The following is a 131,466-nucleotide window of genomic DNA, read 5'->3' on the forward strand; positions in this document are numbered from 1 at the left end:
TAGAGTCTTAATTTGATTTTTTTTTTGCCGAACTGGACTCTATATTGTGTATTGAATTGAAAGTTTGCAAACGTTCCGACCAATGAAATTCATTTTAATATGTAACGCGAACTTCAACGAGAGCACCTAGATGAAATATTTTATCTATACTACAATCAGTTTTAACTTAGAAATTTCCGCTCAAATATATAGGAAATAAAATTATATGAAAACAACAATGCAGAATGTTTCTTTTCCATTTTTTTTTTAACAATGTTTATGTTCATTTCAATTTGGTAGGTAGACTTATATTTAATGCCCAAAACGTAAATATATGTTTTCTTTTAAAACATTAAAAAACGTGAGAGTATGCCGATAAATAGCCAGTCTAGGTCGTTAAACTTAAATCAACTTACCCATCGTTATCGCAGACTAAAATTTATCTCATATATATATGTTCATTTATGACAAGTACGTCAGGATGCATGACAGCACAATAATCTTTTTACAGAATCGTAAGAACAATATTTTTGTTTGATATTTGCTTCTCTTCCACAATTAACGCCCGATTTGGCCAGTGACCGGTATTACAATTTAACACAGTTTTAAAAGTTCAGTGGGCTGCTACTTCATTTATAATTTTGGGTATGACTTTCTGTTTATCATATTCAACATACGTCAACATTGTCTTCATCAATTTTATTATTCAATTCATCAAAACCTTGTTTTTCATTACAAGCTTTTCCGTATATCAATATACGGCAAGAGAATGAATATTTGTTGCTTACCGGAAATATAAGATACATCGATTTAAATTATGTACACAATAAATAATTGCTGTGTAGTTTCCATGTCTACATTTGATTTACGAGTACAATATAGTAAACATAAAAAGAGAAAAGAGAAACGGTAAATATACAGGAATACATAAAGTTTCGTAAATAGTTGCAAAGGACCACATGTTACTTACATGCCATGAGGTTTCATAGCATTCAGTAATTTTTGAAACGCACATATATATGTGCGATAAAGATCTAGTGCATTTGAGCAAATTAAATTTATGTTATCCATCTAACTATTTTATTTTCAACAGATTCCCTAGTTTGACATTTTTAAACCACGCGTGCATATATATTTTAATGTTTTTATTTAAATGCCTTATATATGAAAATGTCACGTGTATTATACGTTCGTTTAATTAAATTGTGGAGCATGTGACTTAATAAGACTACGCATTTAAAGTTTGAAACAAAAAACGATAGATACATCGAGGTCGTTTTGCTTGGGTGATTTACCTGTAAAAAGCTCGGGTCTCATCCATGTTTAAGTATTAGATAAAATACAAAGGTAACAAAGAAACAGGCCGGTAACAACCGTTGCCGGATAGTTTTTCTGCACGAGTAGTCAGGTCAAGGTCCGAGGCGATAGCCGAGGACCTTGACCTGACTACAAGTGCAGAAAAACTATTCGGCTGGTTGTTACCGGCCTGTTTCTTTTGTTACTTTTGTTTTTTATCTGACTTGTACGACGTTTCAAGAAAGTAATAATACATTTTGCAAGACTAAGATTTGAGAAACTTAGATAGCCATAAAGCAGTATATGTAAGTTATAATAGTATAAACACATTTTTTTTTCATTTCCCTACAACCGAGATTTTTTTTCAAGAAAAAAAATCAAGAATCTAACAATTTGATAAAAAAGAACCATTTCAAGTAAAAGATGAATGTTGTACACATTTAAGAACTTTTAAAATACAACTTCATAAAAAAGTAACATATTAAAAAAATATTTTAGTGGTAAATAGGATAACGTTTGATTTTTATGGATGAAACGGAATGCGGGGAGGGAGGGGGCGGGTAATTCATTTTAAAATAAACAGGCTGTGATCTTTATTTTTGATGAAAAAAGGAAAGGCAGGATGTGCCATTCCATCCCCCATTCCCCCTTGAAAAATCGTAGAAATCGCGCGTTTGTTGCAAAATATATGAAGTTAATATTCAGTTGTGGGGGTCCCGGGGGTTGGAACAACCCTTTTTTGGACGATCAATGTATTTGAATTGGGACATAAAATTTGACCCCCCTGTTTTGTCCTGGATTTGGACCTGGATCCGCCACTGATATAAATTCGATAACAATATAAATGTATCAAAAGAATGAATTTCCTATTTTATTAGTGAATGAAATGTTTATGAAAAAATCGATTTTGTCTTAATATTATATATATTCAGGCATATACTTTATTTTTTTTTAAATGCATGCTTGTCTCTAGATCTGCAAGTGTTGATCGGGATTAATCACGTGTTACATTATGATCCAATCGCAGCTTACCGCCCAAAATTGATGACATAAGTTGAATGATTTTCCTCTAGATTTGCTGCTTATTTGGACGTGTATTACATCAACACTTTTTGTTTATAGAATCAATCGTGCATTGGTGAGTTGATGGGGAGTTTATCTTTTGATTAGATTTGATTTTTTTTTTTTACTTATTTCCTGTCTTATTTTTATTGAAATATACACGTCGGTATCATCATTTCATTACTTCCAGCATTGTCCAAAATACTATTCATGTCCATATATCGAAGAAAACATTTATTGACCGAATATTTTGCTTCATACAGGGGGCGGTATGTTCTTTTTTGAGTATATCAACTATTTACTTTTCAACGCCATCACCCAAATGTTTTTGTTTAAATTAGCACTATTTACGGTATTCAGAAAATCAGGAATCATGCAAAACATTTGTCATCTGCTTGACCATAATATTTTTTTTCTCATAAAATTTGGGATCAAAATATCTGTTTGAGGAGAAACCCCCCCCCCCCCCCCCCCCCCTTTTTGAAGTTAAATGTCTAATCCCTTAGTGTACTGATATGAATAGTATTTTACTGGAAATGTTTGAAAAAAAAAATATTGATGCTAACGTAAATATTTTGTTCAATGAAAAGACAGGACATAAAAGTCGGTGAACCAAAACGTTCAAATCTAGTTGAAAGTTAAAGTGCCCATGAACTTACTGATCATGCACGAGTGATTCTATTCATAAAAAGTGTCCGTGTAACAACTAAAAAGAGTCCGTGTATCATTTAAAAAGAGTCCGTGTAACACCCGTTAATGTACTGTTTTTCTATAGCTCTGCGGGGGGCAAAGTCGTACAAAACGAATTAATGGATGTTTGAAATAGTTTAACGGGGGCGTGGCCTATTAGTTTAACGCAACTAACCAGCAACTTGATTTCAATTGATTCACCGCAGAGAAATCTATTTGACTGGCGTTAAAATGAATTGATATGAATTGATATGAATTAAATATAATTTTTAATTTTTGTCAATCTTTATCAATAAACGATCAATTTCATTTAAATAGCGTTAACACGTTTTTGTCCGTTCAAGTTAAATTCGGGTTACTAGTGCTGACGGGGATCCTTTTTTTGTTAACTCAGGCGACCCTTAAGAAAGTCTTGGTGTTGGAGACTATAAACGACCAAGGATTTGTATAGTAAGACAAATACTATACTACAAATCCTTGAAACAACACATAAAAGATATGTGAAATCAAGTAAACCCAGACTGCTTGCACTAATACTTACTCTGTGGTAAGCTGGTACGATGTGCTAATGAATAAGCATTAACAAGTAAAGTTATAGTATACCTTCTCATGGTCCTGCATACATTGGCGGATCCACCCATTTTAAAAAGGGGGGTTCCTAACCCAGGACAAAAGGGGGGGGGGGGGGTTTCCAACTATATGTCCCCATTCAAATGCATTGATCGTCCAAAAAAAAAGGGGGGGTTCCAACCCCCGGAACCCCCCTCTGGATCCGCGCCTGTGCATATAATCTTTTAGGTTGTTGATCAATCAAGCCCATACGCTAGCCTTTAAAAATCAAAATATGTCTGATATATGCGTCTCTTTTTGTTTGATGAAAATAACACTTTATAAAATGTGTGCGTCCGAAATGCTTTTTGGGTCAACCTTCATCAGGGACGTGCGAACCCCAAAATTGGAAAGCCAATCATGTATAAGTATCCAAACGAGACAATAAAAATCAAATTCCTGTAAGGTCAATCTGCATGAAGGATTCGGAAAGTTTGTTTCTCAATCATGAATTTCTCATTTTAACAACAGTGAATTTAGAAAAAGTGTTATAAATCATGTCAGAACCAGACCACTCATTACGGAAAGAGTATACCATCGATAACTAACAGTACACCAGCAGCACTATCCACCCAGCGCAAGTAACTTATAAGTTCCGTTCGTCCAATCAGTTTTCCTCGTCTTAGAGTTGAACTTGCACCGATTTCTGAGAAACCTGTTACATTATTATGTCAACGCTACTTCACTTGTAAAGTAAATATTGTTAATCAGCATTTAAGTATTTATGGCCAGTATATATATATATATATATATATATATATTGTTGGGTTGATGTTTAGACGAGTTGTATATACATTATGTACACAGCCATGTATCACCATCATTGATGGCGATCCGATGGATACATCTGTTGTAGAGTTGTCACTGACTCAGACGTACTTATAAATATAATTATTTTCTGTGACTGTATATTACATTAATTTGTAGGATCCTTTACTATAGATAATTTAGCTGATCTGTAACAATAACATCTTCATGCCTTATATATCATGTACTGTAGTACGCCGCTAGATTAAAACTGACGAGGAAAGGTAACACACGGCCAGCGAAAGCTCTTTTTTTGAGGGCCCAGGTGGTCGTGTGGTCTAGCGGGACGGCTGCAGTGCAGGCGATTTGGTGTCACGATATCACAGTAGCATGGGTTCGAATCCCGGCGAGGGAAGAACAAAAAATTTGCGAAAGCAAATTTACAGATCTAACATTGTTGGGTTGATGTTTAGACGAGTTGTATATATATATATATATATATATATATATCAGTTTTGCTTTTTGATGTTTATTGATTACATCCTAGGTATTTCGTGGTTAGACATTTTGTATCAAATTCACTGGCGTTATCTTTTGAGAGTTGTTTGAATAATTTCAAATCATGTTGACATATGCTCTTCATATATCGCTAGTGCAGTCAGTTGCATGAACAGTGGCGGATCCAGCCATTTAAAAAAGGGGGTTCCCAACCCAGGACAAAAGGGGGGGGTTCCAACTATATGTTCCCATTCCAATCCCCGCCCCCTCCCCCCCCTGGATCCGCCAATGATGAACTACCGTTCTTCAGAAAGATGAGCATTTTTTAAATGGATAAATGAGCTAAATGCCAGTAAATGACAGCTAGTGGATTCTTTAATCAGCATTACAATTTCAAATTTCAATAAAAAAAAATGGCAGTCTCTAGTTTTAAGTATACTTATTGTGTAAACAGAGGAAATTACAAATACAGATTCACCAAATAAAGTTTATCAATGATTAGCCCTGTAGGACATGAGATAGAGAAAATCAAAAATTAAGATAGATTGCTTATTGATCAGAATTACGGGACAGGGGCATTTAAGAGGTTGGTATTCCAATTAAAGCTCTACTTTTAGGCTAAAAAAAGGTATTGTGTGTTGGTTATGGCAGTTCTCTATCATACTGGTATTGTATCAATACTCATCAAATTGACAAAACTAACCTGACATACTTGTATGAACTGCTTTAAAGATATAAACTATTTTTTCACAGTTAATATGTGCATGTGCATACATTGTATGTTCACAGACATGATAATTATTATGAATCAATTATATATTTGAGTAAAAATTTAGAAACAAACCAGGTTGCTACATCCTGTTTTGAGAGGCCTCATGAATGACAATACACTACTGAACTCCTTTTGTATACATATTTTTTGAGTAATTGGAATTTACATATCAAAGTGGTTTTAAGTACTGTAAGGTAAATATTGCTTTACTATATCAGTGGGAAGTAAAATTAAACATTGCATGGTATTAAGCATTGGTTCAGTGTGGTTGATTCAACTATTATAGTCAAAGGAAGATAACTCCAATTTTAAAGATTTCTTTAACAACGAGATCATTGATACAGACATTAAATTATGTTCCTCAACCTTCCACAAGATATGTAATTCTCTTCACAAGTATAACATCATTTTGTAACTTGAATTTCTGAGCATATATATTTTATGGGCAAATTTCTGGAAATGTTCATTTGTATATCAAAAATTATGATAGACCTTGGAAGATTTAAATATCAAGCCAGTACCATAGGGTTTTGATTGCATTTCATGGTTGACTGAAAATTATGGGGAAAAAAATTCTACTTTTTCAATAGAAGACAAATTCAAAAGAGGTGTATATTTCATTTGAAATGCAGTGGATAGTTGTCTCATTTGCAATCATACCACATCTCCATACTTTTATAATTCTTTTGTTCCTATCCCATTTTAAAGCTTTATTTATCAACATTAAATGTTAATGTTATAGTTTGGCAGATACTAAGATATCTTTTTTTTTGTCTAGGGATCAATTTTAAGGTGCACACATCTATCTGGAGTTACCTATAATGATGAAGTTATAATACATTGGCCCTTAAATTTTAATGTTTTTTTTTTAATCATGCTAAATATTCCCTCTTCTGAGGTACACCACAACATAAATCAAAGAGCTGATAGCTCTGAAGTGGAAGAAGGTGAATAAAAGGTAACTTGAATTACCATAAAAGCAGCCCCACTTACCCAGGCTGCTTTGTTCCATTATCGTTAAAATGTTTTTTTTTTCTTCAAACAAGAAAAGGTCATAAGTACATGGATTTCCCATCCGTACAATCATTTTCTATGTTCAGTTGACTATGAAAATTAGGTAAAATCTTTAATTTGGCAGTAATTAAGAAGATCATATCAAGAGAAACACATGTGTACTAAGTTTCAAGTTGATTGGATTTCAACTTCATCAAAAACTACCTCGACCATAAACTTTATAACCAGAAGCAGGACGGACGGACAGACTAGAAAACATATTGCCCATAAATGGAGCATAAAAATAGTAAGACTTGTTACATACCTGCCAACTTTTGAAAGTTCCCATATGGGTTTTTACTGCACAACAATTTTAAAGGTTACAATTTTTAGCGACGTATTTTGCAAGATCTGGATTGTCTAGAAAAAGTGTCATATTTGTATGATGAACTTACATGCCTTTTCCTTAAGTCTGTTTGCATGATTCTAGTTATATATTAAATCGGTAGAAAAAATATACATGAAGCTAGCAGACCAGGGTTTATTTTCCAGATTAAGAATATTAGATGCTTGTTGAAATTTCCAATTTTGAATTATGCACAAAGATGGACCTTTAACAGGTTGGGAACAACACTCCAAATGAGGGTAACCTAACTGGAAAATCATCACAACCCACTGTAAAAAATGAACATAAAATAAAAATTTTCAATAAAATGCTGAAAATAGGCTTTAAAGTATTAAAATGCATTGCAAAAAACAAATATTTCATTAAATAAATTTAAGTAGAATATTCCTATGATATTCCTTTTCATATTGGATACAAATTTTATTGAGTCTACTGCAGACACTTTGTAGTCAAAGTGTTTCAACTGAGGTACTACACAGGCGTCAAAAGGCGTCATTATGGAGTAAAGGGGGTGGCGTCAAAAAGCGTCATTATGGAGGAAAGGGTTAAGTACTGAATGGTCAAAACATCATGTTTTTTTATCAACATAAATTTTGTCATAAATGTAACCAAATGATGTAGAAATTGTGTTTTTTCTTCAAATTTCCATCAAATTGTAATGTTTATAGTTCCATTATTGCCTCGATCTCTATTTGAATAAAATAAAATAATAAGAAGAATCTGTTTCTTGTTTTGTTTTGTTTTGTTTTTGACAAATGATTGTTCACTGCTAGCAAATGAATCATTATATTTATATATCTTATCTGTATATATTTTTGTTCATGTCTTCATCTCCTTATCATTTGTAAATGTATAGACAAATAAGAAAGAAATAAGCTCCTTTTTTTTTTTTTTTTTTTTTTTTTTTTTTTATATTTCAAACTCAAAGAAATAAGCTCCACATGTATATTTGCAACATCGTAAATTAATTGAAAAAATTCTCTTGTAAACAAAATTATGATATAAACTTCAATTTAATCCTTGAAAGGAGGTCTAGATTGCTAAAATAATTTATAAATTTTTAATTTTTTTATTTGTCTAAAATCATTTAAATTCATTTAATCAACATCCTTTTATGATTATTTGATTAAAATATTAATCATTTATAGTCTTTTTACAATTTACATTTTTAAAAGCCAAATAACTGAAAACAGGATAAAACAAAGGGAAGTAACAAAAAAGTATTTCAATTTTCCCAATACACATCGTTTTGATAACACAACGGCAGTTAGCCGGAGGTAAACATCGTTGATTACCAGTATGTTTGACACCCAAGCTGTTAAGTGAAGCCATATAATTATACATCTTCTTTGATGTTCAGGTAAAATTTAACACAGGTGTCAATTACACCCGTACAGTAGTAAGAAATGATCAAATATGGCCGTCTGAAAAATTTCATACACGGGAGTTTTTTCTCCTAAACGGGAGGTTCACATGTATGTTACGAAGGGCATCTAATTCACATGACAAAGGAAAACCATGAATAAAGACAACACTTTATATATCCTTTTTATTTATATAAAAACAAAATCTTCTTGTCTGCAGGATTGCAAATTCGTAACTTCAAGGGCGAACTTGTAAATAGGGCGAGTTGTCCCGATACCAAATTCACGCATGCGTAATACAAATATCTACAGTTAAAACATCCTGTTACAAGTAAACAAATAACGTTCATGTGGATGAGATGAAATCTAATAATTTACATAAATAAAAGGGTCATATTTACGATAGTGATTGTTTTACAATCATAATTTACAAATTAAATGATTCAGATGCCTTATCATGTGTAAAAATCGGTGTCAGGAATCTAAGTTGTTTTGAAATTGTAATACACGAAATGAATGCGGCATACGGAGACTCAATGCCAATGGTCAGCCCCTTAAGTCTTCAGAAGACTTGACGTCTTCTTCCACTAAAAATAAAAGTGATTTTCATCCTCAATTTCATTTGAGGTGCACCTGAGACATAGTCTGTTTTGTTGAGAAATGCCATTGTATCTATCTTGTTCAATTCTAAGTATGTGAGGAAATATGTAATTGAGTAAAATTTCTCCTTCGCTCAGGGAATCGTAATACAATAAGATATTTTTCAAGACTAAGATATATATATAACTATTAATACAAAAAAACCTATCTGGCACCTCACTTTATAAATTACTAAGTAATGACCCCTGAAGTATGCATTATTTGTGTCTTAATGTCAGTTTTAGTCATTTTTTCTCTCCATAGAATTTAACATTTTTCAGCCTACTTTGGCTGCCATCCCTGATTTAGATAATTTTTGTGTCTAGGGATTCAATATAAACCATAGCTTATTTTATTTGCAAAACATTATTAATTGTAGGTTATAGCAATGGTTTTCCTAAAGCCTTTACAATTTGTTTACATGGCATTAAGGCTTTTAAAATTTAAGACCAAACTTTTAACTCTTCATATTTTATGATAAAGTTGAAATTCAATTCCACAATTAGCTAAAATGTGAATATTGGCACATTTGTGGGAGAGATAAAAAAACAAAATGTGGCTGTCAGTGGTCTTCTGTGTCATTGCATCTGTGTTACTGTCTAATTGCATTATATAACCCACACGATGTCCATTCATGTTTCATACAAAGTCAGTATTGAATGACTATTATGTGTTAGGTATAAATTTACATTTATTTACATTAAAGACAATATGGTTATTTACAGTGAAAAAAGTAATAAATGTCTTTCTTGTTTTTTGTCTGATGGTCCATACTTGTAATTTATTCTTCAATATCAATTTTCTTCTAATAATTGAGTTATTTGTGGAGTCACTGTCAACTGGATTTCTGTAAAAAAAAAAGGGAAATGAAGTTACAAATATTCATCAAATCTTTAAAGTTTCAAAATCAAGTAATGACAATGAAACAATTTTATGTTCAGAACATTTCAAGGATTAGCTTGCCCCTGACACCTTTCTTTTTAAATGCAGTTTCAAGGCTCTGTTCTGTTTTGTTTTTTCAAGAAACAGGTGTTTTTTTTTTAATCTATAAACCTATACCAAGGTTGTGTTTGGCGAGGCAAATTAGAGTTATGGCTGGTGAGGGTTCAATACTAACCCCCTGACACATTTTTAAGTTGAAATATTTGTATTTATAACCTGTATTTATAGCACAAAAGCCATATAAATAATCAGAATTCCTTATATCATACATTTGTACATATTATTTCCAAAAACATTGTTTTACTTAATTTTTTTATTTCTGATAATTTGTTAAAAATATGAAGTCTTATCCAATCCTACCTCTCTCCAATAAAAAGTATTTACATAAAGTTTCATAATATTTAGTTGGTGTAAACTGAAGTAAGAGAACGGAAACAAAAATTCAGCCATTTTTACATTTGTAAACAGCTGGCATAACTAGAGAACAGTAAAAGTGATGCCACAAAAATTCAAAAGTTATCTGTGTGTTTTGGTTATAAGCATTGTGCGTAACTTTCATAACATTTGGTTGAGAAAATCTTAAAAACAGAAATTTGAAATTCAGCATATTTTACATTTGTAAAGGGTCATAACTCTAAAACAGTCAAAGCGACTTAATCAAATAATGAGCATTGTGTAGGTTTCATAACACTTGGTTGAGGCAAACTAAAGTTAAAGAATGGAAACCAATTTCGGGATGTACAAATGTACAGACCTACGGACGGATGTACAGACAGACAAGGGTAAAACTTAATGTCCCCTCTGCAAAAAAGTTTGAAATGATAATGTCTTTTTTTTTCATTCTTCAGTGAAAGAAATTTTAAATTTTGACAAAAATTATATATTCAATGTACATTCTAGAAAAAGAAACATTGAGATATGGAAATATGAATTACAAACGTATTATTATTGTTGTCCAGGGTTTCCAGCAGATTTAGCAAGCGATAACTAAGTGACAACTATATAAGTATGATATACATGTAATTTAATGTTCAATATATATCCAGTAACAACTTACTTTGATTTTTTTTTTAAATGATCTTCAATATCTAGTAAAATACTGACATCTCTTTTCTGTTACTGGTAATCCTATATATATATATCATGTACATGTTAAGGCAATAACCTACCCTGATATTGGCTGTTTCCCTCCGTAGTTCCTGTATAACAAGAGCTAAAGCCTGAGGATTGACACCATTTTCACATAGTCTCACACATGTAGCCAACTGTTCCGCATCCAAACCAGTGTTTAACAACTTGGATATCTCTAGAAGAGCTGAAAGTGAAAACATATGTGACATAGGTTATACAAATATTTAATAAAACTAGCAAATTATTGTAAAATGTTAAGCATTTTGACCCTTGTGTATTTTTTTTCATCTTCACACTAATTACAAGATGTTGAAACAGGCCTGAAGAATGAGGAATACTGTTACCTAATTAAGTACTGTGAATATATCTAAAAATCAGGCCAAGAACAAAAATGCATGTAGCCTTAATTTTAACCCTTTCAAGGCGAACAATGTGTTGAGGCATCCCTGTAGCTAGGCTGAACAATGCGTTGAGGCATCTCCGTAGCCAGGCCGAACAATGCTTTCAGGCATTGACAATCATGTGATAAAAATTTTTTTGTCTTTTAACTTATTTCCCCCGTAAAGCTACTTTTAAGCCAATAAATATATATCAGTCAGACACACAAGGGTCGTCAAACAGCTACTAGGTAGCGATGGCTTATCAGACATCATTTAAGACATTTGACATGCAGTAATTGGTTCCTGCAGAGAATCTAACTGTACTATAAGTTTTAATACTTGCCAGATGTATATCAGGTTACTTTTTCCCATATGATATGAAATGACCACAATATAATTGCTTTCACAATCTTTTGTTTTATAATTTTTCCACATAATATATATAAATGTGTGTGTTTGTTGTATTAATTGCTCAGAGACATAGAACTTTTTGATATAAAAGTACTTTTTGATATCTAGTCAAGACTTGTGTTGAATACATTGAAGAAAAAGGAATGTGTTCTCAAAAGATGCTCATCATCATCTGATTGATGGATTTTCTCCATGAAACAGGTAGGACTTTTTATATACTTCTTTAAATATCTTATCATTTCATTTTTAATCAGTTCATCTTTATTATTTTTCAAACAATGCTTTAAATTATCAAATTTGTCGAAGCTCTCATTAAAGCATTTATTATATTTATACATTTTGATTACTTCTTTCAAAAGGGTGACACTATTTTAAGAAATAGCAAAATAATAATTATTCTTTTAAATTTAACATGTAAAAAACAAACACAAAGAGAGTTATCAATTAATTTGATAAAGGTATCATTTTATAAGACTAGTCCTCATAGCCTAGAAAGTACATTATTTGAAACAATACTTTCAAGGGGAAGTAATAAACTTCAGTTACTTTTTTTATTTATTGTAGATTAACTATGCTGTTTAACAATCACCAGTGATGTTACACGCAACACTCTGTCACTCACAAGGAATATGAAATACATGTATTGAGTACATGACAGAAGCATATCGGTAAGCACAACCTATAAATATAAATTATGTTTATTTGATATAATATAAAAAATGGATGAATTGTTTGAAATTAGGGATTACAACTATAAGTCTTATAAGTGCTCTGAAAGGAAAATTTGAGGATGATTTAAAACGCTTCATGAAATAAACAAAAAGAGTTCCTGTATCACGATAGCATTGATTTAATTTGTTTTCCCCCCTTTTTTACAGTTATGGTTTGGGCTGTAGGCGCTTTAAAACAACTTGATGTCCTCACTGATGATGATGGTAATGGCAGATGGATATACCTGGAAAGCTTTCTAAAATTTCTTAGAGAACATCATAGACCTACAGATGTAATCAAAGAAATTAAAAAATGCAACATTACCAAGGAGTTAAAAGGACATACAGGCGGATTGAAAGAAATTAATAGTCAGGTTGCTGTTGCTGCTAAATCTATATTGCGTTATATTTTTCATCATGCTGAGCACCTCTTTATATGCCAAAAATTAGTAGATCAAATTGAGAAAAAGTGTCATGATAATAATACTAGTGTGAATACTTATGATTTAAGCATAAAAGAGATATATAAACTAGTGGTAAAAACAGAATACAGAAATTTAAATATTGAAAAATACATACTTAACACTTTATCATTTCAAGAGTCTGATATAGAGACCTTGTTTGTTGACTATAAGAATGACTTTACTGAAGGTGATTGGAAAAAAATATGCTTATTTGAGCATCATTTTAGTAAAAGTTCATTTTTCAAGGCTGATGGAACTTATGAAAATATTGTTGAACAGAGACGAAATTTCCTCAGCACACTTCAAAATTGTCACGAAATTCAAAGCCTGCTTTTAAAGTCCTCAAAAGATGCAATAATTGAAAGAACAAAAAGGAAACAAATTGATGAGACCAATGAGGCAATCTCTGTAATTGGAAGAAAACGCCACTATCCCGAACTTTTAGAAACTTTGATACCAGAAATTTTCCCAGATAATTCGAAGATTCATAAACTTATTTGTCTTGATTGCACAAGTGTTTGTCAACATTCAAAGGCTTTACACATTTATATCGAAATTGAAGAGGATGTTATTTTTGAAGACTACATTCTTCTTATATCTTCGTACTTGTTAAAAGATCATGGAGAAAAATGTGGTGAAATTGTTTTCCTTCAGCCAGGAACTTTAGACTATTATACAGACAAGTATGACAAGCCAGCCCGGTTTGAATTTAGAGACGATCTACTCTTAAAAAAAGTTAGTAACAGCATCATTTTTGTTTGGAATATCAATAGTCAAGATGAAGTAGACGTTGAAAGTGAGTCTTCTGTTGGAAATTGTCAAACCTGTTACAGTGATTCAATTACAAAGCCATTGAATATGAAAACATTTGACAATAATACAGAATGGAGTTTAAATGTTCCTATATTTGGTCAACTCTTTTTAGAAACATTCATAAATGAAAAAAGTTTCAGAAGATCAGAAAATTTAGACAAATTTGCTTCATCCAAATTGAAAAAAATGTATGGCTGTTTTGACACTCTCCTTAACCTGCTGAATAAAAACTACATTGGACTTCTCCAGGACATTAATTCTCAAGAACTTGCCATGAATTACCGATCTATTAGTACAGTTTTTTCTGTCACATCAACATCTGGAGCAACCTTGAGTTTAAATGAATCCGAACAAAGGTTGAAAGAAAAGGCCAGTAGCGACTTGTGCTATTACAACACATACCTTAAAAAGCATGCAATATCATACGAAACTGTTGCCGGATTGACACAGAAGGAACTTAGTATCAGGGACTGCATTCTTGATGATGGACAATTTGGTAAGATTGAAATACCATAATGACCCAGACCCAGGAGAAAGTCGTTCCATGCAAATTTGCACTTTACCCATAACAGTCAAAGGGATGCCCAAAGATGCTCTTATTGTTGAAAGTTGGCACGATGAGCAGGTTTGCGATGGTACTGATTCGTGCGCATGTAAGGAAGACGAGCAGCTGACCAAAGAAGATTTGGAAGACTTGGTTCTTACTCTGAGTCCAGTTGAAGTCGAAGTAAAGAAGCGATTTCAGCAACTGATGACCTGGGGTTATGCAAATCTTCTTACAGAAGCTTTTGATAGTAAGTGGTATTTATAACATAACATGAACAGATGAAAATTTTCTTCGGTAAATGACCATAAATGAGTGTAATAAGATTCACATCTACATGTGAGATATATATAAAAGTTTTTTAATATGGTCGAATAGTTATGATCGATCTTGAAAGTTAGACAAAATTTTAAAATAAAACAGGACTCAGGGTGGGATATGTAGCTATTCTGGAGCAGCCTTCGTGGACACCTAGTCTAATCTTTGGAATTATTTTTTTTTAATTATTTTTATAGATGGCATTTGGAACACACTTGCAGTTCAAACTGTTGAAAACCCAGACACAACATTGGAGACATCATTTGCTTCCTTAAAGGTGGACGACGAAGATGACACTCTGCCTCTGTATGCAGATGAAATGGCTATGAGCATTGTGTGTTTGACTGATATAGGTTTTCAGGAAGCTTGTATATCACAGTTAAAGAATACCTATTCTGACTGAATTTGATACCTATACTATAGTACTATAGTATATCTAGTAGGTGCTAGTCTTTAAAACTTTTCCAAGTGCACTGAGGTTAGTATGTACTCCGAGTAGTGAAACTAGTTTTTTGTCAATTTGTTATGATTAACTTATAACCTCAAGTTATTTTTCGCAAAACAATGTTCATGTGTTATTATTGTGCATTCCAGTGTGTCAGCACACCTGCTACTTTTGGCTTTACATTGATACACTAATATAATCAATAATCTGATCTTTATGTATGGTTTTAATCGTAATATTTTATGTAATGTTTGTCCAAAATTAGGGAAACCTCTGTTTTAACAGTTCTCCATCAAATGTCCAGTGGTTTAGTGCATTCCTTCTAAAAATAGCTAGTTTTTAATGTAAATGATGAACGTGTAGTAGAGATTTTTCGAAATATGGTTCTGTTTGATCAAACAGATTGCAAAGGATGGGGAGCAAATTTCTTTGTATTTGATAAAATTTGACTTCAAATCATACCAATTTTATTTGATGATATTTTTTTAACAACAAATGGCTCAATATGATTAATCATGCATTTGTCATGCATGGGATTGCAAATATAAATTTATGCTGGAACTAATTAACTTAGATCTTTTTTTGTCCCATAGCCATTTCTGGGATACAGTTTTTAGACTGTCTGTCATATATATGTGAATTCCATCACCATGTGACAAAAATTTATGCATTGTTATTTCCAACACATCATGCACATGTTGAGCATTTAACAGTTAAAAATGTTTCATTTTATACTGCACCAAATATTTGGAAAATTAAAATCTAATAAGATGGTCCCCCTCCCTCAGTCGTACAGGAATCAAGATTATGCACTTATGGAACATACATTTGTAACTTATTACTTGATATAACCCTAGAGAATGAAGATTATGAAAGTGCTGGAAACACTTAATAGAGCAATACCGGCGGATCTAGCCATTTTAAAAAGGGGGGGGGGTTCCCAACCCAGGACAAAGGGGGGTTCCAACTACATGTATATGTCCCCCAGAACCCCCCCCCCCCCCCTCCTGGATCTGCCACTGCGCAGGAATACAAGTGCCTTCTTTCTGGTAAATGAAATCACTAAGGCGTGCAAAATTTATGTTTTTTTCTGGTGAGGGACATGATTTTGGAACTGACATATTGGAAGAGTCAATTTTTTTTTTTTTGTCCAATCTGATCAGAATCTGAACAACTAAAACAATTACAAGATTTCGTTTGTGTAACATTGCAGAAATGACAATAAAGTTAGGCTCTTTATATTACCGGTGGAAACACATAGGATATATTCAACTGTATCTTTGTTTAAGAATTAAAAAGAATAAGTCTGAATCTGAATCTGAATTAATACGTTGCAGGGCCAGGATATGGCATCAATGGCAACGGGAGAGAGGCGCTGGAAAATTAGTCCAACGTTGTGAGAGCAACCGAAGTTTTAAAGCTCTCAATTGTCTTAGCACACACGAGATTGTCTGGTAGTCTATTCCAATCAGGTATTGTTCTTACAAAGAATGACTGTTTGTATTGTTCTGATTTGCTAGGTGGAATTTTGAAGCAACGGCTGTTGTTTTGAGCAAATTTGTCTACAATGTTTATTGTTTTAAAGTCACTAAATTGTTTTGGTTTAACTTGTCGTTTTGGTCTCTCTTTGACTAATACTAAGTCTTGTGGTATAGCTGGTACCAACTCCCCGGCCACCTTGTAGAGAAAAGTAAGTCTACTGTGACGACGTCCGTTTTCCAGTGTTGGAAGTTTTAATTCAATCATTAGTCTCCTTATGCTACCTTCCTCTCTGCTTGTGTAATCCCCACTGATGAAACGCACTGCTTGTCTCTGTACTCGTTCAAGTGCATTAATGTCCTTCATTAAGTAAGGGTCCCAGACTATGGACGCATATTCTAGAAGTGAACGGATAAGTCCTATATACGCCTGTTTCCTGCAATCCTTTGGACAGTGGCGGAGGTTTCGTCGCAAGAAGTCTAGAGTTGAGTTGGCTTTCTTCACGGTTTTGGTGATGTGGGCCCCCCACCTCAGATCATCTGAGATAATTACACCTAAATACGGATTTTGTTGTACCTGTTGCAGTATGTGATTGTCCAGTTTATAAAAATGAGATGATTTGTTGTTGACACTCATCACGTAACATTTTTTGGCATTAAATCTCATACCCCATTTTGTAGCCCATTCTTCCAACGATACAAGGTCGTTTTGTAGTAGTTGGTGGTCTTGTTGTGTTTGGACTTTCCTATACAGTAGGCAATCATCTGCGAATAATCTGACTTGAGATTTAACAGTTTCGGGTAAGTCATTAATATGACATAGGAACAGCAGCGGTCCTAATACCGTGCCTTGAGGTACTCCTGATGCTACCCCTACAGAGTCAGAATTTTCGCCATCCACCAAGACTCTCATGGATCGTTTTGTCAGGAACATGTTGAGCCAATCTAGTATTGGACCATCAATACCATAACTTTCGAGTTTGGCTAACAGCCTTTGATGCGGGACCGTATCGAAGGCTTTAGAGAAATCTAGTATATCTGTCTGCAGGCCTTTGTCATGAAGTTGGAATAGGTCGTTCATCGTTGTTAGAAGCTGCATTTCACAGGAGAAACCTGAACGGAAGCCATGCTGGAGTGATGTAAGTATGTTGTTCCTTTCAAGGTGTGTCAGGATGTGTCTACATATAATATGCTCAAGCAGCTTGCAGGTAACGCAGGTAAGAGAAACCGGTCTGTAGTTCTCTGGTGTGTTTATATTTCCTTTTTTAAATACAGGAGTGATATTTGCATTTAACAAGTTAGTAGGTAGAGTGCCAGAGTTTATGGATTGCTGGAAGATGTGTCGCAGCCCAGGTGCTAGTTGTTTAGAGCAGTTTTTAAGGACAATGTTTGGTAGATTGTCTGGCCCAATGGCTGTAAGTTTTTCAAAAGTTTTTCGACTCCATCTGTTGTTATTTTCAGTGGTGGTATTGATTTTCCAACTTTCTTATCTAACTTTGGTGTTGCATTTAAAGTGTCTTTTGTAAAAACCGATTCAAATTGGTTTAAATTAAATTAAAGTCAAATTAAAAATATAACCATACTCATCAAACTATAAATGTCTGCATTGATTTGAACCTAACAATACTCAATTCATTTAAAGGGTGAGATGGTACATTAGAATTGTTTGAGTTGTTCTGAATCTGTGTGCAAATAGTATAATGATATCTGCATTGGTGGAAAGGTCGAACAAAAACAGGGTACGAACTGACCCTATTTCCTCTTATTATAGGATAAAGACACATGCTAAAGCTGTCGTATCTGCATTTATGTTTGAAGAGTTCAAATAAAATACAGTCATATACTTTTAATGTCTTTAAACCTCTAACATGTACGTACTATCCATTGTTTCCCTGGCTGACGAACTTTTCTTTTTCCCTCTTTCCGCCATGTTTGTATTTTCGTCAATATACAACACAAAGATTATTAAAATATTTGATTCGTAAAATTCAAAATAATTATTACAATCCAATAATTTTTAAATTTATACTTGATTTGATATTTGATAAAAAAAAATATTATATTACAGCTAATTAATAGTATTTTATTTATTTTTATGGTGATTCTCAAAACCGGAAAAATGTTTTTATTGGTGTTGCAGAGGCGGGTATTTGAAATTTCATTTGTACACACTCTGCAAGCCTGAACATGTCTTGTTTATATACACTACGAAACATGCAAAGCGAAGGTACATACAATTGATCAAAGTAACAGCAAATAACATTTCATTTTTTTTTTAAATATAAGATATCGATTACACAAACATTGACAATTGTTTTGAAAAATAAAAATATCAACATCAATAATATTTAGACTGTCCATACAATACATATAAGTCAAACAGATGTAGAACTGTGGTAGGCAGCGTAAACAAAGAACTGTGTGTTCTATCTTGGTATTGCAATGTAAAGTTGTATATACTTGTATAGCATGTGCATTGTTAATATATTATTAAAGAAGGAGGGCAGAACCTTTTTTCGTGACGTCGGGATTGGGTGCTTTTAAGCTCGAGATTTCAGGATCCAGGATTTCTTTTTTGAATTTCATGATGTCAGGATTTAATTTGTTTTAAATTTTGGGACTTCAGCCAGGATTTCAAGTTTTTAAGCCTTGGATTTCAGGATCAGGACCGCTCAGAACCCCCCTCATTAATAAAATTAAATTGAGAATGGAAATCGGGAATGTGTCAAAGATATTGGCATGATTCTACATACAAAATTTTACAATATCATCTTTGTCCCCACTGATATTCAAATCCAAAGACTGGTATTTCTGTACAAACTGGTTGAGGGTTAAACCTGACAATTTTTTTGATAAAAAGCAAAACCAAAAGGATATAGAAGCAGACACGCTTTGTGGACTTTGAAAGCACAAATATAGTTTATAACTCAGTAAACAACAACTCAAAGGCAATCGAAACTACAAACTGTAAAACTGAGCAATTTAAGAAATCATTCTTCGTCGAGACTGTGATTCACTGGAACCAACATGAAGAAGTCATACATTTGTACATGTAGTATGCGCCAAGTCAATTGAAAGCTTCAAAACAGTTCTCCAATGCCGTCAATAGGTGCTCTCTCTCCCGTCGAGTTGAAGCCAGTATTGGCATCTTTGACACACAGATACAGATACCCAAAACCTCTGTGTTACAAGGCAGCCACTATATGGACTGAGCTCAATAAGTATTTCACAAACTTAAATGTAACAGTGTTCTCAACTTACATGTAACCGGGAGTACTTCTTTAGCTCAGTTGGTTAACACGCTTCCTTGCATACATGTCAACCTCTGACAATGGGAAATCATGTCATGACATGACATGATATGTCAAAAAGCGTGTGAAAACGCGTGACGTAGTTGCGGACTTGTTAATATGAATGTGGTAATGTTCATAATTTCATACAAATTTGTGATTATAAAAAAACAATATATATTCTACTGTGAACTTTTATTGTATTAAACAGTGGTCTGTTATGTTGCTTTTAAAGCAACACCACTAGGCACATATTCAAAACAACTGCCAGTTTCAAGTTTAGTCACATTTATTTGATAACAGCACACAATGCAAATGTAACATAGTCAAGTTCTGCTCAGAATTCAGTATCAATTTCTTTATAATTGAAAAGGCTCTCCCACAGTAGGAATTGATATTTGACTGAATTAGTTTCATCAAGATTTGAAAGAATGTCATAATATTTTGTTTTTTTGGCAATGTAAAATGTCATCTATTATCTCTGCCATTGCTCCCATTGCTATTGCTTGGTTAAAACTGGGTAGTTCATCAGAAGGTTGCTGGTACTATGAGAGCTGATCCAACAGTTCTGTGATATTTGTATCCCTATGGCCTGTAGAAATCTGTTGCCGTGTTGGCTAGATTTGAAACTGAAATTGAAAAAAGAAAAATGTTTTATAAATTTGATTTCCATTAGATAAACATGTTAAATGCTTATTCAAATAGCTACATTGTATTTCTCCTCTCACATGTATTGTTTTTTATCATTGCAACATAGAATGCACAAATTATGCGTTACTTGTCACTCGATCATTTAAACTCGAACTCCAAAATATAATTTATAAATCTTGAATCTTGCCGTAAACATCGTTTTGGCTTAACAATCGGCACTTTAGACGACTGTACAGGTCCTGTAAGTGACCTCTTTCTGTGCACATTTCCCCCATAAAGTGAATTTGAAAGAAAGTCACAAAAACGTTAAAACTAATCACAAACTACTTACCTTTTACTTTTTGTCCATATAGAAAAATAAACAATATGTTGCAGCCAAAAAATTACTTCGAATTTTTGGGTATTTATCACCGAATAAGGAAAAAACCCGAGAATAGCGATATCACTAATGACCAAAAAATGAAAAGAACGAAAAAGCGTGTAATTGCGTGTAAAATGGTGAAAAGCGTGTACACGCCATGTGACAAAATCCTCGCGTGTAAACCGTTGAAAAAGCGTGTATTACACGCGAATATCATGTCACTTGACATGTATGCTTCCTTGTAACACAAAGGTCCCGGGTTTGAGTCCCAGTGTAGAAAAAAAAATTCTGTAGTGAAATTCATGCTCTCCAATAATATTGGAGCAAAAACCCACGGTGGTTAGAGAGGAATGGTCATGATGGTATGATTTAAACCTAGGCTAAAATTTCAAAAAATAAACATGATGGCATAATTTCAATGCAAGTCCATCATTTTTTGTAAGCTATTATTTTCTGTCTTTGGATGGCATGTAACTATAACATATCAAGATAATATTAACATTTGCAATCTATACCAAGATTACATAGTATTTTTTCTTACAACTTTGTGGGACTTCAGATATACATTATGTGAATAAATATTTAAGTTTAGATAAATCCCTCAATTGAGTTTCTACCATTGTCATGTTTGTACAAATATTAACTTAATTCTTTGTGTCATAAAAAATATAATTTTTCTAATTTTTTTTAATAGATTAAAATAAAAAGAAAATGGATTCCGATGTTTCATCACCAGTTAAGCCTTTACAGACCCCAAGTAAAGGTCTTAATAATATAGAGATGATGTGTAGTCCCATTGCATGTGCAAGGTCAAGGACTCCTGGAAGTTCTACTAAAAAATTAGGTCATCCTTTGATGATGTCCAGGTTTGTATACATGCAGTTCTCTCTATACATATGATACATATTTTAATATGCATGAAATATTTTCAACTTGACATTGATTGAGCATGTTGAGTTATAAAACAACATCAATATAAATACTTTTTGTTTTTTAAATTGTATGTCAACTGGGGAAGCTGAATATTTTTTATACAATAATTACATACAAGTATTGCAATAAATATTCTAACTTGGAACAATTCTTACAATGAAAGACATTTTGGCATGTATTTTTCTTTTTGTATTTCTTGAATTAAATTCAAAATTTACAATCAAGTTGTGTAAGAGAAATTTTATAATATTAAATACATAATTGTGCATACTGGGCTGAAGATGATAAAATGTATACCAGAATATGCTAAATGACAGAATCATCATATCCATTGGCATTGAGGTTAATAATGGTGATGAATTGAAAGAACTGAAATCATTTGTGACGCAAATGATTCTTAAAACTTTCAAAACATTAGATGTTGAAAAAATAAAACTTGAATAGTGAGCAGCTATTGTTAAAAAATGATGAGATTTCATAAGCTATATGAATCTCCGATGTAATGAAATTATATTTTTCAGCCCAAGTCCAGCTCATAAATTACCGGGCAGTAGTACTAGAAATGAATTATATCTCAAAAGTGTGCTGAGTCCATACCACAAAAACTACACACCTCTGTCTGCCACACCTACAGGGTTCACTCCTATGTATAGAACCCCAGGAAGAAATATAGGTAGTAGTCCTATTGTCAAGGAGACCCAAGAAACAGCCAAACAACATCACTTTGTCACACCTAACAGACTTGGACCAAAAAATCCATTTGAATATGAGGTGGAACATTTAGAAGGCAATGTTTTTATGAGTCCTGGAGTATTCTCTTTGCCAGGATCAACTCCTGCTTCAGATGAAAAGGTATTGCTTAAGTTATTTGAGGCTATATATTTGTTTTTAATTGACACTCTGAAATATTTACAATAAACACTCTTTCATTAAATCTTACGAAAGGATATTTCGGCCTTTGATGGAGTTTGGGTTATATTAATTATAAACTGTTAGTTGTACGATATTGTGCAGTACTTTAGGAAAAGCTGTATACTTTTAATCTGAAGGCACTTAAATTTTTTGGTGAACTCTAACATGACAGAAAGCAAATATTTGAGATTTCTACTAGTTTTACATGTACATAGCAAAAGCCTTAAGTGTGCTTTCTTATCCTAATTTACTCATTGCATGAATTTTATCAGTTTCCTGAATAGCCCTCAGCCATACATGTCATAGGAAACAAATGAAGATTTTTTTATAATTTTGAAATAAACATGATCAGACCACATTCATGACATGTAAATATATTTGAAAAGCACAAACCATTTTTCAACAAAATTTAAAAAAAAATGAAAAATTAGATATTGACATGATTGATTATCAATGATTATCCTTTATTTTTGACATGATTGATTATTTTTTATTTTTGACATGATTGATTATTCTTTATTTTTGACTTGATTGATTATTCTTTATTTTTGACATCATTGATTATCCTTTATTTTTGACATATTGATTATTTTTTATTTTTGACTTGATTGATTATTCTTTATTTTTGACTTGATTGATTATTCTTTATTTTTGACATCATTGATTATCCTTTATTTTTGACATATTGATATCATTTATATTTGACATCATTGATATCATTTATTTTTGACATCATTTATATTATTTATTTTGACAGAAAGCCTTCAGATGGTCTATAGAACATTTAGCTGTCCTTCATCCTGCAGATATTGATGAAATGCCACATCAACAAGATCCACATCATGGGTAATTGAATTTGTATGGTAGTGTTGTGTTTTAATACACTTTCAAAACATTTGTTTTTTTATTGGATAAACCATATGATGTCACAACCTTTAATAATTGTGAACATGTAAATGATGATAACTTGCCTCCATTGATGAGTATTGAATATTAACACAACAATATTTTTTATTCCACTTTGATGTTAATATATTATTTCACATTAACAAACATATTTGTTCTTTGTTTGTGTTATAAGTACTAATGTTTTTGTAGGCACAGATGACAAATCATGGATAGTAGCTGAAAGCTTTTGAAATATCTTAAATGCACTTTAGCCAATTTGTAAGAAACTTTGGTCAATGTTTATATCTATAGACATACTAAGGTTTCCTTTTCTTTAAAGTGCTAAGAGCAGTTTTCATGAATCTTTTGTTACTGGTTTATATCTATCAAGATAACCTCTTTTTATTTATTTTTATAAATTTCTATGACATTGAGAAGTTATTGAACTTTATTCTTTGAAAAAGGGACAGGCGTGTTTTGCACACATGGGGCAGCTGTTTAATATGTATAAGTCTGTAGGTTAACAGCTTAATTCGAGCTTTGTAATCTGTTTAAACTGTATTACTTTTTTCTTCAGACATGACAGAGAAACAGAAGAGAAAGCCCAAAGAGCCATAGATACCTTCTTCAGTAATAATCTAGTTGTTCCTTCTCCTGCCACAGGACTTAAAGCAGCTCCTAATTCAGGTATTATAAATTCAGAAATCAACGTGATATTTTTATTATCGTGAAAAAATGCGACATGGTTATAATTGCAATAATTTTAACTTGCATTTTGAAATATTTTATATGAATAAAACTGGCTTTTTCTCAATATCGCAAAAATAAAAATCGCATTATAGTCTAAAATGATAAAATCACAATAATAAATGCACGCAAAAATTTCTGAATTTACAGTATTCTTCTTGATTTATAGACATAGTTGATGTCAATACCAAACAGACACCATCTTCATGATTAATAATAATTTTCATCTACTGAATTGAATTTTAACTTCAGAATGTACAATTTAGCTCAACATTTTGTATAATAGATATATTTTGAAGACTAAAAACTCAAACAGAATTATTTGAAAAAAATAAAAACAAAATCGCACAGCCTTTTGTTCAAATGATTAAAGATTTGATTGCCCCTTTCCCTGTCTAATGAAAAATGAACTCACATTTGTTAATTGTGATACCATTGACAGCCATTTTGATGAATATCTTCTTTTCAGGTCAGAGGCTAGGATGTTTGCCTGAAGAGTTGCAAGGTTCAATAAAGAAGCAGCTACCAGGAACAGTTCAAGTAGACAACAAAAAAGAAGGTATTTCTAAGATGATAGAAGGAAGTGTATGATATCAATTTTTGTGTGCACTGGACGCACGTTTCTGGAAAATTACCTTCTTTGTAGATATATAGGTGTTTTGTTAAATGATTCTGATTTCAGTGTACACAAGTAAAAAATCAGTATTTGTCAATATTTTTTAACATTCCATTAAAAATACATTAAACAAGCATTCTGTTGCCATAGTCCCCTACCGATTAAAACTTCATTGTAATGGAAGAAATTCTAGCTTGATCTATAACTTGTCATGGTTTTAACTATTTAACAATATCAAGTCAATGACCGAAAAAAAGTGTTGAAATCTGATTATTTAAGCGAATTTTCTAGTCCAAGGACCACAACTCTGCGCAAAATCATCAGACCAGAACAAAATTCTAACTTGATCTGTACTTGTCATGACAAAACAATATGCTAATTTCAAATTTAACATTTTCAAAGCATGACAAAAAAAGTTCAGAAAACTGATTATTTAAGTGAATTTTAAAAGTCCAAGGTCTATAACTCTTTACAAAATTATCAGACCAGAACAAAATTTCAACTTGATCTGTGACTTGTCACAAGAAAACAATATATAGAAAGATCAATTTAATATGATCAAGCATAGCAAATAAAAGGGCTGAAAACTGGTTATTTGAGTGAATTTTAAAAGTCCAAGGACCATAACTCTGCATACAATCATCAGACTGACAAAATTCGAACTTCATCTGTAGATAAAACAATATACTTAATATCTAATCAATATCTTCAAGCAGGAAGGGGACTAATTATATTGAAATCAGGGTTATCAGGATAAGACCAAGTTGTTTTCTTTTATACAAATGTATATCTTGAATTTATGTAAATTTGTTTTTCTAAACATAAAACTTTTAAAGTTTATGTGATTCCAATTTATTGTTAAACTTTCAAAATAAATTTAAATCACAAGACATTTTTATGGCCCTGTACGAAGTTGTCGGTGCCATATAGTTTTACCCTTGTCCGTCATTCCGTAACTGTAATTCCGTCATTCCCAACAAACCATTATACAGAGTTTTTTTCTAAACGCCTTGAGATATTGGGCTGATTTTTGGTATGTGAGTTAACCATGATGAGTTACAGATCAAGTTTAAGTTTCGTTCCACTCCTCTAATTTTTGCCTAAATTACGGGCTTTGGACTTTGATAAATTATTGAAAATCACAGTTATACAGACTTTTTTTCTAAACGCTTTCAGATATTGGGATGATTTTTTTGGCATGTGAGTTAACCATGATGAGTTACAGAGTTTTAGTTTCGTTCCACTCGGCTAATTTTTGCTGTAATTTCAGGCTTACAACTTTGAAAATTGTTGAAAATCACAGTTATTTGGACATTTTTCTATACGCCTCCAGATTTGGAGCTGACTTGATATGTGAGACTACCATCATGTTTCACTTTGTGTCTACATGTGTTATTGAAATTGTAGATTTTTTAAAAATTTTTTGACACATCTAGTTTTATAACCTGTATAACTTTTTTTGTGTAGATTTTATTCAACTGCATACAATTCATTGTGCTTCTGTTGTTCAAAAATATTAAATGTAGCAGTAAGTATGACCAAACAAAATATATACTTGTTTCCTGCTCTCTGTTAGAAATACATTAAGTTGGTAGGACACCTTTTTATACAATAATTTACATAGGGATATATTCTGCAACAATGCTTTAATGAAACATGTATGTTTTTGCAACAGTGCTCAACAAAATATTCATAAAATGTATAAGAGTAGGCATGAAAATCCAGGGCAATTCGGGAGGACAGAAACAACTATATTTGTTTTACCTTCAGAAGATTGATTCTTATGAATAAAAATTTAAGTAATGTTGATGTTTTTTTGCAGTATCATGTCAAACAATGCTGTCATTGCCAGTGGATTTTGACATCAACAAAGTTTTAGGTAAGTACTTTTGATATAGAAACTATTAGTTGATTTTGAGACCACTAAAATTCAGGAGGTCTTAACAATAACTTCATGAAAAACAACTTAATCTAAAAAAAAACATATGGAGAGAAAAACAATGACATTCCTGACATTAGATGAAAAACATGGTCAGTTACACTAGGTTTTTTTCGAGCCTTCAACTTAAGTCAAAAAAGCATCAGCGTCAGCGGCGTCCACAAATATTCACTCTGTGGTTAAAGTTTTTGAAATTTTAATAACTTTCTTAAACTATCCTGGATTTCTAACAAACTTGGACAGAAGCTTGTTTATGATCATAAGATAGTATCCAGAAGTAAATTTTGTAAAAATATTTTACTTATAAATGGACTTAGTTTTTCTTCCAATTAACATTACATGCAGTCTGCAGTTAAAGTTTTTAAAACATTAATAAGATTCATAAACTATCCTGGATTTTTATCAAACTTGGACAGAAGCTTCTTACAATCAAAAGATAGTATTGAGAGAAATATTTATATTTATAACATGAAAAAGAACTGTAATTTCAGGCTCTTGGAAAGATGATATGTATTTAAAAGAGTAACTGGAAAAAAAGGATAAAATGAGTAAATAGGGGATACTGAGTCATGTAAATAACAATGAATAATTATAAGCTACAAACCAAACACCAAAGTTACAGAAAGTTCTTAAGTTTGTATTGAACTATAAGCAGAACTCAATATTGTGGCAGATGCAAATTTAGTTGTGGCTTAGAATCTTTCCGTAGTACTTACAATGTCGATAATATGTCTTCAAAAATTAACAAAATATCCAACAAGAAAGAAGCAAATAAAAATATAAAATGCAAATAATTTAATTTTCTAGGTCAGTTTTTACAGAATCAGCCTGGGCAAGATGACAATCCAGAAATGTTGAGCACATCTTCACTCAGAAGAAAACTTTTCTTCCAGGGAGATAACTCAGGAGTTGCTATTAGTCCAGTCAAGTAAGTGAAAGAAATACTTGGACAAAATCGTTGATTCTCAATCAGACCATTTTCTACATTTATTTGCTTAAAAAGATTTTATTGATTTTGACATTTTCATATGATGAGAATTAAAAGAAGAAATATTTGTAAATATCCAATAGAAAAGGGAATATTTGTAAGTATGTACTAGAAAAAAAACATTTATCTTCATGCTTCAAGTAAAAAGAATATTTTGTAGTGTACTCTTCTTGAATGCTGGGTGATTCTGTATTTTATACCAAAACCAAAATTTACTCAGTAGAAGAATAGGATTCAGTTATGCAACAATCAATTGCTATGTGGAAAGTTACTAACATTATCTTTTTTTTTTTTTTTTTTTTTTTATTTCAGAGGGTTTTTAGGAAAAGATGAATCAAGATTAGCTGGTGGTTGTGCTTCACCAGCTATCCTGTCTTCTAAAACTCCACAGAAAATAGAGAACCATGCTACTCCACTAAAGACTCCTTCAAGGGTAATATCTTCTTGTTTTAACATGATAAAAAGCTCACAATTTATGTTTCCATGTCTAAATGTTTCTCTCTAGACCACGACATGTTATTTAAATGCTATGGCACAGCATGATTTAAGTTGTTTATTTTAATGAAAAAGATGAAAACTCGCACTACTCCTAAAATAGGTTATTTCAAAACATGAATATATTTTACTGATGTTTTCACATGAAAAAAAAGCTTTATTACTAAGAATTTTGGCTTGTATAGTCTGCATGTTTTTCTAGAGAGTAAGATAAGCTAGAAATAAGAGAAAAAAAATCGATTTTGTGAGGTTTGTTTATGTTCTGCAATTTCGTTATTTAGATTGTAGAGGTGGTCCTTATTTGATATTGTCTTTGGACATTGAGCATCTATGAATAGATCAATTATACCTTATGTCATGTCAGAGCACAACTGTTTATTTTGTTCAGATAAAAGTTTTAGGAAGTTAAATTATCATAAGGGCCCTCTCTACCTAATGGCAGGTCTCCCTATAGTCATGATAGTGATCAGTCTGTCCTTCTGTAACAAATTGTGTCTGTTCTATATCTAGAGAACCGTTATCATTTCGTATTTTGTACTTGACCTGTATATTAGCCAACACCAGAGGGTGTGTCATAATTTAAGTTCAACTTCCTAGGTCAAGGATCAAGGTGGTAAACTTTGATTCAATTGACAACCACATGTCATATGGGAAAGGTACAAATTGTTTACCACACCTTATTTACAGCAAGGCCCACAGAGATGGCTCCCATCTCAATGATGTCTAGTTTTGACTATTGTTTCAGTTATTAATAGGTATAAACTAACACTCACATGTTTCCATGCTTTTTAACAGTGAAATTGTAATTTTACCTTATCAACTTTTAAGAAATTTATGATCTTTACTGTTTTCAAGCATACCTTTATTACTTATACCGGTACTTGTATTTTTTTCAGAATCAGTTTTCTTCTAGTCCTATTAAGAATGTAAGAGATTTACATACACCACTGTATAAAAGGACACCGGGTGAAAATTTTCTGGACAACCTGGACTTCTCACCTATAGTTCACGGTCATCTGTGTAAGTTTTGTATAAGTACCAGTCTGACTGAGAATCAAGTTGTGATAAAACAATTTAGAAAAAATAACTTTCATTAAAACAAAAAGTATAAATTAAATTTATCTGTATTTCTTAATCTAAAAATAAAGTTGAAGTAGAGGTAAACTAAATCCATATAATTTCTAAATCTGAGACTATAACTGCAAACAGAAAGTATTTTTAATTGTCTCATAAATCAACAAATAAAGATAAACCAGATAACAATCACTGACATGGGTCAATATCCCTAATGCGCCTCGAAGTGAGGAAACAAATGTTGTGTGTAAACAAAATATCTCTGTGTAGTGATATTGGACATGTTTCTATTTTTTACAAATGACTGAGTTTATCCATTTGTGGTGATTAGGAAAGTAGAGGAATATAGAATACATGTATAAAAACTATGGAGCTATTAAATGTGTTCAAAGTATTAAATTTTGAAAGAACTTATTGTGTTAAAAAAAGGGATTTTTTACCACGAGGAGCCACATCACGAAAGGATGTTCAGGGGGTGCTAATTTACGTGAAAAGTAATCCCACTTCGTACCCTGAAAATTTAATCACATATGTGAAAATGTTGCAGCTTCGAAAAAAGCTATCATACATATCCAAGTTTACGACATGGACTGAGCTACAGGGAAAACGTTACCATGACCGCCTATGGAAAAACAATTAAAGATATTGACCAAAATGCTATAACAAGTAACCAAGAATGCATACATGAAAATTTTCTTACTCACTGAGTCAGAATCAATGGTTAGATTAGAATGCTAAGAGGAGATTGAAGTTTTCTTAGAATTCACATCTTATTAGGGATTATAAAACAGTAATGGAAAAATATTTATAGGTCAATGTAAAAAATGTACTCGCCCATACTAATGGCATAAAGTGTGTCAAAGTTAATATATTGTATTTCATAAAATTAAAAAAAAATTATATATCATTATAATTTTTATTCTAAATCTCCAAAAACTAGTATGCTTTGTCTTAATGTTATTTTACTTGTGCCAACGGGTTTGTTGTCTGTAATGCCAATTTAGTTTACTAATTATTTATGTCATATTTTACAGCTCGAGTTAGATCATCAGGATTATTTAATCCCCATAATGGCAGTTTTGTAGAGGATGAATGCTCTCCTATTAAAGATGAACATTTAGCTAGACCACTGGAAAGTCCAGAGATATCACCAATCAAACCTGCAGTATTACTCAAAACACCGTCCATCTCTAACAGTGCTATAAAACCGTCCTTCCATAGTCCGGGTGTGTCACCGATAGCTGTTGCATCACCTGTTTTGTCCCCGCCACATGACGGATCATTTATTCAGACACATGGTAAAGTAAACTCCACTGTTATAACTTTCATAATGTTTCACTTATGATGATGGTTTAAACAGTTTAACATAATGTCATTTTGTCCCACCTGCATGAAAAAGGTGTGTTGTTTCTAGCAACACACCATCAGTGTAAACAATTGCTTAAGGTTTTAGTTTGGTTTCTATAGTACTAAGAATAGGCATTATTCTGTGTTTAGAGTTTATTTTGATTTAAGATATTCACCTTAGGAATAGATAATGTCTGAAAAATCTCAAAAAAATTATATGTTAAAACATCGTTTACATATTTTCAAGAAATGTAACATGAAGATTTTGGAATGTAGTTTTTTGGTTGTAATATTTGCTATAAGTTTTATTTTAATAAAAAATTATTCTGTCAAAGATTTTTTTGAATGCAGAACTAATCTGATTATTTTTACAAAAAAGTTTGCTTTTGTTTTACATTTTGTAATAATTTGCTTTTATTCTTTCTGATTTAGAAACACTGAAACAGTTAATGAAATTGTTCTTCTCTTATTTTGCAAGGATTATTAGGCCATAATTAAAAATATTTCAGTTTTCCCAAACCCGACCCATGATGACTGGGTGTGGGTAGGTAGGTAGGCAAATTCTTTTTTTTTTTTATCAGAATTTGCATGAAAAGGTTAAAACAGTATATCTTTTTATTCCGTCAAACCTTTGAAGAGACAATCTAAAGCCATGAAAGACCTCTATATCCTAGTCTACTATATACGATCTGTATCCTGAGATGTTTATAACCCTGACAACTGCTAACTATGTGAAAGAGCTGGAAGATTAATGAAGTGATTTTTAACAGTTACATCAACACGATGTTTGTGTAGAAAAAATACCAGCTGATTATGTAATGATTAAATTTGTTTGCAGTTTTTAAATCCTATATCTATTAAAATAGATTAATTGTCCTAAAATATTTATATGAATTATTATCTACCATCCATAGTTTGTGTCTTGTTTTGTTTTGAAAACAAATTTATATTTTACATTATCACACAGGTAAACTAATTTGGCTATAAATAGATCAAAGCATGTTCATCTCCAAACTAAAATCGTATTTGTTATAATTTTATTTCTTTAAATAATCAAGTTTAATTTTTTTTAAATAATCATTATTGATAAAATATAATTGCATAAAGTTAACATTTTCTGAAGACTTTTTATTTTTAGTTTCATGGTTCTAGAGGCTTCCTCACAAATTTGTAAAAAATCCAATATGGCGTCCATAACATGTTTACTTTTGCACATGTGAAAAAAATATTTATGACAAAAGTCAGATTTCACTTGTCAAAAGGGATTTATATTGCAATAAATTATTCAGAAGGAGGTACATTCAGTTAAGATTATATTTCTGATTCTGTGAGCATTTTATCAAATTCTCCCAACAGCAATGTACTGATCTGTCAACTGAGAGGGGGGGGGGGGGGGTAGGACCTTTATCAGGACTCCTGGATCAGGTGTTTTTAAGCTCGGGATTCAGTCTGCACGGTAAGCCACTAGTCTGATGCCCCAGACTAGTCAAATTTCATTCGGACTAGTAAGTTTTTGCAAAACTTTGTTTGGCCAAATAAGAAAAATGTCAGAATATTGGTATTCGGACTAGTAGTTGAAAAAGTTTTTGGTGCAGACTGGGGATTTCGGGTTTGACCCTTCGGGATCCGGGAATTTCTTTATTAGAATTTTGGGACATCAGGATTTTTTAAGCCTGGGATTTCGGGATCAGGACCCCTCCTATCCCCCCTCAACCATTGTCAACTGCGACTTGTAAATTTGAACTATTTGAATAAAAGGGCATTTAATTCACATGATATAAAAGGAAGATTATAATTAAAGACAACAATTTATCAAGAAATAGTTCCTTTTTATTCAGTAAAAACAAAATCTTCTTGCAAGATTGTAAATTCGCAACTTACGGGTCCATTTCCTGTCAGAATAACATTAAAAATATTCGATTGCACATGGTTTTGAACAAATCTACCTGAATATTCTTATCCGATTTGCCGGTATATTCTTTTATCCGATATTCGATTGCACGATGAAATAAACATTGAGCATATAGGAAAGGGTATGGTAGCACAGACGACGACAGCATAAAAAACTGTCTGCCATTCATTTTCTGACAGTAAAAAACTGTCTGCCATTTTCACATGTTTTACATCTTTACGTTTTTTAAATCAGATGATAAAAACAGAGAACATAGAATATCGATTGACTGTGTCTCTTATGCGCTTTCTTTTAATCTGATTCCGTTACTTTCAGATGCAAAGACGATAAACATTAAGTTTTATACGATGACTGACGGAGTGGACACGAAAAAAATCAAAAAAAAAAAATTCCTCCAAAAAAACGGCAAAAAAAGAATTTGAGTCAGCGTTTTTTTTTTTGGGTCGGTCGCTTTGGGCAAACATACAATCTTTTTATTTTGGCCTTATTTTAAGACAGCCAAATACCAATAATTCTAGATTTTACAAAACTACCATAGAAAACAGGCAGTGCAATTGTCCAAGGTTTATTTGAAAACATTAGACAATTTCTAATGTTGCAGGCAAACATTTATCTCCCCTGAACCTATCAATTCTTCTAGAGAAAAAATATGGTAAAAAACTTCTTGTTATCTACTTGATTATAAACAATTGAAGTTCAGGTTGATTTGTTTAAAAAAACAACATGCAAATTACCCAATGTTGATATAAAAGTATAAAACTGAAAAATATGTGAGAATTTCCAATTTAAAAACTCAAATAAATTTCAATGAAGTCACGATTCATCATATTATTATTATTTCATTATTTCACCCACCCTGCTAATGTATTCAAGAACAGCAAATGTTGAATTGCTACCATATAAATATAAACACTGTTTCAGACTGGATCAACACATCAGGTCAGATTATTAATATAAAATATTACAAGTTAACTTGCCCTTGAAACTATGTCTCCTATTCATAAGGCATTAATCCACCTCAGTCCTAGTTCTTACTTCTAATGCCACATTCAAAAGTGAAGCAGCAAATTGTGGATGTTAATGTCATAACCTGACAAGACCAGGAATAATCTACACTAGAGGCTATTAATGCACTAGCATTTCCCTTAATGAACAGTAGATATGGTAGAGATATATTTTTTATAAAATTATGATAAAGTTATATTAGATTAAAAGATTATTTATTTATTTTCAGAATGTTCACCTGATGATTCTGATGAGGATATGAAAACTCCTTTACCTGCTGAGGTAAATGAAGATAAATTAAAGAAGGCTGAATCGTGTCGGAAAGTATCAACACTTGGTCGACATAGACAAAGGAATATATTCCCAGAATTTGATGACACAGCAATGGACTTTGAACCTGTGCCAATTCATAAAAACTTGAGATTTGCTGATGTTGATGATATAAAAACATCAAGTTTACTAGTCAATCGTGATACGTCTTTTGGTGATATGGAACTAACAAATGATAATGTAATTCAGCCAAATTCCACCAGTCAGGATACAGGCTATCAAACAACTAGCTTACAAATGACCAGTCAGGACACAGCTAGTGGGTCAGCCTCAAGTTTGACCAATCATTTTCCAGTTAACTCAACTGGTATTTCAAATTCTGATGTTGTATTTTATGGGCGACCATCTACAGTATTTTCAGATATACAACATACAAATTTGACAGCTCAGTTTGGCTCTTTGCCAACAAATTCATTTTATTACGAGGGTGATAGTGTATTAGACTGTAATGATCACCCTATGTCTAGTCCAAAGGAAAGTTTAGTTCACCATATCTTAGATATTACAAATCCAGAAAAGTTTGGGCATGGACCATATTCTGAAGAAGAGATAATAGATAGAGCAAGGAAAGTTTTACAGCTAGCCAATGAAATGTATCCAGAGTCAAATAAAAGTAATGAAAGAGAAGTACAAGATATTTGTGATAAAACGGGGTTATCTACCTTGCATGAGCTAGAAACAATTGTATCACCAGAAAAGGGCATCTATACCCACGTGCCTTTTAAATCAGCCAGTAAGTATGAGTTAGATATTGAATACAAACACTAAGTTGTTTTTAGTCATAGAAGATTTTGCCAATGATTTATTCTGATGTTATAAACTATATTATCATGATTATGGATAACCAATTACAGTAATTTTAGACATACAAAATACCAACATAACAGCTAAGATTTTATGTACTTGAATATTGGTTTGGGACTGCACATCTTCTTATTATCAATTGACATGATAGGCAGGGCTTTCCCTTGAAATTGAAGTAGAAGGCTCAATTAAAATTATAGGCAGCTAATACATGAGTTTGGCGAAGCCGGACGCCCACCAAGCTGTAAACTTGGTGCCTTACGGCAGGGGGTCTGGGGTCCGCTCAAGGCCCCAGAAGCTCTGGCATAAATAGAGCAAAATCCTGCATTCTCGCATTCTCCTGGCACCTAATTTCATCTTTCAAATGACCATTTTTTATGTATGAAATTAAAGAAAGAAAAAAAAATCTCAAAGAAATTTCATTTTTTTTTTATGTTATAGTTTTTTATATTTATTACCTTATGCTTAAAATTCATTTACTTTTAAAGGAGTTTTATTTATATAATAAATCGGTTTGTTAGAAATCTTGATCGATTTATTTTGCATAACTACGTGCATTTGTAAACAAATGACCCCCTTTTTCTCTATAAAGACTGTTACGCGTATTTAAATCATACAATTATTTCTCAAGCATTGACAGAAAATTGATATATCCTCTGATTTTCTCTTTTTTTTGTATACTGTTCAATAAGTCGGATACATAAATCATTTGGAAATGTTATTTATTTGAGGTCAATCGACAATATTCTACTTTCATTTTTGTCGAGCCTTCGACTTTAGTCGAAAAAGCGAGACTAAGCGATCCTACATTCCGTCGGCGTCGGCGGCGTCCACAAATATTCACTCTGTGGTTAAAGTTTTTGAAATTTTTATAACTTTCTTAAACTATACTGAATTTCTACCAAACTTAGACAGAAGCTCGTTTATGATCATAAGAAAGTATCCAGAAGTAAGTTTTGTAAAAATAAAATTCCATTTTTTCCGTATTTTACTTATAAATGGACTTAGTTTTTCTGCTAGGAAACATTACATTCACTCTGTGGTTAAAGTTTTTAAAATTTTAATAACTTTCATAAACTATCCTTGATTTGTACCAAACTTGGACAGAAGCTTGTTTATGATCATAAGATAGTATCAAGAAGAAAAATTTTTAAAAATAAATTTCCACTTTTCCGTATTTTACTTATAAATGGACTTAGTTTTTCTGCGAGGAAACATTATGTTCACTCTGTGGTTAAAGTTTTTTAAATTTTAATAACTTTCATAAACTATCCTTGATTTGTACCAAACTTGGACAGAAGCTTGTTTATGATGATAAGATAGCGTCAAGAAGAAAATTTTGTAAAAATAAATTTCCACTTTTCCATATTTTACTTATAAATGGACTTATTTTTTTTGCCAGAAACAAAACATTCACTCTGTGGTTTAAGTTTTTAAAATTTTTATAATGTTCTTAAACTATCCTGGATTTCTACCAAACTTAGATAAAAGCTTGTTTCTGATCATAAGATATTATTCAGAAGTAAATTTTGTAAAAAAAAAAATAACTTTTTCCGTATTTTACTTATAAATGGACTTAGTTTTTCTTCCAGTTAACATTACATACAGTCTGCAGTTAAAGTTTATAAAACATTTATTAGATTCATAAACTATCCTGGATTTTTTACCAAACTTGGAAGCTTCTTTCAAACAAAAAACAGTATCGAGAGGGAAATTTTTATTGATGTCTTGCCTCATTTTTGTTGAGTCTGCGATTAACAGCAAAAGTAGGCGAGACACTGGGTTCCATGGAACCCTTACAAATTTTTTACCTTGATTCTCTGAACACCACGTGAGTTTTGAAAAATGAACTTCAAAAGATACTGTTTTCCAGATTCTGAACAATATGATCTACTACATTTTCTTTAATTTGACTGCTATTATTCCATAACATAAGATTGTCATCCTATCTGATTGTCTTCACGTTTTAAAGCCAAAAAAAGCCAACGAGTTAATGACCATCGGAACGTCTCTATTGTTATCATTCAATGACCACCGGAACGTCTCTCTTGTTATCTTTGAAAAGAAAAGATGCATTCTGACTTTAAATAGACAACCAATCAGTGACCTGAATTCATGTGAACTATATTTAGCCCAAGGTAAACACTGACTTTTCATCCTTGTTTATTGTGACCGCGACTTTGCGACAATACGTCTCTCGGCTGCCTGTAAACATTTGAAAAAGATATTTTTGTCTTTTTGAATTTATATTTTTGTCAGTGAAGTAGCCGGCACTTGAAGCCACCGCAAACGGCGGATTTCCGCCGGCTACCGGCTTCAATGGAAAGCCCTGGATAGGTATGCATGTCACCCTGATATAAATAGATATACATGTACACATTATAAATGATATATATAGCACATGGAATACAATAATGATGATTTTATAGATAACAAAATGTGCATTACCAGTTTAGCTATGACCTGTTTATGATTATGATCAAATGATTTTTTTTTGTGGTTATATCCTGGCATCATGGTCTATCAGTGTAAACAGTCTTGCAATGAATTAACAGATTCACTATATATATATTGTAGTTGGCATTCTTATTCAATCATTTGTTGTCAGAGCACATGTGTAATCATCTTTAGTTAAGGAACAATAATAGGTTTCAAAAATGCATCTGTGAAGTTTCCAGACTTATTTTAACAAAATGTGATCTTTTGAGAGTTAGATCCAAAAAACTATTAATATTTGATATTTATTTTTTCAGGTGATCAAGCAATGGAGATTTTACGTCGAGCCGGAGAAGACCTGGCTAAATTTGGACATTTATTATCATCAATCAAAGCTTCAGCAGAGAAAAGTATTCTGAACTTATGATATTTATTGTATGATCAATCTTCTATGCCTTTATCAGTATTTTATTGTTAGAAAAATCTGAAGTGATTTTGTTTTTATTTGAAAAGATGTATACATCATGTACATGTAGTTTGTAGGTACACTGTGGTCAATTTACAGAAATCCTTTGTAATAGATAAATACTTAGTTATTTTCAATAAGAGTAATTTTGCACGTTCAATTTTCATAAAGATTTGACAAAAGATTTAATTGGACACTTTGACAAAAAAATAAAAATTTGCACTACACAATTTAGCAGTTTGACAAACACTAATTTTCATCATTGATAAGCTTTATATTTCCTTAACAATAGAAATGTGATGAATGTTCAGCTAATTTAACAGAGTTATCTCCCTGTAGTATCATGTACCTTAAATAGTACAAAACATTTCCTAATCCTGAAAGAATCTACAGTTCCCATGATGTTTGGTCATTGTTAATTAGTTTGCATCTATCTGAGAATATTGTATATTACAATGATCAACTGATGTTTAGATTTTGAAAATTTAAAACATTTAAAATGACGTGTAATTATAAGATATCAAGCACTGTTTTCAACTTGACAATTGCATAATATTGTTGGCAAAATTGTTTTTAATTAGATATAGAAATTAATTTGGACAGTTTCTATTGCAATTTGACATCATGTAACGCTAGTAATGATTGAATGACCATTCTGTCCTTTCCAGGATTAAAGGTCAAATTCTTTAGAATCATTGTTGAGAATTAGCATTCACTTTCAAATTAATTAAATGATAAATATCAAATATCATGAATATTTAACATGTATTGCATTAGAATGAAAATGGGGAATATTTTTAAAAACATATAAACAAAATATGATTGGGGCTAGCAAAAATGAAAATTCAACCAATGGTTTGACAAAATGTTCAATTTGGATCATGTGGAAATGAACATTTAAAGTCATACAAAACCTCAAATTAAAAAAAATATATGCATATGTTTTTTTTATAACAAAATGGATAGTTGTCATTATTAAACTTCTGTACATTTACTTTTTTCTGAAGAAAATTCTTTAATTTGTCCCCATTTAGAAGTTTACTTTTGTTTAATTGCTTGCTTCTAGGAAGCACTTAGCTGACATATTTTCAAAGTGACCTTAGCGTGACCCTCCTCATAAAAATCCGGTGATTGCAAGAGTCAGAAAGGGTGAATTATGATGCTGTAGTTTCTATCTCTTAATTATGATCTCCAATATTCTTTATTCAGAAATATAGAGAGTATGAATTAAATTCCTAAATATTTAGACAGTTAAAATATTTTTCTTATAAGCATTTAAAAAATCCCCACATTGGCTGACAGTTTTATTTTTTATCTTATCTCAAATATATTCAAAACTATTTAACCATTAAGAATGATCTTTCAATTTGTTCCCTATTTCCAAAATATAAACAGATCAAATACTCATTGTATGTGAAAAAATAGTTAACATGTTGACAATAAGGCATAATTATTCAATTTGACTGCATTTTTTTTTTGTAGAAAGAGTCATCATTTTATTAAACATTAAATTTGAAAGAGATTAGTTTTGATAAATGAAAATTAACAGTAGGTTTTTATCACTCCTCTTACTTTGTTTCATCACAAACACATTTACAGTTTGTGAATGGCTCACAAATTGCATATCGGTTTCCTTAGATTTTTTAGTTGACCAATTGTTTCTCATGAATATTTTGTGTATTGTAAGATTAAGGTTTAACCTTAAATTGTTAAATTTTAAATAATGATGTGTACTTGTATTGTTCATTTTAATGTGCATTTGATATTTATTATCCTACTCATAATATAATTATTTTATATATTCAATTTATTAAATAAAATGTTGAATTTCTGTTGTAAAATTATGTTGCCTTGGATATGAACAGAAAAGTGATACTTTTGATTTGCATCATTGTAGAGGCCCCTCAAAGTAATCACATAATCACAATTTGTTTGCCAATAGAATCACATGATCATTAAAAAAAAATTAAGGAGCTAATCAAATAATCTTAAATACAGTCCTATATTGTCAAATCAATAAATCATGAAATATTTGGTCTAGTAATCAAATAATCACTATAAAAACGGCCAAGTAATCACATCAACAAAAACTCCAGGAGGAGGCTCAATGTCAAGGATTCTTATTCAAAGATGTCAGTATCAGTCCCTATGGAAAGCTGATAGTTAGTATGATGTTAAAGTGGCCAATACATTTCAGACTCATTTCATTTCCCTCAGTTGTGCACCAGTGCATTTCACATATAGTTTCTAGTTACACTCCGACAAAAAGAAGGCAATTAAACAATAGAATGGAATGCATGTAAATTGTTATTTAAAAAAAATGTAATTTATGTTCATTTACATTTTCTACCCCAATGTAGTCACTCGCAGGCTTAATACCTATTGCTCAACTGTACCAGGTTGTGGAGGGTACAGTTGTGCAAACTATTTATCCCCTTCGCATTCTGTATTTGCCTGTTCCAAGTCAGGAGCGTGTATAGTTAGTGGTTGACAAATTGCTGGTTTTTTTTTCATTATTTGTTCACAAGTCAGGATGTCAGTTTCTCTTTTGACTGACTGTTTTCATTTTGGGACATTTTATAGCAGACTATGAGGTATGGATTTTTCTCGTTGTTGAAGGCCAAACAGTGACCTAAAGCTGTTAATTTCAATGTCATTTAGTCTTGTGGAGTTATCTCATTGGCAATCATACCACATCTCTTTTTTTATAAGTAATTTAAAAGGATAGGCATTTAGCTCATCTAGCTAAATCATGAGCTGTTTTCACTAGGCATCTATCATTTTCCCAAATAAAAAAATGTCTTCTCTTTAACTACTGGGCCAGTTTACACCAATACAATTCATCATATGGTCATAATTATGGAGCTATATGGTTGATACTCTAAACCTTGACCAGGAATGCATAATCAAAAGTAAACTATCTTCAAGCAAGGATAAGTATGTACCCATCCGCCACAGGCATCACATAGGTTTGTACTTTTAAAAGTATGTCGCATATGACTGCCATTACATTAAATATAAAGGGTTTGGTATGATTACCAATGAGACACTTTCCATCAGAGACCATCACAAGAGCTATATTAAAAATGTTTGTGACATCTTCTTTACACGATTTCTGGTGAATTCAGTCACTGTAAGTTGTTAAATCCGGATGAGTGATTCAGACTCCAAAAATATCTCTAAGTATATTTTAGAATAAGAAGGGGCATGATTGCAAATGAAACTCCACCAAAAACCAAATGAGATAGCTATACTAGCGTTCAGTCTTACGATACCTTTACCTATCCAGTATTTGCCACCTCTGTCAGATGAACCACTGACACTGTTGTCTTTTGTCAGTGTGAAATATGCTCTTTAAAATCCTATGAATTGTCACTATATACGTACACTGTACAAATCCCACCAACATTTTATCTGCACAGTTACAGTTCTCAGTCATTTCTAATTATCACATATATTTCCATATCATAGGCATTTCTGTTCACTATTATAACATTGAAGAACGCTTTTGATATAAGCTAAAGCATAGGCCCGCTCTAATTTTCTCAATGTGTACATGTTGTTGATTTGTTAAGAAATTAAACTTCGAGCAGTCAATAATTAATTGTTGTTACTCTGAAATAATTCATTAAATAGAGTTTCACTAATAATGTCTTTAAGATAACATTTCAGTTTGTCGATGAACGGAGACCTAACTTCCTCCAATACTTTTCACTTGACTATAAAGTGTTCACGATCTGCAGGTTCATGCTTACATAGTTGACAAATTGGACTCACGGATTGCCTACTAAATTTAGCTCTGTCTTGTTGAAGTGTGTAGGTTCGGACTTCCACAAGCGAGTTTGGATTTTATGTTGCAACGTTTGACAGCAAACGGCTCAGCTCCCACTAAACCAAATGTTATGAGTTTTACCAATAATTGTGTCCTTTATAATATTAAGTAATTTGAGAGTTGATTTTTCTTTGGCCTCAGTTTTTAGTTTGTCCAGCCAGAAAAAGTTAATGTTCAACCTTCGAGACCAGTATTTTCCATTTATATTTACACGGAGGATTGACTAATAACTCGTGAGGAGATGGTAGTTCATATTTGTCAGTAAACTCAGCAATTCTTATAAACCAGCTCTTAGAGTCCTTGTTTTTTTATAGCTAATTGTCTATTGGCAATAAAAATTCAACAGAGTTTTTGTTCGCTACAATGTTTCTAAATGTACATAACATTCGCTTATGAGCAACAGCTTCAATTGGGATCTGACCTAGTAACAAAAGAGTAGCAATATTAGCAGTTCTTTCTGGTAGATGCTGGATTTGTTTCATAAGTTTAATGAAATAAGTACTAAGGTTTTTAATATCTTTTGCTGACAAACAAATCACCTTCAATCCATACAACAACCTTAGGATTACATAACAGTTAATACGATGAAGAGACACTTTTGGTTCTTACAACAGCATTCATTCTTTTCCACCGAAATTACGGTAGAGCAAAATATTAAAAAAAGCTGTTTACATCCTCGTTCTTAACTGGTCGAATTTTGTCTCATTTGAAATTATACTAGATCTACTTATTTCATAAATATAACAATTAAATGAATAAGATATTAGATTATGAAGAGTGCGTTTGTTTTGGGATTTAATATTCTTAAAGATGAACAATCGGTTTCAGGTAAATAATCATCATTTTGATCCATAAACAGGTACTAGTATTCCTGGTATTTTTTCAGGGATAAATCAACAATTGAAGGGGAACGCAAACTGGAGTAGAAATTGATCCTTTTGAGTCGTATACCTGAATAATTAAAATCTTTCTTTGATCACTCAGCCTATGATAGATTTAAGTCAATCAAAAAATCTTGTGCGTTTTTTAATTTTTTGATAGAATGATGCCTTTGCCACAGCGAGATTTGTTGTTTGTTCTACCTTCAGCTGCAAAGATTTCATGCATGTGCAGGAACAAATTAAAAATAAATACTTAAAAGGTTCTAAAAAAGAGGCTTCGGGGATGAAGGTCGGGGCAATTTGGACTGTCATTGGAAAATGAGAGAATATTGGAAAAGGACTGAAATTTTGCCAAACAACAGCCCACCGGTTAAAAGATTTTAAAACACCACATAAATAATCTGAAGCATAATCAAAATATATTTATATGAGCGAGGTGGCTTCAGCCTTATGATTTGTCTTCGGTGTGTTATAACAACACATGATATGTCAATTACGGCGTTTTGCATTTGCCCCAATCTGCTTTTCAATGCATGGCGCCAATCTTTTCTTTCATTTGCGCCGATTGTTTACTGGTAAATAAGTCGTCTTAAAAGATAAAATCAGATAGTAAACATCTATAACATTCAAAAGCACTACATTTAAGTCCATATAAAGGTATGCAATGAATTATAAATATGTTGTTGTCAGTATTTGTAGGCTACACATGATTTATCTAATTCCTTCCTTGTAATTTCATCTCTTCTATACTTGTTGCACTTGGCTTGTCTTGATGCCATCCAGTTAGAATAGTGCGAATAGAACTATTCATTGTAATTGCAAATAAAACGATACTTGACCGTTATTCGTCCTCTTGCATATTTATAAAAAGTTATACAGCTGCCAAGAAATAAAGTTGATAACGTGAAGTTGAACTGTTTTCTCCTCACTTTTCTCGTTTCCATATTCTCAATTTTATAAATATTATGTGCATGTCATAGAGACAACAACACGACAAATGGGCGTGAAAACCAGCAGAAGGCCACCAATGGGTCTTAGAATGCGTTAACTTATCCGACCAAGGAACACGTCTTTTGGCAATCTAATTAAAATATAGATCTCTGATTTCGTTATACTACACTGCTTTCTGCTGTTATAAATAATATTTAATATTTGTATTTTACAGCTCAAAATGATAACAACACTATACAGATTTGCCTTCATCGGGAAAGCTCAAAGTCGTCGATATCTGAAAGTCACTGATATATATATATAGGAACCGAAACAGTTGAAAAGCTGTATGAAATAGAGATTTTAACTAAATCCGTCTAAGATTTACTTTGCCTGGTTTGTTATACTATAGTAAACCATGTCAATACTGACTACTAAGCTGATAATGTCATGAAGTATAGAAGTTCCTTCATTACATAAGATCCAAGTTGAAAATACATTATGCAATATTATTTCCTCTGGAACCAAAATAATAAAAAAAAAAAAAACCCGGTTAAACATTTACTTTTGAGGGAAAAATGTCATATCATACATAGCCATTCCTAGGCTGTAGGGAAACTCTTAAATATAAATTATGAAAATACTTTAAAAAAAAAATTATGCAAAAAGTGCAACAGCAATATCATAAAATCTTTTATTATGAAAAAAGGTCAGGTGTAATTACCATATTGCTGTAGATCGAAGAAATTAGTTTGAACAATGTATGTATCAAATCTTAATTACACTGTACGCCTAAATGTTGCCTGATTTGTTGAAATATATTTAAGGGTACGGCCATTTGGTTTCTGAAGGCGGCTGCAAATGAATACCAACACACATTTGCATCCTAATCTTTCCTACATTTTGTGTTGTGAAATATTAACTTTCGCCCTGTTGTGTGCAAAGTTATACATTCCCAGTTTGTACAAGGCAAATTACTTATTTTAACTCCCCCCCCCCCCACCCGAGAATATCCATATATTGCCCCTAACGGCCAAGCTCTTATAGTTGCAACGCGAGCGCATATACTTTGTTATGATGATATAGAGTAATTTGAAACATAGAAGGTAAAAGATTAAAAGTATGGGCATTATAATCATTAATTTGAATCAATAAGTAAGGCATTGATATTTCAGTAAAAATTGCAACTTCCATGCCTGCTTTCAACAATGTTGACATTAACCATTTTGATTGTTTTGTTAGTAAACCCAGACAACTATAGTATACTTGTGTGATCATAGTCTCAATGTTTAAGTTCTTTTGATCTTTTGATCTTTTGCTCGTAGTGATCTTGTTAGATTGTTTTTTTTTTTCGCTGCGATTTAGCCTTTCTTGCGTAAAGCGATGTAAAGCAATCACTAACCAATCGGGAAGAATCCGTTTGCGCCAAAAATGCGCCCTTTTGCGCCACTTTTTTTTTCTCTTAATGCTACGTTTGCGCCACTTGTTTTAAAATTACATACTTTCATTTGCGCCAAAAATAAAATATACGATTGTGCCAATTAGTAGGAAAATGACTCCCATTTTCCTTCATTTTAAGTTATTTAATAGAATACACAAAAAAATAGGTACAGTCGGACAACAAATATATCTCATTAGCATGGGTTCGAATCCCGGCGAGGGAAGAACAAAAAATTTGAGAAAGCAAATTTACAGATCTAACATTGTTGGGTTGATGTTTAGACGAGTTGTATATACATAATGTACACAGCCATGTATCACCATCATTGGTGGTGATCCGATGGATAAATCTGTTGTAGAGTTGTCACTGACTCCTGATGAAGACGTACTTATAAATATAATTATTTTTTTGTGACTGTATCTTGTATTAATTTGTAGGATCCTTTACTTTAGATAATTGAGCTGATCTGTAACAATAACATCTCCATGCCTTATATATATCATGTACTGTAGTACGACGCTAGATTAAAACTGACGAGGAAAGGTAACACACGGCCACCGAAAGCTTTATTATATTGTGAAGCCCAGGTGGTCGTGTGGTCTAGCGGGACGGCTACAGTGCAGGCGATTTGGTGTCACGATATCTCAGTAGCATGGGTTCGAATCCTGGCGAGGGAAGAACAAAAAATTTGCGAAAGCAAATTTACAGATCTAACATTGTTGGGTTGATGTTTAGACGAGTTGTATATATAACCCAACAATGTATATATATACATTAAAGGCTCGAATTTGTAACTCATTGCATAAAGAGGGTGGTAAAGGGTTATTTTCGTGCAACGTGATCGCCGTTTTTTATTTGACGTTCAACGTGTTTTTACTTTTTTATTTGACGTTCAGTCGTGCAAGACGGGTGCCTCGTTCAACGTGTTCTGCTTATTTAATTTTACGTGCATCGTGATTTTCAAAGTCTTATTTTGCGTGCTCGGTATTTTTCAAATAAAATTCAAACACTTGGCAGGGATCGTCAAGAAATACTTTTTTAAAAGCCGTAAACCAATTATATCATAAATGTGTATACTAAATCGGGAATATCAAGTAAAACAAAGAGTTAATATATACAAGAAGACAGTGACTCAGTCACAAAAGGTTCAAATAAAAGTATTTATTTTTCGTGCAACGTTCATCACAGAAATTATTTCACGTTCAACGTGAAATTATGTCTTATTTCACGTTTTTTTCGTGCAAGCACACCCCCTTTACCACCCTCCATAAACAACGGCTCTGCTGCGCTGAGTTCTCCTGCATTTTTTGAACGTCGTCTTTTAACTGTTGATGCATGGTTACTGTATTTTATTATACATGTAGTAGCTTGAAGCTTCACTATTTTGTCAAAAAACACATACCGACCATATGTGTTTGAACGATGGGATCACCATGCAAGAAACAGTTAAACGATGTTATGACATTATTCTTTTGGAATGCCTCTGCTCCATTATTGGTATCTCCTGCTGATTTTCTAATATTCTTCACTGACTTCACTGAACACTTTTAATACTAAGTGTTCATCTGTTGGTTTGAATACATTCCTTAGTATAGAGATCTATATTCATGAGCCAAAAATAAGAATAAAAATATATTTATTAAGCATTAACATACATGTATGATAGATATGTGTACAGGTAAATTGGCGCAAATGAGTTCCGAATATTGGCGCAATAATTGATTCATTTGAAGAAAACAATTGGCGGAAATGTCTGAAAAACAGTAATTGGCGCAAAGGGACTCCTGTCAACCAATCATTTATTGCAATGGCCTAACAGAGAATAAACCAATCAAATTCAACATCCGGTTTAAGTTGTCACGCGCCAAATGGCGAATATTTAAAAGCAGACGATGTAGAAATGAACATGGCCATGAAATGAACATCAGCGATCTCTTGGAAATCTTTCTGATATCATGACTTTCGTGTACATACTGTAGCTTAGTTTTACACCCTAGTTTAACAATATCTCATGCTGACATATTGGTGAAATTGTTTTGGTCATACATCAAAAATTTAATATCAAGGTGAAATTATTATTGCAGCAGAAAGGGGTGTGTCAGTTATAAGCAACTATGTTTTCTTTTGGTAGTAGAAGACTACCACAGAGGTCCCCATGTCTGCAAAATTTCCACAAGAGACGAAGAAGAACCCGAACCTCCGATAGGTTTATACATGTTTATGCAACCTCCTCTGCAGAAACACAAAACTATCAGAACTATATGAGAAGTGACCCACATAATCTAGCAGACGTTCCTGATCCTTATTTGATTGAAGAAATAGATGGAGTTCAGTTTTATAGAACAACTGTCCCAGTTGTGTGTGAATCAGTCAAAAAGAGTCTCATGTCATCGAATAAAATGAAGAAGTCTATCAAATTCAGAGAGCAGCCCACAACAATAATACTTCCAGAAAATAGAAACCAACTAAAATTAAGGGGAAGAAAGGGCAGAAGACTATTTGACAAAAGAGAACCAAACTCATTCATTTGTAGAGAAATTTCTTCAGGTTACTATGCCATATATTGTTTTCACTTATCTACTTTACTTTAGCTGTCTTCAGTATTAATAAATTTTTAAATATCATTTAAATGACATTTTATTAATTGAGTTAATCCTTTCCTTATTTCAAGAGTTGTCCTTCAGTGGTGAAACTGTGCTTGGTCATCATCTGTTATGAAATAGAGTGACAAATTCTCTAGGCAATTTTGAAGAATCACTTTTAATTTATTATTTTTTCTTGTTAAAATATATCCCTTATTTTTTTCTTGTTAAAATGTATCACTTATTTTTTTTCTTGTCAAAATGTATCACTTATTTTTTTTCTTGTTAAAATGTATCACTTATTTAGTCATAGTTCTTAATGTTTTATATTTTATACAACAAAGTTGTTAATGGACTATTTTAATATTACAGAGATTTCCTTAATAAAATGTTGAAAATTTAATCCATTGCTTGCATTTTCTTTTCAAAGATCTTTACCTCTAAAACTTCTGAACCATTTAAAACAAAACTTGATATGAATATCTCTTCTAAAAGTGATTTTGAACTAAAGTAAACCAAAATAGACATGAAACATTCTTATTGTATGCCTATATTTTAGTTTGTGAATTATATATTATATGTCAACCAACATATAGCCACCCTAAATAAAAATATTAAAACTGCTGTTACATAATGAAGATAATTGTTTCGATATCAACAAGAACTGTAGTAAAGTTTAAAAAATAGACATGGGACAAACATTCTCAGCAAGTCAATTTCTATAGTTAGTAAATCAAAATTTAAAAGACAATTTCTCATTTGAGTTCTTCTCCTTTAGTTTATTCATGAATTGTATGAACTTCAAATACCTAAGTATCTCATTTTCTTTATATAAATAAGTATATATATTGCTAATTATTGAATTTGATTTTTAATTTTAGGAGAGGAAAATGAGGAGAGAAAAAGACAAATTTTGGACAAACTGGAAAATGATAAAGAAAACCCATTGACAAGAGTAAGTATATATGTACATAAATGTCTAAAAAGAGGATGCTTTGACTTGTTTTACAATTGAAACATTCTCAATGAAAAGAAAGAATCACTGAAACCATCAAAGCAAATTATGTAAGAATATATCTTTTTGAGCTACATTCCTTGTTATGAAAAATTGATTAAGCAAGAATGGACTTTTTAGCTGACTATGTGGTATGGTCTTTGCTCATTGTTGAAGGCTATAGTTGTTTATTTCTGTGTCATTTGGTCACTTGTAGAGTGTTGTCTTATTGGCTATCATACCGTATATATTCTTATTTATATCTAAGCTTGGGGGGGAAAAAAAATCATATTTTACACATTTTACAGGTTAGTTATATTACAGTCACTGGGCACTATGTATCATGTTTATTGACATTGTCTAGATTAATAATTATATTTGAATTATTTTCATTCCTAAAATTTTTTTAAAGGCATTTAAAAAAAAAATGATTTGATAACATGTAACTTTAAATACATGTACAATTAATATAAAAGAAAAGCTTTTTGTTTATTTTTTAGACAGAAGAAGAAAGAATTCATGAGAGAGCAGAGTTTTTTTCCATGTCTATAAAACCTGATTTGAAATACCTGAGTTTACCTGAAGATTTTAGTCACAGAGATGATCCAGCTTATGCTGCCAGTATGTGTGGACAACAGTTAGAATATCCATTACCAAAGAAGAGGAAGAGTCGTAACTTGTACACAGATAGCTGCTATGTGTCCTACCACTCAGATGATGATCCATATGATAATAGCCAAGGACTACCTTGTGGTATGCTTTTGTCGTAATTTCTAGATACTACTGTAGTCCCCTCTTGTGATGTAAAATACAGAGTGGTACAATTGACAATGATATAAGTACTTCAACAGATTGCATGTTCTCCTTAAAAGGTCACCTTTATCATATTATTGTAATGAATAAAGGAAATCTGTGAAGTAATTATACCCAACATTACATATACCCCACGCAAAAAAATATTGACAGGAAATTACGATTCAATATTTTTCTAGGAGTTACGCCCCTTTGAACTTATTTGTTTCAATATACTTCTGCAACAGCTTGTCATCGCAACTCCTCTGAAACCACACAACAGAATTTCATGAAACTGTGTAGATAATAAGGACATACTACGTAGGTGTGCATATTGACAGGAAATTATGATTCATTTTTTATGCCTCACCTACGATAGTAGTGGGGCATTATGTTTTCTGGTCTGTGCGTCTGTTCGTCATTCCTTCCTTCCGTCCGTTCAGGTTAAAGTTTTTGGTCAAGGTAGTTTTTGATGAAGTTGAAGTCCTATCAGCTTGAAACTTAGTACACATGTGCCCTATGATATGCTATTTCTAATTTTAATGCCAAATTAGAGTTTTGACCCCAATTTCATGGTTCACTGAAAATAGAAAATGATAGTGCAAATTTCAGGTTAAAGTTTTTAGTCAAGGTAGCTTTTGATGAAGTTGAAGTCCAATCAACTTGAAACTTAGTATACATGTTTCCTATGATATGATCTTTCTAATTTAAATGCCAAACTATAGTTTTTACTCCAATTTCAGGGTCCACTAAACATAGAAAATGATAGTGCAAGTGGGGCATCTGTGTACTATGGACACATTCTTGTTTTTTAATTATTATCTAAATGAGACACTAAATCAACCAAAGCAGAATTGATATTTTAAAAGTGAATGTTGTACAAAAGTATTTGAATCAGTACTTTAAGAATCCAAAAGCTTAAATTATAATTGAGATGTTTGAAGAATGGAAAAAAAATAGATGTTAATTATTGTGATTTTAGGAAAATAGCTACATAAAGATAAATTATTGTGGTAAACATGGATTATTTTTTTTTAAATTATTTGATTTTATTGACAAATGAAATATGTATTATATAGGAACAAGACTTTACAGACCACCAGACAAACTAGTAGAGTTAGTTGCTGATGCCATAACAGAAAGTCCAGATGGTATGCTCCAAGTTCCTCAGATATATACTGTTCTTATGTAAGTAACAATAACATTTGAGCTACATCAGATAGAAATCGACCATGTGCAAGTTCTCGCACCCATGTACATGTATAAGACTTTAAGTGATTTTAGAACATACAGATACAAAAGAAATGATGAATTTTGCTTAAAATAAGTAGGATTCTTTTATCAACTCAATTTTTAAACAGACTTTCCATAGAGATTTTTCAACCCAAAGTTAGTTCACAGATGCATTGATATTCATTTGTATCTGACTCAGCTCGTTTGTTAAAATACAGTTAGTATGTGGAGCAGGATCTGCTTACCCTTCCAGAGCACCTGAGATCACCCCTAGTTTTTGGTGGGGTTTGTGTTGCTGTGTCTTTAGTTTTCTATGTTTTGTCTTCTGTAATATTATTTGTCTGTTTGTCTTTTTATTTTCAGTCATGGCGTTGTCAGTTTGACTGTCCCTCTGGTATCTTGTCTTTTAGTACATGTGAAACTATCACTACAGAAGTTCAAATATTCTATAAGCATACAAAAAGAGCGTTCTTATAAAAATTTATGAATAACTTGTCAATTATTTTTCAGAGGTTATCTAATAATACATTTTCTGTAGAACGATTTATCATACAAGATATATACTGGGTAGTTTTTAATAAACTCTGTTTGACATTCAATGGTCGACTGACATTGGGAAATATATTTTTTACTTTTCTGGATTTACCTTTTTCAGGAATACTCAAAGCTGAAAAATTTGAAAGGATGGATAAGAACCGAAACAGTTCACGAGTGAAATGGCCAAAAAGGACCTAAAAAAATAGCCAAATCCATCTGAACCAACTGCAGCCAAGGATTCTTTTCACTTGTCTTTTAGGTTGTCCATAAGAAAAAACACACCTATAAAACCTATAACTAAAGCCTATAAAATTTAAAAACCATATAAAGCTGAAACCTGTTATATATTATGTACAACATACAGATGAAAAATAATGAATAGATATTGTCATTTCAAGTAACGTTTCAAATCTTATTTTCCAGGAATAAATATCCCTATTTTAGATACATGGATAAGTCTGCAGTCACAAGCTGGAGGGTAAGGTATTATAAGAACCTTACATAATGATTACAAAATGTAGGGGACAATCTAATAACAAATAAATATGCAGTTAGTAAATAAATATTTATTATAATTTCTATAATAAGTTTGAATTGGAATTGAACATTAAATTTTTCAACAGATGTAAAATCTATTAATTGTTTACCTAAAATCTTTTAAAATTGAATTTGAAGCACACTTATTTTCAAATCACATAAATAAGTTGGGATGAACTCATTTAAATGAGCTTTTTTTTTGGGTAAAAGTATACATTTAGATATGGACATAAGGATTACAATCAATGAAAGAGCAATATATTTTTGTACAGTTAAGAAAAATCAGTCTTTAAAAAATAATGAGTTATCTCCCATTACTACTGAAAGAATTATTGTATACATACACATTATCAGAATATATCAATACACAATTTGTTTTACAGGTTTAGATATTAAAGTTATTTTTTCTTTTTTTTAATATTTTGAAAGGTCATATTTTTATGATGTTATTGAAGTTCTTGTCCTTAATCAGTCTCTAATATGATAAAATGAGTTATCTCCCATTACTTTTATTTAACTCTATATATGAATGTATTCAAACTTAAACACTTTCAAACTTTCCAAATGAAAAAAAATCATCCTGCTTATATATTAGTTAACCCATGCTTTTCAGTAAACTTGTTCATTACTTTAGTCTGATTTTACTTTTCAGAGTTCTGTAAGACATGCACTTTTCCAGAAATGGTTTAGGAAAGTTAAATTCACAACTCCAGAAATAAGCAGTAAAGGATGTTTTTGGTGCATTAATACCCAAGTAGATTATGCAGAAATTTGTGCTGCAAGAACCAAAAAAGGTAGGAAAGTTGTTTTTGTAAAGTGTTTACACTTATATTTGTTACTCTGTTGTTGTGATGAATGACTACCAAAGGATGACAACTGCTTACAGTAAAATAATTGAATAATTTAAATTTCGATTTCCACTGGTTTTTTTAACAAATGCATATGGTTAGGCTGGATAGAGTAATTCCCTGTCATTAAGTTTCAGGGTAACCCTTTGAAACATTTTTTTTGGGAAAAAGGACAGATTGTACTTAAGACCCTTGTACAATCTTATAGCTCACACAATGCAACAAAAGTTACTGTTTTAATATTAATGGTACTGTCATTTTCAGAACAATTGTTTAAAGATTTTACAGTATGGATTTGCAACATGTAGTTGTAGTATTATTATCTCTTAAATTTGAGCACATCTTTTTTACAGAAGAAAATACAGATGATTTAGACATAGATCCAAATCTACCAGACAATGTTATAGCATTGCTAAAGGAAGAGGAGAAAGAATTGCAGAAGGTTGTTGTTAAAGTAGAGGTAAACAAAAAGATTTATTTCATTCTATTATTATGACTTCCCTGTAAAATGAAACATCACTTCACATGTGAAATAAATTTGAAAATCTCATCCCTTTGAAATATCATACAACTTTGGTGATGTCAATATATTTTTGATGACATTACATCAAAAAAAAATTGAGAATGTGTAGATGAAAGTATAGTTTTTTTTTTGCATTTTGTGTACATGATAATTTTACGTTTGTTTTAGGTTTCTCTTGGATTTTTGCTTGTTATTCTATTTTTTTTTTTAAATTGATAAGAGGGTAGCCATTATTACAGTGTCATCTCAGTATGAGCTAGTCTTGTATGTTTTAAGTTATAAAATAGTTATAATACATCACTAAATGTTGTTGTTTAATTATTACTCATTTTTGAGTTTGTCTTATCCCCAATGAGTGAGGGCTTGGTTATATATTTATTTTCATTATTCTTTTCTGTGGATGGCAAACATTTGAATCTTACAGATCAGTTTCACAACTGATAAATGAGTTGAATATTATCTTGTTGTTGAGCATGGATCCAAGTTATTCTGAAAACTCTTCATCTCATGACCTAAGTATGCTGCAGATATTTAATTCAAGTTCAAAGTTAACAAATGTATTGCTGTAGGAATATTTTGTTTGCAACTTTCTTTGATCCAAATATCTGTCTTAAGACTCAAAGGGTTAATCTGGGAGGTCAAGGTCACTTCATTTATTCACCCTTAATCAGGTGATTCTGCTATCTAATAATGATTTAAAGTTGTATAAAACTAGGAGCCAATTAAGGTTACATCTGTTAGGTAAAGGTTATACAGTTATAACCATGCTAAAGCCTTCTTTTATTTTAAATTCACTTAAGAGGTTGACAAGTGACCATTGGGCAGTTTTATTTTATCAATGATTTATTTTTATTTCAGGATGCAGGATTGGTGAGTTGTTCTACTGTCAAAGTACCTGCACATCTAATCAATCAAGAGGCGGATCATGATCCAATACTAACAACATGTTTCACAACACCAAAGGCTGGTTATTACTGTAAGTCTGTCAGTATTTAGATACTTTTGATGAAATTATCTCCCCTGCTCGACAGCAGACATCTGTCTCATCCACAGGCTTTTTTTTATGCCCCACCTACGATAGTAGAGGGGCATTATGTTTTCTGGTCTGTGCGTCCGTTCGTTTGTCCGTCCGTCTGTCCGTCCGTCCATTCGTTCGTCCGTCCGTTCGTCCGTCCGTCCGTCCGTCCGTCCGTTCGTTCGTTCGTCCGTCTGTCCCGCTTCAGGTTAAAGTTTTTGGTCGAGGTAGTTTTTGATGAAGTTGAAGTCCAATCGACTTCAAACTTGGTACACATGTTCCCTATGATATGATCTTTCTAATTTTAATGCCAAATTAGAGATTTTACCCCAATTTCACGGTCCACTGAACATAGAAAATGATAGTGCGAGTGGGGCATTCGTGTACTGAGGACACATTCTTGTTTGTATACTAAGATCATACATATACTATAAAGGAAATGTATTTGCTATTTACTATCAATTCCAAGTTTACTATCCGCAGCTGTTACTGATATTTATCATATAAGGAGTCTCTATAATGACTATATTGCCTAGGACAGTAGACTTGGAATGGATAGAAAATAGCAAATACACTTTTTATAGTGTATGTATGTTCATAGTATACAGAAAAACAGAAAACAAAAATTAATGGACTGGAAAAAGGGGGAGGGCTTAAAAAATTGTCCTGTCACCAAATACCTATTACTTTTTATACTATTCCTGAAATTGTCCAGTTAGAAAATCTTTTAACAAAAATTCATCCTCATACTTTCAACCCTGCTCTAAATGCCAGTGATTTTGTGGGTGTGTTCTAGTGGACAATAAAACTATTAAAAAGAAATCTAGGACTCAAAATGGTATTGAACTATTCATAACAATAATTGAATAAGCAAGAATTTAGGATGTTCCCAGTCCCTAATCTTTCATTTGATTATTTGTAAGATATTCCTCTGGATTTATCCATTATTTCCATGCAGTGCCATGAAATGTTTTGCCTGCTAACAACTACTGTTCTTTTCATAGGCGGATTTAGGGGGGGGGGCCCAGGGGGCCCGGGCCCCCCCTTTTGGGGAAAAAAATTGGTTGCTTATATAGGGAATCACTGAAGCGTGACTGGAGCGGGCCCCCTCTTAGGTCAGTCAGTGGGCCCCCACTTATGAAAATTTCTGGATCCGCCACTGCTTTTCGTTATTTCATCACATAAAATTTTAAAATAAAATTTTTGAAAATCTTTGTTGTTTATGCCCCTGCCATAAGCAATAGGGGATTAAGTGTTACCTTTGACTATCAGTCATATTACATTTTCACACTTAAGTTTTATTATCAAAATGTTTTGAAATTCTCACACAATGCTAAGAAACAAACCTCACTATCACACTCTTTTTTCATCATCATTTTATGAACAATGCTGAGAACCACAACATGCAGACAGAGTCAGTGACTTTAACAAAAAAGAATATCTGCTTTTCAAGTTTTATCATTTGAGAAGCCTCGAAATCAAATATTTGTAAAAATTAATATTGCAAATTTTATGGAATTACTGACTTAAAAATGTTCAAGAACTGATATTTTTGGGCCAAACAAGTTCATTTGGTATCATTTCAAAGCTGAGATTAATTTAATGTTTTATGTATGAGGGGACATAAAAAATAATGGCTGTCTGTCTGTCATGGTATTGTAAGGCCTCTTGTACAATTCTTTGGGGATTTTTAGCTCACCTGGACGTTAACTTTTACAAAAATCTTCTCCTTTTAAACTGCTTGACTGAGTTAAACCCCCCCCCCCTCCCTGCCAACCAGCATGGCCGCCATCGCTAAAAATAGAACATAGAGGTAAAATACAGTTTTTGGCTTATATCTCTGAAACTATAGCATTTAGAGCAACTCTGATGTAGGGTAACAATGTTTATAAAATAGATATCTATCTGACCTGAAATTTCAGACTCATAAGTACAATAGAAATGAATACAGCAGGCTAATGGTAAACACTTTTTAAGTAAAAATTGTAAATATGTATTATTGTATATAACATGTTAAAATGTTGCATGAATTATTTTTTCCTGATTTTTATTTCCAGACGGTATACATAGTGGATCTGTTTTCCCCGTCTCCACACGAAAAAAGGCAATATTGCCAGTCTCCTACATGAACAGATGCCTGACACCATCATTGATAGGCAGTAGAAGTATGTCTCCATTAAGTGACAGCTCAAATAGCTGTTCTTCTCTAGTCAGTCCACTACTGAATAGTGTGAAGCCTGATACACTAGGGGTTGACTCTCAGACAAGTCTTGGAAATTCTTCCATTAACTGGGCTCCAAAGCTACCATTTGATCAGTTTCTTGATGGACCAATCACGCCTTCACAAGAGTTTTTGCCAGAAAAAAGTGAAGATATACTATCAAACTGCCATTATCTAGAAAATGATGACATTGTGAGAAGCTCCTGTTCAGATCTGAGCAGTGGGAAAAGTTCAGTGTATGGGGACTGGGAACCAGGGTATGAGTTAAAGGAAAATGATTTGTTACAATGTCTGAATGAAAATGTGAATACCTCTATGAACTTTAAGTCTGAGGACAATACAGAAATAGGCTACATAATACCAGATGGTGTGAAGTGGGGGTTTATTGGAATGGATGAGATGCCCACAGCAATATTTGACAAGGATGTCATGGCTTCATCTCCGGAATACCAATCACTTAGTCCTGAATCTAATCCAGAAATATAGAATTATCATGATAAGAACATTATTCCACTTTTTTTGAAAGAAAAACAAGAATGATATTTGAAACTTGATCACATTTGAGAGTCATTCTGTTGTAGGAATGAAAGTTTTTTTAATGGGTTGATAAAGTCAGAGCACTAAATTAAGCAGATTATTAATAACTGTTATATACTGTGGACTTATTGATATTAGTTGGGTACCAATTTGTTTTGATTTCTTGGGAAATTAGACAAACACTCAGACTACACGAAATACGTCGGACCGTCGGACAAATCCGGTGAATAATGGATCGGTCTGGTAAAATTTTGTTAAATTCCGGTCCGAATGTCCGGTGTTTTTTTTCATGGATTTTTCTAACATTCTAGCGAAATTGCCAAACGATCTCAAATTCATTTTCATCTTTATTATTCATTACAGCGATGTTTATTTTGTTCAACCGCTAGCTTTATGCCGAACATCGCCAACCAGTAATGTGTAAATCCGGGTAAAAACATATCTGACTGTCAAAAACAACAATGGATGCCATCATTGGCACAACCGGAAATGTAAATAAAACCGGATCAGATTCTGGGAACGGATAAGGATAATTCTGGGTTTGCCAATTTAAATACAGTAAATGAATAAAAATCCAAGCAGATCACAAAATTTAGCTATGAAATATAACCACAAGAATTGAAAACCAAAAGATATATGAAAAAGAAAGAAGAAACAGGAAATAATATTTTATACAGAAACTCTAAATTATGTTTAGTTCACAAACATTGTCAAAATCCAATAAAATGGGACATTACTCTTCACTGAAATGCATTCAAGCAATTGTGCACAACTTTCATAACAATATCCCCTCTTGCTACATCATTTTGTTTTAATTTGTGCATTTTGGGGAGGAGTAGGGCACAACAAAGTCATATGTTTGTTGTTTTTTGTCGGATAATATACAATTAGATGTAAAAAAAAATTGGTCTGGTAAAATTTCATTCGGTCTGGTAAAGATAGGATGTTTACCAGACCGAATGTCCTGTAAAAATAAAATTCATTCGCGTAGTCTGAACACTATGAACTTAATATTAAGCAGAAAGTGATATCTCTTAAGGATGTACTTTGGTGAGGTTAGGTGAAAATTAATAAATTAAGAAGTTAAAATTGAAACTATAAGCTGGTAGAGCATCCATTAAGGATAAAAATAAGCTAATAATATTGATAGGTCATGGACCTCCTTTTCGAGATATTTGAGATTTAAAATATGGCGGGAAAAGGCTGACTCGGATTTTTACCTTATATTTGCATTGGTATTATTAGGTCTCAAAACAAAAGAAAGAAAATTAAGAATCTTCTAAAATTTTGGTAAATGACCTTTTATGAGCTATTAATTCTTATATGAAAAAAATAAATGGGTGTTATGGGGCAAAATATTTCACATTGTATTGTATGGAAAAACACCAAGGAGTCCGAACATTTGACACAAATTCCAAAACCTCACCTAAGTACATCCTTAAGGCTTGTATACAAACTTGGGTAAAACCATATAATCAAGTAGCCACAATAACACGCACACACACAAACATTATCTTCAATCAATGAAAATTGGTACCCATGAAATTAAATGAATCCACAGTAGAAAACAGTTTCTTTTGAGAACCATCTTTATAAACACATCATTTTGGTGTAAGTTGTAAATTATGTGAAATTCTTGGAACAAAAACAAGTATCAAGTAAAATATTATGTTCTAACATTAGATAACAGCTAGATATTGTAAAAATATACATTTCATATAATCGTTCATTATAATGAAAGTATGCAAGGTGTTTCTTTCAAATCAGGAATGATAATTTATTCTATGCAAATCATATTTCTGAAGTCAAAATATGTTGGTGCAATTTGACAAAATAGTATAAATATAAATATTTGTATAGTGCATGCTTTAGATCTTAGTTCAGTTCAATGGTATTTTAGCATTTTATTTCTATCAAAGAAAATTGCATGGAAATTAGTTTTTTTGTTATTTTTTGCTATTTTCTATGTCTTTTTCAATCAATTGTACAAAAGTAGACACTATTATTTAATTCATAAATTTTTTTTTTACTTTTAAGACTTGTGGAACATGCATGAACTGTTAATATAGAGTTATGTCCCTTTCCAGTTATAAGTATTATAGTTTTAACTAAACTGCATGTGAAAAAATATTATGATCTAGTCTCCGATTTCATTAAAAAATTTCAATTTATTAAGGTTTATTAATTTAATATGGTAAATAATTCTCAAATTCCACTGAAAGGCCATTCCTAAAAGATTTGTGAACATTTTAAACTGAAATTTAGGAAGAACTTTGTCCTCAATTTTTAAGTTTAAAAATCAGAAAATTTTGAATTTTCAATATATGTTCTCTAATGATTTTGCATGTTAACTTTCTTAATGATTTTCCTGAAAAAAAAATTGTTGACATCTAGTTAAGCAAAAGGCATGTGAAAATTTGTTTCTTTTTGAAAGATTCAGAATTTCATCAATGGAATTAACATACAATAAAAAAAAAATAAAACTGATTATAATACTTATAAACCTTTAAATGTTTACAAGTGATTTAAGATTGAATAATAAATCGTATGAAAAGAATAAGTGCGAAAATATTAAAAATATAGTATTGTGTAATCAACATAAAAAAACATTGTTTGGTAGTAAACAAAACTTGGATGTTTAAGATTTAGTGAGTATTTAACTTTATTTTGTGTTTCACAAGTACAAGTTATGGAGTTACATTTTAGCATTTTCATATATTTTAGCCTGTATTATTCATTGTATCTTTGTTTTACTGTGGCAACTGTAGTTCTTGTGGAATTTTCACATAATGATGCATTGTATTTTTCATTGGAAAGAAAGTTTTATAAAATCAATACAGTTTTTGGATAGTTTAAACGACCATCATGTTTCTTGAAATAGGGTGAAAAGCTTTTAAATGATAAACGGAAGAAAAAAAAACTATTTCATTGATGTTCAAGAGCATAATTTCTTCATCAGATTTTGAATTGTCTCTATTTTCAAACAATATGAAACCATTGTAACTTCAAAATATAGAAACTTATCAAAAAAATTATGTTATTTAAGAATCCATTAGTTAAATTCATGACACACCCTTTAAATTCAGGATTGATCATCTTAACATTTGTCAAATACAGTTGTAACAATTTAGAATGCTTTTTTAACCAAATAACAAAAAAGTGAAAATCATGAAAGAACTTAAACTTCATTGAACTTAATGTTTCTTGCAGGAATAAAGGTACATTACCCCATAAAAAGGTGAAACTTGACCATATCATTAGCCCTTACTTTTGAAAGAAACTTAATAAAAAATAATGATAAATTTATCAATTCTATTTTGAATTTATATTAAAGCCTTCTTAAAACATGACTTGCTGTTTAATAAAATGGACAATAATGGATTAGTTATTTTGTCTCTTTAATTTAAAAAAAATAAAGAGTTAATTTGGTTTATTCAATGTGCCTTTATGTATTAACAATTATCAGGTAGTGCTGAACCACAAATTTTAAAGAATAATGAAGACTTAGATGTGTATGAAATTCAAGAGGTGTGAATGCTCTTTTTTCTTCTTCATTTTTTTAATGTTCACTATCATCTCCGAGGATAAATTATTTTCCATCTGGTTTTCCTTCTTTTTTTGTTTTTAAGGTTATCCAAAGGTTAAATCATCTAGCAAATTACAGTGAAAGTGTTTATCTTCAAAAGAACAATATGTCGATACTCACACTTTTACACACACGCAATATTTTTTTAATTGTTTTCTTAGCATTATATATTATGCACAGCTTAAACTTTTATTGTATGTTGATGCATTAAAATAAGTATTTATTAAATACTTCCACTTCACAAAAGAGATATAAATGTGAAAATCCCAGAATCAATAGATTATTTCAGTGTGGCATAGATTTCAAAAGTTTTGTTGATGTAGAAATAAATCATCTTTATAATATTCTATTTATTTATGTTTTAATGTAACTAACTGTTTTGTTTATTGTTTTGATTGTTAGATATTTATTATATTATGGATTCTAATTTAAGTTCTTCAAATATGCAAGAAAAAAGTTTGTAATAAAGAAATGTGAATTGTGTCTTTCGTTTTTGTAAACTATAAAGGGGTGGTTTCTTGAACACATGTAGTTATCTCAATCTGTCAATGATTTGCCAGGCTTTTTCATTCAAGTCATTTTTTGATACTTTTCACAGAGGTTTAGTCAATTATATTTAGATAGTCAAGGTAGTAGGAGCAGGGATTGAAGTTCAGGTTTTGGCAATGGTAGTCCACAGCTTTGATTCTATAACCAATCTATATAGTTCTATACAAGAAAAGCAGAAACTTTAGGAGCCTACATCAAATTTTAGGGGCCATTGGCGAGTGGGCCCCTAATATTTTCATATCCTGAAGAGATACATGTATTAAAACAATGTCATGACCCTATTTTAATGGCCCTGACTAGTTTATTAAGTTTTTTCTTATCTGTCATTATGCAACAAATAGTTATAGACTCTTTTCTGAAAACCTTCACATATTGAGCTGAGTTTTAGTATGAGTTTACTATGTTGAGTTACAGGTTAAATTTACATTTCATTCTGCTCAGCTGATTTGTTCTCAAATAAGGTCTCTTGATATTGAATATAACAGTTATACAGACTTAATTTCTACACCTAAAAATGGCTCAAGTGCTTTTTGTGATCTGGACCATTAGCTTTGTTCCAACACATCTAGTTTTTAGTACTTGTTTGGATCACACTTTACACAATTATTTTTCATGACTACATTCATACATGTAGGTATTAAATTGTGCCAATAAAATATATTTCACTCTCCTGTCCCGTAACCTTTATATTCATGCTATCCCTGCACATTATATGGACATTTTTGACACCATTTAAGTAGAATCACTTTTTGTAAAGCACTGTTAAAATCCTGAATATTTCCCTATTCAGCCTAAGTAAAAATTGTATTTATTGCTTATCATTTTTTTCTAATAAGGAAACAAGATTATACATGTTTTCAAGATAATACAAATTAGGAAACAGCAAAGCATGTAAATGGAATAGCATTTAACAAATTTGGTACATATACTTAAAAACACAAATAGCCTTACGTTTCATGAATCTCAATAACTCCAAGATATATTTCTAAAAGAATAATATTGCCTCTAACCCAAGTACTTAAGTAAAAGTATATATATACAGATAACTAGTACTGTAATTGATTATTGAATAAATTTGAAGAAAGAAGAATTGGTAATTTTCACATAGTACAATTGACTTGATTAACATAGGTTGTCAAATGAAGTAGTCAATCGAGCAAAGAAATGGCAGATTTGATTTGGATGTAGTAGTGAGACAATTGTATCATGTAACAGTAGTCTTGTTTATAAGATAAGTGGTTTCTAGATAACAAAAAAACATCCGAGGATTCCGTGGACACAGCAATTGTATCACTTAACAGATTTGTCTAAATCATTATTATTCGGATTGTCGTCCGAGTCCATCATAGGACAAACGCCGAAATTCGACGTTGGTTTTGGTGGCAGTATCCGTTTCCGCCAGAAGTGGCCGTTATGGTTATGCACCGTGGTAGTGAGTCAAATGTACAAATGGGTTCCTTGGTGGAAGAAAGGTTTGATTGGTTTTGTCGATTTTACAGGAGTTATAGAAAAGGAAGAGTTCAACAGACTTCTTGATCTACCTGAGAAGAAGTGTCGATAGTATTGGCTTATTTGACAAATGTCCTAAATAAAGCCATCCATATTGGTAATGATCACTAGGAGTATATCATTGTTAACTCTTACAAAACCATTGGGCTAAGTATTTCCAAATTTGTTATTTAGTTTAAAAACTGCATCTGGATTAAAATAGAGGATAAGGGTGAATTCAGTTCTTGGCTTAAGTCTCAAAAAAGGAGTTAGAACAAAACTGATATTGGTTTGAAATGATCAACAGTTCACTTTCTATCTTGTACTTAAAAAAAATATATATATATAGGACTTCTTTTTTTGAGTTACTGTTCCTGAAAACTAAAGCTTTAGAAAAGATCAAAGTTGTGGCCTATAAATGTAACCAAAACTTAGAGTTCCAAATATTTGCAGGTCTATCTCCTAAATAAGGAGATTTTAAAGTGTGCAATGTAATGTTGTGATGCTACACTAATGTTTCAAGTAAATTTGAATGTTGGTACATATTAAAACGTTTAGATCCGCTGCATGTGTATGCTTCTATCCAAAGTCAATAACCTGATGTTCAGTGGTTGTCGTTTGTTGATGCTGTTTATAAGCCTTGTTTCTTGTTTTTTTTTTTTTTTTTTTTTTTTATAGATGAGACCGTTGTTTCCTCGTTTGAATTGTTTAATACTAGTCATTTTTGTTGGGCCCTTTATAGCTTTCTATTTAGTGTGAACCAAGGCTTTGTGCTGACGACCGTACTATGACCTGTAATAGTTTACTTTTAAAATTGTAACCTGGATGGAGTAGAGACATATATTCACATATATATGTCTCTGCTCCATCCAAGTCACAATTTTAAAAGTAAACCATTACATATCTGGATATCTTGTTATGTAGTGAATGCATTTTTATGTAAAATGTTACCAATTGACTTCAAGAGGGAAATAAAGGTAAATAATATGGTTATTGTAAGAAACAAGTTCAATTATCAGCATTACAAAGAAAACTTTCTTTCTGCTTATTCATACTGTCCAGTGACAAAAAGTTCACTAATACTCATTTCTGAGTACGATCAATTGCTTATAAGATATGTTTAAGATACAAATACAGCAATAGACAGACACGTTGGGTTGGATGCCACAAGTTAACGCGCTAGCCCATACTTAAGTCCACATAACATATCATCATACCCTGATACATTATTCTGTGTCTTAAATCGGTACATTTCGTATGCTTGGCAATCACCCAATATGTAGTTTGGCGTGTCCCTAGATTTAACCCATGAGTCCATGCACTAGAAAACAAAATCGACAAAACAACCAATTTCTTCAGTTGTTTTTATGTTTTCCTGGTGCGAACATGTTTAATAATATTTTCAATTTAATTTAGATGAAATATATACAGTCAGCCTGTGAACATGCTCGTTAAAATTGATAGCAAGTTTATTAAAATCCAGCTGTAACAATTGTTATTCCCAAAATAATCTTAGTTTTGTTCAAACAAATTATAGGGACAAATACTGAAAGCCATGTACTGTGTTCGTCGAATTTTTCAAACGGACCACGGACATCTTCTTTTTGTCATAAATGACATAGCAATATGATGCTGTCATTTTTTTTTAGACTTTTACTTGAAATTCCCAGTTCTGACACTTTGGAATTAAATTCATTATGTTGTTTGATTATTCTTTTTTATTTTGGTTTCTATTTACATTTCTTAACATTAACTATTAGTTAACATGTTTTGGTGAGTTAATTTGAAATTCTCAGTTTGGACATTGAATGACATATTTTTATTTATTACCTAATTAGTAATCATTTACATTATTCATAAATGTACATAAATGGTAACATACATGGAGATATGGGTGGAAAATGGATAAGTGTATTTAGACACTGGACAAGATGGGCAAACATGAGTATTTTTTGAAGTTTCAAATGATCGAAGAAAGCTAGGGGCAATAAGAATCAAGACTTGTGACCATAAAGTTATGGAAAAAAGTAAAATCTAAAAAATACATTCCAAACGGAAAGTCCCTTATCAAATGGCAAAATAAAAAACTCAAACACATCAAACGAATGGATAAGAACTGTCATATTCCTAACTTGGTTCAGGCATGTTTAAACTCATAATGTTAAAGACTATTCTAACCTTGGAACTAATGTATTAAATACGAATATTATTGTACAAACTGAAACAATAAGACGGACTTTGAGAAATAGGATATCTACGTAGGCTGAAGCTAATAAATAAAGAACATATACTAGTAAGTTATTTGGATATGCCTATTGTATTTCATCTTACTTAAAATGTAATTTGTCACCTAAATTCAGGTAGTTTCGATAACAAGAGGCCACATCATATATTTTATTTGAAACGTTTCTTGTGTGGTTTCAATAGGACATTAATTGACGCCAACTGTAGTCACCGGCAACACATTTTAATCGATGAGCAATGTACGGTAAGTTGTAACACTATCAATACCAATCTACTGCATACGATACTCATTTCGATAACTAAAGTCTTATTGATGCCCGAGGCACACATTTTTGAAAAATATAATTTTGTCGAACCTGTATTTAACCAGAGACATATAATACAATTGTATTATATGTCTCTGATTTAACATATACTTGTAGGTATATAAACTTTTAAATAAGTTTACTTGGCATGTTAGAAAATCTATATCTTGTAAACAGATGATTTGCTAAGGTATGAAATAAATGTGTGACTGTTATGTTCGTTGTCTTTTCATCAATTACTAAAGGAATACAAACAGTAGGTATCAATAGGAGGTCAGTACCAAACCGTTTAACGGATTTATCACACACAAGACTTTAAAGTTTTGTTTAAAAATAAATATAAACAAGACGCTCAGAAGAACCTGTGTTGACCTCCTAGGTATATGTACATCTTCTAAAAGAGGATAACAAAATCGTAATTCAAAGGCAATAACTCTTATCTAATATTTTTTTTGAATTTGACCTGATTCTAGATTTTGGCTTGCTGATAATTTTTCTTGTTTAAAGTCTCTATCTATCGTATAAAGTTTTCAAAATAATTGCTAGAATTATCATTAAAAGGCAATAAATTCAATAACCAGACAAATGAAGAATGCAACCATTCGACTTATGTGTATTTTTTTACGTTTTCTATTTAAAGTCTCTATCTTTCTACTGTATATTTTACGTAGCGATTGTTGTGAGTCCTTTTTTTGTGTTTTTTTTTATTTATCAGGTTTTGTTTTATCTTCTGAATCTTTTTTGTTTAATTGATCAACATTTTTTCACAACAGTTTCCAAATAATGACAGTCAATTAGGTGTTTGCCCCACTGCTCACCTCATCTTAAACAGGATTACACCTTACATCATTGTCCTCGCGCATTTTCATCTACCATGAAATCCGTTTTTATTTAAGAAATAATTCATGGAAGCCATATTTTGTTGGAAATTTACACATGACCTGGGCCGTGATATTCGTTAATTTTATCCCTCGCTTCCATAGAATTATTTCGATTCTAATAGGACAAATACGGTCATTAAAAAAACTGAAGCGAGTGTGGGTATGTTGTGTATATGGCTATTCTTTTTTACTCCCTGTTAACTAAAGCTCAAATATCTTTATAAATATGTAGCTTGCGTAGGTTATTACGTGAATAACTGATAGAATTTTTTTTTTAATTCTCAAACCCAACATTTGCCGTTTTTAATTTATATGTTTTTCTCATAAGCTTCCGTCAAATCCAAAGTTGACATTTTGTAACTTAGGAGCCGCCATGTTGACTTGCTGAAATGAGTAAATCTGCGAATAATGCAATAGAATAGAAAATAAAACAAAAACTACCTCAAAAATCAGTTTTGATACAATATCATACGAATTCCGATGGTTTACGTAACAGAAAACTCTCAACTTTAGCGGTTTCATTTATCAAAGTGTTGTTTACAAAGCTAAAGAAGCACGTCATATTAGAATCACAGTTAATAAATGGATCATTGAACAATTCACAAAAAACAGAAGTAAATTACACTTTGTCATCACAAATTAAACGAACGGAACTCATCTGTCATATTCCTGACGAGCGACATTCATTTCTGTACGTAGAAACGGTATTAAACCTGATTTTATAGCTAGCTAAACCTCTCGTTTGCATAAATGCAAAACAGCATTTTTTTCAAATAGTTTCATTATACCGCATGTTCTTCTTGCACTAAAATTATTATATGCACCTGTGTACGTTATTTTATTGAACGTCCTTTTTTGTTCGATGTTATAGTTGTCTTTCTGATATTGTTTTACATCTCCCCCACTTTTAATTTTGTATTTGCATAGTGTTAAAGATCAAATTTATTGGTTCAGTGTATATAACTTGTTTTTTGTTATTATGTCTTTATATTGAGTTAATCCATTTCAATTGATACTCTATGGTGGGTCTTTCTATGTTGTGATGTTACATTCACTTCAGGTTAGAAAACGGGTTAGTATTAAATCATAAAAACCCACTGCATTTGTTTGTACCTGTCGTCAGTCGGGAACCTATTGTTCAGTAGTAGTCGTTTGTCGATGTGATTCATAAGTGTTTCTCGTTCCTCGTTTTTTTATATAGATGAGACCGGTGGTTTTCTGGTTTGATGGTTTTACATTAGTCATTTTAGACCCTTTATAGCTTGCTCTTCGGTGGGATCACATGCTCGGTGTTGAAGGCAGTATTTTAACATAGAATGGTTTACTTTTTTTAAAATTGTGACGTAGATGGAGAGTGGTCTCATTGGCACTTATACCATATATTATTATATCTACTTCATTAACGTTTTACTTTCATAAGCATGAGGATGTCATTACGGGTGAAGTAATAGTATCAGAGCTACATAAACATGTAAACCTTGATATTTACATGAAATGAACAACAGCAAAATCTGTTAAAAACACAGATAAGCATAAAAAAGCAAAATCAAACGACTTTTAAGGATAAATTAATTTTTCCGTTCACGATGGTCGTGAAGTATAAATTCAAAGTACTGACATTGTTTATCATCTTAATAACTTCTCATTGCATTATTTGTCTTTGTGAATATTACTTTCACTGTTTAGACTATTTTTGACAAGATGTATTTGAAGAAGCTCGGTACTTATACATCCCATCATTGTGCTATTTTGCAATGTTATATCCATTAGTTTGATGTCTTTTAGATTTTTATTTGTCATTTGATAAGGGACTTTCCAATTTGAATGTTCATCAGAGTTTGGTATTTTTGTTATTCTTCTTCTTACCTCACGCGGTTTTAAAAAGAAGAAGCTTATTTTTTCAGATTCATAAAAGGCAGTTTTATATAATCACCTAGTAATTCTAAAATCTTTTGAACATAGATATTAGTCGATGACTGGCTAATATTAATAATCCGAACCATATTACAATACTATTAAATTATTTATGAATAAGTGATCACGACCGTACAAATTATTTATGTTTATGATCATCCAGTAATTAATACATTGATTCTGCTGATCCAGACACATCAAGAATGTCAATGTCATGTAAGTAAATGTGCATGTATTGTATTAAATTAAAGAAAAAAATGATAATGGACTCAAATATTAATAAGATTTCAAATTAGCGTTCGATTTAGTTAATACACTTGTATTATTTTCAAAAGTAATGTTATTGTTTAATCTTTATTTCAATTTGAGTCACTTTTTTATAACTGTTATTTTATTAAAAAATATGTATTCGAAGTTTAATGTTACTAAACTATAATAAAGATTTGCTTAAATTTCTACTTTTTACACTAGCTAAGTAACTTGCAGAATGAACAGAAAGTTACAGGAAATAAAATCACAAAGGAGTAGGGGCTATAAGGGCCAGATTTACAAGATGATAAAAATTCTAACAGAACAGATTGTTCTCCCTAAATTTTTAGAATATGAGTCAATGATTAAAAAAACTGTTTTTATCTAACAAAAAAAAAAAAAAAAAAAATCAATGCCGTCACAATGGTAGGTGTAAAGGACGTCATAGTTGGGAAAATAGGCAAAAGTACAGAAATGTGGATGTTTTTCTAAATTTTAACATTTGACAAGTTCACACATATTAAACTTTGGATGAAAAATATTTTGGTGCAAGGTTGGTGCGATAGTTTATTCTATATATTTCATAGCCAAGCGGAGAATAGAAAGCTGAAATTTGCCATCCAAATTGGACCTATTCATCTGTCAATGTTTAGTTTATAGATTCTTATGCCTATCGAAACGTTATTTCTTTCGTTTATGAATGTAACCTGAATTCCTTATTCTATTTCTGTAAGTATATCTAGTTAAACTTGTAAACGAATCTGAAAGCAATGAACTACATATTGAAAGGGAGTCAATAACAACTTTGAGGACATTTTTTTTAATTATGAAATTTTAGATAGACATGCAATATATCAAAATCTGTACATTTCTTGTGTTTCTGCTAATTATCAATTCAAATTTTGTGTTTGAATGTGGCAATCTTCTCTCTCTTGTATTAGGGCAAGATCCATGATTTATGTGAGGAAAAGGATTGGGGGAGACAAAGTATACCGAATCTAAAAGATTATTTTGCTTAAAGGTACATAATTGGCTAGAAACATGAGATTTATTTTGAAAATGAAACTACCTATATACCAATTGGATGTGTCTTTGTTGGTAATGAGCATAGAGAACAAGTTTCATAAAATTTTGTGGTTAAAGAACAGAAAAGGAGAAAGGTAGACTATCCATATACCAGTATATATATTTATACATGGATAGTCGACCTTCCCACGCATAGAAACGAGTGCAAGTCTGTAAGCATCCTACATGTCTGTTACCTTTTTAATGGTTATATTTTAAATAATTTTTAAATTATTTTGTAATGTGATACTGAATAAAAATAAGCTGAATATTAAAATGAGATAATAATATAACTTTGTTCTTCAATTTTCTGAAATACCATATCTTGTCAATCTTCTTCTTTACTTTTTAATGCCTACCCATAACTGAAAGGTTATAATATTTCAGAAATGTCTGAAGATTAATCCATCATTTGAAATTGACTTGTCATTTTTTTTAGCTCACCTTTAAAAAACTGTTTTTATCTAACAAAATCACAATATTGGATAGGTGCAAAGGACGTCATAATTGGTAAAAAATCAAAAATACATCATACATGTCTGTTACCTTTTTAATGGTTATGTTTTGAATAATTTTAAAATTATGTGTAAATATAAAGTGTAATTTTAAAAATGTGATCAGGTTTTGTTGTTATGCCCTATTTATGGGCATTTTGTTTTCTGGTCTGTGCGTCGGTTTGTCCATTCGTCTATCTCTCCCGCTACAGGTTAAAGTTGTTGGTTAAGGTAGTTTAATCTGACATCAGACTCAAACTTCTTTTGAACTGAGTTTTACTGTGCGTATTGTTGTGTATTAGTTTTTTCTACTTTGGCTAGAGTTATAGGGGGAGGGGATTTGACATCTTAAAATATCATGTTTAACCCAGCCTATTTTTCCCCTGTCCCAATTAAGGAGCCTCTTGCCTTTGTCAGTCTACCGATTGGGGCATCCATGTACTAAAGACACATTCTTGTTTTCAACTATTTTGACATATATATATAATGAATAGTGTCATAATAATCGAAGACCAAGTCATATGTCACTAAGATTGGTGAAGGCGAAGGATAAACTAGTCACAGTGACAACAACTACAATAAAACAAAAATATAAATTTTAAGAATACAGATAGTAGCATGTACCAGTTTTGTAATGCTATAGATATAGTTATCTGGACCTCTAAAATATATAATAAAAATATTAAAGATGAATTTCGAAAAGGTCTAACGATCCTCTACATATGTCTAGAGGGAGGTTTTTATTGGGGGGGGGGGGGGGGGGGGGGGTGGTGGTGTACTTCAATACCTAATTGATAGGGGTGTCGTTGTTTTGTTACCTCACCCTATTTTAGATTTAAAAATTAACACCTTTTCCCAGCGAAGACGTTATGGGAACTTTATTGTCCTTATCATATATATCTGATAGTTTTCTTAACTTTTTACATAAAAAGGTGACCTATTCCAGAGGCACGTCCTATATATATATATAAAACCTTGTAAATAGAAGTGCCGCCTTCCAACTCTAACACCTACCTTAAACATAAGTACTGTAATGGAAATACACCGATATCTAATAACATCCTTTAATGCATGTGTCTGTATCGCTGATCAGTGAGACCGCACCAAGCCCTAGATGCACAATCTGTATATATCAACAAATACTCGGTGTTTTGTTTTGTTTGTTGATGTTTCAATATTGCTTTTCCCCTGAACATTTACTTTGGAGTTTGTTACTTTTTACAATTTGCATCTTAAATTGCCTTTCTGTTGATTTTGCCATGTGATTATGGACTTTCCGAATTGATTTTCCTCTGAGTTCAGTATTTTTGTGATTTTACTTTTTGCAACATATTTAAAATTATAAATCTTGTAAAATAGAAAAAAAAATTGACGTTGCCATGGGCACATATGTGTTGCTAGGGAGAAACAACAGTGAATTTGGAAAAACAAGTGCATTTGATTATGTAATATTTAAATAGTATATACGTGTAAAATACACTTCATGCTAAACAGGTATAATTTCAATTATAGATCTATAGATTTAAGCTATACATCAATAATATTTGATCAGTTTAACTCCGACATTATATTGGTTGCTAGACAACAGAATAAACGAGTTTGACCCAAAATGCAATTATTTTCAGAAGGTCTATGGTATAGAGTTACAACATGACAAATTTACTATTTACTATTACAATCGTTTTGCTATCACTCTTCTTCACAGACATATGGTTATAGATTATTGTTGATCATCTCAATTAGATTGATTTTCTCGCTCCAGCCTAGTCTTTTTTCTTATTATCTATGAGGACATTGTTAATTTTGTTTGCCCTTAGTTGAGAGCAAATATTATTCGTCACTCTACTGTGCTGTGAAAGAAAATTTTCAGTCAGTAAGATCAAAAGAAAATTTCATAAAATAGCGCTAATATTTGCTACTGGACGTCAAACGTCATATACAACTGTATGCATATTATTATATAATATAAACTAACCTACACGGTTCTATTCCTCAATTTAAATTACAAATTATTGTATCTATTTTATACCAGACTACTATAATCTAAGATTTTGTTAAAGATGAGAACAGGTTAAATTTGTCTTTACTTTGTAACATATGTATATTTACCTTTATCTCACACGTACAAAAGTATCGGAATATGGATTTCAGATAGACATCTTTATAATTATTAGTATGATATTTGTTCATGTTGAGTTTTAAATAATTTTTAGGTATGTTTTTATGTATGTTCACAGTTCATTTTCAGATAAATTTATACACAAACATATTTTAAAGTATTAACTTGAAAAAATAAAACGGGAGTACAAAGTCTACATTCGATTGTCTTTACTTTTTTTCGACCGTGCGAGGTCTGTATAGCCAGTCAAGGTCTTTAAAAACTCCCATCAGCACTGCCTTTTTTTTTTATTGTTTTATCTTACTTTAAATATTCATCAAAATCCTTTTAAACATATTGCTTACAGATAATTAATCATAAACGTATGCATGAGCTTGAAGGAATAAACAGAAAAAATCAAATATGACTCAATCTCAATAAACTAAAATTAAATTGACTCGACTTTTAGTAATATATAAGGTGATTTAATCGTATTGAAGGAATTTGATATTTGTGAATAAAGGTTGAATTATTCCATATGTCTTTCAAGACCAAATATCAAAATAATACCACAAGTTTTTTTTATACATTTGATGTAATATTATGCTTTTTAAACCATTAGATAAAAGGTCGAAACAAAATTACATTACTCTTTAGTGCTGTGTTCAGCTGACCACCAAATAAGGCAAACTGCAGCACTTTATTTATTATGTAGAGAATAATAATCAACATTGTATATTATGTAGACAGTCATATTCGTAAATAATAGCAAGAAAGTTAAAAACTAGTTTAACAGGAAATGCTTACCCTTCCGAAGCACCTGATTTCACTCCCGGTTTTTAGTGGAGTTTGTGTTGTTTCTTAATTATCATTTATAGCTGTTGATGTAAATGTCCTTTGGTTTTGTGAATCTTTGTTTACTCCTTGGTTTTGATTATTATTGTCTTATATTCAATGTACTTAGCCATGCAAAAAAGAATGTTTTTGAGACATGTCTGACAATATAAGAATACATACATAATATCTCTTCCACAATACGTTTTTTGTATGATATAAAAATGGACTTGTTCTATTTATATAAACAGTCTATTTACATAAATACGTCTATGAATGGCCAATGATAATGTGTATAATAAATACTTACTAACCTGGTCTATCATTTTTTTTGTTAAAATTTGCGTCATATTTACGGGGGGGGGGGGGGGGGGACTAGATTCCATTCGAGAGGGGAAACCCGAACAAACACCTATCAAGAATTAAGGACCCATCCGGATAATGAGGAGGGGGCAAGGGGGTCCCAATAACAGCAAAACAGCAAATTAATTTGGCTCATAACAGATAACAAGGAATTGTAATGGACAAAACAGATAACAGTAAATGAAATACTAAAATAATTCGGTCTTTGACAAATCAGTATTTCTTATTACGGATATAATCTTTTGTAATGCATTCCATTTTCTATGACTATGTTTTTAGTATTAATTTATGTATCTAGAATGTTTTTAAATTACTACTCAATATATTATAATATTTTTTATACGCTCGTTTACGGAACGTATTATCATGATTATGGTATACTGTTGTCCGTCTTTTGTCAACATGTCGGACATTAACTCAAAAACTCTTTAACCAATTTGCATTAAACTTTGGGAAATTGTTTATATCTATTGACGTGAGCTCCCTTTTTGTTTTTTTTTGTAAATTTTAGATTTTAAGTTTCTGGGTAATGTGGTTTTGTTCAATAAAATTGGTGTTTTTTTCAGTTTTCTGATAATATCTCAAAAATGCTTTCACAAAGCAAGGAATTTTGGTGACTTATGTATATCTATTAACATGAGGTTACTTTCAATTTTTATAAATTTTAGATTTTACGTTTCCGAGTTAACGGGTTTTATTAATTAAAAAGGGGGGATTTTTCAGTTTTCAGACATTAACACAAAAATGTTTTCAGCAGTTCTCATGAAACTTTGCTGAAATGCTTATATCTATTGTTGTAAACTCCCTTTCGATTTTTATTAATTTTAGATTTGATGTTATTGAGTTAAGGGATTTTATTCATTAGAAAAAGGTGGTATTTTCTAGTTTTCAAAAATAACTCAAAAATACTTTCAGCAGTTCTCATGAAACGTTGGTGTATTATTTATATATATTGACTGAATAATTTGTTGCTAATAAAAAAAAAATGACCTAAAAGAGTTTGAATATTCTGACTTTTTCTAAATGACCATCTAATGAGGTGTGTGAATTTTTCTTAATAAGACTATGAGGCAAAGTGGTATATAGGGTAGCAAAATCAAAAGCACCAATTATAAGCATGCAATTTATCACGTACTTCGAACGAATTTTGACACTCCAAAAGCAATTTATTCCACTTTTTTCAAAGGCCTTATTTGAACAATTTTTTTTATCAGCTGAGGTTTTTGATTGTACCAAGTGTACTAGTAAACAGATTACATAGTTTAGTAGGGAAACAATGGCTTGAAACGAAAAAAATCTATTTGGTTCTGCTTTGAAAAGAATCACAGAGCTGAGTCTATGTACCATATTATATAAAAGGTTAACTGGTTGTTAGGACCTAGTCCTTAATTGAGATCCTTGTCAGATATTCCTGGCCATATGTTTTCCTTTTTGTCATATTAAGAATTGTTTTAATTTAATATGTTCGTACGGGAAACAAGGAACATTATTCTCATACAAAAAATTAAGATAATTCTAAATACACATTCATAAAAAATGGAATTTATTACAAAGGATAATCATAAGATATACTTGAATTGTCCTGGACCTCACTTCTGTGATGGGTAAATGTTAATGGAATCCTTCTCTGAATACGGGACAAACATATTAGTAGTGGTAGACCCCAATGTCCAATAATCTTGAATTTATACCGAATATTAACTGTCAAAAAAATTTTCAATAACAGTTAACAGCAAATACATTATCACAATAACAGATAACAAAAAAAAAAACTAATAGCCCAATAACAGCTAACAAAGAATAAGACAATAACAGCAAATTTATTTTCAAAATAACAGATAACAAAGAATTAAATTGCCCCATAACAGCATAACAGTTAAACCCCTTGCCCCCTCGATAATATCCCATCCGGATTATATGCCTACATTGTTTATACAAGGTGTGTATCGTACGTCATAGGTAGGTACATGTGATAAGACAATTTTATTTGACAACAATATATTGTTATTTTATTTTACAAAATAATAATTTAAAACACTGAAATCTTTTTCGAAAATCGACATGACGAAAACTATAACAATGATACTTTGATATATTGAAAAATAAAGTAATTTCACATTGAATATTTTTGAAGTGGTAGACAAATAATGATTAAGATAAACTGATGATATCTGCTCCAACCTCCCTTTCAAGAGTTAATGTATCATCTGTATATGTATCTACCTATGACGTACGATACACACCTTGTATAAACAATAAAGGCATATAATCCGGATGGGTCCTTAATTATTGATAGGTGTTTGATCGGGTTTCCCCTCTCGAGTGGAATCTAGTCCCCTCCCGTAAATAGGACGCAAATTTTAACAAAAAATAATAGACCAGGTTAGTTAGTATTTATTATACACATTATCATTGGCCATTCATTGACGTATTTATGTAAATGTTTTATATCATACAAAAACGTATTGTGGAAGAGATATTATCTATGTATTCTTATATTGTCAGACATGTCTCAAAAACATTTTTTTTTGGCATGGCTAAGTACATTGAATATAAGACAATAATAATCAAAACCAAGGAGTAAACAAAGACTCACAAAACCAAAGGACATTTACATCAACAGCTATAAATGATAATTAAGAAACAACACAAACTCCACTAAAAACCGGGAGTGAAATCAGGTTCTTCGGAAGGGTAAACCTTTCCTGTTAAACTAGTTTTTAACTTTCTTGCTATTATTTACAAATATGACTGTCCACATAATATACAATGTTGATTATTATTCTCTACGTAATAAAGAAAGTGCTGCATTTTGCCTTATTTAGTGGTCAGCTGAACACAGCACTAAAGAGTAATATAATTTTGTTTCGACCTTTTATCTAATGGTTTAAAAAGCATAATATTACATCAAATGTATAAAAAAAACTTGTGGTATTATGTTGATATTTGGTCTTGAAAGACATCTGGAATAATTCAACCTTTATTCACAAATTTCAAATTCCTTCAATACGATTGAAACACCTTATATATTACTAAAAGTCGAGTCAATTTAGTTTATTGAGATTCAGTCATATTTGATTTTTTTCTGTTCATTCATTCAAGCTCATGCATACGTTTATGATTAATTATCTGTATGCTTTATATGCTTAAATGGATTTTGATGAATATTTAAAGCACGATAAAACAATAAAAAAAGGCAATGTTGATGGGAGTTTTTAAAGACCTTGACTGGCTATACAGCCCTCGCACGGTCGAGAAAAAGTAAACACAATCGAATGTAGACTTTATACTCCCGTTTTATTTTTTCAAGTTAATAGTTTAGAATATATTTGTGTATAAATTTATCTGAAAATGAACTGTGAACATACATAAAAACATACCTAAAAAATTATTCAAAACTCAACATGAACAAAAATTATACTAATAATAATAAAGATGTCTATCTGAAATCCATATTCCGATACTTTTGTACGTGTGAGATAAAGGTCAATAAACATATGTTACAAAGTAAAGACAAATTTAACCTGTTCTCATCTTTAACAAAATCTTAGATTATAGTAGTCTGGTATAAAATAGATACAATAATTTGTAATTTAAACTGAGGAATAGAACCGTGTAGGTTAGTTAATTATATAATAATATGCATACAGTTGTATATGACGTTTAACGTCCAGTAGCAAATATTAGCGCTATTTTATGAAATTTTCTTTTGATCTTACTGACTGAAAATTTTCTTTCACAGCACAGTAGAGTGATGCAAAATATTCGCAATAAACTAAGGGCACACGTGCCCGCTGTCATTGAAATTAACAACGTCGTCGTAGATAATAAAAAAAGACCACCCCTGTTACCGGCTCAAGCGAGAAAGTCAATCTCGTTGATATGATAAATCGATAATCTATAAATATATGTCTGTGAAGAAGAGTGAAGGCAAAACGATTGTACCGGTAATAGTAAATACGTTGAAGAAATTTAAAAGTATCTTAATATTTCCATATTTTTAATCATATTTTTCTTTTTTATGTTTCAATCCAGTGGTGTGACTGTATAAGATGAGACAGACGAAATACAAAACAGTGAAAACGTTAGCTGTTATATTAGTGGGATTAATGATGGTAAAGATATTTATTCCTGAAATGTATGTACAAATGAATACGAATACTATTAGTTACGCAATGTAACCTAATACGATACATGCATGATCAGTACATTCTATATAGAACGTCTCAAAGCGAGCGAAGCTCAAGCCCTGTATGGAATTTACTGTCATTGTATATATCATGTTTGGTCACTAGCACAATGTATATCGAATTTATCTTATAGACTATCTAGTAACATAAATAAGACAGTAAGTAAATAAAATGGTTGTAAACTTTTACAATTTTAACACAAATGTCCACAGAATATTCAATTATTTAAGGTACATTGATGGTATACCGCCATCTTGGATTGTACTAACGCACTAACAATCAGTCTAGGAATCTGCCCAAATCTGCAAATTTGTAGACAGATGTGCAATTTTCTTCGTTAGACTGTTTATTTATATAAGGGAAACTTGCTGATTTATTGCATTTTCCGATATATTTAAACAAATACCAAACATTTGTGTTTTAGAATTATAACTCTTTTAGTAAAGAAATATTCTGGTCTGATAGGACAATTTTTAATTTTTACAAGATCTGTTACATCATTTTTTCTTTTTATCTTCTTAAAACACATTTTTAAACCTATCTTCTCACTATTTATTTCAAAATTCTAGCTTAAAGACTTCTTTTTATGCACAAAAATGTGTTTTTGGATGATCATTCTAAGCAAATTTAGGCAATTTTCAACGACTCATAGCTTGAAAAATAGCACGGTGACCCATCCTTTTTATTATATTTTTGAAAGATCATAGAAAAATCTTCATTTTAGCAAAATTTAAAAAAAATCTATCTCGGGGAAACTTATACCTTAAAGTGAAAAAAAAAATCATGGGCTCTAAGACATGATTTGTTTACAGCATGAACATGTCATAATTATGTATTTTTACAATAAATGATACTTTGAGACTAACATCGTTTTTTATTGTTAAAGTCGAACGTAACTCTACCACTCTCCGTGTATTGATTTTATAAAGTGACATCCCACAACTAATAACCGTTTATTAGAATAAAACACGCCCAGTTACCATAAAAAAAAATGATACACACGAACTCCACGTGCACGTGTACGCTTTTCACCTGAATATGACAGCTTTACCGAGTGTGAATGACTTTGCCTTGCTACACGACGTGTCTCGGTATTTTGTACATTCAACATTCATGTATTTATTTTTGATGTTTCTGTTATGAAATAGTCTTACTGTAATACAAAAATATTAACTCTGTTTTAGGCATCAACTTTCAATTTCATGTTCACCGATTTGATCTGAATTCTCATTTATGATGCATTTCGTGTGTATTTTGAACTAAACAGTGTTTAAGGATTCATCTCTTAAACTGCCGATGTTCATATATCCCGCTATAAACATAAACAAAAATATAAATTGACAGTCAAACCAGTGCAACCGTATCAAACGATTTTTCTAGGTCTGTTTAATTTAATTTTATATCTAAAAACATATGTGTATCATCGTTTTTCCTCATCGTAAGATTATTATAGTCTTTTGGGGCATCTTCAGTCAAATAAATTTAATTTATTTTTTAGGCATAGTGCTTTAGATAACAAAGTTGAAAGAAACCAAATTGAACTGAACTTTAATAACAACAGTCACAAAGAAAGACAGGAATCTGAAAGGAGTAAAGAGGGGAGTAAAGAAAACAGTCATACGAATTTCAAGTTTTTTATATACGACTTACCTTCGTCACTTAATAAAGACATAATACCATGCGTTATGAAAAAACTAGGAAATTGCTTTGGCTTGCTCAGCGATGGGTATGGACGTGAAATGTTCCGAACCGGAAAACATCAAGATATATCTGTGCGGAGCACAAATCAATTTAGCCTTGAAGTGGTCATGCATAACAAACTTCTACATAATCGTTTACGTACCATGAATATGTCTGAAGCTGATATATTTTACATACCGGCCTACCTAGGATTGATGACCTTTTGTAACAGAAAAGAAACTAAAGATAGAATTCAAATATTAAAACGGTTTCTGTCAAAAAGTGATTTTTTTCTTCGAGGACTACCACATTTTTCATCAGCCTCTAAAATAGAGCGTGAAATGTATTTCTATTTTAATGAAGGTTTTACTAAAAATATAACTTTTCTTGATATTGAAAAGCAACAAAGTCAGATTGAAAAAACGCATGTTATTGCTGTTCCGTATCCATCCTACTTGCATCATGATTTAGGGGGTCAATCGTATTTAACAACAGAACTTTCAGAAAGAGATATTTTCATACTGTTGGCAGCAGGAGAGAGGCGAAGCAATCGAGATCGAGCTAAACTGATGGATCAATTTGAAATTACTACTAAAATGTCTTATTCTGCGTTCAAAAATCACAAACGGGGTAAATCATCAGATATGGTTTTATTCTTTACGAACGAATGTAGTGCTAGGGCAATAGAAAACACTATACCATGGATGCTAAAATCTGTATTTTGTTTGCAACCACCAGGGGACTCGCCGACTAGAAAATCATTTTACGACGCTATGTTAAGTGGATGCATACCTGTTATATTAACAGAGGGGCAATACAATCCGTACCCTTTTCAAAGATTTTTGAAATACGATGATTTTTCGGTGTTGATACCCTTAAGGAACATAACTTCAGAGAATCAAAGTATTTATACCATACTTAGAAGGATTCAGAGAAGTGAAATTGAAAGATTATACAAAAACATTCGCCTAGTGGCTAAATTTTATCAATATTCTTTAATAGGAAAAGGGAAGTTCAATGAAAGTGACGCTCTTCAACCTATATTTGCTGAGTTGGCTCATGCCTATAATCTTAACTATTCTTCGGACTAAGTTTATATTTGTGTATATTAAGGTAAACATTTGATTATACGCATTCCACTAATGCATAATTTGACTGTTTCGAAAAAAGATCTAAAGTAAAAAAGGAGAGTAGACCAATTATTTCATTTTCACAAATCATCTCAACTGTCATTGATGAATTATTTTTTTAAAGCCGCATGTAGTTATTATGCTACTAATAAATAGCGAAAACCCTAACCACAAACAGTATTCATATTAAGGTACAAGACTTAAAGGAATGTTTAACAAAATGCTAATTTTATGTATCTCAAATAATTTTAGTTTTCCTGGAAAAAAATGGTTAGTTTAAAATGATCACTAGTAAATTAATATCAATCATAATTAAAAAAAATCATTAAATATAAACGTCTTTTTCAATTTTGATTAAACTTGGTATTTTAATCACTACTGACAAGTACTATCAACTGATGATCTTTGATATAAAGTTTTGGATGCAAATTAGTTTTAAAAATCGTTTTTATAGAAATTTTGATATTTATATTATTTATTCACCATGTGGTAAAAATTTCATGAACATGTTGACAAAACGTGAGAGGATTTACATTTCTCTGCAAATAACAAAAGAATAGACATAGCCTTTTGTTCTGGTAACGAGTCCGTTGATTCTAGAATAAAAAGGCTTCGCGCATGGATTGGGTTTTCAAATCACTCAATTTGGAACAGTTGAATGGAGGTCATGATTTACATTCCAGAATCACTTAGTAAAATGGCACAAATCCTGTCAAATCAAATGATAAAAAAAATCTAAAAAAAAATGGTCAGGAAACGCGAAGTTAAATAACAGTCGCTGATTAAAAGAACCAGTAAAAAAATTCAGACACAGTTGCGTTGATTCAACAAGACCAATAACCGAGGTGTGTTTCTGTGTAATGTATCTGACGATCTACATGATGCTTCGGCATTTATAATCGACAGAAGAGAAGATGAATGTGAACTTGAAATGACACTGTTATTTTAGTCAAACTAAGAGCTGGAGTTTTAATATAACTGGAAGCGAAGTATTATGCTGAATATGTAATAAAAATTAACAATAATAAATAATTAATAAATATGTTATGAAACTCGTCCCTAATTTTGTTCAATTCGTATAACGTGCAAACTATTTTCACGTTGGAATTTTGCCATAAGTTCCCTATTGGTAACTTGTGATTTGTTGGCATACACGTGCAGAGTTCAATTATTTCGTAATTTACTAAAATATGAAGATTACTCTCATATTTTTTGTTATAAAAAAGTAAAATTACAAAAATACTGAACTAAAAGAAAAATTCAAAACGGAAAATCCCATACCAACAGGCAAAATAAAAAACAGACCAAACGTACTAATGGTAACAAACGAGTTATCCATTTCACATGCCGCTTATCTTGTACTTTAACAACAGTTTTTACAAACCATCCCTTGTCAATAAAATTAAATATATTCAATATAACCTCAAGTATTGAGTATACTCGTTATGCTCAATGACCCTTTATTGTTACTTATATTCAATTGATTAATCAATGTGTATGTTAAAGAGGACAGTTTCGAACATTTATCGTCTATTAATTTAACAATTGTTGACTTTATTTATATTTCGAGAGTACACATTGAATTCTAATAGACAAATTGTGTAATCTTCCAAGCTTAAATCTTCATACTTCAGACCTTTGCGAGAGTCTTCTCCTTTTGCGTTTTTAAAGTTTCTATTATGGTTGAATGTCTCTATTATGTTTCCCTTTTATCGAAATTTTATTGCACTTGGAATTCTTTCCCTCGAAAATATTACTATCTTTGTTTTATTTACATTCACCTTTATTTTTGCATTTCTTCACCCACCATGCAATTTCAACTATAAGGAAAACTGCAACAATTTTGTCTATGAAAGGGAAGGAGGATGGGTTGTAATGTTTTGTTCAAAGATTATTTTTTTACCTGAAGTTGAATATTCAAAAATCCACTGTCTGTTAAATCCCCGAGAGACAAACCTGTTTCCAATTACAAAAAAAAAAAAAAAAACAAAACAAAAAACAAAAACAACAACGCAACACATTATTCGCCGAACACGGTGTCGGATTCTTAAAAGTGGGTCCGAGTGAATTGTGTCAAGTTGAACTGGGTTATAAGTTTTATCAAATATTTCAGGGAGGTCATTAATGAATAATTAAAAAAGGTTAGGACTAAGATTTATTGACATGATTTATTGTATTCTTTCTTAAATTCACCGTTCATTAATAAAGAAATTATTAAGAATCTAAGGTTCCAATTCCCAGGAAAAGTTGATGATAGATGAATTTGGCTATCACATGTATGTCCCTTTCACAGTCGTTCAATAGCACATAACGTATCCATGTACTTGCACATCATTGCAGAAAATGTGATTCATATGTTCCAGCAGCAGAAGGGCGTCAGATGAACGACATTTCTTAAAGTGTTACTTTGGCTTGATGTCACGCTTTATCCGACAAACATATCGTAAAAATGTCAACACTCGACCTCATTTTGTGCGAATTATCAGATTTTTATAGTTAATTAACACTATACCATATCTAGCAATGTCAATAGAGGACATGAAGCCCACTTCACATGTGTTGGCCTTTGTAATGCGAATAGATAACCACACATAACCCAGATGTAAACACTTAATGAACTAGGGAAATCCTTGGTACAGATATGACAGAGAGACCCTCTTGTACAGGAAAAAAATCACTAATCTTTTAAATTAAATAATTTTCTTATTGAAAAAGCTAGACAGTATACATACTTTTAAATGATAATAACAATAACAACAAACCGAAATTAAAACTTTACTTCATATATGTGACCACACAGTAAAACCAATTTAAACTTATGGAAGTGAAATTTGTGGCGCTTTAGATTAAAAAAGTTAACTGAAAAAGGAGATTGTTATTTTGAAAAATTATATAAATAACTGTTCATTCAAAAATCGGTTACTTATTACTGGTAGTAGGAAAGAGAAGCACAAAAATGGTAGTGATAGGTGAGCTAAGTTATAATTAATATGTTTTTATACTTTTATCATCACGTTTAAACAGTAAAAATGATTGTCTGAAGCTCTTCTTGTATCAAAAGCCTTATCAAACCATTGTATGAAAAGTTGGTATGATTCTATGAGATCATTAGCAAAATATTTAGACATAGATTTTAATATGAAAGATTTATGTTATACATACTAAAATTATAGTATAATAAGTTGTTATATTCTTCTTTAAACGATGAAAAAAAAAATGTCATTTGGAAATAAACTTAGAGCATACAGACTTTTTAAGAGAAATATAAATTTTGAACCTTATATGTCTATAGGCAATAGGAATCCGAGAATTCAGATAACAAAATTCAGAACTATTTCTAGAAATAGAAAGAGGTAGATACAGGGGACTGCAGGCAATGGATAGAATTTGTAATCTTTGTAAGAAAGAAATGGAAGATGAACTCCATTTTGTACTTAAATGTTCATTTTTAGAAAGTGAAAGAGTTTCCATTATTTCCAACGTAGTTAAAAGTTACAAAATTTTTCACAATTTAGATTATCAATCACACAATTCATTTTGCTAATGTCCAATGAAGATATTCATATTTTTAATCAAGTGAGCAATTTGATTAATAATTTAAATGTTGTTCGAAAACAACTATTACAAACTTAGTGAAGTTATAGATTTTACTATCAAAAAGACAGAGTCATAATGTAGATTTATGTAATTCTAGCTTATTATTGTATGCTTATAAAAGCACCAGGGGAAAAACCAGAATATTAAAATCAAGTTTCCTATATGTTTTAGGATCACTTTATTTGTCAAAGTTGAAACATGCTACATTGTTTTATAAATATACATTAGTGTGTGGCTATTCTTTTCTTTTCTTTTCTTTTCATTGTAATCAAAGATTTAATTGTATTCAAATAATTGTAATCATTTTGTAATCATTTGAACCAAATTTAACTTGTGATTATTCTGCCTGTAATGGGCGTCTTTAATTGACAATACAATATATTTGATTTGATTTGATTTGTCAATATAAGGCAATAAAGTCCTGTCATCATTGTTATCATTGTTCTTTTAAAAGTTTAGAGGGTCGTGCAGAATATAAAGATGCTACTTGCAGTTACGTGAAAGGCATTCCAATATTCTTACACCTCTGACCCCAAACGCTGTCAAATCAAGAATATTACTGTCTATAAAATAGGGATTGTTTTCTCACGATTCAAACACAATACTACCTTTAGTCGGTTTTGAATGAGACAGGTTCAAATCTGATCGATGAATTCTTCAATGGCGAGTATTTCATTGTCGATGGATTTGAACGAGCCGCACTTGTTCCCTACGAAACCTTACAGGAAGTTGTGGCCATTTGATTGGTCTTTGGAACAAAGTGTTGAAACTATTATGGTAAGCCGTTCTCGTCAAAACTATGTTTAAACCCTTTTTTTCGAAAAAAAAAATACACACTGAGATTTCAAAACATAAAATAACACACTGAGAAATCGAAATTACACACTGAGATTTAAAAAAATAAAAAACACACACTGAGAATTCAAAATTACACACTGAGATTTTAAAAAGACACACTGAGATGAAATAAATTGAAAAACACACACTGAGAATTGTTAATTACACACTGAGATTTCAAAAATACACACTGAGGTTAATATGCAAATTACTAATATATATTCCTGAGATGAACAATTCAACAGATTAATATCTTGATCTCAAGAACTCTTGTCATTATAATGAAATGCGATTCCTTCAACCAACATTCGTTATAAATTTCAAGACTTAAAATCGCTCATATTCATAAGTTTGTTGCCTATAATTAAGATTATTACTACCAGTGTATTGGAATTTTTTTTAACTTAAAACCGTTTAAGCATGGGTCCCATTTCAAACGTCTTCCAACTGTTACCTTGATTTTGCAAGGTAATCTTTTATATTTTTGTTGCGTTTATATGCTACACTTGAGTAAAAATTTCACTGCATTCTTTGTTTTTTTGCAGATTGTTCCAATGTTTTCGTATAATTTTAATAAAGTTTTACACCATTTGGTTATAAGTGGGTATTTTTCTTGTTCTAGTATTTCTAAAGTTTTTTTTAAATATAATTCGGAACCAAATCGAAGGACTGACGAGTTCTGTCCCCTTGTTGTTTTAAGCTTGTAATAGATTCAGATTAAGTATGCTAATTAGATATGTGCGCATAAAAAGTGCGCACAAATCTCAGTGTGTAATTTAAATTCTCAGTGTGTAATTTCAAATTCTCAGTGTGTGTTTTCAGTCTATTTATTCTCATTGTGTCTTTTTGAAATCTTAGTGTGTAATTTTCAATTCTCAGTGTGTAATTTGCAATTTCCAGTGTGTAATTCTCAATTCTTAGTGTGTGTTTTTCATTTTTGTAAGTAATCTCAGTGCGTCTTTATGAAATCTCAGTGTGCAATTTTTAATTCTCAGTGCGTAAGTTTTTATTCTCAGAGTGCTTTGTTGTAATTCTCAATGTGTAAAATTTTCGAAAAATGGTTTAAACACAGTTTTGACGAGAACGGCTTGCAATAAACTATGCAGTCTGCGTATCAAGAGTTTTTTCAAGGCTATCAGGCAAACAATGACAAATATGATGAGATGTTACAAATTCATTCACCCTGATATACCGGGTCATGTATTTTTCTTTTCTTGACGTAGTGTTTTTCGTGTCATGATTAAACTGTTCAATATATAAAAAAAGAAGATGTGCATATGCAACTATTCTAGTCATAATTACGTTCGATAACTCTGCATGTTACTGGTTTAATTAGGATTATGTAAAATTTACTGGTTACCCGATGAATGATTTAAATAAATTGCATCGAGAACACTAATTAATCTAAATTGGTATTATTATTATTTATTATTTAGGTATTGTCAAAACTTACATCGCGATTAGGTGCCATGTTTATTTTCGATCTTTGATCACGTTGATGTTATGACTTAATTAGTATCTCCTTCATCTAGCTATGCCCTTGGCTATCATTATAGTGACTAACATGTCATATTTAATTGCAATGTAAACAGTGAAATTAAATTGACTTATGTGCATGTACAAAATAAGTGTCGAACATCGTCCACGTTTGAAAATGATTTGGTCGCCATTTTTTTTCAAAATTTTATAAAATAAACAGCATGTAACAGCTTTATCAAAGGAACCAATGTTTGATTCTATGGTGCTTTAAGGTAAGACAATGACTGAAAACGCGAGCATCCAACGGTTATTTGATTTTCAATGTAACAATCTTACAAAATATATTTTTACCAAGTCGTCCCACGCTGTCAATGAGGTCGCCATCTTGAAAAATAATACCAGATTTTCTGAAAATGACTGATTTTCAAATCAATTTGGAATGGACATAATAAAAAATTAAACTATTGCATATACGATTTTTTCAAATATTTATGAATAAAGTAATAAACACATGTTCAAACAATTATTCCATCTGTTTTGTTTAAATCGCAATTTTAGGTTTAAAACGACAGAAAATCCAATATTTATCGGAGTTGGATGATTAACAGTGTGAACTTATCGAGGCAACAAGACGAATTTTCAAAAGCATTTGGAAGGGAGAAGACCAAAATTTAAACTTTTTCAAAAGGGATAAATATATTTCTTGATATATGAGGAACTACTATATATTCCCACACTTTTTGTATCATGAACTTAAAGTACTTTATTTTATCGATTCTTGAAAGCTCCTGTGCATTTCTATACATTTTACTTGGGTTTAATACGGGTGATGTGTGACGTCGTCAAAGTCACGTGATGACTGCTATAGTTGGATATGGTATGATTGCCAATGAGACAACTATCCACAAAAGACTAAAATAACACAGACATTAACAACTATAGGTCACCGTACGGCCTTCAACAATGAGCAACGCCCATATCGCATAGTTAGCTATGAAAGGCCCCGATAAGACAGTGTAAAACAATTCAAGCAAGAAAACTAACGGCCTTATTTATGTAAAAAAATGAACGAAAAACAAATATGTAACACATAAACAAACGACAACCACTGAATTACAGGCTCCTGACTTGGGACAGGCACATACATAAATGATGTGGTGGAGTTAAACATGTTAGCGGGATCCCAACCCTCCCCTAACCTGGGACAGTGGTATAACAGTGCAACATAAGAACGAACTATAAAAATCAGTTGAAAAAGGCTTAACTCATCAGATGGACAAAAATAAAGTGGACGTGGCCCGATACTTATACATCCCGACACAAAAAGACACAATGAACAGATCTGAGAGTACTCGCAGTTATCTGACAGCTAGTTCAAAGTCACTAACAACTAATAAAAAAAATCATGCAACTAAGACTAAACTATCAATCCGTACACATCCAACATCCAATGGATTTAGTATAAAGACGTCATACACAGCCAGAGAAAAACATGACCTTGTGCAATGCCAAGTTAGAGGTATCGACAGATTGTAGTTCCATGAATATGTATATTTAGTTAGCTTTTAATTTACTGATAACAAAATCAATATTTATACCAATAAAAACAATATTCAATGATCTTATTACAGTATTGAATAGGTAACCTTTTAGAATAAGTTTATTTAAAGGAGCGACAAGTTTACATGGATCATTTCTAAATTTCCGGGCACGGTTAACAACATTTCCGTAAAAATAAGGATGTGCTATCCCGTTTGAAATAAGTTTTCTACAGGTACAACCAAACTTCAAAACCAAATCTTTATATCTATGGAAAAATTTAGTCAAGGTTTTAAGTAAATTATGGTAACGATATCTCTGGTTTAATAATTTACCAGTAATACATAGGTTGCGTTTGTTAATAAAAAACGTCACAACAGACACGGGCATAGCGAACAAGTTGTGAAATATAAACACAGTAAGATGGTGCCAAAGGAACATCACCATCTAAAAATGAAAAATTAACAATAGGGAACGAAAAATCTGGTCTCTTTTGTCGTAAATTTTAGTGTGGAGTTTCCCGTTTAAAACCGAAATATCTAAATCCAGGAAAGGACAGTTATTACCGAATTAATTTGATTTATTTAAAGTAAGTTCCTTGGGGTAAATTTCCGCAGTATATTGAGAAAATTCTTGATTATTTAACGAAAATATATCATCAAGATAACGGTAAGTGTTGTTGAATTTATCAATTAAATACAATTTCGACGGGTCTTTACTGAGTTTAGTCATGAACTGTGATTCGTTACAGTACAAAAACAAATCTGCTATTAAAGGGGCACAATTAGTGCCCATGGGGATACCTACAACCTGTCGATAAACTTTGTTTCAATCAAAATTGTATCATTAACATTTTAACCTGTATATATCAGCTACAAATAGTTCCCAGTACTAGATGTAACACTCTGATTTTTATAATTGTTATCTTGAATTTGGTGATTATTATCTTTTGTCTAATACATATTGGTTGCCATTAAAAAACAATCAACTAATTATACTGTTCTGTTGTGTGCATTCAAGTTATACTATTTATTGTATAAAGAGTCATATTATCATTTGATATTATCTAAAAGAGGGATGAAAGATACCAAAGGGACAGTCAAACTCATAAATCTAAAACAAACTGACAACGCCATGGCTAAAAATAAAAAAGACAAACAGAAAAACAATAGTACACACGACACAACATAGAAAACTAAAGAATAAACAACACGAACCCCACCAAAAACTAGGGGTGATCTCAGGTGCTCCGGAAGGGTAAGCAGATCCTGCTCCACATGTGGCACCCGTCGTGTTGCTTAAGTGATTACAAATCCGGTAAATAGTCTAATTCGGTAGGTCATATTCATGAAAGGGAAGGGGATTGTAGTTACGACATAAGGAACATATCCGATATCATTTGTGAAACGGTTATTCCATAACGGTCAACCAACTCGTGATGGCGTCCGTAAAATTTACGAAGGGATGATTTCAACTTCACCATTTGGAACTCTTGGTTTAATAGCTTCCTTGTGAGCAGCAAACCTCTATCAAGAAAATCATGATAGGAAATGCAAGCACGGGAATATCGTATCAATTGGGAGATATATACCCCGTATGCAGGTGCTGCTGGAATGTTGCTACTTAGAAATGGAAAGTTCACAATTGGAAAGCTGAAATCATCTCTTTTGTCGTAAAGTTTTGTTTTCAACCGACCCTCATTGTCAATTTCTAGATGTAAGTCAAGATATGAAGCCGACTTAACTGTATCTAAATGTTTCCATTCATTATACAGTTGATCATTTTTCTTTTATTGCAATTTCATTGTTAAGTTTGATTTTTGATTTATGAGTTTGAATATTTGCTTCTCTTTTAGTTCAATTAAAGATAATTGTATTCATTTGTTCTGGTGTAGTATGAACGGATAATCTGTGTTGCTCAGTATTTCAATTTTACATTTTGTTTGTAGATTATTGAATATTGTTTGTCTTCTAGTTGTATGTTTGTCATTAATTTTGTCAGTCTCTCATCGAGTTATAAGTCTGCTTTTGGTATTTACTGCCACTTTTTAAGTGCCTATATGATACTACTTTAAATATCTTTAAAATTTTTCATAAAAGGAAATTAAAATCTTGTTCACAGTTTGAATAGTTGTTTAAGACAGTTTTGATACAATATCGCACATTGTGAATGTTTTTCTTAAATGTTGGATTGAAGGACACCCTAAGCCAACGCAAATCAATTAGTAGCATTATCAAATGAACGTTCTGATAGCACATTGATATTGGTTTGGAATGTCATTTATGAATTAATTAATAAAAAGTTGCCACAATTTTAGATTCGATCAATTTTTAGCCCTTTGAAGATTTGTAATTTATCGAAGTACCCAATACTAATAAAAATCAAAGTTCACTCATGACGCCATCATAATGGACATTTAAGTAAAAATTGGCAGTCGTTTTGAAAATGGCATTAACTTGAAATCAATTCTATGGAAAATTAACCTTCATCTTTTAACCAAACAATTAAAAATTAGATTTAATACAAAAATATAGCTCCCTAGTCTTTTCTATGTGAACGTTTAATCACCTACAAGTATCTAGTCATAAGATGCCTCGTGTATAAGTCACAAATTTATTTATATTTATCCTAAATTCCAAATATTGGTTATAGCAACACCAACAAAAAATGTATATTGAACTGTTAGTCGACAAATTTAAATTTAAAGTTGAAATATGTATTCTTTCTTTTTTATATTGGTTGTATCATTGAATGGGAAAACATATATAATAAATTTTGTAAAAAATAATAAATGAGAAAGCACCAGTCTACTGACCGGAACGTAGCTTTATTTAACATTTTATAACATAAAACAGCAAGAAACATAAATATTCATAAAACATTTGCAATAACTCATATCTCCTTTATATTTCGTTCAATTTTCACCATGTATGGATAAAATATGAAAAAAAAACAGAATTTGCAAACTTCCAGTAAAACAGCGGTATCGTTAAACATTTTAAATTGTGTAGTCCATTTTCTTCTTTTTTGTATCTTGTTCAGCGACGATGACTGTGACAGATGCTGAAAAGTAAATATACAATTTTTTGATATTTTTTTTTATTTTTGAAGTATCTTTGAATATGAATAATCGCTAGATACAAGCAGTAGCAAATACATTAAATTAATAAATGAACTTCAAAACACCGGTATATCTATACGATATCAATCATTGGTTTTGGCGTAATATACAAAATGCTTACGTTTTTCCTTTTTGTGGATCAATATCTACGCGCTAGTAAATATGTATTGATGTTTGGTAAACATTGTTCTTTGTATTGTACCATGTTATGTCATCATGTAGTAATCCTGATAGCAACAGAAGTAGTTAGAGTGTAATACGACGTAGTTTTATCTATCAACTTTGAAATGTTATTGCATTGTTTAATAACATAAGCGGTACCAATTTTTCTGCACCAGATGCGCATTTCGACAATCAATGTGTCTTCAGTTTTGCTCGAGGCCACACTATTGTATTGAGAGGTCTGTTAAAGTAAATGTCATATCGCCCAGCAAGGGACCATAATTGGATTGATATTTAGTCTTATTCTAATTCTTATCTTTTTAAATTAAGATATAATAATAAGCAGATGTGGCAATACAATAACTTAAAAAAATAGCCAAAATAACGTAGAAACTAATAACTATGTGTCATCATAAAGTTCAATAATAAGCAATACTCATAATGCACATCAAGCTATTTAATGCCTCGACATGACAACTATAAGAAATTTTAATAAGAAAAGACTGATTTATGTACAAAACCATGAACGAAAACAAAGATAATATACAGCAACAAAAATATTATTTAGACACCTGTTCATGGTTAAAAATTTAATTGCATTTTTTGTTATTGTACACTGTATCTATGCTGTTGAGATTTTGTCTCAATGGTTTATACCCAATCACCTTTACCACACCTATACAATTGGCTGGCTAGCTGTTTAAAAAAGAGGTTGCCACAAGCATAACACAATACAATTTACCTTTTTATGACATACAACCCTTGTATTTAATCATCCACATTTTTCAAAGATTTATGTTTGGCGTTCCTGGTGAATGTTAATATAAAAGAGCTCAGAAAGTGTGTATTTCATAAACCGTGGTTGTCATAGAGGAACATTCGTTTTCTCAATTATAGTAACCTACTGTTATTTTATAAAGTTAACACAATTTGTTTGATAATGAACCGTAAGTGTAAATTTGGATTTTCTGTCTAAGTTTTGTCTATGATTATACATTTTAACCTTCAGATGTAGTGTTTTTTCACAGCATAATATAGAGTCATTTTTGTAAACGAAAATCATAACGACAAGACAGATACTGGTGTTGCAATTCAATGTATATAATTCAGTTTATCAGTTATATTACTTAACATCAAGATGTGATTAATTTATAAAAGGAAGTAAAATTAAGTAATAACATAACCAATATTTTATTAATAATCAAATTAATCAACTAATAACTCATATAATGAACTTACCATCCATCGAACAACTTGTATACTTTGACTGACTTTGACTTTGTTTACGTCTAGTACTCCTTTTGCAGCAAAGGCAGATGAATATAGTACAGACAGAAAATGCAAATGCAGATATGATAATAATTTGCAACCAAATTTCCATTGGAAATAAATATCTGTTATGCAGTTTTCAAAAGATTTTTAGTTCGAAATATATTTCTGATATAGTGTCATTATGGTGAATGAGTTTTGTATTTATACCGCGTATGGACGACTTGTTAACGTCATTTAATGTCAGATTCAGTTCTGTCCGATATGTATGTTATGTATTTAACATTTTAACATTTATTTTAGTAATTTAACATTTATTCAAGACTTCACACTACACGAACAGCTGGCCATGCTATTCTAGTAAATAAGGAAATGCAAAAACATATATATATATGTCGCATATATTTTTTAAATGCTTCAGGATGAAGGTTATATGAAGTATGGACATCTATTTAGCCGGTATAAAATCAGTTAATGTTTTATGTTTTACTACCTCACTGACACAATCTAATAGAAAAAAGGAGATGTTAGGACAGAGGGGACAATGAAAGACACCTTACAGCATTTAACAATGACCAAAGCTAATACCATAAGAGAGATACCAATTATTTTTAAGGGAAAGGGAAGGCGTCTCAGATGGAAAATGTTATCCTGCATTTGTTTTAGTTTTAATCTCTGCATTTTTTTCACTCTATTTGGTCCTGCATTTTATTTATTAGTTTTATCTAATTTGTTTACATAAATCGTCATTCTGCTTTTTTTGGCAAAGTTGCTCATCCTGCCCTCCCCTTTTTTAAACCCTAAACTCATTTTCTGCCAATTTTTTCTTCAAATTTTATCCTAGCACCTCATATAAATCAAATGGTAGCTCCATAAAGTCAAATTCAAAGGCCACATTATGTTTAAATGTGAAACAATTTAATAGAAAGCAGTTTAAGAGAAAACAATCGTTCGTTATATATAATATGACGTAAAAGACAGTAGAAAACATTTCAAAGATGTGTGAAACAGTATTTTTTAATGTTGACACAACTAGCATCTGTGACGGACTGTTTTTGTTTATATTTACAAGCACGTGTAGAAAGAAACAGTAAATAAACTAAAAAAAATAACACAATTTTTACTTTTTTCTAATCGTTATTGGATTTGCGCATTTTTGAAAACCAAATCCGAACTTGTAGTTGTTTTCATACATGTCCTGTGGTCCGTGGTTGTAGTTGTCTCGTTGTCAATTTTTCCACGTATGCTCATTTCTACTGTGCATTTGTACTAGGATATTTGTAAATTAATAAAAAAAAAATACCTAATATGTTTCAACTTGTGTTGTCGTTCCCACAATCCTGTCCGCTTTCGAATGTGACACTATCGAATTTGTACTTACATGATCAACCTACAAATGAAGCAGGATCTGCTTTATTATTCAGATCACATGATATTACCCCCGATGTTTGGTGAGATTCGTGTTGGTAAGTCCTTTGTTTTCTATGTTGTGTTTTTTGAAGATTGGTCTATTTTGGTCATTTTTTTCATTTTTTAACATGGTGTTGTCGATTTGTTTTTGTCTTAGTCTTTGTCTCTATTTGAATAATAACTAAGATATGTTGACCATAAACTATGACAATTGTATCAGGTATAAAATATTTAGACGAATTCCGCTGCCATTATTGCTGTCTCATGTTATAAACTTCGATGTCCTTTACTTCTACTTGAATACAACCATCCATCAGTTTAAATATTTTAGTCAACGGTTAACGTGAGTTAAATCAATTCACTGTTTCTAAAAACAAGATGTGGTATGTTTGCCAATTCGATAATGCTCCACAAGTGACCAAATTAACAAAGATAGGTCACCGTACATCCTTCGCCAATAAAACAACTTTCCACAAGGTTACTGTGCGGCCTTAACCAATGGGTTGTGTTCGCCATAAGAAACCAAATTTAGAAATTAAAAACTACATTTTATTGTACGGCCTTCACCAATGAAACATTTTCCACAAGAGACCAACTGACATCGAAATTGACTATAGGTCACCAAAAGGCCTCCTACAATGAGTAACAATCTATTTACTGACGTATCTCTCAGGATCAAATGCTTATTATCAATTTTTTTTAAAGAATACAATAAATCAATATTCCAAAACGGCAGTTACCAGTTAAATGAAAGGCTCTACCAACGAAGAATGAAGAAAACTTCCCTGTTATCATTGTTGTATTTATATATCCATTTACTATTCATCATCTGTTCAAGTTTGAAAAATTTAAACAGCAAGAAAATGCTAAAATATGAATTGGTTGAATGAACTTAGATGATTGCTCTTAATTCTAATGCAATTTGTTTATTTTCCTTGTACTTTGAACAATATTGTAAAGATTAAATTTCACGTTTTACCAGTCCGTAACTAAGACAGCCACCATTTTTTAGGTATTTAATTTCTCACAAAATAAAGAAGAACGTAACATTTTAAACCTCAAATTTAAAATCCCCATTTTTGAGCAATAAAACCATTCTGAAGCGAACGAAAGGTAATGTAAATACGTCTAGCGTTTATGTTTGACATCGTGCTTATATAACATATGACGTCACATTTTTTAGATGCAACAGTTCTTTTTCATTTATGTCATTTTGAGCCAAACTAGTTATAAATATGCTGCATTTTAATGGAGATAACTGTATTGTGTGTTAAGCTTGGTCTTCATAAAACTAGATTTTTACTTGATTTTACGCGTCGCTAGGTTAACTCAATTTGCTGCAGTACGAAGGCCAAGCTTAGAACAAGATACTGTTATCTCCTAAATAGTAACCGGGTCCTTCCCATAAAACTGTTTAAATATTTTCTAATAATATAAAATAGAATTAATAGTTTAAATTTGGTCAATATAGATATAATTAATTGAAATATGAAAAAATATAACAACATAAAATTTTAATACATAAGCAAATACATAAAAACAACCGATTTTGTTGTTTGGAATACGTTTCTTTAACAATAATATGTCTTCCTATCGGAACAAACTGTGCTCCTCTTTTAACCTATTTGCTAGAAAGAAACATTTAAATTAACTTAACTTTATTCATTTTCAAAGCGAAACAGTAAATGTGTTGGCTATAATTGTAAAGTCTTAATGTATTTACGAATGTCCATTTTTAAGTCTTCTTTATGAACTAGTATACCTATTTCAACATTTGACCAGTTATGATCCTTTCCTAGAGTCTGTTGCAATGTTTAAATGTCAATATCATAAATCAATGATTGTTGTTGGACAAAAAACTTATTTTTGCGGTATTAATAGTATGACGTATTTTCTTTAAATGTTAAAGAGCTATTACGATAACGTTGTTTTGATTTATAAGAAGATAATACCTAACCACCACAACACATGGCATTTGACCAAAATTACCCTCATAAATATGTTTATACAACAGAGATGATTATAATTAGTCATAATAATATCTTGTTAAGATACAAATACAACCGATAATGCAAACGGGGTATGTACCAAAGAGAAAACAACCCGACGACAAAAGAGCATAAATAGTCCAAGGTTACCAATGGATCTTCAACAAAGCAAACAATACCGCTGGCGTGCTTCAGCTAACTCCTCGACAAGATTGTGTTCTAGCTCAGCATAAGGAGACGTCACACTAAACTCCGAAACATATAAATGGGCAATCTATTTATCGATAACAATAAAAACATACTACTAATCGTTGACATACTGAGAAATGTTGAACTTTCCTTTTCCCATTGAAGATATGAAACAAATCTCCCAGTTGCAGTTTTGGAGTTAGATATTGTGTTTGTAAATGTGCATATTACACAATAAAACAACTGCCATACATCTGGGAGGATTAGCAAGATATGAAACTAGTTGCAATCTAAAAAATAATAAAAATAAAAATAAAGCTTTTGGTGGCCGTGTGTTACCTTTCCTCGTCAGTTTTAATCTAGCGTCGTACTACAGTACATGATATATAAGGCATGGAGATGTTATTGTTACAGATCAGCTAAATTATCTATAGTTAAGGATCCGGCAAATTAATGTACGATAGTCACATAAAATAATTATATTTATAAGTACGTCTGAGTCAGTGACAACTCTACAACAGATTTATCCATCGGATCACCAGCAATGATGGTGATACATGGCTGTGTACATTATGTATATACAACTCGTCTAAACATCAATCTAACAATGTTAGATCTGTATATTTGCTTACATAATATTTGCCAATAATAGCCGGATGTCAAGGTTGTTATTAGCCCTCGGGGCCAATATCGATATCAGCCCTCGAAATCCATATCAAGCCCCTGACTTTAACTTCCGGTAACCTGTCAATCAAAAACTATTTGTAAACAAGTTTTCATCCGAAACAGCTAGACTATCAGGAGGGTTTCTCACAGATCAAATGAAGATGTATGTCTATTCATACAAAAATGTTTTTTGGATTTTTGTTGAAAATAATTTGGTATATGCTATCTGTTTTTCTCTTGCTCGAAAATGTGTGATAGATAGATTATTACATGGCATTTTCCATATGGTCCGTGGTATCAGCTATAGACCCCTGGCTTGATATGGGAGTCTAGGGCTGATACCAGGGTCAATATGGAAAATGCCATGTAATAATCTATAAATATATAATGAATGGAAATTATTTTTCAAATAATTATAATATTGTTTTTTCATTTTTATGAAGCCCAGGTGGTCGTGTGGTCTAGCAGGACTGCTCCAGTGGAGGCGATTTGGTGTCACGATATCTCAGTAGCATGGGTTCAAATCCTGGAATAATGGAAATTATTTTTCAAATAATTATAATATTGTTATTATCATTTTCCGTCTATAGTACATTTATCTACCTTTGCTGCAAAATGAGATATGTAAAGAATTCTTATGCGTTGTCAGTTTATTGTCGATTTATGAGTTTGACTGTCCCTCTTGTATCTTTCGTCCCTCTTTTATGGAAATCTTATGGGTGTGAACAAAGCCAGTCTATGTATTACAGTTGTTCAATGGACGGTTAGTAAATTATATCGTTTTTATTGGCTGGTTAATAAATTTATCTATAATATTTTTAAAAACATTGATTGATACTTCCGTGTTCATTTTATTAATATGTCATAATTTTGAAATACAATAACTGAACTATATACATAGAATTGTAACTCCAGTATCCTTGGTATCGTCAAAATGAATGTACGTTTATGATCAGGTTGAAAGTAAATCATAAGGCTTTCAATATCAACTTAAAAAATAAAACCAGGTTTAAATAGGTGACATAATAAAGTTGCACATTATACAACCATATTCCGATTGAACACGTTCATTCCAAATCGAGGGGATCGACAACGAAGTCAATTGTATGAATAAACGATGATGTTGGATACACTTCAATGAAAAGGCAATAAACAACACAAATAAGTCAACAAAACCTGCAATCTTCAATAGTAAAATGGATCTATACAATTTTTCAGAGATTCAGAGTCAACTATACTTGGGAGTAAATAATCAGAAAGTATCAATTATTTGCAACAAACAACAAATTTTCCAATAAAAAATTGACCCAAACTAGCTTTACAAGGATCTAATTAAGATACACAAGTTGTTTGCATTGCTTTATATTTTACTGATTGTATTTTGTTATGTTTGATATGCAGGTTTACTACACATTAATAAAAAAATAAACACTAAAGATTTTTAAAAAACTTTTTCCAGCGGCGCCAACTGTCATCTTAACAGAACAAGCATCAGCATAAGAAATTTAATCCAATTAAGGAAGGACTGTAATATTTTTTCTGTCTATGAAGAAATAACACAAAAAAATTTGTGCACACTGTATAACGCGCGTAGCGGGCTATTTAACAGTGTGCACCACATTTGTTATGTTATTTCGAATAGACAGAAAAAATATTACAGTCATTGTTTATAATTTAATTCCAAATTCCATTTTAAACCGTAGAAAACCATTAAAAAAACGTTGATGACGTCACGGTCACATGACTACATTATGTCTATGGGCTCATAACAAAATAAGGTCAGCTAATCAGAAGACGCGTTACATTCAAAATTAAATTATATGTATATAAATTGTTTTGTAAAAATTGCAAATAGATCAAATACTTTGTTTTGCATTAAGCTTATTTAGAAATTTGTAAGTTTCTTGCTTTTGTATTTTGATGTATCCATATTCTGTCTTGGAAATGTTTTCGAAGTAGATACAAGATATCTTTTATAGAAAAATATTTTTAAAATATCAAAGTCAGATTTATTAGGCTTACATATGTGTTACGTAACGTATAATTATTCTATGTTCGATTAAAAAAGGTGGCGTTTCAAGTTTTTTTTTGAAGTACATGTAGATATTAACAAACCCATCGTGGAAATACAAAATCAAATTATGTATACAAAATAAACCAATGTTTGGTCGTTTTGATACTTCTTAATTCGCGTTGACCAAGTATGTCCTTCAAATTTAAATTAACACTTATATATTATCAATGTGCGATATTATTTCAAAGCTTTCTTCGTCAACAAAGTAAGTGCTGAACAACATTTTACTGTTATGTATTAAATAATTATGACATAGTAAATGATAACTGTATATTATAACGGTTTTTGGATACAACACCCAGAGGTGAAATTATTTTTCAAGACTTATTTTTGTGATTGTTTTAACTCATTTGATGTAGTAAGTCTTTCTCTTCACAACAAATCTAAGGGCGCCAATTATCCTGTTTCGTTGTTTCCAAAGCAAGTTCAGCGGATTTTTTCCACTCCAAAGTACAAAACCACAAGCAAATTTTACACTAATTATTCCCGTAATACGAAAAGAGAAAGATGTGGTACAATTTCGTATAGGACTACTATCCACCAAATTTCAAACGTAAGCAATTAAAGGCACCCACACGACATTGAGAAAATACACACACTGTATTTGCAGCTCGAATACGCCGTGAAATGACAAATTAAAAAAAAATTGATTGAGGAAATAAAAGTCCGAAGTCATAACATTTTTTATGAAAAACAAATATAACAAACATTCTTAATAGTCAATGCAGTAGCTCACAGTTTCAGTATCTTCAGAGTTTTTCTTTTTTTTTCTTTATAAACGGACAACTTTGAAACTTATATTAACAAATATGATTAAAATGATGCTAGTAAAATGAGATAAAGGACACGGCGAAATAATTTAAAAATTGCTTTCAGCAAGTGGAGAAATGAAACAAATAAATCACCATTGAGTTCAATACACAGACAAAGAGTTTGACGGTCTTGAAATCAGAACTTGGTAAAATTTTAAAAACAAGTAAGATCCAATAGAACTAGTGTTAATACCCGAGGGTATCATCAGCTCAGCAATTAGTGATTTTGTATTGGTATGATTTAAAACATGCCTTTCTAAAATTGTCCGTTAACAAATTAATTTTTTGTAGTATTAAGAAACTCGGGCTTCTATTCATTTAGACAAAGTTCACCTAAAAGATGGATTTGACTACTAGTTTTAGAAGTTGGAGCCCTAGTTTCCTAATAGTTTCTTAATTTATAACGGAAAGTATAAGAGTTATCTTACAAAACGTGTCAGTACAGACTACTGACTTTTAAGCGAATTCTAAATTCAGAGAAAAACAGCTAATCAGAAGAGGTATCAACTTAGGAAATGAAACTCTGTACAGAGAATAGCAGTTTTCATAGTCATTTTCTTTTTCCAATAAAGAGATAGCTGTATGTTTAAATGAAATAAATATTTTGGACGACCGGTCGAAAGGGTTAGAACATTCATTAAAAAAAAAAAACGCTTTCTGGTGAATGGATATAAGATGAATTCTTTTTTTTTTTGTAATCACCTTTTTAACATTTTCTACGTGGAGAAGAAAAGACATCTTTATGATTAATTTGTGTCAAATGGGATGTTTTTCTTTTTTTTTATATAACTAAAATATATCATAAAAAAAAGATATATTGTCTTACAGTATTTATAAACTAAATAAATTTCATCAATGTAATATATATTTACTAAACCGTAACAAAACGTTGGAAATATAAAACAAATGTAAGCGTTTTCTTCTGCTGAAGGGGACATACCTCTACTGCCGATAGTAGGGAAGGGATGATTTATATATAAATAAAATGATAAAAATACCTGGTTGATAGTTTTTTACGTTTCATCTACATAACGCAAATAAGTGGACAAAAAAACCCCTGGGTGGCCAGCTACAAACACGAAATTGAAGAGTATTGCAATTATTTCAAAAAGTTTATGCAAAATAGGTCTTAGCTTAAGATATTATAGACTGGTGGCTAGAAAAAACCCCACAATGTTTCGAGTATTTCAAAATTTGATGATTTTTTCAAAACTAGAAAACTAAAATGATCGACAATTTTAATAATACTTCACGATAACTCAAAACTAATAAGCTGTTGATACCTTCAGAGACGTAACGTGTCAGACCACTATTTACTATTCATATATATTGCTCTGAAATATTTCAATCTATCAGAATCATGCAGAGACAAAGCCTTGATTAATTATTAATTGCAATGATTTAAATTCATCATATAATTTAGAGGTCTTAAATATTGTTTTTATTATGTAAGACTTTAAACTCTGCTGAAAAGAGATAAGAAAACTCATATGAACTTGTAAACCTGAAGTTTACTGTTACAGACATTGAATTAAATCTTGGAAGTACATGAACAAGCATCACCAGAGGTAGACGCAGACATGCATGTACAAACATTACCAAAGGTAGACTCGGACATGCATGTACAAGCATCACCAGAGGCAGACTTAAACATACATGGATCTAACGAATGTTATGCACTGGAAAGCAAAGACAAGTGCTCTGAAATAGTGACATCTGAAAAAGAGGAAATTATCTACATAGCAGTGGCTCTACCCATGGAACCTCAAAGGTACAATGCATATATCTAAACAGTCCAAGTGATAAGTTATAATATCATGTGTAAAACCATTCAAGCGGGAATATAAAAAACGAGTAACGTGAATCACATCAACAAACGAAAACCACTGAAAATCAGGTTATAAAAAAAAATTCTTATAATATCACAACGCAACGATCTATGCGAGTCATATAAAAGGAGGTAAACACACTCATTGCAATATCAATTCATAGACTCTCACACCAAATATATAGAAATCCAGAGTGCAACAAGTAAAAGCAAAGGACGAAAAAAGTTGTTCAGAAAAATCAAATTCATCAACAGCTGCTGTTTGACTGTCTGCCAAATAGTTGAAAGGAATATACATATATTCAATATCAAATATACAGTCACGCAATTTTCTCATATTCGTTTTCAGAAAATAGAAATAAAATGAAAGTTAAAGCAAATATAAGAAGACATCACTCCTTGACGTATTAATTAAGCAAACTAAGGTAAGTTATAGTTTCTGACTCCTGTTATTATTTTGTTGTATGATCTCAAATACTTTAGATTTAAGATATTCAACTGTGTTTCCGTGAACGGTTTTAAAACAAGAAATGATCTTTATTTGTAACATTCTTCTCAAGAGACGGATATCTATTTTTCGTTGTATATCTAATACACAATAACAATAAAGTTACAAATATAAATAATTCAGCACCACCGAATTCAATATTTTTAAACTTATTTGCGAAAAAAAAACATATGTCTTGATACCTCTAGTTTCAATTCATAAATCCTATATATTACTTGCATTATATCTCATTGCAGAATTAACATGAATTTACCATTAGTGACAATAGTGCTGACAACTGTTGTTGTAGTTGTCAAAAACCATGAATGTAAAGACTATGACCTGTCGGCTTCAGATCAGTCTCTGATAGATATGATGAAACATTATCTTCATACGTCAAGGAAAGAAGAAAGTTCATATCATGCAAGCAAACCTGCTGATACAGGTTATAATATTTTATACCAAGCTTAATTTATTTGCCTTTTAATATAACGTTTTAGGCATGTTCAACAGAAATATATAAAATGATATGCGACGAATATACTTATTGTTGATCATTAAGTTATAATATTATCATTATTCATTCAAAAGATTCACAATAATAAATTAAGTCAGCTGTCCTCCAGATTTTTTGCAAAATTTAATGTTAACCCCCAAAACCGGTTTGGCCATTATATAAAAATTTCAAGTTAATTTACTATTTCCACAGTGTGTATGTTAAATATGTTTAAATAAACATGTGTTCCAATAGTATTGACTATATTTATTATAGGTTGAAAAATACAAGCAAAGTTTAGATATTTCTGTAGTGTCTTTTTAGTGTATTTTATTTTTACTTTAGTGGAACCTTAACAGTTGTTATTTGTTTTTATCGTAGGAGTGACGTACGTGCATTGGGGTAACAAAAGCTGTCCAAAAGGAGCGGGTATAGTGTATACAGGTAACGAACTTTATATCTTAGTAGCATGGTTTCGACTCCCGGCGAGGGTAGAACAAAAAAATTGCGAAAGCAAATTTACAGATCTAACATTGTTGGGTTGATGTGTAGACGAGTTGTATATGCATAATGTGCACAGCCATGTATCACCATCACTGCTGGTGATCCGATGGATAAATCTGTTGTGGAGTTGTAACTGGCTCAGACGTACTTATAAATATAATTATTTTATGTGACTGTATCTTACATTAATTTGTAGGATCCTTTTCTATAGATAGTTTAGCTGATCTGTAAGAATAACATCTTCATGTCTTATATATCATGTACTGTAGTACAACGCTAGATTAAAACTGACGTGGAAAGGTAACACCCGGCCACCAAAAGCTTCATTTTTATGAAGCCCAGGTGGTCGCGTGGTCTAGCGGAACGGCTACAGTGCAGGTCATTTGGTGTCACGATATCTCAGTAGCAAGGGTTGGAGTCACGGCGAGGGGATGAAAAAAAATTGCGAAAGCAAATTTACAGATCTAACATTGTTGGGTTGATGTTTAGACGAGTTGTATACCATAATGTACACAGCCATGTATCACCATCACTGCTGGTGATCCGATGGATAAATCTGTTGTAGAGTTGTCACTGGCTCAGACGTACTTATAAATATAATTATTTTCTGTGACTGTATCTTGGATTAATTTGTAGGATCCTTTACTATAAATAATTTAGCTGATCTGTAAAAATAACATCTCCATGCCTTATATATCAACTCTTAAGAAAATTGACAACACCACATTAAGGAATAAATTGTCAAAGAGACCGAACATTCAAAGCCGCAATCCGTCCCCAGAAATTTTCAACAAATCAATGATGAATGGAAAGTTGTAAATAATAGAAGCAGAGGACGCGGAGGAAGACGTGGACGAGGGCGTGGAAGAATAGATAACCCTAATCGCGGTTGTAGAGGTGGGGGCATCACCAAACATGAAGCATATAGAAAAGAGATGGAACGTTATTTTATACAACGTTCCAATCGAAATTAAATCCAGAGAACTTTTAATAACGAACAATGGCGGAACGTAATAAACCTCCTTAACGACGTCGCCTACATCGACACTACATCAGTTATCCTGAAGAGTCCCAATGGAAGGATGAAATCGATAGAATGGAACTGTTTTACTTATTCTATTATTCTATTTAATGAATGTATATATATATATTGAACAATAGTTTTTTGTTTAATCTTAAATATTATATTCAATCTTAAGTAATTTTTTATGAAGCAACTTATGTTTTGGTTATTTCAATAGAAATAAAAGATGATGTAAAACAGAATTCCTCCAACACAAGAAGTTGTAAAAACAAATTTTTGACAAGAAAAATGTTATAATTCATTTCATTTCTACGCTGTAGTAGAGTTTGTCTATTATGTTTTTGCGTATTTAAGGACAAGTTGGTGGTACCGATCGTACCAGTAAAGGAGGTGGTGTGAACTATTTGTGTCTCCCTGGTGACCCAGAGAATGGACTGCATCAATCATATGGCAATGCTCAAATATATGGTAGTGAATATGAACTTGGTTCATCATACAAGCCATCCGGATGGTCTGAAAGTATGAACAACAAGGAAGTACCATGTGCTGTATGTTACAAAAAACACAGATCAACGGTCCTGATGATACCAGGTATGTCCTTGTTATAGACTTTGATAAATTGGAAAGGATTTATAATCAATTTAATTATAAAAAATATCAAGAAGATGTGATATGATCGTCAATAAGACAACTCTACACTAGACACAGAATGACGAACAAATAAGCAACCATAGGTCACCCTCTGGCCTTCATGAATGAGTAAAACTCATACTGAACATCAAGCTTATAAACGGTTTCAAAATGACAAATGACGAATGCTAAGTTTGTGTGTATGATCATAATAAAAGCAACGACAGTTTGACTGATATATTACTAATCTGTTATTGAACTATAGGAACAAAAGCTTTAAGCGAAAGGTTTAACGATTTGCTACGTATTAAACCAGTTTGCATGGTTATGCTGCATTGTTATGCAATGAATAATATTCAATTTTGTTTGCTATTATGAAAATACAACACTTCAATGAACACTTGGTACAACGAAGATTCCATATTTTAATCAATCATTCAGTGTTTTACATTTTAGTTTTGCAAATCCAAAGCATTGGTTCTTTAACAAAAATTGTGAAAATACAATGTATAAAGAAAAATAAGATTTAAACATTAGGCTTATATACAATCCAAAGATCAAACCAGTTTAAAGACTTAACAAACCTTTTGTTACATCAGCGATAAACTTATTCAATTACTGTAACACTATCAAATTTCAACTGCAAAATTTGTAAATTCAGTAGTCATTTATAGAAAAATTAACATTAAGTCTCATTCTGTTTTTTTATTTGTAAACTTTTACGTTTTTTCGAATATGATATAATATAGCCAAAGTGACATATAGGTCCAGTGGGCCGAATGTAAATGTCAAATTGCTATGTATATAATTGTATAAATGCATGTTATGATTCACATGTCACTCTAATAAAAAGTAACTTACTTACTTACTTACTTAAATTATAGTAATTATGGGTTAACTCCCTTTAGGCAAAGTTAAACTTACATGGATATGGCTATTATTTTTATTTCCTTTTCGGTCATGTAGCTATATAGCTCTCCTACTCTTTCTTGTATATATGCATTATCTATTAATTTCATGATTACAAAATTATGAATTTGTCGAATTACCAAGGATTTTCTTATCCCAGGCTTAGATAACCTTCTCCGTATTTGGCGTAACCTTTGGGAATTTAGGGTCCTCAATGCTTTTTAACTGTGTACTTGTTTGACTATATATTTATTTTGATCTGAGCGTCACTGATGAGTCTTATGAAGACGAAACACGCTACTGGTGTTATAAATTTTCAGCTTGGTTCTTTTAATAGTTATATAGATAACAAGATTAGAATTACATAAGGCTAGTTGTACTATTATATATATATGTTTTTTTTTATAAAACTTACAGCATTCTTTTTATGAAATATATGACATTTTCACTTGATTGTTTATAGTTATAGAATATAAATGCAAGCATTAAAACCATGAGCACATGATAATACAACTTTTCTTGGTTTAGGTGGTGACTTATTATGTATTAATATAATTCTTTTATAAACATTTTAGGTCGAAAGACTTGTTATAAAGGATGGACCTCAGAATATCAAGGTTATCTGTTGAGTAGTCACGCAGGTCATTTTAAAAAAGACTTCGCTTGCGTTGATAGAAATGCAGAACCGTTGGATAATAAAAATGGAGATGAACACGGAGCTTTGTTTTATGCTCTCCGGACCAAATGTGGAAGTTTGAGATGTCCACCGTATTCAAATGAAGCAGACTTACTTTGTGTTGTTTGTACAAAGTAGCATTTGACAAAAATTAACATATTATAACAAATAAATTTATTTTTATTTGAATGACTTCAGAAGGTTATCGATTCTAATTAAATCCACTTGTTACATTAGCAAATAACACTACAGGGAGGAACTTTAGTGTCATCAATGTAACACTAAGGGAGATTGTTAACAACTATTGCACACACACATGTCTAAAGTTGGTATCTACTTTAACAGTCACTAGGTCTATACAACGTACTACTGGTTGACCTTCTTCCTCGATGGTATCCCAATACCAGCAGTCAACATTCACCCAATGTCCTGTTAAAAATCTGTTTATCAAAGATGCAAAGTGTATTATTTTGTTTGCCATACTCATCGGTGACGCTCTAATAAAAAATGTTAAAATGCCACAATAAAATATTATGACATTATTTATTTACCCATAAGCAATGGCCTTCGATACATGTTTTGTTTTTATCAGTTGTAATTGTCTTTGGACTAGCTTCAATAACTGCAAGTCATCTCAATTCTGTACTCAGTGTCATTTTGTTGATTGGATGTACAAGTACCCAGCCATGTCAACTCTGTTTTATTGTTGAATGTTTTTCTATTTGTATCCACCTGATGTGTTTAGCCTTTTTCAACTGTTTTTATTGTTTGTCCCTATGTTGTTTTGTTACACCATCGTCTCAGGCTATGGGAGAGAGGTGGGCGTCCATGAACATGTTTTTACCTTGCCACGTTCTGTATGTGCATATCAAGTGAGGAGCCTTTAACTTTGTACTTGTCATTTGTTGACGTGCTATTTCTTTTGTTTTTCGTTCTTTATTTTGTATATAATTTTGCAATTTGATTTCTCTTTTTAATGGGTTTACATTTTCCATTTCGGTGCCTTTTTTATCTAGCTATTGCTTATTAGCTTTGCTTATTGTTGAAGGCCGAACGATGAACTATATTGGTAAATGTCTGTGTTATTTGATCTCTTGTGAAGAATTGTATAATTTGCAATAATATCCTCTTCTTATATTAAAAACATTTATGCGCACCAAAGTAAGTTTTTAAAGCTAATTATATTAATCATAAATCACTATCTTAAAACTGGTAATTTCCAAACCAGGAAGAGATATCAATACAATAATATAAAATCGATAACTGCAAGTATGAACTATTTCCGGAAACTTTTTCTTTCCAAACAAGCTAGATACACATATTAATAAATTAAAATTTCATATATACTTATTTATTTACGGTCAAAAATGAAATATTTATAATATAGATTAGATAAATGTTTTATTGTTAAACAGAGAGAAATCCTGGATTTCTTGTTAAAATAAGGATACCCTTTACTAGAATGCTGGACTAGTGAAGTAAATTGTTAACAGCAAGCAATATATTGTTGAATAAAAAAAAAAAAAAAAGTTTTTAAAGCTCCCAACAAGCAGTTGATTTAGCATTTTTATTCGAGTGTCTTTAGTGAGTAGTATGTACACAAAGCGCAAATATGGCGAGGAGAAATCTAAGTCGATATCATACGTGGTCGCTGTTTCATCTTCTGGTGTATCACAGACAACCCAAGTGGTCATAGCTCACCTTATACATGAATGGGCGTATTTTTTTGGATTTATTTTTCATACAAAAGTTATATAGTGTGTTACATAGGAGCATAATAACGACGTTAAGTCGATATTTTAATTCGGACTATACTTTGCAACAAACCTCCAATCATATTGTACAAAGGCATGTCAACAAGCAAACCCCTAAAAGTGTTTCCAACTGCAGTGTTCTGATCGGGAGGTATTAAATATTAAAAATTAAAAGTATTCAAAAAGATGTAACAAAAAAAAAAAAAAAAAAAAAAAAAAAATAACAAAAGCAATTAAAAACCAATTGTTCAGAGAACAATTGAAGGTCTTTCCATCAAAACAATGTATTTTGATATGAAAAGTTGTGAAACTAAGTTTAAAATGTCATTTCAATCGTCAAATGATAGCTCCTAGTAAGCTGATTCCAAAAATATATTGTTTCCATACATTTTTTTTAAATAAGGGAGATAATTTGTTACTTCCGGTTTAAAAAATGTTACTTCCGATTATATTTGAATATTTACTTGACACTGATTCCAAAAATATCTGGTTCTATATACTTTTATATTAATAAAGTACAAAAAAATATATATTTCCGGTTTAAAAAAGGTCACTTCCGGTTGTTTTTTACAAGGTTAAATGGTTTGATACCTTTTTCTAAAAGTTGTATATCTTTATCATGTATACATATAGAATAAAAGCAAAGGTCAAAATCTAGAACGTCAAATTAAGCTATGACCTTGAGATCAATTTCAAGGTCATAAACCAAGGACCTCAAATCAAAAGACCATAGGTCTTTATTATATTTAGTTAATGAGTTATATCACCAAACGCGTATTTTTAAATACAAGAGGGGAGAAAACTCCCTTTTACATTCAACTTACGCTTGCAATCAAAATTTACATCTTACGACATGTCGCAACTAACAATTTAGTAAAAATAATTTGTTGATATCTTATACAGTCTTTGGATATAAGTGAAAATAAGCCAAATTCAAATATTAGAATATGACCTTGACTTTTGACCTTGACCTAATTTTCTTTTTTGGGACCAAGGACCTCAAATCAAAAGATCCTAGGTCTCTATCACTTATGATTTATAAGATAGAAATTCATATCACTTATATCAGATGCATAAGGGGAAATAACTCTCATATGGAGCGGTCATATCGCTTCGGTCAAATAGGACAAATCATGCGAAGGATATAACGAGCAATTTTGTAAAATAAATTTGTCATAATCTTTTACGGTTGCGAAGGAGATGCGCTAACAAGGAAAACAGTGTTTGGGGAGATAACTCCTACAAAGAAAAGTATTCGTTTACGCAGGGTAAATTTCAAAAGCGCATAAACTGTTCGATATCATATACCAAATATCTAAGCGACATATTGCGAAACAAATGTTTATCGCAAGAACAAAATTAGGCGGAAGAAAAAAAAAAAAAATAATCAGAAGAAAAACAATAGGTCTTTCCACAGAAAAGTGGAAAGACCTAATAAATAACAAAAAAAAAAAAAAACAACAACAACAAATTAACCCCAACAATTTAAAAATTTAAAAAAGCAAATTTACAATATTTTGTCTGCTAAAATCTTATTTCTTTTTTTTTATAAGCAAATTAAATAGTATGCATGTTATTTCTGTACTCGATCAAACGAAAAAAATACGTGAACGACATCACATATCCAGTGAAAATGTCATTCTGAAAGGTCATCGACTATGGTTAAAGATAGGTTTTAGGAGAATCAAAATATTAAAATATATAAATCAATTGAAACAATGAATAGAACGCAATACCTTTCTTCAAATATATAACAGCAAATCTAGAAAACTACGTGAATAACATTAATTTGGTAAATCATTGAGATGGTGTCAAAATGGCTACAGTAGCATACTGGTGTTCAAAAGTCGTACATCGATTAAGACAAAACAAACCCTGGTTACAAACCAAAACTGAAGGAAACTCTTCACCAATAAAAATGTAAAAAGTAAAATCACAAAAAACTTAACTCTGAGGAAAATTCAAAAAGGAAAATACCCTAATCAAATGGTAAAATCAAAAGCTCCAAAACATCAAACGAATGGATAGCAACTGCCGTATTCCTGATTTGGTACTGTCATTTTCTTATGTAGCAAATGTTGGATTGAATCTGGTTTTATAGCCAGCTAAACCTCTCACTTGTATGACAGTCGCACCAAATTCAATTATATTGACAATGATGCAGGAACAAACCAAACAGACACAAGAATGTTAAAAAGGTCAAAATAGGGGTACATCAGTCATTATTGTGTTATAATCTTAATCACAAATGACATCACCGAACTACAGGCTCATGGCTTGGGACAGGATGACAATTATGACAGGGTTTTGCATTTGAAACATTATCTGCTAACCATTCTGAAGAACCTGAAATCACTACCATTTAGGTCTTTATGTAGTGATCGGTTGTTTGCCATATCGGCACCTTTTGTATTATTCCGATTATTCGTTTGGTATCTCTTCGAATTATGTATATTAGATGTCGGCTTTATTCGCAGCTGTATTTCTGTTTTCGTATTATGTATAACCTTAAAATACTTCGGAATAAGTGTGCGGAGTTGAACGCTTTTGGTGTTAAATTAAGACGCACATCATATATTTATAAATATTAGAAACTTACTCATTTTTAATTTAAATCATCTTTTACATTTCATGTTACCAATTATAATCATTAAGATATCTCATATTAATATATCAGTTTTACATCAAAAACAAATAATGAGATGTGTTATTATTACCCATGAAACAAAAATCCACTAAGGTTCAAATTTCTAAGATATCTAAGACATAACCACGATAGGTCACCCAATGTCCTTCGACAAGGGAAATGTATATATGTTTTTTCTTGAGACAATGAGCCCACGAGACAAACATCCGCTAATATTTCAGATATCTAAGACATAACCATTATAGGTCACCCAATGCCCTTCAAGGAATGACTGTAATATTTTTTCTGTCTATGAATAAATAACATAAAAATGTGGTGCACACTGAATAACCGCGTAGCGTGTTATTTTAAAGTGTGCAACACATTTTTTTAATGTCATTTCGAATAGACAGATGAATTATTACAGTTATTTCTTATAATTTAATATTTAATTACACCTTATGTAAGAAACCTGGGTTTTGATTGGTTGATAGCCAGTGTATTTTTCAGCAAATTACTTTTATCAAATGAATATCGTTCATTTCTAAACATCGCCGGGTTATTTGCAAAAAGGATATGCCTTTTTTACCCTCTCTGTCGTGGTATTTTCCAAAAAATACTCTATCCGATGGGTTGCTTGTAATGTCACGATCATCAATGCGTTTTGAACGTTAACATTCGTTGTAATTAAACAGATATAGCATGTTCTTGAGGGGTATTTGCGAAAAAAACCAATATTGAAAATGAATTTCCCCTCGACTTACGGCTCGTGAAATATAATATTCTGTCGACTGGTATTTTTTGATAATACCCCTCCTTCACATGATATATTTGTTCAAAATTCCATTTTTAACTAGAGTAAACCATTGAAAAACGTTGATGACGTCATGGTCACATGACTAAACTATGTCTATGAGCAGACAAAACGACGTCAGCTAATCAGAAGACGAGTTACATCTACAATTAAATTATTCAACAAGGGAAATGTTTTATTGTTATTCTTCCTCATATTCTAAATTTTATCATTCTTAAACATTGTACAGAACGGTTATCAAAGGCAATCATTGATGTAATATGCCGTTTTGTCTTCATTTTGAATACTTAAAGATATTGTCCTTGAACCCAACTGACTATTCGTATAATGACGTCAATATTTCGTTTCTACGCGGTATAAATACAAAGTTCATTCACAGTAATAATTGTATATCTGACAACTTTCTAACACAATTTCATAAAAGAATATATCGCAATTATATATAACTAAAGGAAATTATTTTACAATTAATTATAAAAGTTTTATCATCATTTTTCATCTGCTTTTGCCACAAAATGAGATCTGTGAAGAATTCTTATGGGTGTGAACAAAACCAGTTCAAGTTTTATAGTTGTACAATGGACGGTAAGTACATTATATTATTACTTAATAAATGTATCTATAATAATTTAAAAATGTTTATTGATAATACCGTGTTCTATTCATTAAACATGACATACTTTGGAAATACAATACAAAGTATTGTAAAATCAGTATCCTTGGTATCGTCAAAATATAAGTTTTTGATTAGGTTGAAAATAATTTCATTCGGCAAAAAATATCAACTCAAGAATTAATTAACTAATACCAGTTTTAAACAAGCGAAATAACAAAGTAGTAGAATATATGACAACTTTTATTTTAATTTTAAATCGAAGGGACAACTGTCACAACAAATGTGTACAATTAACCAAATGAAACTATAACGCCTAAACCTCCATGATAACTGAAAGAGATAATATAATAGGTGTGTCTAGTGTGCTCTTCGTTTAATAATCTTTTTAAGGACAACGAACTCAATTGTTTAAATAAGCGGAGATGTTAGCTATACTGCAATGAAAAAGCAACAAACAACACAAATAAGTTAACAAACAAGACCTGCAATCTTTATTAGTGAAACGTGTCGATACTATATTTTGAAAAATCGGAGTCAAACTTTTATGAGTAAATAAACAGACAGTATCAGATATTAGCCACGTACACAAAAATTTCCGACTACAAATAGCAAAAAAGTAGTCTTACAAGGAAACAAAGATGCACAAATTGTTTGCATTCTTTTATGTTTCTGCTGTACCTCAATCTTTTTACACTTTAACCTACTATGTCTGTTTGTTTTATTCAGATATCGTTGTCAATATAAACGAATTCTATGCGACTCTCATACAATTGAAAAGTTAAGCTGGCTATAAAACCAGGTTTAATTTACATTATGAAACACATGATTTTCACAAAATCATCGGAGGTATACACATCAATTTGTTTTAGAAATAAGACTATAATTGGTCTTTTAGATACTCATTAATTCGCGTTGGCCAAGCATGATGAAATGAAAGTTTACAATAAAAATATGAACAATGTGATATTACATCTAAGCTGTCAAAACAAGGTCAGTTCCGAACAACATTTTATTGGTATGTGTGAAATAATATACCATAATAAATATTAATTATAACGGCTCTAAAATACAACACACAGTAGGTGACCATTTAAATGTAATCCATATTATTTTACAATTGTTTTTTGTGATAGATTGAACGCATTTGATGCAGTAAGTCTTTCTTCTTTATTTTTCTTCTCAAAAAGTCCATATACTCCCATTATCCTGTTTCGTTGTTTCCAAAGCAGATGCGGCGGCTTTATTCCACTCCCACGTATCATAACAACGCATACACACACAAATGTAACACTGATTATTCCCATTATACTAAAAATAAGAAGATGTGGTATAATTGACAATGAGACTATCCACCAAATTTCTAATGGAGTAAATTTAAGCAATTAGAGTAAACCGTACGACCTTCAAAATTGAGAAAAATACTTACCGTATTGTCAGCAAGAATAAGCCCCGAAATGAAAAATATGACACAATTCAACTTAGACAACTAAAGTCCTGGTTCATAAACAAACAATTTACGAAAAAATAATATGAAAAAAAAAAAAAAATAATTAAACAGTCAGAACTTGATATAAATAGTCAGAACTTGATATATTTAAAAACAAATATACGCCTCTAGAACTAATGTTAATACCCGAGGATATCATTAGCTTTGTAGTCAGTGATTCGGTTTTGGTATAATTCATAACAAACCTTTCTTAAATTGTCCGTAACACAAATTTGAAGAGTATTAAGAAACTCAAATTTCTATTCCCCGAGACAAAATTCACATGAAGGTTGGATTTGACTACTATTGTTAGAAGTTGCAATATTAGTTTCCTAACAGTTTAGTACGTTATCAACAAGAAAGAAGAATAATGGAAAATAGAGGGTTAGTATAAAGATACTTTTGAGCTCATCATACCTTCATAGAAAAATATTTAATCAGAAGAGGTATCTATTGTTAGAAAATCACTCTTCTAGTCTAGTGCGATTTTCTAGATTTACCTTTATCAAACACGCAAAAAGGCAAAAGGTTTCTGCAGAAAGTCCCATTGTTCAAAGAATAAAACGTATTAATTGTCTTTTCAAATTTCAGATTATGGTATTATGTAAAGAAATTATAATTTCGAGACAAACGAAAAGTGTTGTACACTTTAATGTGAATGCAACTCTGTACAAAGAATTGCAGTATACATAGTCATTTATTTTACAAATAGAAGGTACATTAATGCTAATATGAAATAAAAAGTTTAAACAACCGGTTGAAAGGGTTGGAACTATAACTATTTGAAAGAAGGTAATGGAGAACGTCTGATCCACATGTTGTGATTACGGTGTAGAAAATCTGTTAAATTCACAACCTTAGCTTATTTATTTTAAATGTGCTTAAAGATTGTAGTTTTGAATAAATGATCAATTTATTTTAAATATGCTTTAAGATTGGAGTTTTGATGAAGATTATATGTTTAATGAAAGTAATACAAGTATAGTGATGATTTTATTGATTGAATAATAATTTGGTAATATAACAGGATGTGTTAATTCGAGGGAGAAAAACCTTTAATTTGTTATTATCAGAATTGTATAGACATGATTTAAAATTACATTTTTTACATAATTCATTCTATGAGTGTTTTAAATTTGGTCAATTTTCCTCTGTTTGCAGTGAGGGGACAATAAAAATAAAACGCTAAAGCACTAAATCAATTATATGCGATTTTTTTAACTATGGTTAGCAAGAAATTTGAAAGATACGAATGCATGAGTGACGAAACACGAAAAGAGCTTTGAGACCAACAGGACCCTAAAAATCTAAAGTCATCTTAACCTGATGTAGTTGGAACCTCAGTTGTATTTAAAGATTTATATAAAACCATTTATAGATTCAAGAAGTCCATCGACTTTTGGAGCATAACGTTAGCCCCTATGTTCTATTTATTGTATCGCAACATTTGATAATACGGATGCTGTTTAGAAACTAGAGATGTAACTATAAAAAAGCTATTTTTCTTATAAAAGAAGTTCTATAATTTGAGAATACAAACAGGGTGTCTAGCAAATAAGGATAAAAATGAAAGAATATGTTCCGTATATGAAATGATAAGGTTGAAAATGAGAAATCTAATATTCAGTGCATAATGTAGATTTTTATAATTTTTTCATGACGAGAAATGTGTTTAATTTTTTTCAAAGTATCTATGGTTATACTATATAGTTCAGTCCTGTTTCGAGTGTTGCCATCTCGAGTTGGTTGACCGTTATGTAATAATCGTTTCACAGATGACATCGGATATGTTCCATATGTCGTAACTACAATCAACTTCCCTTTTCACCACGAATGTGACCTACCGAATGGGACTTCTTACCGGGTTTGCAATAACATGAGCAACAAGACAGGGGCCACATGAGGAGCAGGAACTGCTGAACCTTCCGCAGCACCTGAGATAACCCAAAGTTTTTTGGTGGGGTTCGTGTTGCTTGCTTGTAGTTTTCTATGTTGTTTCTTGTGTATTATATTTTGTCTGTTTGTCTTTTTTATTTTTTAACCATGGCGTTGTCAGTTTTTTTTTATCGATCTATGAGTTTGACTATCCTGCTGATATCTTTTGCCCCTCTTTTATATCTTTTTATACTATGATATCGTCCTTTATCACCCCTGGTTTGTTCTATAGGGCACTGCCCTTGAATATTGTTTGTCTTTTTGATTGTGTATACTGTTTGGGTGTTTACTAGGGATACAATGTATTGAATCTGAAATGTTATTTAATCATTATACTAGAAACAATGGATGTAAATATTCTGAACTGATGATATACATAAATATAAATACAACAATATCAACCCTCAATTTTAAGTAAAGGTGAATATTTGTTATTTTATTGGCCAAGCATAGAGTGTTGTTAAATCTTGGTATCCGTCACAAAAGAGGGACGAAAGATACCAGAGGGACAGTAAAACTCATAAATCGAAAATTAACTGATAACGCCATGGTTAAAAATGAAAAAGACAAACAGACAAACAATAGTACTCATGACACAACATAGAAGCCTAAATTTACCTGTAAGTAGAATCACATGATGTAAATAAGGAAACATTTTTTAAAGACATGAAGTAGGATTTTATGCATAAATCAAAAATGTACATAAAAGTATTATTATGGTAGCATTGGACACTAGATGGTCAGTTAGATCTATCATGTGGTCTGCCATCAAAAGAAATGTCAAAGTCGTAATTAACCTCTTGTTCTAAACAAACATGAAATATTTGCCACTGGACTTTATGCAACTAACAATCAGTCATGTTCTTTACCTGTTATACACCTTACATGTGTTGTCTTTTTTATGTCCGTCACTCAAGAGTATCGTGTCAAATGGGTATTTTGATATTTATTTTCCTTTATAACTAAAATCTGTAATAATAACAAAGAATATTGTCTTACAGTGTTTATAAACTAAATAAATTCCATGAGGCGTATTATATTATGTACTCTAATTAATCTGAACCGTAAGAAAACGTTGGAAATATAATAAAAATGCTAGCTATTGTTTCTGCTAAAAGGAGGCACTCCTCAACTGCCAATAATAGGGGGAGAGGTAATGGGCGTTTTTCAATAAAAACGTGATTTTCAGACTTAGAAAAGGAAAATCAACTTGTCTTAAATTTTATTTCAATAGTTATTTTGAAAACCTCTATTATAGACCTGTTTGTAAACAAAAAGTGCAATCTTAAATAATCTTTAAAATGATAGTATTTTCATAATTTGTGTACTATTTCGTAGGGGACATTTGTCCACTACGAAACTGCTTCTAAACACACATTTTATAGCAATTTTAAATGTCTCCTATAGACAATCCAGTTTGTTTACTTTATAGACAAGAAAGATCTCATTTTTTTTTCTGAATTGGAGAACCATTTTTATCGATAAAGATTAGACAGTACTTCACATATGATGGTACAACTCATGTTACGTAGTGGACATTTTGATGCGTTTCATAGTTGACAAAACCGTTTCGTAATTGACAAAGAGTTTCGTAGTTAACATGAACCTTATTCTATGTTAATAAAAACATACTAAAAATTACATTAAACTAACCCTTGTTATTGGTTTTCCACGAATATAATTGAAAAAAAAGAGTAAAAAAAGACTACAGGGTAGTGGTAGTGTCAACTACGAAACGTTTTTTTCCCATACTTGTTTCGTAGGTAACCGTTTCGTAGGGGACATATTCACATGTTTTTTCCCCACAATTCCTATATTACAATTGTAACAAAACTGATTGTATTCATCAAAGCATGTATTAAGCTGTACACTGATATTTTTTTCATAATTTTAAAACCAGATACTGAAAGAGATTTGACCCGTTTTGTAGTGGACATTAACAAAAATACGGTATCACTCTGGTCCATTTGCTGTGTTTAATTTTTCTAACAATTTAACTGCCGTTACAAAAGCATCTCTTCTTTTGTAAGACCCTAATGTTTATATTTCTTGCAAACAAAATTACATTGATTTCATTAAACTGTTTATTAGCAAATTTTAATGACTTCGTTTCGTAGTGGACATTTTGTCAGGGACACACCTTCTGAAATTAAAAATCTTATTTTAAAAGCTTTTTATCAAAATATGTTGGCTCTAAACATACTTTTGAATTAATAAAGAACTTATATTAAGTACAAACAACATTTATTTAGTCCATGAATTACTCTCCCTTTTTTAAGAAATGAATACTTATAGAACATATTGTATTTTCTTATTTTAAAAAGATGACGTTTTGATGACGTCACATGGAGACGTTTCCGTAAATTTTGCCTTTTCAGTAAACATTTCATCTGTTGATAAATGCTGTGAACGTTTTGTGTATATCTAAATGTTTAAAACCTATGTTGAAAGACGTGCAAAGTATTAAATCATAAATGAAAAAAAGATTGTTTAGTCTCTAGGAAGTATTGTTAGATTTCCGCAGTCATTTTTGCTAAATAATTGCAATTCTGGTACTCGGTGCAATTTGGGTACCATGACGTTAAGAATAGTATAGCCTGGGGGTTAAAATACACAGTGTTTCGAGTAATGCATAATTTGATTGATAGCTAGAAAACTGAGAGAATAATTAACACTATTAATAATGTTTCATGATAAATGCAATTGCTGACTACTGGGCAGTTGATACGAAACGTGTCAGACAACCACGTTGTGAAAATGACGGAGGCAAATCTTGCATTCCCAACTAATGCCACTGGACCTGGCACATTACTATCATTTACATATATTTAGGATTCTCGTAGGGAATTTTTGAACAACATTCGGAAGAAGGTAAGAGAGAAAGTCGTATCTTCATGTTAGACCTACGTCGTGGGAAAACAGTGTGATTTACTACTTTCGCATGTTGGTACTGATAGTATTGCGTATTATTTTAATTTGCACCCAGTGTAGACAAAAAGTTAGTTGTAGTTTTTTTCTCTCTCAAATTCCGAATGTGTCAGATGTCGATGTTTTACGATATTTGAATTTTTTAATTAGTTTTACCATGATTGTTTTAGAAATTAGCTAGAGATTTCTAGGGAAGACCGAGGGCACTAAAACTATCAAATAGGGGTCCATTCTTGAATATCACATTGAAATATTGAATATCAATTATGAAAGTATTGAGTATTTACTCAACTACAGGAGAAAAACGAGTTATGGAATGTTCGTTGATTGTGTAACGTTTTGTGACAAAAATAATTAGCAAGTTCAACTTTAATTAAGAATTAGTTATAAGAAAAAAGTCTTGTTTTTTAGCGTTAGGGTTAATTCAGTAACGTCCCATAAGATTTGAGTCCGCTCAGTAAATACCCCATTCGAACCCGAATTAATGTCCTAATTATTGTGTCTGTTTGTTTTATATAAATGCATTGAGTTACTACATGGTCATTGATATTCGTTATTTTACATAACAAAGAAGGTGAAGCTAGACATTGCAATAGCGACGTCTGTGATCAAACATAATGCACTGGTTTAATTCTTTGCTTTTTTAACTGATAATTAGTCTATGGCGGGGTTGGAAAATACAATAACCAAAACAGTTCCTTTTATTCCACGTCCCTATAATTAACAGAAATAAAATCCCTCAAGAGATCATAGAAAAAAAAGAACGATGCATGTACATGTCACAAATAGTTATGCATTCTTGGCTTTCACAATTTAGTTGTGGAGCGTTTATGGCTCGGAAATACATACATTATAAAGTAATATTGTTCCTTTTCTAACACTGGGATAATGCCATTACTGTTAGATTGTTAGTCGTCCTCAAGAGTGTCATCAGCTCATTAGTCAGGGATTCGGTATTAACTTGATTTATACTTTTCGTCTTTAAATTCGTTTTTGGTGAATTTATAAATTATACTAAACTGATGTTCTGCCTATTAAGTACGATTTATAAAAATAGTCTTTATATGGTGTTGTTTTATTCTTCATTAGATCACCACTATTAATGAGGTTATACACCCATGGCTTTTTTAATTTTTGATCTAATGTGTCCTCTTCGAAAACGTTAACACTGAAGGTGGTTAAAGGCTATAAAGAAATTTATAAAAATATCACAAAAATCTATGCCAGTCATTTAAAAGGAGGTAAACACATTCATTGTTACTGAAATCCATAGACCCACACACCAACACCGATACAAATCTAGACATCAACGAGTGACAGAAAGGGAGAAATAGGGTTATTCAAAAAAATCAAATTCATCAACACCTGCTGATTGACTGTCTGCCAAAAAGATGAAAGTAATATACATATATTCAATATCAATATACAGTCACGCACATTACCTAATTTCAGTCACAATAAACAGAAACGAAATAAAAGTGAAAAATAATAGCAGACACCACTCCCTGACGTATTAATTCAGTAAACTAGGGTAAGTTAAGTATAACTCCTTTAATGTTGTTTTCAACTTATTTGTAAAAAAAACATATGTCTTTACCTGTAGGTTCAATTTAACAATCCTATGTATTATAAGCATTATATCTAATTGCAGAATTACCATGAATTTACCATTAGTCACAATTTTGCTAGCAACTGTTGTTGTAGTTGTCAAAACCATGACTGTAAAGACTGTGCCGGAAGATAAATTAAGAATATTTGATTGACAACTGTTAAACCAAATGTCCATGACTTAATTTCAGACATAATCGTGCTTTGTCGGCTGAAGCAACTGTGTTTATTTATTTCGGATGCTGGAAAAAGAACGTATGTCCTGCAGTCGACCATTTTACTTTATAGATACAAAACAAAATACGCATATGTATCGTATATCCTGCTTTTATTGGTAGCGAACGGATGCACTGAAATCATTGTTTACTTTGCAGTTTACATTGCGGTCCCCGTATCGATTTTTTTACAGAAAAGAGAAAGCTCGACGAATATCGCCTTTTTCCTGCATTTAGGATTAACGCTAAACTTATGGCCTTGTACAAATAAATGTTACTTATTCAGACAATGTGGTCGGTCTTCTAAATTTAGAAACTATCACTTGAGCTTAATTTTATCATAAAGCCTATCACATTTGTTATACCTTAGCATACAAGCTTTCGCAAACAGACTATTTTTTTTATAAATCCATGTATTTTAATCTTTTAAGCCGTCTAACCTTATCAAATTGGTCCATCGCACTTTAGCGTGACATATATATACTATCGTACTTTAGCAAACAAACAACCATCGCACTTTAGCGTTATACACCATCGTACTTTAGCGTAGATCATCGCACTTTAGCGTGACCATCGTACTTTAAAGTACCATCGCACTTTAGAGTTCTACATATATATTGAACAATACTTTTGTTTTATCTTAAATATTATTTTCGTCTTTAGTAATTTTTTTATTAAGCATTTTACGTTTTGTTTACTTCAATAGAAATAAAAGATGACATGAAACAATAATTCTCTAACACGAGAAGTTGGAAATACAATTTTTTGACAAGAAGCTTTAGTAAAGTTTGTCTATAATATAGTTGTGAATTTAAGGACAAGTTGGGGATAATGATGTTAGTCATAAAGGAGGTGGTGTAAACTATTTATGTCTCCCTAATGATCCAGAGAATGGACAGCATCTACCATATAACAATAACCAGGTATATGGTACTGAATACGAACTGAGTTCATCAGTCAAGCCATCAGGATGGTTTTAAAGTATGGCTAACAAGGAAGTACCATGTGCTGTATGTTATCAAAAACACAGATCAACGGTCCTTGTGATACCAGGTATGCCAATGTTAAAGACGGTGATCAATGTGAAAGGATTTATAATCAATCTAATAATATAAAATCAAGAAGATGTGGTATGATCGTCAATGAGACAACTCTACACCAGACACAAAATAACGTACATATAAGCAAGCATAGGTCACCGCCAGGTTGTTATAAATGAGTAAAACTCATACTAAACATCAAGCTTATAAAATGTTTCAAAATGACAAATGACGAAAGCTAAGTTTGTTGTATGATCATAATTAAAGCAACGCACTTCGACTGAAATATTACTAATCTGTTATTGATTCATAGGAATAAATGTTTAAGCGAAAGGTCCAACGAATTGCTACTTATTAAACCAGTTTGCATGGTTAACAATTATTACAACAATTATGCAATAAATTATATTCCATTTTGTTTGCTACTATGAATACAACATTTCAATGAAAACTCGGTACAACGTAGATTTTATATTTTTTATCGATCATTTAGTGTTTTACATTTAGCATTGCAATTTCAATGCATTTGTTCTTTAACAAAAATTGTGAAAATGTATACAGAAAAATAAGATTTAAACATGAGGCTTATATATCATCCAAGGATAAAACCAGTTTTAAGACTATTGACTTTTTGATTTGACTTTTGTTAAATCAACGAAAAACTTTACGTCTCATTCTGTATTTTTATTTGTAAACTTTTACGTTTTTTCGAATATGATATAATATTGCTAAAGTGACATATAGGTCCAATGGGGAGAATGTAAATGTCAAATTGCTATGTATATAATTTTATAAATGTATGTTATGATACACATGTCACTCTAATAAAAAGTAACTTACTTATTTACTTACTTACTTCAATTGTCTCTCTATCAAGTAATTATGGGTTAACTCCCTTTAGGAAAAGTTAAACTTACATGGATATGGCTATTATTTTTATTTCCTTTTCGGTCATAACTTTCCAACTCTTTCTTGTATATATGCATTATCTATAAATTTCATGATTACAAAATTATGAATATTTCGAAAAACTAAGGATTTTCTTATCCCAGGCACAGATAATCTTATCCGTATTTACCATAACTTTTGGAAATTTTGTGTCCTCAATGCTCTTCAACTTTGTACTTGTTTGATTATATAACTACTTTGATCTGAGCGTAACTGAGGAGTCTTATGTAGACGACACGCGCGTCTGGCGTATTAAATAGTCAGTCTGGTTCCTTTAATAATTATACAAATAACAAGTATATAAAATTACAAAGTACTAGTGGTACTATTATATATATTTGATTTTTAAACTTTCAGCATTCTGTTTATAAATTATTTTAGATTTTCAATTGATTGTGTATAGTTATAGAATATAAACGCACACATTAAAACCGTAAGCACATAGCAATACAAATTTTCTTGGATTAGGTGGTGACTTATTTCGTATAAATGTAATTCTTTTATCAATATTTTAGGTCGAAAGACTTGTTATAACTAAAAGACAAATTGAAAGAGTTGGTATTGCTTTGCTTCGTAAAAAAGAATGGCCAACGTAGATACAAGTATCTTGTCGTAGGGAGGGATAAATCCTACTTTGTAAAGGATCACTGATATTATCAAGATGCTTGATTTCTTGATTGACAACATATTTGTTACGTTCGGAGGACGTGTTTTTCAACAGACTGTCGGCATTCCAACGGGAACAAACTGTGCCCCTCTACTTGCCGACTTGTTTCTTTAATATTATGAGGCTGACTTTATGCAGAAACTTCTTAGGAAGAAAGATAAGAAGTTAGCAATATCCTTTAACTCTACTTTTCGCTATATAGATGATGTTCTTTCACTAAATAATTCAAAATTTGGTGACTATGTGGAACGCATCTATCCAATCGAGCTAGAGATAAAGGATACTACAGTTAAGTCGGCCTCATATCTTGACTTACATCTAGAAATTGACAATGAGGGTCGGTTGAAAACAAAACTTTACGACAAAAGAGATGATTTTAGCTTTTCAATTGTGAACTTTCCATTTCTTAGAAGCAACATTCCAGCAGCACCTGCATACGTGGTATATATCTCCCAATTGATACGATATTCCCGTGCTTGCATTTCCTATCATGATTTTCTTGATAGAGGGTTGCTGCTCACAAGGAAGCTATTAAACCAAGAGTTCCAAATGGTGAAGTTGAAATCATCCCTTCGTAAATTTTACGGACGCTATCACGAGTTGGTTGACCGTTATGGAATAACCATTTCACAAATGATATCGGATATGTTCCTTACGTCGTAACTACAATCCCCTTCCCTTTCATGAATGTGGCCTACCGAATTATACTATTTACCGGATTTGTTATCACATAAGCAACACGACGGGTGCCGCATGTGGAGCAGGATCTGCTTACCCTTACGGAGCACCTGAGATCACCCCTAGTTGTTTGGTGGGGTTCGTGTTGTTTATTCTTTAGTTTTTCTATGTTGTGTCGTGTGTGCTGTTGTTTGTTTGTCTTTTTCATTTTTAGCCATGGCGTTGTCAGTTTGTTTTAGATTGATGAGTTTGACTGTCCCTTTGGTATCTTTCGTCCCTCTTTTGTTATAAAGGATGGACCTCAGCACATCATGGTTATCTGTTGAGTAGTCACGCAACTCATTATAAAAAAGACTTCGCTTTTGTTGATAGAAATGCAGAACAGTTGGATAATAAAAATGGAGATGAAAACGGAGCTTTGTTTTATGCTCTCCGAACCAAATGTGGCAGTTTAAGATGTCTTCCGTATACCAATGAAGCCGATGTTCTTTGTGTCGTTTGTTCAAAATAATATTTATGAAAAATAAACAGGTTATATTTGGTTTTTGAATAACTTACCGTTATCAATTATCAATTGATCAGAAGGTTGACATTCTGGTTAAATTCACCTCACTTGTTTCATCATGAAGTAATACTTTGACAGACACTTGGTCAATACTACTACTAGTTGACCTTCTTCAACGATGGTTTTACCAATCTAGGAGTCAGAAATTCTGACAAAATATTTTATTTCATGTTCTGTCAAAATCTGTTTATCAGCACTTTTGGCTGTTATAAAGTGAAATGTTTAGCAATCTATAAAACCAGGTTCAATCGACCATTTTTCTGCCAAAAAAAAAATAGCCTGTACAAAGTCAGGAATATCACAGTTGGTGTCCATTCGTTCGATGTGTTTGAGCTTTTGATTTTGCCATTTGATTAGGGTCTTTCCGTTTTGAATTTGCCTCGGATTTCAGTATTTTTGTGATTTTTTTTATCAAATATACGAAGTGTATAATATTTTGTTTTTATACTCATCGATTACTCTCAAATCAAAAACGTTAAAAAGCCACACAAAGCCAAATAACTGAACAGTAATAACTACTCAAACTGTGAATAAAATTTTAAGACATAGTTGTTTTCTCTAAGCAAAATGGTATTTCATGCATGATTTTATTTTATCAGTTCTTATTGGCTTTGGACTAGCTGCAATAACTACAAGTACGCTCAGATCTGTACTGGGTGTTATTTGGTTATTTGAATGTACAAGTACCCAGCCACGTCCACTCTGTGTTTTTGGTGGATCTTTTTTTTTAATTTGTATCCCCCTGCTTAGTTTAGCCTTTTTTTAACTTGCCACATTCTGTATGTGTATGTCTTCAGGTTCTAAATGCTCAACATCTTAATTTAGTTAATTTGAGTGCCTTTGGTAAGTCGTATGTACACGAAGCGTATGTCTGGCGTAGTAGAAAACTTCGTCGATTTTAGCTGTTTCATCGACAGGCGTATCACATCCAAAGTGGTCATTACTCATCTTGTATATCATGTCTTTGGATTTCTTCATACAAGATGTTTTGTCATCATCTTACCATAAATCAGTCACATAAGACATTTATAAATTTACTGTACTTCGAAAGAGCACACTCACAAGGCTTAGCCGCCATTTTGAACTATATATTTGGAACCCACTCCCAGGCAACCCCTAATAACGTTTCAAACTGTAATGATCTGATTATGAAATGTTAAATATAAAAATAACCAGTATTTAAAAAGATTGTTACAAAATAAATTAAAAAAAAATAATAAAAAAGAAATTAAAAAAAATATATATTTAAACGCAAATTTACAATTTAAGACTGCTAAAATCTGATTTCTGTTCTGTTATTAGAAAATAATGGTACGCGTGTTATTTCTGTACTCGACGATAAAAAATATGAAGCTACCGACATATCATATCCCGTGAAAAAGTCATTCTTAAAATTATCAACTTTGAGTAGAAAAAGGTTTTAGGAGAATTAAAATAGCAAGACATATAAATCAATTGAAACAATGAATAATAAACAATACCTTTCTTCAATATACAGCAAATCTGGAAAACTACATAAAAAGCATTCATTTGGTAATTTATTGAGATGGTATAGAAGGAAACAATGGTAAACGGGTGTTCAAAAGTCATAAATTGATTGAGAAAAAATATGTCCGGGTAACAAACAAAACGACGGAACACATAAACTATAAGAGACAATTATTACAGTGTTTCATATTTGAAATATTATCTAGCTACCATTCTGAAGAACATGAACTTGATGAAGCACTCCAATTTATGTACTGATTTATTGCTTGTTATATCGTCACCTATTGTATTGTTTCGATTATTCTATTGGCGTCTCTTCGACTGATGAGTATTAGCTCTCGATTTTATTTACAGCTGTAGTTCTGTATTTGTATATTGTATAATCGTACTTAACTTCGGAATGAAGTGTGCGGAACTGAATGTTTTATGCGTTAAATTAAGGGCATACGATACAGTTTTGATCCTGTATTTACAAGTTCATGAAAATTTGCATAGAGGCTATTTTTTACCTGATTAAATCAAATATGTAATAAAAAATATACCTTCATATGCTACTTTTTGAGTAAAATGAGGTCGAAATTTTGTATATTTGCTCAAAATTCAGATTTGTGGCCGTAATTTCTTTTTCAAAAGAAAGACATAACTTTTTTGTTATAAAAGATAAACACAAATTGTTTTTTGTTAAATAATCGTTAATTTCTGTATTTTATAAGTATCCTAAAAAAATATGCATTTTTTTATTCAGAAAAAGCTCATATTTATCAAATGTTCATGAACTGAGGAAAAAACGTCATATTTTGCTGCATGTTTATCAAAATTAAAAAAAATCCTCTATTTACAGTTTTATAAAATTTGGGTCACATAATCTCCCTGCAAAATGAAACAAATTGCCGTTTTGAAAAATAGGGGTCCATGAACTCGTTTTCAAATTAAATCAGTTTTAATGATAAAAATCAGTCGAAAAATGCATCTTTTCCCGATATGTCACAGTTTGACGTCGCGAAAATAACATTTTACGTTAGCAACGTCATTACCTTCCCTGTAACTGTATCGTATGCCCTTAAGAATAGGTATAACGCACGTCGTTTATTTATGTACAAACTTCCGTTAAAAGTTATCATCAAGCGAAAAGCTATTACTTGTACCGTAGCAAAAAAAAAAAAAAAATCAGTAAAAATAATGACCATATTAACTCTTGGTGAAGGTGGAATTGTGCCTGTTTAGAGAGATAGAAGTCCATATCAATGAAAGAAGCACTATACAAAGGTACAGATTGTGCGTAAACCGACATTAGTATAACTAAATATTATTATTATATACTTTTACACGTTCACGATTCTACAATCCGTTGATACCTATATTTTGGTATTGTACTAGGATATGGTCTTCTTTGACTGTTCTCAACACTAAATGAATTGTATTTGGAATGTGAACTGTGTGGTTTTTCAGTCTTAGATATACATGTATGATTGTTTCATTAGCTGTTATTGACTTTGAACTGGCTTTCAGTAACCTCGGTACTCACAGATCTGTCCTTTTTGTCTGATGTGTTTATATTAGGATTGTTTATGTGCTTTGTATCGATTTGATCACTTAAGCCTTTTTCAATTGGTTGTCATAGTTTGATATTATGTTGTAGTATTACACCACTTCAAAAGGTCAGAGGTCTGGTATAGCGCAAGAAAACGTGTTCAATCCCGTCACATTCTGTATTTTGGATCAAGGGGATAATTACAAATGTTGGTAAGCTAAATAAAATTAAAACCACAACGTAAATGATCACCAGGGGCCTTAAATTAATCGTTATTTAAAGTGACCTTAGGCTGAGGAAGTTTGAACCGCAGTTAAACATATATATTTACAAACAAATAGTTATAGAAAGTTCTACAGTAGATTAAAATTCTGGTGAATGGGTAAATAGATTAATTAAATCAAATATTTTTGATGATTAACCATTTTGACATTTTCCGCGTGGAGACGAAAAGACAGCCTGACGATTTTATGACAAACGGAGTTTTTTTGCAATTCATTTTCCGTTAACACTAAAATCTGAAATAATAATAAAATATATTGTTTTACAGTATTTATAAACTAAATACATTTCTAAAGGATAATTAATTGTTGTTTCCCTCATGCACCTAAACCGTAACAAATCGTTTGAAAGATAAAAGAAATAAAAGCTATTTTCTTCTGCTGAAGGGGAAATTTCTCAACTGTATATTGAAGTGGGAGGGGTAACATTTCCAAAAAGTTGTTCAATATACAGCTTAATGATAGTATAACCTGGGGGTTTAAAACTGCATAATGTTTCGAGTAATTCAAAATTTGATGGATAGCTAGAAAACTTAAACTAATTGACAATATTTAAATATTTTAAATATTTTATACGTTCAGCGTATTAGAATACGTAATAGTAAAAGTTCAATGATAAGTTAATATTGATATTAAAAGACCTCCGATCAAAAAGGGGTGTTCAGATCCCCGAGCCCGAAGGGCAAGTGGATTAGAACAGCCTTTTTTGTGAGGAGGTCTTTTAGTGTCAATATTAACTTAATCATTGAACTTTTACTGATTTACAAACCGTCCAAAATATAAGAAAAGTACATAAAAAGCACTTGCAGAAACCTAATTCCCCTGAACTGGACCAGTCTTAATATGTTAAACTTAATTGATAGTTAAAAAATACTCAGACTGATATAAACAATTAACAGTTACCAAATTGACATGAAAACGGACCGATTTAATGGCATTACATCATATAATTATTCATTTATGATAAAAAAAAAAAATAAGCATCTAAATAACACCAAATGATAGTTTTACAAAAATTAGGGGTTAAATTTTAATTTTTTAGCCAACTTTTCAAAATAACGATTTCTTATTTAATAAATCAGGCAATCAAAACCCCAATACAGACCTCATTTATAACTGACCAATGAATATTATGGTCAACAACTTCATGCTTTATATACTTGATGTTTTTTGATCTGTCAGTAATCAGGAAATAGAATCGTAAAGTTCAGACCTTAGAAAAAAGTAAGTAAACTCTTCCAACAATTAGCTTTTTAAACAGATTGTTTAAGAACTTCTAATCGGACAGTCCTAGATGCATAAGGTCCTTCACAATATTCATCCGGTAAATGTTCCTTTTGTTTCTGATTTGGTAATTTTCCTACATTAAGATACATACGAATGAAACATAATTAGTTTTGTCTATTCAGTCCAATTAATTAATAGATCTTGCCTTATTTGTGTGGTTTTTTTTTAAATAAGAACTATACATGCAAACTTCAATGAATATAACCGTATTAAACCAGGTTTCACTGTCCCGATCAAAACGTGTTGGGTGAGATATATTCGCAAGTTCAATATATTATATAAAAACAAACACTTTAATTTAGTCGTCCGTTATTCCCTTTTCATGTGTAAATGAAGCAAAAACGCCTGAAAAAAACTTTTATCTTTCTTAGTTTTATCCTTGCCTGACAAAAAAAAAATATATGTTATAAATCGTATTTAAACATTAGATAAGAACAATAGTAAAATAATATTTAAAATTTTTGAATAAGCAGTCGTCAGTTATGTGATAAACTGAAGAGCCCCCCCCCCCCCCCAAAAAAAAAAGAAGAAAAAGAAAACAACATAAAAATTTAAATGGAAATTGTAAATTATAGCATTTTACAAGATCTTGTCTTTGTGTGCTAAGCACTAGTACTGTTACAGAGAAATTAGTTAAATTGATTGATTGTTGTTTGCTTTACGTCCAGTAGCAAATATGTCATTCCTGTTAATGACTATAACACATAAAGTTTAAATACAATAGGTAGGTCGTACAATAGGAGGTCGACAGTAAGGTTGGACGTGAAACTTTAAAACACCACTAGAAAATGAGAGTATATTGAATAAGGACAGAAATTAAGACTTGAAACAGCAGGCAATATTTGGAACACTAAAAAAATAGGTGCAAGAGTTTTTAATTTGATCCATAAAATCTACCCTGAAGTCGATCATCCATGTTTACGTGTAGCTTACAATATCATTTCACGCATCCAATTTAGGTTAGATACTTTTAGCTCGCTTTAGTAACTGTGAGAATTCTGTGAGACTGCATTGTGTATTGTACTTTAGTTTTTGGTATGATATTCTGTACTACCGATCACTACCGCTCTCCTGGTTGGTCTCGTGTGGGGGCGTTCGCCTCGAGAGCGGGAGGTCATTAAATTTGTTCGAATCCCGAACAGGTCAAACAAAGACGTTAATTAAATTGGTATTATATTTCAACGCTTAACACGTGGCATCATAGAGTAAGAGCACAGACTGGCCGGCTCAGAGTCGGAAATGTGTCCGGGTCGGGTGACTTTTCTTCCTGCGAACTAATATCTTGTAAATACACGATAAAAAAAAACCGACTCAGCTTGTCAGTTTAGTAAAAAACTGGGTTAATACTTTTATTATATTTACACGTAATCGTCCTAAATATTAGTTGTATTCGCCGCTGGTCATCGTCCACTATCATTATTTATTTCAACGTTTTATTATACAGTGCTGTGTTTTTCTTTTACTGGTATATATTAAAACTTCTTAAATTTTCACGGAAAATATTATTGAATTAACTCCGTATAACTATTATTTAGTCATGGGTCGGTTTTGAGCTTATTATTCTCTTTAGGGAATGTTCTATAAAAAAAAGACCGAATGTTGACTCTAAATATTTTTATCTATCTGTGTCTTTGTGTTGCTGTCGCATTTATGTATACCTTTATCTCCTTTTATTCAAAACCATGATTCGCTTGGGTATAGAAATATTGACCTCTCTAGACCTCTCCCGTCCCACAGTATACCCTTGCTAAATGGGTGCGTTCGTTTGGCTTTTTGGTTATATAAATACGCAGCTTTGTCCGATCAAAATATAATAGGAATGTATATCAGATACCTGGTGCAGTGAGAATGCCACGCAATCTTTACCTTAAAAAAACATTAGAGGGAAAGACGATCTACGCACGAGTTGAATGATTGAAATGTGTAAACAACAAGAAAGGTCAGCTTAATCTTTTTAAATAAGTCGCATGGCTGATTTTAACAACATTGCTAGAACAATAGTAGATGAAAAAAAATATATATAACAAAACCGTATAAAAAAATATGAAACGCTCGAAATAAGTTGAATCTTTTTATAAATTGTTGTCAACCTTTTTTTTATTACAAAAATGATGGAAGAAATGCTTAGATTTACGCATAAAAATTCAAATGTAAATAACAATGAAATATATAAAAAATGGAAAACTGTTTGAGACTATAATCAACTGAGGACACATGATTATAAATCACCGAATGAAGCTGCTAAATTTATTGCTCCTACGTGTCCAGTGACATTTGTCATGCATATTCACGACTAGATTCAAAGTGGATTAATTGGAGGCAAATGTTTACAAATTTAGAGTGGCACTTTTTACAATAAGGCAGAACGTTCGCTAGAGGTAAAACGTATGCCGTAATAGAATAGATTTCAACCATAATGATCGAACTCGTAAGTTAAGACCTCTTTCCCTCTTTTTTCTCCACGATAGACGAATGCCATAAACAAAACGTCATAAATTTACAATCTATATAACGGCCACTATAAGTAAATGAGATATGGACTTTTTTTTATAAATTAATTCCTATTGCAGCCAACATCTCCCGGTTTGGGACAGGTTATTTATTTCCACAAAATACCGCCTAATTATTGATCAAAGATATTTAAGCAACCAAAAGCACTTTGAATCAAACAAATTCTTGAAATTGTAAATTAAGGTATTTTGCTGGGTGTTTTTTCCCAATCCTATTTCGGACCCCCTGATTTTAAGAGGGCGTATCTAATTAGTCATGCCCGATTTACTTTAATTGAATTGAACCTCAATTTAAAGACCTACATCGGGTAAATAAGTTCGAGGTACAATAAGTAGACAATAGAAATTCTTTGTGAAATAAGATCGTCCCAGGTATCTTAGAAAATAAATTTGCGTTGAATAACAATGAAAAATGCACGAGCAGGTTTGTAATCCTATCGAAAACACCGGGGTGATTCGGAATTTAAAAGTATCACATCCGCTTCCGGGTGTAAACCACATCCAACTTTTCTGAGTAGAAATCACCTGGGTAAGAATTGGTTTAAATGTTGCGTTTAATTGATAATAAATTATCAATCATACACAACAGGAAATTTATGTATGGGTGGAGGTGGATTCAGACAAGTATATTTAATAAATATGTTCTCATAAAATCTCTTCTTTATATCAAAAAAAATATCCATGTGAATAAGTTACAATTAAGAATGGAAATAGGGAATGTGTCAAAAAGACAACAACACGACAAGTAAATATACTTGCCTGATGCATTTAAATTATAATAGAATACTCACTGATTACAAAGCAGTGAATGGTCTTCGGAAGGTGGATAAATTTCTTCTTTGAAATCCATCCCCAATAACATCATAACACCAAAAACAGTAAGTAAAAATATATACAAATGGTATTTACAACTGAAATAATCATCACTCTGAAA

At 31.5% G+C, this 131,466-nt stretch overlaps 4 protein-coding genes and 1 long non-coding RNA gene across 5 annotated transcripts; 4 read left to right on the forward strand and 1 right to left on the reverse strand.

Moving 5' to 3' along the window:
* Nucleotides 1-9,728: 9,728 nt before the first annotated feature.
* On the reverse strand, nt 9,729-18,673 carry LOC143082429 (mitotic-spindle organizing protein 1-like). The gene is made up of 3 exons (XM_076258088.1): nt 18,570-18,673; nt 11,167-11,312; nt 9,729-9,902 (listed from the first exon to the last, which is right to left on the reverse strand). The coding sequence occupies exons 1-3, from the start codon at nt 18,619-18,621 to the stop codon at nt 9,891-9,893; spliced, it is 210 nt and encodes a 69-aa protein (XP_076114203.1). The 5' UTR covers nt 18,622-18,673; the 3' UTR covers nt 9,729-9,890.
* LOC143082430 (uncharacterized) lies at nt 12,358-15,100 on the forward strand. The gene is made up of 3 exons (XR_012980390.1): nt 12,358-12,587; nt 12,798-14,700; nt 14,966-15,100. It is a non-coding gene; the product is annotated as an uncharacterized LOC143082430 (long non-coding RNA).
* Nucleotides 18,674-18,801: 128 nt separating the features above from the next.
* LOC143082431 (uncharacterized) lies at nt 18,802-39,716 on the forward strand. The gene is made up of 13 exons (XM_076258089.1): nt 18,802-18,918; nt 21,688-21,859; nt 22,448-22,778; nt 23,596-23,684; nt 24,304-24,413; nt 24,943-25,032; nt 26,912-26,968; nt 27,836-27,956; nt 28,329-28,449; nt 29,408-29,531; nt 30,620-30,883; nt 34,079-34,912; nt 37,737-39,716. Exons 2-13 carry the CDS (start codon nt 21,705-21,707, stop codon nt 37,844-37,846), a joined length of 2,406 nt encoding a protein of 801 aa, XP_076114204.1. The 5' UTR covers nt 18,802-18,918; nt 21,688-21,704; the 3' UTR covers nt 37,847-39,716.
* A 7,114-nt stretch (nt 39,717-46,830) lies between these two features.
* On the forward strand, nt 46,831-60,854 carry LOC143082432 (uncharacterized). The gene is made up of 9 exons (XM_076258090.1): nt 46,831-47,516; nt 48,433-48,506; nt 49,046-49,298; nt 50,417-50,525; nt 51,531-51,585; nt 52,297-52,438; nt 52,846-52,952; nt 53,874-53,991; nt 56,088-60,854. The coding sequence occupies exons 1-9, from the start codon at nt 47,084-47,086 to the stop codon at nt 56,735-56,737; spliced, it is 1,941 nt and encodes a 646-aa protein (XP_076114205.1). The 5' UTR covers nt 46,831-47,083; the 3' UTR covers nt 56,738-60,854.
* A 40,346-nt stretch (nt 60,855-101,200) lies between these two features.
* Nucleotides 101,201-105,744, forward strand: LOC143084419 (uncharacterized). The gene is made up of 5 exons (XM_076260792.1): nt 101,201-101,254; nt 101,574-101,761; nt 102,194-102,256; nt 103,695-103,931; nt 105,455-105,744. The coding sequence occupies exons 2-5, from the start codon at nt 101,581-101,583 to the stop codon at nt 105,691-105,693; spliced, it is 720 nt and encodes a 239-aa protein (XP_076116907.1). The 5' UTR covers nt 101,201-101,254; nt 101,574-101,580; the 3' UTR covers nt 105,694-105,744.
* The last annotated feature ends 25,722 nt before the right edge of the window (nt 105,745-131,466 follow it).

Source organism: Mytilus galloprovincialis, chromosome 7 (genome assembly GCF_965363235.1).
Source record: "Mytilus galloprovincialis chromosome 7, xbMytGall1.hap1.1, whole genome shotgun sequence".
In the NCBI taxonomy this organism is placed as follows: Eukaryota; Metazoa; Mollusca; class Bivalvia; order Mytilida; family Mytilidae; genus Mytilus; species Mytilus galloprovincialis.

Bases quoted from the DNA above. Each gene is read 5' to 3' on its own strand.
- LOC143084419 (XM_076260792.1), top strand. From the start codon at position 101,581: ATGAATTTACCATTAGTGACAATAGTGCTGACAACTGTTGTTGTAGTT. The intron at 101,762-102,193 runs GTTATAATATTT...TTTTTATCGTAG, and splicing joins AAGCAAACCTGCTGATACAG to GAGTGACGTACGTGCATTGG. The intron at 102,257-103,694 runs GTAACGAACTTT...TGCGTATTTAAG, and splicing joins AGCGGGTATAGTGTATACAG to GACAAGTTGGTGGTACCGAT.
- LOC143082432 (XM_076258090.1), top strand. From the start codon at position 47,084: ATGTTTTCTTTTGGTAGTAGAAGACTACCACAGAGGTCCCCATGTCTG. The intron at 47,517-48,432 runs GTTACTATGCCA...TTTTAATTTTAG, and splicing joins TTGTAGAGAAATTTCTTCAG to GAGAGGAAAATGAGGAGAGA. The intron at 52,439-52,845 runs GTAGGAAAGTTG...TCTTTTTTACAG, and splicing joins TGCTGCAAGAACCAAAAAAG to AAGAAAATACAGATGATTTA.
- LOC143082429 (XM_076258088.1), bottom strand. From the start codon at position 18,621: ATGGCGGAAAGAGGGAAAAAGAAAAGTTCGTCAGCCAGGGAAACAATG. The intron at 11,313-18,569 runs GTACGTACATGT...TTTCACTTTCAG, and splicing joins AGCCAGGGAAACAATGGATA to CTCTTCTAGAGATATCCAAG.
- LOC143082431 (XM_076258089.1), top strand. From the start codon at position 21,705: ATGGATTCCGATGTTTCATCACCAGTTAAGCCTTTACAGACCCCAAGT. The intron at 23,685-24,303 runs GTAATTGAATTT...TTTTTTCTTCAG, and splicing joins CAACAAGATCCACATCATGG to ACATGACAGAGAAACAGAAG. The intron at 34,913-37,736 runs GTAAGTATGAGT...TTATTTTTTCAG, and splicing joins CGTGCCTTTTAAATCAGCCA to GTGATCAAGCAATGGAGATT.